Below are 137,350 nucleotides of genomic sequence, written 5' to 3' on the forward strand. Positions count from 1 at the left end.
CTCCCCGCTCTAGGCTCTAAGCTCACGGTGAGCAGGAAATCTGTTTATTGTATTTTACTCTCCCAAGCGCTTCGTAGAGTGCTCTGCACGTGGTAAGCGCTCAGTAAATGTGATTGGATGGATGAATGACCTCGTCATCCCGTCTCTACCCCAGCACTTGGGACGGTGCTCGGTAGTAGACGCTCAACAGGCACCCCCGATCGCTATCGTTATCGTTCCGGGATCCAGGTAGAGTGAGAGCCGAACCCGCCGCTGAAGACCCCCGAGCAAGCCCGGAGAGGCCGTGCTTGCCCCCGGTCAAGGTGAAGAGCGACCTCCTCCCCTCGTCCGGGCTCGCCGGACTCCCGGGCAGACCCGAGGGGAGTCCCGGGAGGGAGAGGTCAGCGTATGAGATCTCTGGGCCCGCACGGTGACGGACGGTGCTAGAAGAGGACCCGCCTATGGGGCTGCTGCAAAAGGTGGCCACCCTGGTGACCGGGCTGGTGGAATGCGTCGGCTTTGCGGGGGTCATCTTCGGGTGGGCCTCGCTGGTCTTCATCCTGAAGGACAACGGCTACTTCAGGGAGCGGTGTATTCTGCTCTCCGGCAAGACCGACAACGCCACGGGTAAGGTGGGGGCAGCGGCGGCCACCCGGGGGGAAGGATCGCAAAGCCGGCGGGGCGATTTCACATTTTCGGTGGGGACCGCCGTGCGCTCGGCCCGTATTTAGCCGACGGGCCGAGGGGGACCCGGGACGGCTGGGATCGCTGGCCTAAAACCGGGATTTTTCAATGGCGGGGAGGGGATCGCCAGGGGGATCGGAGAAGTCCGGAGAGGGTAGGGATGTCGCCACGGGAAAGCTGTAGAGCTGGCTCAGGGAATGGAGTCAACTGGTCTCCTCTAGCTCCTGGGCTTCTCCCGTGTCCTCCCTCAAGAGGGAGACACATGGCAGGCCGTCGTTTCCTTGGGGACCGAGGCAGGGACGGCGATTTCGTCTTTCAACTTCACCCCCTGGTTCGGTCGTATCCACTGAGCGCTTAGCGCCCGCGGAGCACCGTACTGACCCTCGGGAGAGTACGACAGAACGGCGAACGGAGCCCTACCCTGCCCACGCCGAGCTCACGGTCTTGTGCTCCTGAGCTCTTCGCCCAGGGCTCCGCGTGCGGGAGGCCGTCGACAAATGACGATGCTGATGGTGATGTGTCGGGGACGGTCCCGGAGAAAGCGTCCCGTCAGTCCCGTCACCGGATCCGGGATTCTTTGTCTTTTGGGGGTCGACGCCCTGAGCCGTCGGCAGGGGTTGCCCCCGAGAGGGTAGGGGCGCCCCTCTCGACTGGAAGAGCACTGCGGGCCGGGAGCAAGTCTACCAACTGTGTTGTCTTCCCCCAGGCGCTTAGTACAGCACACGGTAAGCGCTCAAAAAATGCCACTGATTGGTTGAGAGGGGCTGCTTCTCCAGGGGTGGGGTTTACCCCACTCCCTTGCTTCTACCCTCAGCGGTCTCCCTCTTCAGTCGATCGATCGTATTTATTAAGCGCTTACCGTGTGCTGAGTCTTGTACTAGACGCTTGGGAGAGTACGATGTGACAGAGTTGGTAGACACGCTCCCTTCCCTGCCTGCAGGAAAGCAGCATGGCACAGTGGATAGAGCACGGGCCTGGGAGTCAGGAGGTCATGGGTTCTAATCTCGGCTCCCCCACTCGCCTGCTGTGAGACCTTAGGCGAGTCACTTCACTTCTCTGTGCCTCAGTTACTTCTTCTGTAAAATGGCGAATAAGACCGGGAGCCCTCTGCGGGGCAGGGACTGTCCAACCCGATTCGCTTGCATCCACCCTAATGTTTAGTACAGAGCGAGTGCTTAACAGATACAGTTATTATTATTTCTACTATTATTATTGATAAGCTCCGGCCCCTTCCTGCCGTTGCCACCCGCCCCTCCACAAGCCGGCTGCCCTGAACAGCCGGCAATATGCTTGGGGAGTAATTAAAATAATAATGACTGTGATATTTCTTAAGCGAGCACTGCGCTAATCGCTCGGGTACATTAGATACAACAAGATTAATCAGATCGTACACCTTCCTTGTCCCCCATGAGGCTCACAGTCTAAGAGGGGAGGGAGAACGGGTATTAAATCTCCATTTTACAGATGATGAACCCGAAATACAGAGACGTGAAGAGCCTCTAGTCGTTTAGACCGTGAGCCCGTCACTGGGCAGGGATTGTTTCTCTCTGTTGCCGAATTGTACATTCCAGGCGCTTAGTCCGGTGCTCCGCACATAGTAAGCGCTCATATTATCGAATGAATGAATGACTTACCCGAGGTCACCCAGCAGACAAGCGCAGACGCAGCAGACTGCTCTGCCCACAGTAAGCGCTCAGTAAATACGACTGAATGAAGTGCCGAAGCTGGGATTAGAATCCGGGTCCCCCGACTCCCAGTTCAGCGTCCTTTCCCCTAGGCCCGGGGAGTTCGAACCCAGGTTCTCGGCCACATCGCCTTACGTTATCTCGGCTGGGCTATTCACCCCCTAACCAGACCCCTCCAGTTAACTGAGCGGAGGGGAACGTCCCTTCCGAGGGCCACCGCCCCGGGGAAAGGCGGGTGGGGATTTGGGGGATTTCGGTACGATGACTAGTTCGTATTTTTCTCCCAGGCAGTTACAACGCAACGACGGATCCCCTCTCCCTTGACTGCGCTGCCCAGGACGAGCAGTTCTCCCTCGTCTTCACCATCGGCTCCTTCATGAACAATTTCATGACGTTCCCGACGGGCTACATTTTTGATCACTACGGCACCACCGTGGCCCGCCTCGTTGCCATGTAAGTTTTCAGAGCCCAGCCTCTCTGCCCCACCCTGGGCACTGTGCATTCATGCGTTCGGTTGTATTTATCGAGCGCTTACCGTGTGCGGAACACTGTATCGCCTCTTGGAGAGTACAGTGCAACGACAAACACACACATTCCCTGCCCAAAGAGAGTAATTGCGGTTGCGAAGCCCTCGCTCTATGCCAAGCGCTCGTCCCGGGCAGGGAGTGTGTCTGTTATATTGTTATACTGTACTCTCTCAAGCGCTTAGAACAGCGATTTGCACACGGTAAGCGCTCAGTGAATACCTATCTGGAATTTAGTTGTTTATATTAATGTCTGTTTTCCCCTTTAGACCGTAAGCTTGTTGCGGGCAGGGAATATGTCTGTTTATTGTTATACCGTACACTCCAGTGCTTCGCACGCAGTAAGGACTCAAAAGATATGACTGAGCGAATGAATGAATACGACTGACCGATGACGAATACAGATCATAATCAGATCTGACGAAATCCCTGTCCCACGTAGGGGCTCACGGTTCCGAAGGGGACGGAGAACGGGGATCGAATCCCCATTTAATAGACGTGGAGACTGAGGCTCGGAGGTTGAGTGACTTGCCCGGGGTCACATAGCAGGCGAGTGGCAGAGCTGAGTTACCCGGACCCAGATCTCCCTCCTTTCTCTCGGCCCCCTGCTCACGCCACAGATCATACCGCGGCACTCGAGTCCTGATCCGTATTTTATTCATTTATATCAATGTCTGTCTCCTGCTCTAGATTGCGTTATCGTTATAGCTCTGTTATAGTGTTATAGTTTACTCTCCCAAGTGCTCAGTACGGTTATCTGCGTACAGAAAACTTTTAATGAGTCCAGTTGATTGATTGACGGGGGCTGAAATCGCCAGTGGGAAGGAAATGGCAGCCCCAGGTAGGGATTTTCCAGAGCTCCGGAGCGGAGGGCTGCGATGGGGGGCCGACCCCCGGGGCGTCAACTGCCTCCTCGCCCACTCGGCTCCCCGGGCCCCCCCAGACCATCTCTCTGAGAATCACCTGGACTCCATTGCTTCAGGGGCTCAAGCACGGAGGTCTGAGCCTTCCGGGGAGAGGGGGCGGGAAGGAGCCGGGGCCACGGAGGTCCGCGGGGACCTCGTTGCTGCTTCAGTGTCCAGTGTCCAGTACGACTCCGGGAGTGAGATCGGAGCGGTTCCTGACAGTGGCGGCTCTCCGCCACCGTGCTTTAGAAAATCCGATTTCAAATTTCGGCTCTCGTCGGTCGCGAGACCGGAGCTTCGACTCCGTTTCTAGAGACCCTGCCCCAAATCGGGGGAGGCGGTGACCGACCCCAACCACTTAGATTTCCCGGTCTAGTGCTTGCCCTTCCGGGGGAATTAGCGGCGGTATTGCCTAGTGGATAGAGCACAGGCCTGGGAGTCAGAAGGACCTGGGTTCTAATTCCAGCTCTGCCACGTGTCTGCTGTGGGACCTTGGGCAAGTCACTTAACTTCTCTGTGCCCCAGTTACTTCATCTATAAAGTGGGGATTAAGACCGTGAGCTCTATGTGGGCCAGGGACTGTGTCTAACCCGATTAACTTGGATCTGCCCCAAGGAGCAGCGTGGCTCAGTGGAAAGGGCACGGGCTTGGGAGTCAGAGGAAATGGGTTCCAAGCCCGGCTCCGCCGCTAGTCAGCTGTTTGACCTTGGGCAAGTCACAACTTCTCTGTGCCTCAGTTACCTCATCTGTCAAATGGGGATTAAAACTGAGCCCCACGTGGGACGACCTGATCACCTTGTTTCCCCCAGCGCTTAGAACAGTACTTTGCACATAGTAAGTGCTTAACAAATACCACAGTTTATTTTCTTTTAAGAAATCCCATTAAAAAAAAGTGGATCTAGCCAAGTGCTGGCTACGAGTCCTAGGCTGAGGGGGTGGGGGTGAGGGTCGGGGTGGAGTTGGAATGAATTAGGCTGGCAGGGGTCCTGCTGGGACTTGGGAATTCTGGGACCGTGTGCCTGTGAGAAGGGACACGTGTGTGTGTTTGTGTGTCTTTGTGTGTCTGTGTATGTAGAGATGCGTTTGTAGCTGGATCTCTTGAAGCCAGTGGCAAAAATCCCTTCTCCACCTCTTCGTCCCGGGGCCGGGTTGGCTCTTTCGAAAATCACGTTGCTTCATTTGCACACCTACTCTCCGTTCAACTTTTTCCCTCCAGGTTCTCGTCTGTCGTACCTTTGCTTAGTCCTGAGGGGATTTACTAGGCGCTCACCCTCTGCCAAGCATTGTGCCAAATCCTGGGCTAGATACTAGAGAAGAATGACTGTGGCATTTGTTAAGGGCTTACTATGAGCTAAGCGTTCTACTGGAAGCAGCGTGGCCTAGCGGACGGAGCCCGGATCTTGGGTTCTAATCCCGGCTCTGCCACGTTTTGTCTGCTGTTCGACCTTGGGCAAGTCACTACGCTTCTCGGTGTCTCGGTCACTTCACCTGTAACGTGGGGATGGCGGCTGTGAGCCCCACACGGGCCCGGGACTGTTTCCAACCCGATTTGCTTGTATCCACCCTGGTACTCGGTATCCACCCAGCGCTTAGAACAGTGCTCTGCACATAGTAAGCGCTTAACAAATACCAACATTATTACAGGGCTTTACCAAATACAATTATTATTACTGTGTGCCGAGGTAGATGCCCTACAGCCAGATCAGACACGGTCCCTGTCCCGCATGCGACTCCCAATCTCAGAAGGAGAGCAGATATTTTATCCCTCATTTACAGATGAGGAAACTGAGGCTCGGAGAGGGTAAGCGATAAACTGAAGACCGCACAGCGGGCCTGGAGGAGCTGGGATTAGAACCCGGCTCTCCTGACTCCCAGACCCTGGGCTCTCCCCTGGCCTGTCTTTCGTCATCCGGAGTTTGTGTTCCTTTTTCGGCTTTAAATGGGCAACCTTGCATTTATCCCTATCGAGATTCTACTTCTTTTCTAGGGCCTATTCCCCCGTACGTCCGAGCCATTTAAAAAGCCTCTTCCGGTCTTCCAGAGGGTTGGCGACCGATCCCAGTTCAGTCACGTCCAAGTGGATGAGCGTTCTTTCAACTCGTTTGAGCTAGCGATTGAAAGCAAAAGGATCCGTCCCCGTAGGACGGCAACCTTGGCAGCCGCTCCTGGGTGGACCCTGAATCTTTTGGGTGCCGCCCCGGAGCTGTCTGGGCTGGGTCCCCCTACTCCCTCCGTTGCACTTCCCTGGGGAACCCCTAAATTCTCCCCCAACTTGTTCCCGTCCCACCGTCCCTGCGGACCCGGGGACCGGTATACCCCCGGGGGTCTCGGAGGCAGAGGGAGGCTGGGTTTTGAAAATAAAAAAATGAGGCATTGTCACATAGTAAGCGCTTAACAAATACTGTTATTATTATTATTAATAGTAATAATAATGATCCTTTTAAAAATGTGAAAAAATGTGTGAAGTCGTAGCTATCCCGGATGGGACAGATCAGCCGAGAACCAGACTTTCTGGGGTAAAACGGGACGGTTCTGCCTTCCATACCTAGTCACCTGCATCCCGGGCCACCGAACCACTGCCCGTCTGTCCGTGAAGCCGTCACGCGGGCTGGAATCATTAACCTTTTTGAAGTCTGTATACATTATATCTACTGCCTCTTCTTCTTCCCCCATCCATTTATCTTCTTACTAGGGAAGGGGACTGAACTCGTCTGGCTCGATTTGCTTTTTCCCCCCTAGGCCGCGTCGGTTGCTGCCTGTGTATCTTCAGCTCCTCCCGGGAGTTACGAACCGATTTTCGATCAGTGGTTCTCTTCTCTCCACAGGTAGCCCGGCTAAGCCGACTAGGGGGTCGCTACTAGGGTTTCGTTTCTCCCTTTTTTAATAATAATAATAATAATAATTTGTTAAGCGCTTACTAGGTGCCAGGCTCTGTACTAAGCACTAGGGTGGGTACAAGCAAATCCGGTTGGACGCAGTCCCTGTCCCATGTGGGACTCGCAGTCTCAATCCCCATTTTACAGATGAGGTATCCGAGGCCCAGAGAAGTGAAGCGACTCACCCAAGGTCACGTAGCAGACAAGCGACAGATTAGAACCGATGACCTTCTGACTCCCAGGGCCGGGCCCGGCCTTAACCCTGCCCCGGTTCTGGAGGGGCTCTCCTGCCTTCCGAGAATTCTCCCGAATCTCAGGCGCCCCGCATCCGATCGCTTAGGTATCCGATGACACGTCGATTTAAACATAGTAGTTTAAAAAAAAAAAAATCACTCCCTATTTATTTGGCTTCACCGCCTTCCACTGCGAGTGAGACTCGTCCTTATCATCTGCCAACTTTTATCTTTTGTGTAAAGATAGAAGTGAATAAAAAAAAACCCATTACCAGCCTTCCCATTTTACATCCCTCTTTTCCCCGACTCCCTCCCTTCCGCATCGTCTATGCACTTGGATCTGTGCCCTTTGGGCAACTGGCATTCACCCCACCCTCCACCCCACAGCGAAATGTACGTATCTCTAAATTATCTATTAAAATGTCTTCCCCTCTAAACTCTAAGATTCTTGTGGGCAAGGAACGTGTCAACCGACTGGGTCGTATGGTCCTCACCTAAGTGCTTAGTACGGTGTTCTGCATGGAGTAAGCCCTCGATAAATACCACTGATTGACTGGTTAGTTGATTCGCTATCAACTCTCTCTTACTGCCAGAGGGCGGGTGGGGAGGACGGAGGGCGGGCAGGAAGATCGATGTTTTCCAATCCCTCCATTTTTGCTTAATCTTATATTTGAAGATTTTTTTATTTCCTTTTCTGTTTCATGCTATTTGCATTCCCTTCCCTGGTTTTGTTTTTCTAATCTCGTCCATACACGGTGGGGCTGTTTGTCTGTATTCTTTCGTAATGTGACCCAATTTCCACTTTTACTGGCTTTCTCGTTTGCCCTTTGAACCTCTGGAGACCTGGGCTTAGCCAACTTGGCATTTTGTTATCCCGACGGTCTTTCTTCTGTCCTGATAGAGTTTGTTTCTGTTCCCATAAAACTATGTCTCTGAACCAGATTTCCAGGCTCCTTTGAGTCTTGGCTTTTCTTCCCATTGGGCCCCATTTTTTTTTTTCCTAATGGTATTTGTTAAGCACTTTCTACGTGCCAGCCACTGTTCTAAGGGCTGGCGTAGATATGAGTTAATTGGGTTGGAACAGTCCGTGCCCCACATGGGGCTCACGGTCTTAATCCCCATTTTACAGAAGAGGTAACGGAGGCGCGGAAAAGTTAAGTGACTTGCCCAAGTTCTCACAGAAGAGAAGTGGAGGAGCCAGTATGAAAACCCAGTCCCTGTCTTACAGGCCCATGCTCTATCCACTGGGCCACGCTGCTTCTCCTTCCATCTAGTGTCCTAGAGATTCATTTTCTTTCTCTTGCTGATTTTTTCTCTTTCCTTCTTGCAGGAATGATGATCGTAACTGTGGTATTTGTTCAGCATTCACTATGTGTCACACACTACACTGGGAGAAATGCAAGATAGTTTGGACGCGGTCCACATCCTACATGGGGCTCACGGTCTAAGTAGGAGGGAGGGCGGGGATTTAATTCCTATTTTACAGATGAGGAAAGTGAGGCACAGAGAAGTTGAGTGACTCGCACAGGTCCCGCAGCAGGAAAGTGGTGGAGCCGACATTAGAACCCAGGTCCTCTGACTCCCGGGCCCGTGCTCTTTCCGTTAAGGTATCCAGCTTCCGGACGATCTTGTTTTCAACTCCCTCCAAGTTACCCTCATCTCGTAAGGCCCAAACGAAGAAAAGAACCACTTGCCCTAGTTGCTTTCTCGACTTTCAGGATGACCTGGGGTCTGTTGGATGACTTTTCCAGTGGTGTCCCGGTCTCCTCATTCCCGACCAAAGAAGTCCATCTTCTCTTCCAGGTTTAGAGGTCTGTAAGGGAGTCTTACAGGGATCGGCGACCTGATTTTTTTTTTTTACTTTAACCCAGACTGTCTCTACTAGGGTGGCCACCCATACCACTCAAGAATCCCAGACAACAACCAGGCGTGTCTGACGTAAAAATACTGATAACTGTGGGATTTGCTAAGTGCTCACTACGTGCTAAACCCTGGATTAAGTGCTGGGTGAGGTCTTTCAACCAACAGCGAAGGCATTATTGTTGTCTTATGTGCCTTCTGGTGGAAGTACCCCCCACCCCTCCCAGAGCTACCCGGACCTAGAACACCTCCCTGGGGGATCCCTAAACTCTCCCCCCAACTTTCTCCCATCCCACTGTCCCTGTGGACCTTGGGGACTGGTTTACAGTTGGATAATTAGGAGGCAGAGGGAGAGTGGGTGTTGAAAATAAAAATATGAGGACTTGGCACATAAAAATAATAATAATAATACTTATGGTATTTGTTAAACGTGTACTATGTGCCAAGCCCTGTTCTAAGCGCTGGGGTAGATACAGGGTAGATTGTCCCATGTGGGGCTCACGGTCTTAATCCCCATTTTACAGGTAATGTAACTGAGGCACAGAGCAGTGAAGTGACTTGCCCAAAGTCACACAGCTTACGAGTGGCGGACTCGGGATTAGAACCCATGGCGTCTGACTCCCAAGCCCGGGCTCTTTCTAGTGAGCCACGCTGTTTCTAGGCCCTTAACAAATGCCGTTATTAATGTTGTTATTATTACTATTATTACTACAACTAATACCGATAATAAAGCATGGGATACCGTGGCTATCTTGGATGAGACAGATCAGCTGAAAACTAAACTTCCCGTGGTAAAACGGGGCGTTTACCTTCTTCCATACTTAGTTACCTGTATCCCAGCCCACTGAGCAGCCCATCTTTTGGGAACATATCTACCAACTCTCTTGAGAAGCAGCGTGGCTCAGCGGAAAGAGCACGGGCTTTGGAGTCAGGGCTCATGAGTTCGAATCCCAGCTCTGCCACTTGTCGGCTGTGTGACTGTGGGCAAGTCACTTCACTTCTCCGTGCCTCAGTTCCCTCATCTGTAAAATGGGGATTAAGACTGTGAGCCCCACGTGGGACAACCTGATTCCCCTATGTCTACCCCAGCGCTTAGAACGGTGCTCGGCACATAGTAAGCGCTTAACAGATACCAACATTATTATTATTATTATTATATTGTACTCTCCCAAGTGCTTGGTACAGTGCTCCGCACAAAGTAAGTGCTCAGTAAATAAATATGATGGGTCGATTCTTTGCCTGCGTCTCCAGACCGATGCCCGCCTGACCCAACGCTTCGGGCCCGAGTTCCGGATCACCCTACCTTAACGGTTCCAGTCACATCATGACCGGGGTCCCGAGCGAAGGCGGTCTCTTTCTCCGGGGCATTTCCCCCTCCCTTTTTCTAAATGATATTTCTTAAACCCTTACTAGGTGATAGGCACCGTACTAAATGCCGGGGTAGGTACAAGCTAATCAGGTTATTCACAGTCCGCACACGGGACCAACGGCCCAAATCCCCATTTTACAGATGAGGTAGCTGAGACACAGAGAGGTGAAATGACTTGCTCAAGGTCACACGGCGGACAGGCGGCCGAGCCGGGATTAGAATCCCGGTCCTCTGACTCTCGGGTCCGGGCTCTTTCCGCTGAGCCATGCCGCTTCCCTGCCCTGGTCGGCCGTAGGGTCGTTTCCTTAGGTTTCCGTCCCTGTTCTCCTGCGCTGAAATATCCCCGGATGGTCAGGGGTTACCAAAACCCGAAGGACGCCCCAGATCGGTGAACGCTCCATCACCGTTTGACTTAGTCCAACCCCGCCGACCTGAGGTAAGGCCCCTGTGGCTCGGGGGGGTCTGATGTTCAGCCCGACTGCGAGGAAACACCATCCGCATCCACCGCCGGCCTCTAACGCGAAAGGAGATGGGAGACCTCTACCCGTAATGCCCTGAAGAGGTGAAGCAATAGGGACCTTCGGTTCTGGGACGGAAGGCACGGAACGAGCGGGATTTTGTCTTCTTTCTGCCAAAAGTCAATCGTGGTGCTTGACAACATCTCCTAGTACTCTGCTCCCTCTCCCCCCAGTTTATCTCTATGTTTAGATGTCTTTCCTTTGGCCTTAGGGGTCGAAGTCGGAATTTGTTTACCATTTCCCTTCCGGTCTCTGCTTAGATTATATCTGCTCCTTCATCCTCTGAATAGCCCCCCTGCTGTCTTTATTCCATTCCTTAGCCCCACTGCCCTCCTCCACTTCCCCCCGACCTGAGCATCCTTGCCCAGAGCACGGTCAGTTGATTCCTGAGCACTTAGTCTGCGCAGATCACTTTACTGAGCGCTTGGGAGAGTCCTAAAGAGTCGGACGTGATCCCCGCCTTCGATGAGCTTCCGGTCTCACGCGCGGCAGCTTTAGGAACCTCTGATGCTAGCGCTGTCCGCTCCTCACCCGTGACTCAAACTAAGTCATCTGCGTCTCAGCTTCCCTAAAACGGGGACGTTTCATTCCCTGCCTCCTTCTCCTCTCCCAGGAAGGTGGGGGGAATGAACGTCTGCCCGGCGGAGCCGGGGCGTCTCGATAACGGTCCCGTGACCCTGTCAACGGGTCGTTGCCGCGTCGTCCCTGAGACCCCAGAGGAGGGTGATGATAATAGCGGTAACTGTATCTGTCAAGCGCTTACTAGGTGCCAGTCTCTGCACCGAGCGCCGTGGTGGATCCAAGCAGATGAGGCCGGATACATCCCGTGTCCCACGTGGGGCTCGGGGTCCCCGTCCCCGTTTGACGGATGCGGTGACTGAGGCGCAGAGAAGTGAAGTGACCCGCCCGTGACTCCTAGGCCCGCGCTCTACCCACTAGGCCACGCTGATCGCGCCCCCCCCCCCTTCCCCTCCCCGGAGCTGAGGGTGCCGGGGTAGGGGGTGGACTCGGGATAGCTCGCTCCAGGACTGCGGAGGCCAAGCCGGGATTTCCCAGCTTCCGAGGTCCGAGAGAGTCGGGCTGGCCTGTTCCTCGACGGTCTGTCTTCCCACCCCAGTCAAGCAACCGGTCTCCGGGCTCTCTAGGGGTGCCCCGCGGGGGGCGGGGGGCACGTGACATCATCAATCAACCAAAGTGGTAATTCTCTCCCCATTTCTGAGCTCAGCAGCTCGGGGCTGCAGGGATGATCGGGACGCCAACGGGTCATGAAACCTCAGACTCAGCCCCGTTCGCTTAGCTGGATTTAGTACCGCAGGAGCAGAATAGGGCCAGAGTGGGGCCAGCTGTCTTCCTGCAGCTCTTCCCGTCAGTTTGCGGTGTGTCTCCTTTCCTCCGTCCTGCTTGCTTGGGCTTCCTGGGTACACGGGCCCCTCTCCTGAGATTCTCACCTGACCCTCACTGTCCCCTCCCTTCCCGTGTCTCCCTTTTGCAGGAGGATGTCGCTCCCTTGAAGGCTTCCTGTCCGCTTCCTCTCTGAGCCTACCCATCTCTTCCCCGGAGTGGGGGCCCGTGGGGACGGCCTCAGAGGAGGACTCTGAGGAGATGGGGTTGGGGCAGTGGTCAGTATCGCTGGTGCCCGGGCTCCATTAGCCCAGGGGCAAGAAAGTGCCGGCTCCAGTCCCAAGAGGCAGCCCGGCTCCCACTAGGGAGAGTAACCTGTGCCCGCGAAGCACTTTTTACAAAATGGTATCCGTCAAGCGTTTACTATGTAGCGGCCACCCTACTACGTGCTGGGGTAGATAGAAGTGATCAGGTCGGACACCTGTCTCACGTGGGGCTCGGTCTTAATCCCCGTTTTCCGGATGAGGTGATCGAGGCACAGAGAAAGGAAGCGACCTGCCCGGGGTCACGCGGCAGACGAGTGGCGGAGCCGGGATTGGAACCCAGATCCCTCTGTCTCCCGGGCCCGGGCTCTACTGTCCACCGGGCCCCACTGCTTCTCACTTCGATACTTGCCCCACCCTCACCCGCAACACTCCGTTACGGATCCTCGTGCTCTGCCGCTTCCCCAACTGCCACGGAGCAGCAGCGTCGTTCAGTGGCAGGAGCACGGGCTTGGGAGCCAAAGGATGTGGGTTCTGATCCCGACTCCGCCGCTTGTCCGTTGTGTGACTTTGGGCAAACCGCTTAACTTCTCTGTGCCCCAGTTACCTCATCTGTAGAATGGGGATGCAGACTGGCAGCCCCAGGCGGGACAACCTGATCACCTCGTATCTACCCCAGCGCTTAGAACAGTGCCTGACGCGGAGTGAGCGCCTAACAAATACCGGAATTAGTATCGTTATTATTTATTCTCCCATCCATCTCCCACGCCGCGGCCTCAAGAGCAGGTGATGTATCTGACGACTCCCTTGCGCTTCTCTGAGAGCTTAGAGAAGCAGCGTGGCTCAGTGGAAAGAGCCCGGGCTGGGGAGTCAGAGGTCATGGGTTCGAATCCCGGCTCCGCCACGTGTCAGCTGTGGGACCGTGGGCGAGTCACTTCACTTCTCGGTGCCTCCGTCACCTCATCTGTAAAATGGGGATTAACTGTGAGCCTCACGTGGGGCGACCTGACGACCCTGCATCTCCCCCAGCGCTTGGAACAGTGCTCGGCACAGAGTGAGCGCTCAACAGATACCAACGTTATTATTCATACGGTGTTCTGCAGACAGTAGGGGCTCAACGGATATGCTGTAAGACCCTTAAGAACGGCGATCGTGGCTGAACTGTACCGAACTCTCCCGAGCGCTTAGCATTGCGCTCTGCCCCCCGGTAAGTGCTCAACAAATACCGAGGATTGACCGACGGACAATCTGCGTTGCGTTTCAGATCGCTCTACACGGGAGGGACGTTGCTCATCGCCTTCTCCTCCGCGGGTGAGAGGTGCTTCGGATCCCGGGGGAGGGATGTGGGGGCGAGGCCCAGAGAGCGGGCGGGGGGTGACGATGGGTACTGGGGGGGATGGAGCCGTGGGGGAGGAGCCGAAGGTGGGGCCGCTAGCTGTCGGGGAGCTGAGAGGGCTTCGGGCGAGGCCGGAATCCGCTCACCGCGAGGACATTTCAGAGGTAGATCCAGAGGGTGGGGGCTGGAGCCGGGAGCGGGGCGCCGGGAACGGCCCGTCGCCCCGGCCTGCCGCCTTCTGCACCCTCGGACCTCCCGGGCTTTGCCTCCCTGTCTCCTCTGCTGGGCCCTGGCCCGCGAGGGGCCTCTCTCGAGGTCGGGGACACCATCCCGCAGCTGCAGAGCCCAAGCCTCGAGGCGCCCCAAATCCCCGTGGCCCAGCGTCTCTGGGGAAGATGAGCTGCGGCGGGGGAGGGTGGCTTTCGGGGCCAGTGCACGGAATGGGGAGCTCCAGGAGGGAGAGGGAAAGATGGGTGGCTGACAGCTGTGTTTGTGTGCGCGTGTACGCACGCACACACGGGCCTGTGGTGTCCGTGTGTTTGTGGGGGTGGGGGAAAGGGAGGCAAGGGGACACGGCGGGCTCCCTGAATCGCTGTTCTCTGCAGAATCGGCCGTTCTACTATTTGCTGCCCTCCCACTGCTCTCTGTCGGGGGCGTCCTGTTCTTGATCACCAACATGCAGGTGGGTCTGCCTGACCCCGGCCCCGACCCCCCCGCCCCCGCCAGGGCCGCGTCCTCTCACGGCCGGCGTTCCCGTTTCCAAGCCGAAGAGCCTACCGGTCCCCCTGGGGACCGGTCCTCCGGTCGGGCCTCGAGGGGGATCAAAACCTTATTGAAATCACGTCTCCTCCATGCGGTTTTGACTTCCTGACTTCCTCTCCCGCATTTTCTCCACTTCCTCTCCCTTCTGCGTCACCCGGGCGCTTGAGAGCATGAGTTTGGGAATCAGGGGGTGTGGGTTCTGATTCCAGCTCTGCCACTTGCCTGCCGTGTGACCTTGGGCGGGCCACTCAACTTCTCCGTGCCTCAGTCACCTCATCCGTAAAATGGGGATGAAGACTCTGAGCCCCATGTGGGGCAACCTGATTGCCTTGTAACTACTCCAGTGCTTAGAACGGTGCTTGGAACATAGTAAGCGCTCAACAAAATACCATAATTATTATTATTATTATTATTTCCCTTTAAGTACTTGGTATTCGCCCCATGGTCAGCCCCACAGCACTTACGTAGGGATCCATAATTTATTTGAATATCTGTCTCCCGCTCTAGACTGTAAGCTCCTTTTGGGCGGGATGTGTGTCTACCGACTCCGCTGCATTATACTCTTCCAAGCGCACGGTCCGGTGCTCCGCACGCAGTAGGCACTCAATAATTACCGCTGATTGATTGATCGATCGGTCTCGGGCTGGCGGAGGGCAGGGGGGTGTCCCCGTGGCCCTGCCCCCTTGGCAGTGGGGTGGGATGGGGTCAGCCCGGGGTGTGGTCCGCCTCTGCTCTCCAGGTGGGAAACCTGTTTGGCAAACACCGCTCCACCATCATCACTCTGTACAACGGGGCCTTCGACTCGTCCTCTGCCGTCTTTCTCCTCGTCAAGGTACGATCTCCGGGCCGGTTGGGGGACCGGCGGGCAACCGTTGCGGGACGGGGGATCGGGTGGGAGGGAGGGTGGCCCCGCTCTGAAGGCACCGGGGCGAGAGGAGGGAGGGAGGGAGGGAGGGAGGGGGAGACGACCCAGGCCGAGGCGCCCAAGTTGCCTGCCCCGAGACCTGCCCCACACGCCGTGGCTAGCCGACCGTCCGTCGGTGGGGCAGCCCGGGAGGAGAAGCCGCCTTCCCTGCCGCCCGGGCCCGAGCCCGGCTCGGCTCTGCTCAGCTTCAGCGTGAAAGAGATCCTCTCAGGGTGCGGGAGGCGGCCGACCTGGGACAGATCGGGCCTCCTTGCGGTAGCCGGGACGGCCCTGGAGGGTGGTCGTAGGCGCAGGTGGCTAGGCTGCTGTTTGCCGATGGCCACGGTGGCCCGCCTGCGAGAGGGCCGGCGGCGTCGGAACTGGGTGGGTTCGGGCGGACAGCCGGGTGAGCTTCTGGGATGGGGGTTGGAGTTCGGGCCTTGGAGTGGAGGGGATCCCCAGAGTCCCGGAGTTCTCCCCAGGCACCCCTGGCCACCCCGCTCAAGGCTAGAACCCTGCCCCGGGGGATCCCACCTGCTCCCCAGTAGCTGGGCCAGAGCCACCTCCCCTGCAGCACCGGCGTACGCGTTGTTCAACTCTGCTTCCTCCTACTTGTAATTCACTGTAGTATCCGTCTCCCCCATTAGACTACGAGCTCTCTGAGGGCAGGAGTCCATCGGTCATTTCGATCGTATTTATTGAGCACTTACTGCGTGCAGACCACTCTGCTAAGCGCTGGCAAAGTGCAGTCCGGCGACGAACGGAGACCATCCCTACCCGACAGCGGGCTCAGCGTCTGGGAGGCGCCGACTCTAACTGTACTAACTCTGCTTTCACTAACCCTGCTGTACTCTCCCAAGTGCTTAGCGTGGTATTTTGCGCGGAGTAGGTGTCAGTAATGATAATTAGTAATCGTTGAGGGCTTACTCCGTGCCAAAGACTATACTGAGCACGGGGGTAGCTACGGGATGATCAGATCAGACGCGGTCCCTGCCCCACGTGGGGCTGAAAGACTGAAGGGAGAGGGTGTCGAGTTCCCATTTTCCAGATGAGGAAACTGAGGCCCGGAGAAGTGAAGTGACTCGCCCAAGGTCCCAGAGCAGGCAGATGGCCCAGAAGTCCGCCTTTTCCTCGGCTCTCCCTCACCTCCCAATCTCCCCCGCTCGCTCCCTCTGCCGTACCCCCCCTTCCCGCCCCACGGCACCCGCGTATATACGTACCTATCTGTAATTCTATTTATTCGTATTAATGCCCGTTTACTTGTTCTGACCCGTATATATCTATGATTCTCTTTATCTCCATCGACGCCCGTTTACCCGTTTCGATGTCCGTCTCCCCCCTTCTAGACAGTAAGCCCGTTGTGGGCAGGGATTGTCTCTCTTCATTGCCGGACTGCGCTTTCCAAGTGCTTATTACGGTGTTCCGCGCACAGTAAGCGCTCAATAAACACGATCGAACGAATGAAGGAACGAACCCAGGTCCTCTGACTCTCAGACCCGTGCCCCTTCCACTAGGCCGTGCCAGTTCCCTATCGATACCGTGGATCGATCGATCGATCGATTCAGGGCCAGAGGTTGACCTCGGGTCTGAAGCCCGACCTGTCGGCCTCGCGTCCGAGGGCCGCTCCTTAAGGGCCTCGGAAATGTCGACCCTCAGATGGTGCCGGGCCGAGCCACGGAAATCTGGCCCGGAGGCACAGAGGAGCTGGTGTTACAGCTCCTCCCCACGTGATCATCATCATCGATGCTATCTATTGGGCACTTGTCGTGTGCTAAGCGCTTGGGAGGGCGTAACGCGACCGCGTCGTCAGAGGCGCTCCCTGCTTCTCTCCCCGCAGTTGCTGGACGAGGCGGGGCTGACCTTCCGCAACTCGTTCTTCATCCTGTCGGCCTGCAGCTTCGCCCATCTGGCCCGCACCTTCTTCCTGCTGCCCTGGGGCCACATCCCGTACCCCGTGCCTCCTGGCTACAGCTACGGGTGAGCCAGCCTCACCCCGCCCCGGGCGGCCCCGCTGGGGTCTCTCTCACGGGACTCCTCCCCTCCCAGCGGTCGGGGGAGAGCCCGCCCAGAGGGGACACGGAGGCCCATCGAAGGTTACATAACGTGGCGTTGCAGGAGCCGGGGCGGGGGGGGACGGGACCTCGGAGATCCTGGGATCTCCAGCCGGTTCCCGATCATCCCTGGGGACCCGGGCGGGGCTTCCGTCTCCTCAGGCTGGGCCGTCCGGTTCCCCGGTCTGACGGCGCGGAGGGGAGGTCGGAAGCCCGAGACGCTGACGGGAAGCCAGAGGAGATGAACGGCGCGGAGAAGGACAGAGGCACGCGGGCCTTGGAGAAGACGGACTCTGCCACCTTTGAGCTCCAGCAGCCGGGTTAGGGCCCGTCCACCCCGGGGGGGCCCTTCCCACGGTCCCCGCCCTCGGCACTGGGATTATGTGAGCCGTGCCCTGTGTCCCTCAACGGATACGGGTTGCCTTCCCCAGCCTCGCCGGTGGCCACCCTGTTAATCCGTCCCCGGCCCTTCTCCTCCGCTGCTCCAGAACCCCAGGCCCGCGCCTCTCTCCCCCGGCCCCTTCTTGTCTTACCCTATTTTTACCCGTCTGTTCTTTTCGATCGATCCATCGATCGATCGATCGGGGGTATTTACCGAGTGCCCACCGTGTGCCGAGCACCGTACTAAGCATTCGCGGGAGTACAGTATAATGGAGTTGGTAGACGCGGTGCCCGGATAGATTTCCCTTTCCTCCCTCCCTGCTTCCTTTCTTCCTCCCTTCCCTCCCACCTCCTCGCGCCTTTCCTCTCCATCGCCGCTCCGGTCAGCCGAAACCCGTGCCGCGTGGCCGTCTCCCATCCTCTCCGGCCTCCGGGCCCCCGCCGCCCCCCCCCCGCCCCCCGCGCCCGCCGCCCCCTTCGGGCTCTGGATCACGACCCCGGGTCTCCCTTTCTCCTCAGAGGGGCCGGGGGCCGCGGCACCCGCCGGGGTCTCCTTCCGGAGCTGCGTCCTGTCCCGGCTGTTCGGCTGTCACCTCATGTGGCTGTCCGTGATGCAGCTGCGACATTACCTCTTCATCGGGACCCTCAACTTCATGCTGACCCAGCTGGCCCAAGGGGACTCCAACCAAGGTACCCGGGGAGGCGACGCGGACGGACCGAGGGGCCGCCCGGACGGCACGGGACGTCGGGGAACGGGGCGGTGTCGGCCTCGTCTTCCGCGGTTTTGTTCGCCTTCCCTTCCCTGTCGGATGTCACCTCCCTCCCCCTTACTCTTAGACTGTGAAGCCTGAGGGGGTCAGGGACCACGTCTACAGTCGGTCGTTCGTATTTCTTGGGCGCTTACTGTGTGCAGAGCACTGTACTGAGCGCTCTGTTTCTCTCTGCATTTCTTTCCCAGCACTCAGTTCAGTGCTTTGCGCATAGTAAACGCTTTGTTACTACAACCAGCCTAGTGTACGTAGCGGACGGGTCCGGCAGTCAGAAGGACCTGGGTTTTAATTCATTCATTCGGGTGCTTTTATTGAGCGCTTACTGTATGCGGACCACTGTACTAAGCGGTTGGAAAGTGCAATTCGGCAACGGAGACGATCCCTACCCGACGGTGGGTTTCAGATGCGAGAACTGAGACGCCGAGAAGTGAAATGCCCATCCAAGGTCACACAAGCCGACGGGTCGCTCCTGGCTCCGCCGCCGGTCTGCTGAGTGACCTCGGTCAAGTCACTTCTCTGGGCCTCAGTTCTCTCATCTGTAAAATGGGGACTAAGACAGTGAGCCTCGCGTGGGACAGGGACCGTATCCAACCCCGACTTGCTTATATCCACCCCGCTGCTCTGTTCAGTGCCTGGCACATAGCACGCGCTTAATAAATCCTACTACTGGGATGACAAGAGCGGATCCCTGAGAACTAACCTCCGATCCCAATATTTACTGAGGTCGGTGGAGTCCTCGGAGAAGCGACGTGTTGTCTGCCCACAAGGAGCTCGCCCTCGAATTGGGAGAGCCAAACGGAAAAGTATTTACAACGGAAGTGGTCAGAATAAGAAGCAGAATAGAGAAACAGTGTGTTCTAGCGGAAAGAGCCTGGGCCCGGGAGTCAGGGGACCTGAGTTCCAATCCCAGCTCTTCCACTTGTCTGCTCTGTGACCGCGGAGAACTCACTTCACTTCTCTGTGCCTCAGTTACCTCAACCGTAAAATGGGGATTAAGACTAGGAGTGATCTGTGGAACAGAGACTCTGTCCAAACCGCCGTGCTTAGACAGTGCTTGGCACATAGTAAGTGCTTCCCAAACACCATCAAAAAAGTGATAAGCGACCGGGTACGCATGCATGTATGCACAATTGCTGAGGACGAGGATGAATAGCAAGGAAGATTTGCCAAATTCGGAATATCTAGCGTTCAATAGGCCAGGGCATCTGGGAAGGGGGGAATGCAGAGCTTGGCATGGGCCTTGGCATGTAATGTGTACTAAATGAGTAGCATTCATTCACTCAATGGTATTTATTGAGCGCTTACTACGTGCAGAGCACCGTCCTAAGCGCTTGGAATGGACAAATCGGTAACAGATAGAGACAGTCCCTGCCCTTTGAGGGGCACACGGTCTAATCGGGGGAGACGGAAAGACAAGAACAATAACAATAAATAGGATCAAGGGGATGAACATCTCATTAAAACAAAAGCATCATCATCGAGAGGTGAGAGGGGACGGAAGGGAGGGATGGGGGAGGAGTCGGCTACCCCGTCCCAGCCAGGCTCTAACGCCCCACTCTCGAACTCCCTGCAGTGAGCATCTACACCAATGCGTTTGCCTTCACCCAGCTGTGTGGGGTGCTCTGCGCTCCCTGGAACGGTTTGATCTTGGACCGATCCAAAAGGAAGTACCAGGAGGAGGCCAAGAAGAAAGGTGACACATCCGGTCCGTTCTGGATCTTCATCCCTTCAGTCCTGGGAGTTTCTTCCGCGGGTCTCCTCCCGTCAGCTTCCTCTACTCTGCCAGTTCCCCGGTTCAGAATCCCCCGCCTTCTCCCTCATCCTTTCCCCTCTGCTCCTCTCTTCCCCTCTCTCTTTCTCTGCTTCTGTTTCCTCTCCCGTGTCTCCTCCTTCTTCATCTTCTTCCCCAACTTCCATCCCTTCTCTCCTTCCCGACGGATCGCATCCGACCCCTTTCCCATCTCTCCCAGGAACTTCGGCCTCCACGGCGGTTCTGCGCTCCACCGTGCTGTCCCTGGCCCTGACGGTGCTCCAGTGTCTAGGATTCTCTATCTTCGCCTCGGTCCCTTACCTGCCCATCCAGTACATCACCTTCATCCTTCAGGTTCTGAGTCGCTCCTTCCTGTATGGAGGCAACGCTGCCTTCCTCACACTCGCGTGAGTGCCTGCGGGCTTGGGGAAGGGGAAGAGAAGGGGAGGAGAGATTACCGTCTGGTATTTGTTAAGCGCCTACTATGTGCCGAGCGCCGGTGTAGATACGGGACAATCAGATCAGACGCGGTTTCTGTCCCGCGTGGGGATCGTGCTCCAAGGGGCAGGAAGATCAGGCATCTTATCCCCGGTTTACAAGTGAGGAGACCGAGGCGAAGAGAAGCCGAGTTGCCCGGCAGACGGGTGGCAGAACCCGGGTCGGAACCCAGGCCTCCTGGCTACCAGGCCAGAGATCTAGAGGGGGAAAGGAGTTGAGACGGAGGTGGAGCCAAGGAGAGGCCGGGAGAAGACGGTGGAGAGGTAGAGGCTGGGGAGAAGGTTGGTTGTGTGAGGAAAGGGGGTGAGTGGTGGAAATTTAAAAGCGAGACGGAAGTGGGGAAGGAAGCAGGCGGAGGCGGGAGAAGAGAGATGAAAGTTGGAGGAAATGGAGTAGGAGATGAAGATGGCGAGATGGAAAGAAGTTCAAGGGAGACATAGATCAGAGGAATGGGGTCGCCATGGATAGAGGGAAATTGATGATTAAGATGGTAAAATCAGAGGGGTGGGGAAGGCAAGGACCTCCAGGCTGGGGGACCGTGAGTAAGGGAGGGAGGGAGGGAGGGAGGGACGAGGTAGGGCAAGGAAAGGAGCCAGGAGCTGCTGACTCTGGGTGGGTGATGGGAATCTCTCCGCAGCTTCCCCCTGGAGCATTTTGGGAAAATCTACGGGCTGGTGATGGGCCTTTCAGCCTTGGTGTCACTCCTGCAGTATCCCTGCTTCGCCCTCATCAAGGGCCCCCTCCAGCAGAACCCCTTCTATGTGAGTATCTCCCCCGTCCCTCCCTCCGCCCCCCACTCCCGTCCCCTCGCCGGCAAAGAGTCCGGCCTCCCCGGCTCTGCAGGTCAGGGGAGGGGACCCAGCAGGGCAGGGGACTCCTGTCCACACCCTCTTATCCCCGATCCAGCCTCCCCTCTGGGTCAATCCTGCACTTGGCCATGTACCTCTTAAGCACTTTAGAGAAGCAGCGTGGCCTACTGGCAAGAGCAAGGGCTTTGGAGTTAGAGGACGTGGGTTCTAATCCCGGCTCCGCCACTTGTCTGCTGGGTGACCTGGGGCAAGTCACTTAACTTCTCTGGGCCTCAGTTACCTCGTCTGTAAAATGGGGATTAAGACTGTGAGCCCCTCGTGGGACAACGTGATTCCTTTTTATCTACCCCAGTGCTTAGAACACTGCTCGGCAGATAGTAAGTGCTCAACAGATACCTTTATTATTATTATGATTCTTATCGTTTGATATTCACTCCAGTCCCACAGCACTCATGCCCACATCCTTTAACTGTACCGTTTCCCCTAGCCGTAATGTATTTTCACGCCGTCTCCCCCCTGTAGACTGAAAGCTCCCCGTGGGGAGGGATGGGATCTAAAGACTATTGTATCGTACTTTCCCGAGTGCTTAGCTTGGTGCTCTGCGCACGGTGAGTGCTCGATAGGCGGCACTGATTTATTGATCGATTGATTTCACCTCTGCAGATGAATATCACCCTGGTGCTGGTCACCCTCCTGGCCTTCGTCCACCCTGCCCTCGTAGTCCGGGAATGCCAACGTCGGGAGAAACAGCCGGCCTAACGCCGTCGGCCCAGGGGCCCTCTCTCGGCCTCGCCGGCCGCTCTGCCCGATTTTGGAGGGCATCGGTGGCGGGGAGGGGGAGATTCCAGGACCCGCGCCTCATTTCCCATTCCTCCCGGCTCGACCTACCCCGTCCGCCCGACCCGTTTCCCCTTCACGGTCAGCGCCGGGGCAGGACCTACACGCGGGATGGCGGGGGGGGCGGGCGGACACGCCGGTCAATAGCTCCACGGGAGCCTGGGAGGAAACGTTATCAGGTCAAATGCCATCGACCCCTGAGGGATTCCTCCCAGGGATGAAGTTTTCTTTGCACGGGGCCACCGATTTTATTTGTATTTGCATTTGTAATGGAGCGAAGAAAAACAAGACTTGTTTTTTGACTTGCCTTTCCGTGGGGGGCGGGAGAATTCTGGGAAGAGTGGTTAGCGGGGGCGGGCCGGGGAGACTGCCTCTGGACTTCTGGGGTCGGGTGTGACCAGCCGGTGCGGCTCCCATCAAATGCCCCGGTTGCGAAAGAAGCTGGGACTCGCGAGTGTGGAGCTGAGGAGGAGTGGGGAGGAACGAGGAGGCGGTCAAGAGGAGAACTCTAACCCGAGGAGTCCTGGTGGACGGCCTCCAAGACTCCAGCCCGGGTTCAAATTCAAGATGTTCTTTTCCGAAAACTTTCATGGGACCACATTCGTGGCCTCGGAGTGGCCTGGAGATGGAGGTGTTGTGGAGGAGAGATAGGGTGGGGCAGAAGGGGCAGGAAGAGCCGGAAAGGAAGCAGAGCACGGGCTTGGGAGGCAGAGGTCACGGGTTCGAATCCCGCCTCTGCCCCTTGTCAGCTGCGTGACCGTGGGCAAGTCACTTCACTTCTCGGTGCCTCAGTGACCTCGTCCGTAAAATGGGGATTAACTGTGAGCCTCACGTGGGACCACCTGATGACCCCGTATCTCCCCCAGCGCTTAGAACAGGGCTCTGCACGTAGTAAGTGCTTAACCGATACCAACGTTATTGTTATTACCTTGGCAGGGGAGGGGAGGAGCTCATGGGGAAACTGAGGAATATGGCTTCCCTCCAGCCTGTCCTCCTTTGGGACTCCAGCTGCTTTCTCTCGAAAACACCATTCCTGCCAACCCCCTCGGCGGTTCCAGAGGGGTCGGGTTAGAAGACACGGACTCGATCTTGGATTCGCTCCCTTCATTCACCCCTCCCTCGCCACCACATCGCTCGTGCGCACGTCGGAAATTTGTTTCTGATATTACCGTCTGTCTCCGCCCTTAGACCCTAAGCTCCCTGTGGACAGGGAAGGCGTCTACCAGCTCTGTTTAGTACAGTGCGCGCAGAGAGCGCTCTCTGAATAGATCGATCATGGGAGATTGTAGCTGGGCTTCATTCTGGGGACACGTGGCTACGGGGAAACACCCCACTCTGGGGGATGCCCGGGCAAAAGAGGTACCTAAGCACCGCCACTTCCTTCCAGAGGGAATGTAAGTGCTTAACACAGTGCTCCGCACACGGTAAGCCTCAGCAGATACCATCGATGACGACGTCCTCCTCCCTCTACGGCGGCTGCCCCGCGAGGCCGAATCCACAGGCTTCTCAGTCAGTGGTACGTATTGAGTGCTTACTGTGCGCAGAGCACTGCGCTAAGCACTCGGGAGAGCGCGACAGAGTCGGCAGACGTGTTCTCTGCCCACGACGAGCTTTCATTCAAGAGGGAAATTTGCTGGGGAGTTTCCTCCTGACAGGCCTTCGAGAGAGGGAGGGGACCGAACTCTCCAAGACCCAGTAGATCCCAACAAACGATGATAATAATGATAAGGATGGTATTTGTTAAGCGCTTACTACGTGACTGAACTCTCCAAGACCCAGTAGCTCCCAACAGATAATAATAACAGTGACAATATTTGTTAAGCGCTTACTGTGTGCTGGGCGCTGGGAAAGATGCACGTTTATCTGGTTGTACCACTTGGAGCTCCCAGTCTTGATCCCCATTGTACAGATAAGGTAACTGAGGCACGGAGAAGTGAAGTGACTCGCCCGAAGTCACACAGCTGACAAGTGGCGGCGCCGGGATTAGAACCCACGACCTCCGACTCCCGAGCCCGGGCTCTTTGCGCCAAGCCACGCCGCTTCTCAGATCCCACGCAATCTGACGGGAGGGGGAGGGGTGACCTCAAGCGGAGGCTCCGAGGGCAAGGAGGGCCTCACCCAGGCATGAAGGCCTAGAACGGAGACTTCCCAGCCGCCGTGTTCTCCGGGGCTCAGCCGTTGGAGTGAGGGAAATGGGGCAAGGAGTAGGGGGAGGTATGGGAGGTGAGGCTGGGGTGGGGGTCCCCAGGAGGTATTCATTCATTCATTCACTCAGTAGTATTTACTGAGCGCTTACTATGTGCAGAGCACCGTACTAAGCGCTTGGAATGGACAAATCGGTAACAGATACGGTCCCTACCCTTCGACGGGCCTACGGTCTAATCGGGGGAGACGGACAGACGAGGACGACGGCGATAAAAAGAGTCAAGGTAGGCACCAGGTAGAGGTAGGCACTAGGAGTTTTCTCTGGAGGGGAAGGAGGCGGGCTCTGAGCGATTAAGTCATTTCTCTGGAAGAGGCTGACAGTTGGCGAGAAGTGAGGAGGGCGGGAGGGAGCGGAGTGCTCCTTGGCAGAGTGGAAATTCTGGAGGAGGCTCACAAAGCTGGAACTCTCCCGGATTTCTGCTCTCATCTGCTCCCTTCTCCCAGGGCGCAGCCGTGAGATGATGGAGGTCACGGCGGCCGCCTGGACCTATAGCCGGAGGCAGGGGGAGGGAGAGACGGTCACTGGGCACCCGAGAATTTCAGGACCCTGTCCGCTGACCCTTCCTTCCCGGTTATTTTAAAAAATAAAATCGATCGTATTTATCGAGCGCTTACCGTGCGCTTGAGAGAGCACAGTGTGACGGCCAGCGGCAGCCACGTTCCCTGCCCCCAGGCAGCGTGGCTCAGTGGAAAGGACCCGGGCTCGGGCGTCAGAGGTCGTAGGTTTGAATCCCAGCTCCGCCGCTTGTCAGCTGTGTGGCTTTGGGCAAATCTTTTCACTTCTCCGTGCCTCATTTACCTCATCCGTAAAATGGGGACGAAGACTGTGAGCCCCACGTGGGACGACCTGATCACCTTGCGCCCCCCCCCCCCCCCCGGCGCTCAGAACAGTGCTTTGCACATAGTAAACGCTTAACAGATGGCATTATTATTATTATTATTATTATTATCGTTACAGTCTACAAATGTAAAAATTACAGGGTAAATTTAGTTTGGCGGAGTCTTTAGTATGGGTACTTCTGTCCATTCCCGATGACATAGATAGTTTTTGCGGTTTTTTTGTAGCTGCTAAAAAGATAATCATCTGTGTTCATGCAGGGGATGTAAGGTAACGTATTTTGCACTCTGTCGTGTAAGTAAGGACATCGTAAGGGCACACGCGTGATAAGGTTCTCTGTGGAAATGTGCAGAGCCTAGCATTTAAAAATGAAACTCCCCAATATAAAGGTGTGATGCCGTCTCAGTACCGGTCAGAGGACAAACCGGCCGAAAACCAGTCTGTCCAGTCTGAAACCAGATGAACCACCCTAAGGCCGTGGGTTCATTCAGTCAGTCGTATTTATTGAGTTCTTCATGTGTGCAGAGCCACTGTACTGAGCGCTCGAGGGGGAGTACAATACGACAACCAACGGTCACATTCCCCGCCCGCCACGGGCTTAAGGCCTAATGTCGGGGAGACAGACCTCGGTACAAATCAATAAAATTACGGATACGTACGTAAGTGCTGTGGGGCTGGGAGGGGGGAAGAGCAGAAGGGAGCAAATCAGGGTGATGCGGAAGGGAGTGGGCGATGAGGAAAAGGGGGGAGCCTCCGGCTATAGACTTCTCCTCCCTCCGTCCTTCCCCGGACTTCTCCCCTTTTCATTTTCCCCCCGCATCTCCTCCTCTCTTCTTTCGCCTGTGCTCTCACCCCTCCTGCTTCTTCCTGCCCGTGCTAGGTTTTCTCTGGAAGGAGAAAGGGAGATCCCTAAACTGGCCTCCTCAGATCAGTCGATTCCTCTCCGCCCCCAACCCTCCTCCCCGAGGCCGCCCCTCTCAACCCCTGAATTGCCTGAAAGGAGCACGATTATCGGCTAGACTGGAAGTTCCTCGAGGGCGGGGACCGTGCCTGCCGACTCCTCTGTATCGTTTTTCGCCAGGGCCTGGTACGGCGTTCGGCACACGGTAAGCGCTCAGTGGATACCACGGGGTGATCGTCCCCAGTAGACGCACTGAAAGCGGGGAGAATTTCATCTTCGCTCAGACCTGGAGTTGGAGGCGATCCTTCCGGGTAGTTCCGGAGGACAGAGAGAGAGCAAGGATGATTGGAATCCACAGACCACCCCCCGGGACACATTTCGACTCTGATCTTTCCTTCCGCCCAAGCCCTGGTCCGTGGCTCCCTCAGGGAAGGGCCAGGGCACCGGTTTAGGAGAGAGTCTGATTTGAGCCGGTGTAACTTCGACTCGGGAAGGGACGGAATCCGTGGGATAAAGCACCCATTGCTATTTGGGAAGAGTTACTCGGGGCGAAAACCGGGATGATCCGGAAAAAATGGAAGTGTCTTCTGTCTCCCTCTCCTTGCAAAGGGCAAATCTGAAAGATGAAATAAATGTCAATCTTGAGTCGGGCTATATAAACAGCCTGGAAGAAATACCATCCCCGCCTTAAAGGGCTTTGCCACGTGAAGGAGTCTGGGTGCTTAGACACAGGCACGCATTATACACTAAGGCATATGGTCAAATGCTTTTAAAGAGTTTCAAGATTTGCTATTTTTCTCCTCCGGTCTCGGCTCCTCGGTGGGAGGAAGTGTGGGGAAAGAGCATTTAGGGGAAGGGCAGAAAGCAGGGTAAAAACCGGAGGGTTTGGATTTTACTTTACCTTTCATTCCTAAGGGGATCAGAAGAGAGGAGTGCTCTTTTCCTCGGGAAATCCTGGCTGGATTCTGCCTCTGACTCCTCAGCCCCCTGCCCTAATTCTACAGGACTCTCTAGGCCAAGGAACCCTGCCCTGCCCACCAGCTTTTATTTTTAGGGAGAGGTGTCTCCGGTTCACATCGACCAATCCCAAGGCAGAGGGAGGACGCTTCCTCTTCCTGCCTTCGCTTATTATTATGGTTATGATTTTTATGGTTATACTGGTTATCACGTGTCAAGCACTAAGTGTTAATCACGTTGGACGTGAGTCCCACACGAGGCTCCCAACAGAGAGACAATTTGTCCTTTGGGTAGGGTCCTTGGGGACTCTCCCTTAGGAAAAATGAAATCCGGTTCCCTCTGGGCAAGTCTTCCGGCCCCGGTCGGGTGGGGAGGGGCTCAGCCGAAGCCCCAACTCGATTCGAGGGGAGCCGAAGGCCAGGAGACCTGGCGGCTCTTTGACTGGTCCGAATACCAACTGGAGAGGAAGGAAGAGACCCAATATCTGCTAAATTAACGGTCAGCCAGTCAATCGGCCTTGTTCAATTGAGCGCTTACCGTGTGCGGAGCACTGTACGAAACGCTTGGGAGAGTACAATAGAACAGTGTTGGTAGACATGTTCCCTGCCTACAGTGAGCTCAATCAATCAATCAATCAATCAATCAGTCAATCCATAGCGCTCGATCGGGCACAGAGCACCGTACTAAGCGCTCGGGAGAGTACAGTACTGCAATAAACAGACACATTCCCTGCCCACAATGAGCTTACAGCCTAGAGGGGGAGACAGACATTAATAGAAATAAATAAAGATTCGTACATAAATGCCATGGGGCTGGGAATGGGGATGAATAAGTGCTTGGGAGAATATACCTCAGTAAAGTTGATAGAAATGATCCCTATCCACAAAGCGCTTACAGTCTATGGAAGAGACAGATATTAAAATAAATTACAGTTAGGGGAGACGGCTGAGTACGAGGATACGTAAACCCCGTGTGGGACGGGGCCCGTGTCTGACCTAACTTGTATCTACCGCCAGCGGTCGGAACACTGATTGTCACATAGTGAGCACTTGACGAATACTGTAATGATAATACTAATATTGGCGTGTACACAGGGGGTGGTGGGGAGGAGAAATGAGGGTTTAGTCAGAAATGATTTTAGTAGGGTTTTGAAGGTGGGGAGAGTGGTGGTCTTTAGAATAGGAAGTAGAAGACAGTCCTAAGCTCTCCCCTCCGGCTTCGGGTCCTCATCCACTGGAGTGGAAACGAGAGGATCACTCGGACTTCTTTACCTCCCTCTTGCTTGCTCTTTAATAATAATAATAATAATATTAATGATATCATTCAGTGCTTACAAAACCCTACTTAAAGCTCACCTCCTCCAACAGGCCTTCCCAGACTGAGCTCCCCCTTTTCCCTCTGCTCCCTCTGCTCTCCCTCTACCCCGCCTTCCCTCTACTCAGCTAAACCCTCTTCTCCCCCCTTTCCCTCTCCTCCTCCCCCTCTCCCGTCCCACCCCCTCAGCACCGTACTCGTCCGCTCAACTGTATATGTTTTCATTGCCCTATTTATTTCGTTAATGAGATGTACATCGCCTCGATTCTATTTATTCGCTACTGTTTTAATGAGATGTTCATCCCCTCGATTCTATTTACTGCTATTGTTTTTCGTCTGTCTGTCTCCCCCGATTAGACCGTCAGCCCGTCAAAGGGCAGGGACTGTCTCTCTGTTGCCGAATTGTCCATTCCAAGCACTCAGTACAGTGCTCTGCACGTAGAAAGCGCTCAATAAATACTATTGAATGAACGAATAAGCACCAAGCACTGAACTACGCTCCGGGGTAGATACGATACCCTCAGATGAGACTTGCCTCCTGTCCCACATGGGACTCACAGTCCAGTGGGGAGGGAGGACAGGTATCATAGCCGCATTTGACAAATGAGGAAACCGAGCCACAGAAAAGTGAAGTGACTCCCCAAGGACACCCGGCAGGGAAATGGCAGAGCTGGGATTAGAACTGAGATCAGTTGGCTTCCAGGCCCAAGATCTTTCCACTGGACCATGCTACTGATCTCAATCTCTCTCCTGTTTTCTCCCTCTCTCATTAGGGACGTTGGGCAGCTCTAAGCACCCCTTAGCAGTAAGAGGTCACTGTGATCCCGCAGAGAAAGGCTAAGCGTTGGGTAGAAACTCCTTGGTTTTCCCCAACCCACTAGGGGCCACCCAAAACTCCAGCTATTTGGAAACGGGACACTGCTCTTCCCATTCAATGTGGTGGAGGGTGGGGAGGGGAGGGGGTTGCTTTAGGATCCAGTCCTTGGGGCAGAATTGATCAAGCAATAAGTCAATCGTATTTATCGAGTGCTTACCGTGCAGAACTCTCACACCCGAACCAGGCCCACAGAGCCTGGTGTGGATACCGGGCTGCTCAAGGAGCAAAGAGCCGGGTCCTCTCTGAGATTCTAGACAAGAGGAGCGGAAACAAGCTTCCTTGTCACAGGGGATCCAGGCCCCGTGAAAGCTGTTCTTTACTGCACAGCCATTTCTGCACTTACAGTTCTGCTCAGGCATTGATTGCCCCGTCTCTTCCCCAGTCTGAGGATCGTCTGTCCTAGAGGCCCTGGACGCACCAATGTGCCTCAGAAAACATGAGGGAAGAAACCAGTGTCTGAGGAAATCAACTTCCACTCCCAATCCCAATCTTCAGACTCAGTTTTCTTAGGCCCTTTGATACTCACCCCAGCCCTATTTCACTGGCCTAATGGCAAGAGAACGGGCTTGGGAGTCAGAAGTCATGGGTTCTAATCCCGGCTCCACCACCTGTCTGCTGTGTGACCTTGGGCAAGTCACTTAACCTCTCTGTGCCTCAGTCCCCTCATCTGTAAAATGGGGATGAAGACTGGGAGCCCCAAGTGGGACAACCCGTTTACCTTGTATCTACCCCAGCGCTTGGAACAGCGCTTGGCACAAAGTAAGCGCTTAAATACCGTAATTATTAAGTATCCTTATACTCTACTATTTCCCCTATCCGTAACCTATTTCAATGTCCGTCTCCCCCTGTAGACTGCAGGCTCCTTGTTGGCGGGGATCGTGTCTGCCAGCTCTGTTCGTAGCGTACTTTCCCAAGCCCTTAGAACGGTGCTCTGCACGCGGTAAGGACTCAATACGTATCATCGATGGACTGATGGAATGATTTCCCTGAGCCCAGCTGGAGCTGAACTGAGCAAAGGGAGGCGATGAAAGGACTAGCCTAGTGTTGCTGGAGCTGAAAGGTTTGAGTTAAGAAACGGAACAGGCTTTGTCTCCCGACCCGGTGAGGGATGGGGAGGCAGGGCAAGGGACGAGAGCCCCACAGCCCCACTCCCTCCTCCGGGGAGGCTTTTTTTCACCCCTTGGGAAAGGAGCCCGGGGAACGGCTCCCTGGAGATTGCAGGTCTCAGGAGTCTGAGGAGGAAAAGAAGAATGAGAGATTGGGTCAGCTCCGATCCACTGGGAAGATGAGAGTGGAGTGTTGAGCTGGATCGGACTCAGAGCCGGGATGGGGAGGAGGAGGAGGAGGAGGAAGAGGCGTCGGCCTCGGCGCTTGGGTAGCGGAGCCCTGGCCCTGCAGCGGCTTCCGCTTAGGCTCTTCTGCCAAAGCGGCCAAACTGAGGGCACTGGATCGTCCGGCCGGGCGCAGATGAAAGCCGGCAGCTCCCGGCGGGGTTTCGTCGGACACGCTCTCCTGAACAATCTGAGATGGAGGCAGCATTTCTAGCTATGCGGAGGTCTTCTCTCCCTCACCTTCCGCTGCCTCCCTCCTCCCGCCCACGTCTTCTTTCTCCTGCCCTAGGGCCCCGCTGGGATCCCGGCCCCGACCCTACCTCGTCCCTCGGCTTCCCCTCCGTCCTCGCCCTTGTCCTGGGCTGCGGGACGATCGGCGTTCCACTGGATCCGTTGAGGGTGGAGAGGAATGGTGGGAGGACGGGTAAGCCTGGTAAGAGAACGGGACACAGAATCCAGAAGACTTGTCCCCACCTGCTCCGGGGATGAGGGTACTGGAGAGAGGAAGGGGGGCAAAAAGTCTTCCGAGGATAGCAGGCCCCGGGGGAGCTCGTGGTAGAGACTCGGCTAAATCCCACAGTGGTTTGCAAGGGAGAGCGAGAGTTGGGAATGGCCCGGAGTTGCCACCGCCTGCTGGGTGACCCTGACTAAATCGTAGCTCCACTTAGGCCTCGTCAGGGGGCAGAAGGGGACCGCGGGTAACTCCTTCCCTGGGACTTCACGGGCCATCGTGCCAAATGCCTAAATGTATAGATAATTACAGAACTTATTAAGAGCTTACTGTGTGCTAAGCACTGGGGTAGATGCAAGTTGACCGGTCGGACACCATCCCTGTCTCACCTGGGGCTCACACTCTTAATCCTCATAGCGTGGCTCGGTGGAAAGAGCCCGGGCTTGGGCGGCAGAGGTCGTGGGCTCTAATCCCGGCTCCGCCACTTAGCTGTGTGACTTTGGCCGAGTCACTTCACTTCTCTGGGCCTCAGTTCCCTCAGCTGTAAGATGGGGATCAAGACTGTGAGCCCCACTTGGGACAACCCGATCACCTCGTATCTCCCCCCACCCCCCAGTGCTTCAACAGTGCTTTGCGCATAATAAGAGCTTAACAACTACCATCAGTATTTTACAGATGAGATAACTGAGACACAGAGCAGTTAAATGTGACTTGCCCAAGGTCACAGGGCAGACCTGTAGTGGAGCCGGGATTAGAACGCGGTTCCTTCTGACTTCCATGCCCGTGCTCTATCCACTAAGCCACTCTGCTTCTAGAGAGGACAGCCTGCCTCTCCCTCCCCGCCAGTGGGAAGAAGAACCGGAGCAGAAGGATCAGTGGCAGAGGGGACGGTTCGAGGGTTTGGGGCTGGGAGCCTGTCTAGAGTAACTCGGGGACGGGGGGGGCGGGGGCCTAAAACAGGTAGACAGCGTGCCGGAGGGACCCGAGGTCTCTGCAGTGGCCCGAAGAACTGCCCCCACGCGCCCTCCTCAAATACCGGCGGCGAGCTTATCTTCCTCGCCCTCCCCTCTCTGCTTTTAGGGTGGTGCTGGACAGGGGGAGATGGAAGAATGGGGTCAATGTCAGGGGACTGCTGTGTCATTTGGATCGGGCCCCGGCTTCCTGGCCATCCTCCTTCGGCGTCATCCTCCGCCCCAGAGAGTCTCTCCCGGGGCAGGGTGGTCCCCCATCCCGGCCCCCCGGCCCCCTCAATCCCCCACCGGGTTCCGAATTCCCCTGGCGTGTCGCAGGCGCTCCCAAATCCCACACGGAAACCGCGGCGGAGTCAGGGAACGCTGCCAGAAGCCTGAGTTTATTCCAGAGAAGGTCGTGGGGGAGGGACGGTCGAGGAGGGAGAAGGGCACCAAGGGGACAGGCTGACTCCTCAGGACCGGGGAGGAGCAACCGGGAGGGGCTGCAAATCCCAGGTGGGGCTGGATCAGTAGGAGCAGATGGAGGGGAGACACCGAGAACAGCGGGCCTGACGCCAGTGTCCGCCTGGAAAGGGAGAGGGAAAGTCAGGCCCCACGCGGGATTTTCTTCCCCTCCCTTCCCGTTGCACCGAGCAAGAGGGCGGCCGACATCCTTTCCTCCCTTCCGTCCGGCCGACCCCTCCTCCGTCAGAGAGCGGAGGTGCCCCGGATGCGTCTTTCGTCAGCCGGACCCGAAGTCCCTCCGCCCTCCCTACCTCCCCCAAGGCCCCCGTTACCATCCCCTACTCCATACTGACATCCAGGGTCTTTCTGCATTCCTAATAATAGCAATAAATAATTGTGGTATCTCTTGAGTGCTTACTTCCTGCCACTGGCCTGGAACTCCGTCCCCCCTCCCTATATAACAGACCACCACTCTCCCTTCCTTCAGAGGCTTATTAAAATCCCATCTCCCCAAGAGGCCTTCCCGGCCCAAACCCTCATTTCCCCTCCTTTTCTCCCTTCGGCGTCACTATCGCGCTAGGCTCTCTACCCTTTATTCGCCCCTCCCTCAGCCCCACAGCACTTACGTACGTACCCGTATTTTGTTCTCACGCCTGCCTCCCCCTCTGGTCTGTGAACTCCTTGGGGGCAGAGAGCGTATCTAGCAACTCTGTAATACTGTACTCTCCCGAGCATTTAGTAGAGTGCTCTGCACCCTGTAAGTGCTCAGCGAATACAGTTCACAGATTGATTAATTATGGTATTCGTTGAGCCCTTACCGCGTGCCAGGCACTATTCTGAACGCCGGGTTGGATACCGGCAAATCGGGTTGGCCACGGTCCTTGTCCCACGTGGGGCTCACAGTCTCAATCCCCATTTTACCGATGAGGTGACTGAGGCACAACGGAGCGAAGTGACTCGTCCGAGGTCACGCGGGGGACAGGGTGGCGGAGCCGGGATTAGAACCCGTGACCTGTGCCGTGTCCACTGCGCCCCGCTGCGTCCACTGTGCCGGGTGATCGAGGTGTTTTAAGCACTGGGGTAGATCCAAGATAATACCTATGTCCCACATGGGGCTCACAGGCTACGGGGGAAGGAGAGCAGGTATCGAATCCCCATTTTACAGATGAAGAAACCGAGGCCCAGAGAAACTAAGAGACTTGCCCAAGGTCCCACAGCAGGCAAGCGGCAGAGCGGCTTTTAAGGCCCAGGGCCCGTGACTCCCAGGGGCAACCCAGAACCAACAGGCGGCCCCGGGGGAGCTTCTGTGTCCACGCCCTCCCCCCCCCCCCCCCCCGGTCCCTCCCGACCGCCCGAGCCCTTCCTCACCTCTTGTGCACAGCGTCACACAGCGACCCCCGCACGTTTGAGGTTGGCCGAATGCCCAGTAAGAGTAATTCCAGGAGGTCCCGTCAAGCCAACGAAACCTCTGGCAGCTTCCCTACCCGGGAGAGAGGGGAAGGGGTAGGTAAGAGCGGGCGAAATCTCGCCTTCTTTGGGGACGGGATCTGATCACAACAATAACGATAACGATTACGGCGGTATTCGTTAAGCGCTTACTATGTGCCAGGTGCCGTACGAAGCGCCGGGGTGGATATGAACGAATAGGATTGGATACAGTGTCTGTCCCGCGTGGGGCTCGCAGGCTTAATCCCGTTTTACAGATGAGCTAACGGAGACCCAGAGAAACGAAGCGACTCCCCCCGAGGCCACGTAGCAGAAGAGGGGTGGTCCGGGATTAGAACCCATGACCCGCTGACTCCCGGGCCGGTGCTCTGTAGGTACGACTGACTGACCGAGAAAAACGTGAGTGGCCGACTGGGGCATTTAGGAGAGGCAGAGTTGCGGAAAGCCCCAGTGGATTCACCTGGGCACTTCCACGACAACTGAACACCGGAGTCCTCGCAACCCACCGAGGACGCTTAAATCTTATATACTCGGTTCCTTTCTCCTATCTGTAACACGCTTAACCGTCTGTCTAGCTGGCTAGACGTAAGCTCCTCGAGGGCAGGGATTCCATCTCCTAATTCTCCTGTCTTCTCCCAAGCGCTCAGTTCGGCGCTCTGCACACGGTGAGCGCTCGATAAATGGTAAGGATTGATTGACGGGCATTGTCCTGGCCAGATCTCTGGGCTCCTCTTTTCCAGAAGCAGCCTGGCGTAGTGGATAGAGACGGGCCCGGGAGTCAGACGGTCCCGGGTTTTATTTCCGGCTCCGCCGCCCGTCTGCTCCGTGACCTTGGACCGGTCACTTCTCCGTGCCGTGTTATCAGGGGAGCCAAATCCGCGCCAACACCCAAGTCCCCTTTCCCTCTGCTCCTCCCCCTCTCCCTTCCCATCCCCTCAGCACCGTACTCGTCCGCTCAACTGTATATATTTTCATTACCCTATTTATTTTGTTAATGAGATGTCCATCGCCTTGATTCTATTTATTTGCTATTGTTTTAATGGGCTGTTCGTCCCCTCGATCCTATTTATTGCTATCGTTCTTGTCTGTCCGTCTCCCCCGATTAGACCGGAAGCCCATCAGAGGGCGGGGACCGTCTCTATCTGTTACCGATTTGTCCATTCCAAGCGCTTAGTACAGTGCTCTGCACATAGTAAGCGCTCAATGAATACTACTGAATGAATGAATGTATGAATGAATGAAAAGTCTTATCTCCCCTTCACTTCCCGCTAAACTGTTAGCCCCCCGTGGGCAGGGATGGCACCTCTACCAACTCTTTCGTATTGAACTCCCCCAAGCCCTTTGTACAGAAGCAGTGTGGCCTAGTGGATAGAGCAGGGGCCTGGTAGTCAGAAGGACCTGGGCTCTAATCCCGGCTCTGCCACTGGTCTGCTGCGTGACGTTGGGCAAGTCACTTAACTTCTCCGTGCCTCAGTTGCCTCAACCGTAAAATGGGGATAAGAGCGTGACCCCCGTGCGGGACAGGGACCGTGCCCCGCCTGATTAACTTGCATCGACCCCTGCACTTAGAACGGTGTTCGGCACATAGTGAGGGCTTAACAAGTACCATTGGTATTATTATTATTAGTGGGTACTTAATAAACACCCACTTGATTGATTGATTTTCAAGGAATCCTGGGCGGCAGCGTCTCCGGAAGCTCCATCCGCTCCAACCCAGGGGGCAGTGGGCTGGGCGGAGGCGGGAGTGGAGCTGGCAGAGGTCCGCCCCGCGAGCTAGAGGGCGGACGGTCGGGCCGCGACGGGCCCGGTCGCCGGTCTCTTACCTGGCCGACCTTTTGGCCTCCGATCCAGACCTGGCCCTGGTTGAGGCATCCGAGCGAGCTCTGAATCTGAAGGTTGGACCTGTAGTTGTGGATGGACGCCAGAGACCCCTGGTAGCAGCGCTTGCAGACGTTCTGCCGGGACGAGGAGGAAGATGAAGGGGCGGGAGGGGAGCTCACCCCCCTGCGGCTGAAGTCCCGACGCCGTCAGGGACCGGGGACCGCCCTTTTCGACCGTAAGCTCGTTGCGGGCAGGGGATGTGTCTGTTACACCGTCGTACCGTACTCTGCCGACCGTTGGGTACAGTGCTCTGCACACAGTAAGCGCTCGCCGGATATGACTGACCGACTGATAGACCGACCAGATCGACGGCGGCTCTCGGGCAGTGGCCGGGACCCCGACTCGGTCGCCTCACCCACTCCGCTCCCCATCTCTCCTTCCTTTCCTCCCTCCCTCGCTGTACTCCTCTCCCCTTCCCTCCTTCTGTCCCTCCATCCCTCCCGGCTTCCTTCCCTCCCCTCCAACCGTCCGTCCCTCCGCCCTCCTCCGTCCTTCCTTCCCTCAGATGTGGCCTCCGAGATCCAACTACGGGGAAGGCGGCCCGTGGGAGAGCAGCTTCTCCCGGAGCGGTGGTCGGCCGGCCTCCGCTCCCACTCACCTGAGCCCGGTTAAAGGGTAGCGATCTCCTGACCAGCACGAAGCGGCAGGTCTTGCACCCCGGGCTCCCCGTCACGCGGATGACTTCCTCTTCCTTGGGGCACTGGATGTCGTCGGCGGCCGCGGGCTCGGGGGCCGTCTCCCCGTCCCCCTCTTCCCCGCAGGAGCCGTCGTCCCCGGAGGCGCCGGCATCCTCTCCGGCGGGAACTTCAAGGTCCGGGGCCCTGTGGCCTGGAGTGAAGGGGGAAGGCTGGCCAGAGGGGTCCCTCTCCTCGGCCCCTCTCCACCTCCCTCCCTCCCTCTGACGGAAAGGGGAAGGGGCCGAAGACCAGGTGAGACGGTGAGGACCGGGCAGACGTGACACTCGGGGCAGCTGAGCTGCCGTATCTGCTCTCGAGACCGAGAAGTCTCCCCGAAGCACAACCGCGGGGAGCACACGGGCGGGGCGGGAGGAAAGAGAAACAGCGTGACCCGGTGGAAAGAGTACGGGCCCGGGACTCGGAAGACCCGGATTCTAATCCCGACTCTACCGCTTGTTTGCCTTGTGACTCCGGCCAAGTCACTTCGCTCGTCTGTGCCTCAGTTTCCTCGACCGTAAAATGGAGATTAAAAACCTCTTACTTAGACAGTGAGCCCCAGGAGGGGCAGGGACTGTGTCTGACCTAACTAAATTGTATCTACCCCAGCGCTCAGAACAGTGTTTGACATACAGTAAAACATATATATATAGATACATATATTATTGGAGAAGCAGCACGGCTTAGTAGAAAGAGCCCGGGCTTGGGAATCAGAGGATAGGGCTTCTAATCCCGGCTCCACCGCTTGTCCGCTGTGTGACCTTGGACGAGCCACCTAACTTCTCTATGCCTCAGTTACCGCCTCTGTAAAAATGGGGATTAAGACTGCGGGTCCCATGGGGGACAATCTGATGACCTTGTATCTACCCCAGTGCTTAGTGAGCATTTAACAAATACCATCGGTATGATCATACAGCAAGCGCTTAACAAATGTCGCAGAAAAGAAAGCGGGGGAAAGAGAGAGAGAGATAGAAAGAAAGAGAGAGCGTTGGCTAGAGAGAACTCACTCGGTCTGAGAGCGGAGGCCGTCCCCAGCAGGAGAAGCAACAGAACCGGAAGGAGCTTCATCTCTGTTCGGTCCTGCGGGAGAAGGCAGGTCTGTCTCCTGAGAGGTCTCTCTCCTGTGGACGCCGGGCGGGGGACTTACCAACCTCAACCCTTATTTGACCGCTTCAACATTTATAGACCATTTCTCCCCACGGGAGCGGAAAGCCCAAATCCCCAGCCCCGGGTTTCTCCCCTGTGCGGCTCGTGGGGATGGCGGGGCTAGGGAAACCGAGGCCGATGGGGTCCGAGGGAAGGAGAGGGCGGGCGGCCGCCCCCGCGGCCCCACCACCCCAGAGAGGTTACTCACCTTCCAGGGAAGCCAAGGAGGTGGGATCGCCGGCGGAAGGCTCTGAAGGCCCGGCTCTAGCCCAGGCCCTTATAGGAGAGCCTTTGGGGAAGTGCCCAAGGGGAAGGAGGGATTGCCTCAGCCGTGGCGAGATAGCTGGGCTGATAACTAGCCGGACTCTCAACTGTCCATCCTCATCAACTGCCCCCTCCGCCCCCTTCTTCCTCCTCCCCTCAGCACCAGGCCAAGGAGGCTAGGGTGCTGCGCTGGCTCCCAGCCTCTGAACTGGAGCGCGGGGGAGGCGGTTCATCACCCGCCCCCGTTGCTGTCTCAAAAATGCCCACTGAACGGGCAGAAGCGACTGGGGTGGACAGAGCCGGGCAGGGATCCTGGACGGTGATCGCAGGGTGGAGAATGGGGGAAGACAAAACGAGGGGCTGTGCGCCTCACGGGGGACAGGGCCAGTGCCCAACCTAATTCACTCGTATCTACCCCAACTCTTAGAACAGGGTTTGACGCATAGTAAGCACTTAAAATATCATAAAAAAAGGACACGGGGTAGACTCTATTGGACAATGACCATTTCCCACTGCAGCTCTCTCTCCCCACCTCCCCTGGCCCCCTAGAAGAGCCCTGCCTAGATCCTAGAAGCAGCGGGGCCTAGTGGAGGGAGCACGGGCCTGGGAGTCAGAAGGACGTAGGTTCTAATCCCAGCTCTGCCACGTGTCTGTTGAGTGACCTTGGGGAAGTCACTTAACTTCTCTTTGCCTCAGTTCCCTCATCTGTAAAATGGGGATTAAGACTGTGAGCCCCATGTGGGATATGGACTGTATCCAGGCCGTGAGCCCGTCGTTGGGTAGGGATTGTCTCTATCTGTGGCCAAATTGTACTTTCCAAACGCTTAGTACAGTGCTCTGCACACAGTAAGCTCTCAGTAGGTATGATTGAATGAATGAACTGATTAACTTGTATCTAACTCAGTGCATAGTACAGTGCCTGGCACATAGTTAGCACTTAACAAATAGCACAGTTATTATTATAATTATTATAATTATTATTATTACTGTTATCCTGCAGTCCCCCAGCTGTCTGATCCAAGGAGAGCAGAATGAAGAGGGAACAATTGAGCTGGGTGTTGGAAAGTCCTGTCGGACTAAAAAACACTTTTGAAGAAGCAGAAGGCACTCGGGCCTGGGAGTCAGAAGACCTGGGTTCTAATCCCAGCCGCACGACTTGCCTGCTGCGTGACCTTGGGTGAGTCACTTAACTTCTCTGTTTATTCATCTGTAAAAGGAGATGGGATACTTTTTCTCATTTCCCCCTTAGAATGTGAGACTCATGTGGGGAAGGGACTGTGTCCAATCTGCATGTGTTGTCTCTACTCCAGTGGTTCATACGGTGCCTGATGCATATCAGATGCTTAAATATCGCCATTAATTAATTAGGGAGAAGCTCATGGCCCGTTCGCAGATGCAGCGAGGCAGTCGTCGGGGCAGATGCACTGAGGCAGCTGTGGGGAACGGGGGCCAGGGATGCAGCGGGGGAGAAAGCCCGTCTCAGCTATTACCCCCACAGAATAGCCCTCTTGAGCCCGCGACTCTATCAGCCATTTCCCTTTCCAACTGTTTCACTGTCAGTAGACGGGGGAGAAATCAGGGTGGTAGTAATATTAATACTATTAGTATTAGTAGTAGATTAGAAGTAGTAGTAAAACTATTTATTAAGTACACATTATGTGCAGAGTACTGTTCTAAGCTCCGGGAGAAAATACATCAGAGGGATTAGATATGGTCCCTGCCCCTCGAGGGGAGGCTCACATCGTAAGAGGGCAAGAGGAGAGAAGGGCCTGGAGACAGACAGATCAGCAAAGATGAAATGATAAAATACAAAACCAAGATGAATATGTGAAATAAAAAGAAAATCAGCGGGGTGCTGAGCTAGGAGAGGAGAATTTCAGGCTCCTTGGATCTCAGAGTTCAGGGCAACACTCAAAGTCAACTGTTCCACCAGACTTCCCGGAGCTTTGTGGAGGGCTTGTGCTGCAGGTGACTTTCTCTTCCTCTGCCAGGGTTGTGGAAGGCAGGGATGGATGAAGTCTCCTTGGTGGGGAGGAGAAGTTTCCTCGTTGAAGGACTTTGACTTCCACGGGAGGGTGGCTTTTTAGCTTGAAAGCACTAGCCTCTGACCTATCTCTCTTCCTCTTCCCTATCCTGAAAGGCAGGACAACCTTCCCCTCCAAGAAAGCTCCGGATCCTGTTAGAATATCAGAGAATAGGAAGAGAAGGGTGGGAGGCTTTATCCAAGGGGGCTGGAGGGGCTATTGATGGGAGTATATCTGTAATTTAGCTTATTTAGTGATATATTTATTTATATTAAAGTATGTCTTCTCCCAAGCCCCTCTGAGGATCGCACCTGGAGTTTCCAGTACTCTAACAGTCTTGGCAACGGGCTGGAGAGTCAAGCTGAGGCCTATCCATTCCGTTCCTAGCTCGGGCCGGGGCTAGCGCGTGGAAGGCCATCTGCTACAAGCCAAAACTCATCTGCGCTGGGCAACAGTGGCGTGGGAGAAAATAGAGGGTGGAGAGTCAAGTTTACGGCGCAGAAGAAGGCAATGGTAAACCACTTCTGTATTTTTACCAAGAACTCTGAATGCACCACCAGAAAGATTGCAGATGGCGTTCTGAGAGAAATGCGTCCGTGGAGTCGCTGTGGGTCGGAGACAACTCGACAGCACGAGATGAGACGAGAAAGTCTGTCTCCCCCGCTAGACTGTAAGCTCATCGTGGGCAGGGATTGCGTCTGCTTATTGTTGTATTGTCCTTTCCCAAGCGCTTAGGACAGTGCTCTGCATACAGTAAGCGCTCAATAAATATGATCGAATGAATGAATGAAGGGAAGTCTGGCCCAAGATCTCAGAGAGATGGCATGGCAGAGGGTGGTACGGCTGGGGGAGCCAGGCCGGAGAAATGGAGGGAACTGTGGGACACCTTAGGTAGTTCCCCTTCTTTCCCGGGTCTTTCTCCAGGGGAAAATGGCCAACCACCTCTTCATCCATTCATTCAATAGTATTTATTGAGCGCTTACTATGTGCAGAGCACTGTACTAAGTGCTTGGAATGTACAATTCGGCGACAGATAGGGACAATCCCTGCCTAATAACGGGTTCACTTCTTGGGGCAAGTCTTCTGGTCTCCCTAGATCTGGTGCCTTTTCCTCTTCTGAGCTCAGCCCGCTCTTGGCCTCAGGGAATCAGAGTTTAGGGATGTGGTGGTGGTGGGGGGGGGGGGGGTGAAAACACAGGACAAAAGAAATCCCATCGCTGCATCAGACCGACGGTCCGGCCAACACGGTATTCGGTCTCCAAGAGAAAGCATGGGATGCTTTGGAGGGATCAGATGATGGTTGCCCTCCTGAAGTTTAGGGATAAGCAGCTTCCTATTACGTTCCTAACTTTCCTCTAGCAATCCACTGCAGACCACTCAACCGTAAAATTCTCCCAACCTTCTTGAAGCTTCTATTTTCCACTCGCACATTTTCCCGGGCTAATAAATTCCACCCCCTTGTTATCACTAAGATGCCACCCACTGGGTGAGGGATATCCAGGAGGACAACTGTCACCCAGTTCTGTTTGAGATAGAATTCCAGGCTGGATGGATCATTGGTCTGACCCAGTAATGCAATTTCTCCTTTTCTTAAATGTTTCACCCAGCTTCTGAGGTCTTTTTGAAACTGGTGCTTGTTAAGCACTTACTTTGAGCCAGACGTTGTGTTAGACTCCGAGGTAGATTCAGGATAATCGGGTCGGATACTATCCCTGTCCCACGTGGGGCTCACAGTCTAAGTAGGAGGCAGGAGAAGCATTGAATCCCCATTTTGCAGATGAGGGAACTGAGGCAGAGAGAAACGAAGTGACTCGCCCAAGGTCACACGGCAGGTAAGGACTAGGAGCCAGGTCCTCCGACTTCCAGGCCCACGCTCTTTGCACTAGGCCATGCCGCTTTCCAACTCCAACAGGTGACGCCTGGCCCACCCTGGCCTTCATCTTTCCAGGCAGAAGAGCTCTAATTCTTGCACCTTTCCTCAAAGGAAGCTTCTCTAGCACCTGCTCATCTTGCTTGTCTTTCCCTGACCCTCCTTCAGCTCCACTGTCTTCAGGCAGTGGTTCAGGTGGGTCCAGGTGAGCCCCAGTTGTGTGGAGTAGCAAGACTCCACGGGAGTTCCGACGTCCCTCGCCCTTTGCCTAGCCTAGCACTCGCCTGGCCTTTTTATCTGTTAACGCACACCGAAACCAACCGCTGACAATGCCTGGGGAGATTTATTGAGCGCTTACTACGTGCGGAGTACTGTACTTCGCGCTTCCCACTTGGCGCTAGCCTGCTGTGTGACCATGGGTGAGGCTCTCGACTTCTCTGTGCCTCAGTTTCCTCATCTATAAAATGGGTACTCAATCCCTGTTCTCCCTCCTTCTTGCTCAGTGAGTCCTATGTGGGACAGGGACCGTGTCTGACCTGATTGATCTCGAACCCACCCCGGTGCTTAGTGCTGGGCACGGAGAAGGCACTTAATGACTATCACCGTTATTCTGATAATTACAGCTTGGAAGCCACCACCAAGCAGTTGCAATTTGGATTATTTTTTTCTTCTCCCTCAGAGCATTCCCTTACCACAGGTGAAGCTCACCTGCCCTGTTCATCCCTTGCAGCTCTTCCTCATATCAGTCCCACCTATCTGGCGTCTCAACACGCCAAAGAGCTTAATTTGCTGGGCCGAAGAGTTTAGTTCGTCGGGCAGCAGCACCGCATAGTAGATAGAGCACGGGCCTGGGAGTCAGAAGGTCATGAGTTCTAATCCCAGCTCCACCACTTGTCTGCCGTGGGGCAAGTCACTTCACTTCTCTGTTCGTCTCAGTTACCTCATCTGTAAAATGGGGATTAAGACTGTGAGGCCCAGGCGGGACAGGGATTTACTTGCACCCACCCCATGGCTTAGTACGGTGCCCGGCACGTAGTAAGCGCTTAACAAAACCCACGATTATTATTAACCGCAATTATTATCGGCTCATCCAGTCTTCCCTCCGGCCACTCCCAGTAGGGGTACTCAGGGCGCTACGGGGACGATGTCGGGGAGAGGCGCCCCGCTCCAACGGCCAAGGGGGGGGAGATCCAACAGAACGGGGAAGTGACGGCCTGGGCAGTTGGGTCAAAACCCGGGGCCGATTTCACAGACTAACGGTCTAGGCTGCTATCTCCCCTGCTCCCCGGTCCCCCGGCGAGGATGGGGGGCCCTTTCACCCTGGGTGGCTTATCGCCCATCGCCGTGCCATGTTGATCAATTCTAGCGGCTAACGTCCGTCCCCAGGGTCTAGGCCCTGAGAGTGGCCCCCGCAGGGAGAGAGACCCCTGCTTGCTCTTTTATGGGAGCGGAGTGGGTTGCTGGGGTTCCGTGCGAGATCGTATTGTTGCACTGTATTCTCCCAAGCACGAGGTACAGTGGTCCATACACGGTAAGTACAGATAACTGACCGACTGATCGAAGGGGAGGAATTCCCTCGTCCCCGTCTTCAGGCCTGCTCTGAATCCCCTCCCAAGGCAGGACTCCAGAGCCCTGCCCATCTCCCCCAGCCTTCTGGCCAAGCTCCACCCCAGCTCCGCAGCCCTAGCCTGGCCCGGGAATCATTCCTACCCAGAAATGGTCTTTTCTGCAGGGCCTGGAGGTTAAGTCGCTTCCTCAACTGTAAAATGGGAATTCAATACTTGTTATCCCTCCTACTTAGACTGTGAGCCCCTTGTGGGACGGGGACCGTGTCTGACCCGATTAGTACAACAGTGCTTCTACTGTAGTAAGTGCTTAACAAATACAGTGGTGTTGATGATGAGGATGATAATAATAATAATAACGGGATTCTACATCCATCCATCCCCACTCACGGTTACAACCCCTGACTCTCCTAGCCCCCTCTCTACTCTATCCCCTCCTCCTGTAGCTACCTGGCTTGGAGCGGGGTGTTGTTGAGACATCCCAGGGTAGGGGAGGTTCTGAATCAGTGAAAGAGGGTGGGCCGAGCCCTGGGGGAGGGGGCTTCACAGAGGGTTGGGGGGCTGGAGTGGAGGGGCCGGCTCCAAAGACTGAGGACGTCCCCCGATGGGGAAGTGTTCTGAGGATGTCCCCGGCTGCAGAAGTGTTCAGCGGTTCACCGCTGGGGATTTCGTAGAGCAACAGTTGAGGACGCTATGTCCCCCCGCAACGGCTCCACTCCTCACCCAGGTCAGCTGAACACCTCTCAACAGGGACCACCGACCTGGCCCAGTAGCCCATGTCCTACTGCAGGGGGATGATAATGATAATAATGATAACAGTGGTACTTATTAAGCACTTATTATGTGCCCAACACAGTACTAAGTGAGCTGGGGAAGGTAGAAGATGAACGGGTTGAACGCTGTCCTTCTCTCGCCTGGAGATCCCAGTCTAAGTAGGAGGGAGAACAATGTCGAATCTCCATTTTACAAAAGAAAATCCCGAGTCTCAGGGAAGGGAAATGACTGGACTAAGGTACCATCACAAATACGGAGCTGAGATTAGAACCCAGGTCTTCTGACTCCCAGGCCTGTACTCGTTCCACTGGGATCGGGTTGAGGCTGGCCTAGGTCAATAATAATAATAATAATGATAATGATGATGGTATTTGTTAAGTGTTTGCGAAGTGCCAAGTCCTGTTCTAAGCGCTGGGGTACATACAAAGTAATCAGGTTGTCCCACGTGGGGCTCACAGTCTTAATCCCCATTTTACAGATGAGGTCACTGAGGCACAGAGAAGTGAAGTGGCTCGCCTAAGGTCACACGGCAGACAAGTGGCGGAGCCGGGGTAAGAACCCACCTCCTCTGACTTCCAAGTTGGTGCTCTTGCCGCTAAACTACGCTGCTTCTCGATGTCAGTGGGGAGGGGCCGGGCTCTCCTTGCTCAGTCCCGGCTCACCTCCTTTCCTCTTCCCTTCCCTCTTCTCTCCCTCCACCAGGCAGTACCGGGAGGGAGAAATCCTTCAGGCCAGAGCTCTGTAGCACAGATTTTGCTCAGGTTTCTCTCCTTTCCTGGGAGGTCCTGGGTCAGGGAGGGGCTGGGAACAAACCTGTCCCTGCCCCACTTAGAGCCCTTAGGCAACCATCAGGCAACACTATTTACTGAGCTCTTCCTGGCTGCAGAGTGTTATGCTGCACGCTTGGAATGGCACGGTAGAGTTAGCCCTTTCCATGGCTCTACCGCATCACTTTCCTACTCAGCCCTCAAACAACACCTCTAAGCATTCCTCTAAACATCTCAAAGATCTCTCTAGAGGGATCGTAGGGAACGTATCTGCTAATTCTGCTATATGGTATTCTCCCAAGTGCTTAGTACAGTTTTCTGCACATAGTAAGTGCTCAATAAATACAATTGATTGATCTCTAAGATGGAATTGGGGAAAATTCAGCTTTCTCATACTCCGGTGCAAAGTCCAGGAAGGAATGCCGCGCCTAAATTCTGGGACGGGAGAGTCCTCAGAGGGCAGGGGTGACAGTCCGCAGGAGGGTCGGGGAGGTGGTGTCGAGAGAAGGGACGGCAGATGCCGATGGTGCAATACCCGGGGGGGAGAAATCGAGGGCTTCCTTATCGGTTCTTTCTCCATCCTTCTGGGCCAATTCCTTCTTCCCTATCAGTTGCTTTCTCCGAATCCCTACTATAAAGGGGTGTGAATCCTGAATCATGCAGGGACACGGGGACCCCTGGCTCACAGAAAAGTGAGACTCCCATGGTTGAATGAAGACAAGTCTTCTGCCTCATGCCCCAGATGAGACCTTTTGGTTCTCTCTGGAGACGGGACTGGGGTTGTAGGGTGCTCTCCGTGTCCGGGGGGGGGGGGGGGCGGGGCCGTGCTGGGTACAGGGTCTGGGGTTTGGGAGAGCTGCTTGTGACCTTTTAACCCTTGGGAAGAAAACCCTCTGTCACCCAAACGGGAATTTGTTGGGATTTAGGGTGTTTTCATTAGAATGTCTTCTCCCGCAGCACTGAGGAGTGATGAAACTCCTGCAGGTCCTGGCTCTTCTCCTGCTGGGGATGGTCTCCTCTCATAAGATGAGTGAGTCGAGCCTTCTACATTCATCTGGCACCTCTTCCCCTGACCCTCCTCTCTCCTTCTCGATCCCCCCACTCCCCTCCTCACCCCTGCCCCCTCCTCCTCTCCATCCGATTCCCACCCCCCACCCTCCAGCCGACCCCTTCGGAAGGGGCTGCCCCCCGTCTGGGTCCCGGGCCCCGCCCTCTACCTCGGTGCGGGCCACTGTGGGCCGGTGGTGGCCGGGGGAGCCCGGGGACCGGATCTGAGAGGGAGGGGACGGAGGGGGGGAACCGGCCTCCCACTTCTCCTTCCTCTCCAGACCGCGGGCCGCCGGACCCGAAGGCATCGGGAGCAGAAGAGGTCGGGGTCACGCGGGACGAGCCCGGTGCGGAGGAGGAAGACGGAGAGACGTCCCCCGGTCCCGGAGGTCCCGGGGCCGGAGATGAGTGCCCCAGGGACGAGGACGTGATCCCCATTACCGTCGGCAGGGAGGTCAACACCTCCAGCTTTCTGTTGATAATCAAGCCACATAATTTTGACGAAGCTCAGGTGAGCGGGAGCCAGGGTGAGGGGGTTAATGGCCGAGGACCATTTCTGCCATTTCTGTCGTATTATACTCTTCCGAGCACTTAGGGCAGTGCCCTGCGCATTGTGAGCGTTCAGTAGATGCCATCGATCGATTGATTGATTGAGCACCGAGCGCTGGGGAGGATATTCACGATCATCAGATCAGTCATAGTCTCTCGTCCCACCGGGCGCTTCCAATCTAAGCGGTGAGGGAACCTCCCAGCTTTGGATTTAAAGGTGCTGAAGGGGTCCCCCCCCTTCCGGCCTTGCTCCTCTGCCAGCGTCACCCCCACCCCCTCTGCCTCCCTAGAGAGTCTGTCAGAAGTGCGTCAAGGGTCAGCTGGTCTCAGTCCACAACTTCACGTTCAACGAGAGGTTAGAGTTTTCGGCCAGGGGGCTCAACCACAACCTGATCTGGATCGGAGGCAAGGCGAGAGGCTTGGTGAGTGCGAAGCCACAGACACGGATGCCTCCCCTCGGGCCCGAGACCGCTTCTGCCAAACCCCGGCCCCTGCTCGGCCCCGGGGATCGGGAACAGCCCCGGGCGGCCGGAAGGAGACAGAAGAACGGCACGTAAACTGGAGTCGCCTCTCCCGGCCCCTCCCTTCGATGATGCCCCACGGCCTAATAATTAATAATAATCATTATTGGAGAAGCAGCGTGGCTCGGTGGAAAAAGCCCGGACTTGGGAGTCAGAGGTCATGGGCTCTAATCTCGGCTCCTCCTCTTGTCAGCTGTGTGATCTTGGGCAAGTTACCTAACTTCTCTGTGCCTCAGTTACCTCATCTGTAAAATGGGGATGAAGACTGTGAGCCCCAAGTGGGACTATCTGATTACCTTCTATCTCCCCCCAGTGCTTAGAACAGTGCTCGGCACATAGAAAGCACTTAACAAATACCATTGTTTTTTATCTGTTAAGTGGTCTTTGTGAAGTCCTTATTGCTGAGCGGGACTACAGGCTAATTGGGTAGGACACAGTCCCCGTCCCACATCGGGCGCACCATCTTAATCCCCATTTTGCAGCTGAGGTAACTGAGGCCCAGAGAAGTGTCTTGCCCGAGGTCTTACCCCCATGGGGCTGACTCGGGGACGGGGAAGGCACCGGAGGCTCGCTCCGGGGTTTGAAGGGCTTCACTTCCCGACCGGCCTCCCCGGCCTGGACCGGCCCAGGGACCCCGTTGCTCCTTCCCCCTCTGACCTCCTGACTCCACTATCCGCTCCATGACCCTCAGGGTCTTCTCGGGAAATTCCGCTGGGTGGACGGAACCCCCTGGGATTTCTCCTTCTGGGCGGCAGGACAACCCACCATCTTCGGGGGCCGCTGTTTGGCTCTGAACTCGCAAGGTAAGGGAGACAGCTGCCAGAGCTTGCCCCTTTGTCGGACACGGGGTCTAGTCCCCCGGCCCTTGTTTGAATCTGTTGGTGTGGGAGGAGGGGGGCAGGGTTCGGGCCGACTCCCCAGCCCCCCAACCAGCGACGTAGCGTCCCCCGGCCCCAGCCCTGTCCGGCCTTCCTGGCGGCGGGTGCGCTCCCCTGCGGGGCCGGGTGTGTATTGAGCGTGGGGTACGGCGGTGAGGGCTCCGGGGGGGCCGGGAGCTGGGGGCCCAGAATGCCAACAACCTCATGACGTTTCCCTGGGAGGTGCCTTCTGGGCTCCGGAGGCAAGCAAGGGGAAGCGATGGGGCTGGAGGTTGAGGGGGGAAAGAGGATGAGGGCATCACTCGAGGGAGTCAAGGTCCTGCCTGATCCTCCGAATCCCTGCCTCCCTGCCCAGGGGGCCACTGGCGCCGGGTCTTCTGCTGCCGGAAATCGCCCTTCTTCTGCTCACTCTGAGCCGGCCCCGATCTCGTCGTCCATAATCGGAGCTGTCGTCGGCCGGAGCTGCCTCTTCCCACCTCCGCTCCTGCCCCAGCTGGTGGTATCTCCCTAGGGGCCGGGCCTCCCCGGCCCTTCCCCCGACCGTGGCCTGCCCCTTCCCCCACCCCCGGTCTGGCAGTAAACCCAGATTCCCTGGTCCCTTCCACGTTCTCTGTGCTCCTTTCTTGGGGATGGTGAGAGACCGTTGAAATCCCAGCTTCCGAGAGGGGGTTAGTTAGCCTCAAGGCCGGGGGTGCTGCGGATAGCCATCTCTTGGGGGTCTAATCCCACTCATTCTTTCCTAAGTTGCGGGGCGGTCTGAGGAGAGTACAGATGGGGGGTGGGGGGCTGCTCGTCTGTAGGAGGGCGTCTGAGACCAGGGCAATTCAGGACAGACCCAGTCCCGGGAGGGAGAGAGGGGGAAGATTGATTTCCAGACACAGTGACCACCAACAAGTTTCATTTCAAGATGGCCAGTGAGGGAGAGGCCCGGGGGCGGGGGTGGGCAGGGAGACCACCTTAGAGTTTCCTTCCAGCCTAGGTCTTGAGGAGAGGGGCAGCTCTTGACATACCCACTGGGGTGAATCGCGGCGGGGGCAGGGATGTAAGCCCCGAAAGAGGTAGAGAGGTTGGGTGCGGGGGACGACTTTCCCGCACCTCGGCCTTGGGAGGAGGCCAGGGCCGCTACGGGGCATTGGCCTGGGAGTCTGCCCGGCCAGGGTCCGGGGGCGGCCTCCGTTGGGCCACCTCCGAGGCAGGATGTCGGGGTCGGAAGCGACGCCGTTCCTCAGGCTGAGGATGCAGAGCCCGGGGGCCCGGCGGGGGGGCAGCGTGGGAGGAGGGAGGGAGGACAGAAAAGAGCGAAGGAAGGGAGCCCTACAAGGTAAGGGAGAAGGCGCCGGAGTCCGTGGATTGCTTCTCCTCACTGCGGCCCTCCAAGGTCTGGCCGCTGTGGTACACGGGGTTGGCGGAGGTGGTTGACTCCAGTGTTGTCTCTGTTACCTGCAGAGGGGGAGGGAAGCCAGGCATTTACACACACAGAAAGTGCTTAACAAATGCCACAGTTATTATTATGACGACGATGACGATGACGATGATTAGCACTCCTTCGGGGCCCTGGGTCACAGTCCTGGAAGGATCAGTGGCCAGAGGCCTGATCGTCCACCCCCAGGCCGGGCCTTCCCCTTCTCCCCCAGAAAGCAGCGTGGTGTCGTGAATAGAGCACGGGCCGGGGAGTCGGAGGGTTCTAACCCCGGCTCTGCCACTTGTCTGCTGTGTGACCCTGGGCAAGTCACTTCACTTGTCTGGGCCTCAGTTATCCCATGTGAAAAATGGGGATCGAGACTGTGAGCCCCTCGTGGAAGAGGGACTGTGTCCAACCAGATCTTCTTGTTTCCACCCCAGAGCTTAGTTCGGTGTCTGGCACGGAGAAAGCGCTTCACAAATGACAGAATTATTATGATGATTATCATTAAACCATCTGTGGGCCTGGGACCCTCTGGGGCCGGAAGTAAGAAAGCAGAGACCCCACTGTGCCCCCGAAGCCCCCTGAAGCCCCCATCCCTCACCTTTCCTCGCCCTCTGTCCCTCCTACTCCTATCCAAGCGTCTCCTAGGAGGAGGTGGGGGGTTCAACGGCTGGCACCCCTCCCCAGCTCCCCACCTCCCCGCTCACTTACACTTACCTCTTCAAATTTCTTGGCCTTGTACTGCTCTGCACCCTTGAGGAAGTTGAGGAGGATGATGTCACAGAGGACGGTCCCCTGCATGGAAGAGAGAATAGCCAGAGAGAGGGGGCCAGAGGAAGGCCGAAGGGCGTGGAGGAGAGATGAGGAGGGGCAGAAGAGGAGAGGCCAGGACTGGGGGAGACTTGGGGGGAAGGGGAAGGCCCGGCCTGTGGGTGGAGGATCAGGCCTCTGGCCACTGATCCTCCCAGGACTATGACCTGGGGCCCTGAAGGAGTGTTAATCCTCATCAGCATCATCAACGTCTTAACTGTGGCATTTGTAAAGCACTTACTATGTGTCGGGCACTAGGAGAAGCAGTGTGGCTTAGTGGAAGGAGCACGGACGGGCTCAGGAGTCAGAGGATTTGGGTACTAATCCCGGCTCCGCCACTTGTCTGCTGCGTGACCTCGGGCAAGCCACCTAACCTCTCTGTGCCTCATTCACCTCATCTGTCAAATGGGGATTAAAACTATGAGCCCCACGTGGGACAACCTGATTACCTTGTCAGGTAATCTACCCCAGTGCTTAAAACAGTGCGTGGCACATGGTAAGCGCTTAGCAAAGACCGTAATTATTATTCTTATTATTACTAAGCACTGAGGTAGCTACAGGTTAATCAGGTGTCACACAGGGTGTGCAGTCTAAGTAGGAGGGAGACCCACTGAATCCCCATTTTTGCAGATAAGAGAACTGAGGCCCAGAGAAGTTTAGTGCTCCTGGGGAGCCCTAAAATTTCTTAGGGGCCTTTGACACCAGAGACAGGGGGAGTGTAGGGGAAGGGGTACTGACCCTGCTTTTCAGCCAGGGCCTCTCTTCCCCTCCAAGCCCACCTGACACTCATCCATACCCAGGGGTTCCACCTGCGACCGTGCCCTTTCCGAGAGGATAAGGGACCTCCCACCCGGGCCCTTCCAAACCCTTCCTGGGACCCCAGGATCACAGTCCATCCCCTTCCAGATCTGTTCTTCTGGGAGCACCGGGCCCGAGCTTACACTCACCACCCCTACAGAAGTGAAGGCCGCCACCGTGCTGATGATGGTGGGGATGATGTTAAATTTCCCTGCCTGCAGGAACAAAGGATAACGGGAATAGTGAGGAAGGATCCTTAGGGACATCATTGGTCTTCTGCCCGCACTCCTCCGCCAACTCCCTCCCCAACCTAGGATCCTGGACACTCTGTGGGCAGGGAACTGGGGCCCTCCTGGGTTTCTGGGTCAGAAGGAGCAGTTTCTGATGTTTGTATCTCTTGGGTCGGGGCCGGGGGGGCCGGGGCTGGGCCAGAGATAGTGAGAGGGCAGCGGTGCCTCTGGGGAAAGCAGCCACCCAACCCGAATGGCCTGAGGAATCGGACTCTCTCCAACCTCCACCAGCCTCCATCAACGCCGCATCTCAGCCCTTGATGTCGTCCCCGGAGGTGGACGGCTTTCATGGGATGGCTAGTTCTGGGGAGCAGGTGACAGGCCGTCCCCCATGGGGTGCCCCAAGATCCTGTCAGACTCTGTCTGGGTGGATGAACCCGGGGGAAACTGGGACTCTCCCGGGATGGGGGCGAGGGGGAAGATGGAGCTGAGGTGGGGATGAATTTGGGCCTTCAGAATTGCCCCACGTGGAGTTTGGGGATAGCAAGAAGCTCTTGGGACCGTAAGTTCTCCCCGTGCTGTGAGGGTCTCCCGCCTCCGCTGTTCTTAAGCTCATCTTTATGAGCCTCAAGGTAGGAGAGGGCGAAGGGAACACTAACCTGTCCTTGGGGCCCCTCCACCCCATCTTCCTGGCCCTGGAGTCCCTTCTACCCACCCAGCTCTGAGGCCCCTCCCATCCCGCCAGTTGCCCCAGGGCAGGGGGCATATAGAACGCCTTTCCTCCCCGGACGTTTCCTGAGGAGGTGCTTTCTGGGCTCCCCGTGAGGCAAGCAAGGGGAAGTTATGGAGTGGAAGGGAGGGGGAAGAGGTCATCAGTGGAGGGAGCTAAGGTCCTGCCTGACCCTCTGACCCTTGTCCTCCCTTCCCGGAGGGCCATTGCACCGGGTCTTTTGCTGCCGGAAATCACCCTTCTTCTGCTTCTACTGAGCGGGCCCCGGTCACCTCATCTGAAACCATAGTTCCGCCTTTGGGTCCCTCCGACCGTCCCCGATCTGGGGACGGTCGCATCCTCCCAGTCCCGGGGGTCCGCTCACCTTTCCCGGGGGCCCTTCTACCCTCCCAGCCCTGGGCTCCCTCCCTCCTATCATCCTCCCGGCCCAGGTCTTCCCTGTGGACCCACATTTCCGTACACCAGCACGTCAAAGCGGATGCCAAAGGCCTTCAGGAGGGTCCGGTACTCGGTGCCGTTCTCCATCTTGTAGTATTTGGCGAATCTGTAAGGCATCAAACTGATTGAGCTGCCTGAGCCCGGCTCCCTGACCAGCCAGAAAGCGGGTGGGGCCACTCTGCCCAGCAAGGCTGGCAGGGTCTCCATCCCAGGGGAGGCCGCAGGGAGCGGCGGCCCTCTTTTGTGCTGCCACGTGTGAACGCTCCCCGTACGCCACGCGCGTACACGGATGCACACGTTAATCGATCCCCTCAGCGGGAACACAAGCAGCCTGCAAGGATATGACCATGAGGGACTGTGGAGGCCAGGGGGCTAGAAAGGCAGCATAACCTAGGGGATAGGGCAGGGGCCGGGGAGTCAGAAAGAACTGGATTCTAAACCCGGTTCTGCCATTTGTATGCTGCGTGACCTTGGGTAAGTCGCTTACCTTTTCCGTGTCTCATTTGTAAAATGGGGATTAAGACTGTGAACCCTATGAGGGACAGGGACCTGATTAGCTTGTATCTACTCCAAAACTTAGTACAGTGCCTGACTCATGTGAAGTGTTTAACAAATACCATTTAAAAAAAAAAAACACCTTACTCTGCCAATTGCCTGTTGGGTGACCTTCGGCTGGTCACTTAACTTCTCTGTGCCTCAGTTTCCTCATCTGTAACATGGATAAGATACCTTTTCTTTCTCTCCTTAGATTCAGAGCCCTAGGAGGGACAGGGTGTGTCTGATCTGGTTATATTCTGTGCTGCCTAGAGGAAGCATTTTTTTTTTTTAATTATTGTATTTGTTAAGCACTTACTATGGGCCGGGCCCTGAACTAAGCACTGGAGTAGATACAAACTAATCTGTTTGGACACAGCCCATGTCCCACTTGGGACTAACAGTCTTAATAGCCATTTTACAGATGAACCACAGAGAAGTGAAGCGACCCGCTAGAGGTTACCCAGCAGACAAGTAGCGGAGCCCGGAGCAGACCGCAAATCCTTCTGACTCCCAGGCCTGAGCTCTGTCCATTAGGCCACACTGCTTCTCATCGACGCTTACCAAATACCACAGGTATTATTATTATTGTTATTAGTTCTAGCTAGTGCTTGTCTGAGGGGTTTGAGAGGCTGGGAATTCGCAGGACGATCGAAGCCCATACAGCTGTAACCAACCTCCGTGTCATCCCAGGGGTGAGATGGGGCAACGGAGCACGGGGAGAGAAGGTGGCCTCTGCCCCCCTCCCCCCCGCTCCCCAGGCCCCCGCCGGAGCCTCGTAAACCTTCCCAAAGACAACAACTCCAGGCAGCACTGAGTTAATCCGTCAGGAGCTCGCAATCTCTCAAAGCCACAAGGGCTAAATTTAGCTCGGGAAGTAATGCGAAGGGAAGAACTCGAAAAATCAAAGCAGACTTGGTGTTTGTCCAGCACCTGTCTTCCAAGCAGCAGTAAGGCCCTGAGCGATCATTAGCTCATTCATTCTCCCGGTCGTTCGGTCGGTCGGTCCCCGTGGGCTGAGCCTTGCGGAATCCTGTAGCTTTTCTCTGAGACTGGGGGGACCGTGCCTGGGGTCCCCGAGTGGGGGCTTCCCCCGGCCCGTGGCCAAGGGTGCCCGAGTGGGGGCTTCCCCTGGCCCGTGGCCAACTAGGGAGGAACCAACCACCCCGACTCAAGGCCGAGGAGGAAGCGGAGGGCCCGGGGCCCCAGAGAGAGCGTGGAGACGCCGGTATCTCCGGCAGAGCCGACACCGTCCGGAGGGAAGAGGACCGTGGTGGATTATGATCCATCCGTTCGTTCATTCGATCGTACTTATTGAGCGCTTACTGGGTGCGGAGCACTGAACTAAGCACTTGGGAAAGTACGACGCAACAATAAACGGTGACATTCCCTGCCCACAACGAGCTTACGGTCTAGAGGTGGGGAGACAGACAACGATACAAATAAATAAAATGACAGATATGTACATAAGTGCTGCGGGGCAGGGAGAGGGGGGAAGAGCGAAGGGAGCAAGTCAGGGCGATGCAGAAGGGAGGGGGAGATGAGGAAAAGTGGGACTTAGTCTGGGAAGGCCTCTTGGAGGAGATGAGCCTTCGATAAGGCTTTGAATGGGGGGAGAGTCATTGTCTGTCAGATTTGAGGAGGGAGGGCCTTCCAGGATAGAGGCAGGACGTGGGCAAGGGTTGGATAACTTCCCCCCACTTCAAAGCCTTATCGAAGGCCCATCTCCTCCAAGAGGCCTTCTCAGACTAAGCCCCACTTTTCCTCATCTCCCCCTCCCTTCTGCGTCACTCTGACTTGCTCTCTTTATTCATCCCCCCGCCCAGCGCCGCAGGACTTAAGTACATATCTGTAATTTATTTACTTATATTAATGTCTGTCTCCCTTTCTAGGCTGTAAGTTCACTTTGGGCAGGGAATGCGTCTGCTTATTGTTATATGGTACTCTCGCAAGCGCTCGGTACAGTGCTCTGCACCCATAGTGAGCACTCAATAAATACGACTGAATGAATGAATGGATGGATTGTGGGTCCGGTTGGGATGATACTTCATTCTTCCAAACAACAATAATGATAACAGTAGTATTTATTAAATGCTCCTTATGTATCAGACACTGTACTAAGTGCTGGGGTAGATATAAATTTGCCAGGCTGGACAAAGTCCCTGTCTCACATGGAGTTTGCAGTCTTAATCCCCATTTTACAGATGAGGTAACTGAGGCACAGAGAAGTAAAGTGGGAAGCAGCGTGGCTCCGTGGAACGAGCCCGAGCTTGGGAGTCGGAGGCCATGGGTTCGAATCCCAGCTCTGCCACTTGTCAGCTGTGTGACCGTGGGCAAGTCACTTCGCTTCTCTGTGCCTCAGTGACCTCATCTGTAAAATGGGGATGAAGACTGTGAGCCTCACGTGGGACAATCCGATTACCCTGTATTTACCCCAGCGCTTAGAATAGTGCTCCGCACATAGCAAGCGCTTGACAAATACCGACGTTGTTATTATTATTATTATTAAAGTGACTTGCCCAAGGTCACGCAGCTGGCAAGTGGAGGGGCCGGGATTAGAACTCAGGTCCTTCTCACTCCCAGGCCCGGACTCCATCCACTAGGCCATTCTGGTTCCGAAGGGGCGTATGCTTCAACTCTCATCGTAACCCAAGCTCAGCGCAAAGCCGCAGCTCGTCAGATTCATTTATTTATTTCAATGTCTGTCCCCTCTCTGGGCTGTAAATTCCTCGCTGTCGGGGAGCCTGTCTAGCAACTCTGCTGTACCGAATTCATTCATTCATCCAATCGTATTTACTGAGCGCTTACTGCGTGCAGAGCACCGTACTAAGTGCTTGGAAAGTACAATTCAGCAATAAAGAGAGACAATCCCTGACCACACCGGGTTTACAGTCTAGAAGGGGGGAGACAGACATCAAAACAAGTCAACAGGCATCAATATAAATAAATAGAATTATAGATATATATACATCAAAGCTGTATTCTCCCAAGGGCTTAGTACAGCGTTTAGTAAGTACTCAACAAATACCATTGATTGATTGATGAACTACCCCGATGGTTAACTAGCTCTCTGTCAGATCTCCATTTTGTTTGGCTGACGTTGATCTGGCCACTGGGGGAAGTTGGCCGGGGATCCTATTATTAATGTTGGTATTTGTTAAGCGCCTACTATGTGCCGAGCACCGTTCTAAGCGCCATTCTTCCAAAATTCCGGTGGAAGAAGGGGAGTCTCTTCCTCCCTTCACCGGGGTCAGTAGTAGACGGCTACCTGGGCACCTGGGCAGGGCGGTGAGCAGAAATTGGCTCAGAGGAGAGAGGGGGAGGAGAAAGTTCTCAGCAACGCAGAAGGTTAGAGTCTCAGACTCTGACACATTCTCTGCGCCTCCCTGCCACCCACTTACTAGGTGGCGGGGCCAGTATGGCCTCTCTCCTTCCCTCACCCTCTCCTTTTCCATCAGTTGATCAATCAATCATATTTATTGACGCTTACTCTATGCAGAGCATTCTACCGAGTGCTTGGGAGAGGATGACTGAATTAGTAATCCATCATTTCCCCTCTCAGGGTCACATCTGCAGAGTTTCCAGTCCTCTACCAGTCTCGACTACAGGAGGGAGAGTCAAGCAGAGGCCTGTCCTTTCCATTCCTAGCTTGGGCGGTGGCTAGCGGGTGGCAGGCCGTCGGCTACAAGTCAAAACTCACCTCTGCTGGGCAGCAGCGGCACGGGAGAGAGTAGACGGCGGAGACTCGAGTTTACTGCGCGGAAGGAGGCAATGGTAAACCAATTCCATATTTTTACCAAGAGAAGTCTATGGCTACACTACCAGAACGATTGCAGATGGAAGTGGGGTGTTCTGGGAGAGGTGCGTCCATAGCGTCGCTGTGGGTCGGAGACGACTCGACAACATAAGACAAATCAATCGTTGGTATTTACTGGGCGCTTTCTATGTTCGGAACATTGCACTAAGCCCTTGGGAGAGCATGCCGAAACAGAGTTGGTAGTTACAATCACAGCCTACAAAAAGCTTACTGGCCCTCAAGGAGTTTACAGTGTAGCGAGGGTGACAGACACTAAAATAAATCATAGGCATGGTGGGGAGCAACAGAGTTTAAATTTATTTATGGGGGTGGAGTGGTGAAATTGAGTATTTAGATGATGGAGAAGTGTTGAGGTAGCCGGCCTGGAACAACCTCCTTCCTCAAATCTGACAGTCATTCATTCATTCAATAATATTTACTGAGCGCTCACTACGAGCAGAGCACGGTACTAAGCGCTTGGAACGTACAATTCGGCAACAGAGACAATCCCTGCCCAACGACGGGCGACAGTCGGTTTACTCTCCCCTCCTTCAAAGCTTTACTGAAGGCACATCTCCTCCAAGATACCTTTTTTGACTAAACCCTCCTTTCCTCTTCTCCCACTCTCTTCTACATCACCCTGACTTGCTACTTTAAACCAGTGCTTGGCACAGAGTAAGCGTTTAACAGATGCCATCATCATTCATCCTCCATCCCAGTCCCCCAGCACTTATGCACATATCTGTAATTGATTTATTTATATTAATGTCTGTCTCCCCTTCTAGACTATAAACTCACTGTGGGAAGGAAATGTGTCCGTTTATTGTTCTATTGAATTCTCCCAAATGCTTAGTGCAGCGCTCCGCACGCGGTGATCGCTCAATAAATATGATTGAATGAATGAATGGGAAGTAGGGCGGGGAGAGGAGATTAATCCGGGAAGGCAGCCTGGATTTCAGAAGGGCCTTGGAGATGAGGAGAGCAGTGGACTGCCAGATGTGAAGGGGGAGGGAATTCCAAGCAGGAGGGAGGGTGTGAAAAAGAGATCGGCGATGAGACAAGAATGAGGTTCAGTGAACAGTTTGGCTTGAGAGGGATGAAGCGTGTGAGCTGGGGTGTAGTGGGAGAGGAGGGAGGATAAGTAGCAGAGAGAGAGAGCTGATCGAGTGGCTTAAAGCCCACAGCGGCTGCGGCAACAATAAATTCAAATGGATTTCTGGATCCTCCTTTCCTCACTGATATAAAGGGCTGGGCACCTCAGCTCTGCCCCTATTCACCGGGCCCGTAGCAGACTAGTGGCAAGGAGAATGTCCGAGGAAGGATGGGGTGTAGACTTGCTCATTTTAAATTAAAATTCTCCTTTGTCTACTGCCTGCTTTCTTTGAGGCTCAGCCTAATCTCTTTGAGGCTCTGGGCTGATTTGCCTAACGGACGGAGAGGTCTCCATGGGCTGAAACTTAATGAAGGCAGGGGCTTGCTAGAACCCATCCCTCCTTGGTTTCCCCCACATTCGCACCTGAAAGAAGCTGTGGCTTTCAAAGGCAGGGAATCATCATAATAATAGTATTTGTTAATTGCTTACCATGTGCCAGACACTGTATTAAGAGTTAAGGGAAGTGGCTCACCTAAGGTCACGCCCAGTCGAGGAAGGGTGGCATTAGTTTTCCTAGCCCCAGCATTCCCGCCCTCCCCCCCCCCCCCCCCCCCGCCTTTCATCTCCCTCTCCATTCTGCCTTACATTTCTGCCGGGAAGAGCAAAAAGGAGGAAACCAGTAGCTTTTCTGGAAAGAGCGCAGCGTCTCTGAGCATCGGAAAACAGGCTGGCCTAGGATGTGGGAGCCGTGGGAGGCGGGGAGGGGGTCCTGGGGAGTGGCCAGGGAAGGAGGGACCGCTCCAATGGCTCCGTTCCCCTCGACGCCTAGGCGGGTTGGTGGGCCCATTAAGCCGGTGTCTGTGAAAACGCTCCAGCTGTGTTGGGAAAGCTCGGCGACGGCTGCTGTGAGCCGGGCCAAGCTGTGACTGGAGGAGAACACTAGTCGGCACCGACTCCTGCCAAGGCGGGGCTGGGAGGGGGTTCCTCTGGGCCGCCGCGCTCGCCACCCGCTCGGCCAGCCTGGGAGACGGCCAACGGACGTCCCTGGGGATGTCCCGGCCCGGCTCGACCGGTCCCACGGACCGATTGTTTCCGTTAACCCCGTCCCGCCTCACTCCGAGACCTTGGAGGGGCACCATGCTGACCGGGGTGGCCCCCGTCCGTCCACCCTCTCCCTCTCTCCCCTTACGCCCCCACCGAAGGAACAAAGCCCACCCCTCGCAGGAGTGGAGAAACCCGGTAGAGTCTTTAGAACATTGGGAATGTTGAGGTTTTAAAGCTCTTTGTCATTCCCCAATCCCATTTCTCCTCATCCTCTCCACTACAATTCATCTTGCACGCTTTCATTCATTCATTCAACCGTATTTATTGAGCGCTTACCGTGTGCGGAGCTCTGTACTAAGCCCTTGGAAAGTACGATTCAGCAACAAGCTCCTCCAACACCACCCTCCTCACTGAACGTCGATCTCGTCTCCCTCTCCCCCTTGCTCGCGCCCTCCCTCCTGTCTGAACCTCCTTCCTCTTCACATCTTGCCGACCATGACTTCCCCCATCTCCAAAAGTCCCTACTGAAATCACATCTCCTTCCCTGACGAACCTCTCATCTCCCTCCCGATTTCCCCTTCTACCGTGCAGTGGACCCTCACCCACAAAGCACCTAGCTATTCGCCCCATCTCCAACCCCGCTGGACTTCTATTCGGATTTTCAAACTCTGATGCTTCCCCCTACCTGTTACTTACTTTAAAGTCCGTCTCCCCTGCTGGATTCTAAACTCCTGGAGGGCAAGGGCCCCGTCTACTAATTCTATTGTACTCTCCCAGGTGCTTAGTACAGCACAAATAAGCATTTGATAAATACCACTGATCGACTGGTTTGATTCGGCTTAAGAGTCTCCCCTGCAACCAGTAACAAACAGGTATTTTTTTACTGTTCTGGGTCTTGATTTGTTTATTGTAGTCCGGCTTTTTTTCCCCTCTCTCACTCTCTTTGAGTATCTATTTCCTCCCCCTTCAGATAGGTGCCGAGCCCCTTGTGGGAAAGGAGATATGTCTGAAACGGATCGGTGTTTATTTTGAACACTTACTGTGTGCAGAGCACTGTATTAAACACTTGGGAGAGCCCAGTACAGCTGTAGACACGGTCACTATCCTCAAGGAGTTTATGTCACCGGGTTCTTTCCACTGTTCCGTGTACTATTTTGCACACTGTATACACTTAATAAACGTTAATATTTATTACTGACCTCGATATTCGGATTTTAAAGATATAAGAGGCTAGAATGGGAAACGTATTAATTCACGGTGTCAGAACTTTAGTTCTGTTCTGCATTTCCTCAACCGTATTAATCAAACAAGAAAATGCCACCCGTTAGAGAAATATTTTTGCTCTTCGTAACTCACGAAGGAGTCCGTGAAATATGTATTGAAACTAATCACCAAGGTCAAAGCATTCAGGAAAAAAAGAATGTAGCTCATTTTGACAAGAAAAAAACGGCCTGAATTTTACTGAAGATGAGCCATCTACATTTATCAGGAGAGTTTCTGTGGCTGGCAGAAAAATTCTAGGGGAAAACTTCATCTGAGGGGAAAGTGAACTGAAGATCAACTGTTCGGGGAGTCGTTTCTGACTGCTTTAACGGCTCCTGAGGGATTTGGGTGTACACGCAGAAATTTAAGATTTGACGATCGTTAGATGAGAACAGACCAAATTGAAGTCACTAAAGACAAATGACAAGCAATTAGTTCCGCATTCAGTACATTTCCCTTTACTTGTGTCTACAATCACTCACTTCCCATAGATTTTGAGACTGTACGTAGTCGTCCTTCGTATTCAAAGAGGCGGCTGAGGGTGAAACTTACCCATGAGTATGTGCAAGGCTGGAAAGGCCAATATGGGACGTACAGTCCAGGCCGCATAACGCAAACTAAAAGGCTGCACCGTGTTGTGTTGCTATGTTTCACGTCTGCAGTGCCTGGCGTTGTTTTCTTTTTTGCCTCCCTGTCTCTCCTTCCTTGCAAAGAGTTTTCTCGTATAGAGGCCCCCCATTTTCTTGACTGCATATAACACACTGCTGTAGCCTCAGCAATGGATTCCCAGTTTTCAGCTGGGCTGCAGCATCATCTGAGCTTCGTTTAACCCTCTCTTTAAAATGCTTCCTCTGCCCTCCTTGCTTTCAGTACCGATTTTGAGAATAAGGGAAGGATCGGCTACTTTTAGGAGCAAACGATAGTCACCCCACCCCCACAGCCCTTTAATACCTAACTGAAAATTACATTTTATAAGTTATTTATTCATTCATATTAATGTCTGTCTCCCCCTCTAGGTTCTAAGCTCGTTACGGGCAGGGAACGCGCCTGCTAATTCTGTTATACTCTCCCAAGCGCTTAGTACAGTGCTCTGCACAGAGTGAACTCTTAATAAATGCGATTGATTGCTTGCTTGACCGATCGAGGTGTCCTTTCAGTTTACATGAAGGGCATCCTAGGAAGCTCAGTACCATGGGTTCGAATCCCGGCTCCGCCCCTTGTCAGCCGCGTGACTGTGGGCAAGTCACTTAACTTCTCTTTGCCTCAGTTCCCTCATCTGTAAAATGGGGGTTAACTGTGAGCCTCACGTGGGACGACCTGATTACCCTGTATCTACCCCAGCGCTTAGAACAGTGCTCTGCACATAGTAAGTGCTTAACAAATACCAACATTATTATAGCTGGGGGCAGATGGAATGAACAGGTTTATTTAGGAAGGACCAGTATCAAGGAGGAGGTAAATAGAAGGGATTCGTTGTACTGGATTTGGTTCTGACTACAATGACGAGTGGGAGATCTTTATTTCTTCCCATCCATCCCTTTCCTGGGGTGCAGGGAACACTTAAGAATGAACAAACAACCAAGAGGCAAACATGAGCGTGAGTCACCAACTTCAGTCTTCGAACGAGGAAAGTTGCATACGTTTGATTGTTGAACTGTGAGTATGGCACCTGCTCTACCCAGAGTCCCAGGCCTGGAATGGGACTTCTAGTGGATTTAGGAGGCACTGACTGTGGGTCAAAATTCCCTCCCTCCTGTTCTCCTTGACTTGTGGGCAATTCCCTTCTGCTCCTGCTTCTCTTCCTGCTTCTTCTCCTCCTCGTCCTCCTCCTCCTCTTCCTCCCCCATTCTCCTCTTCCTCCTCCTTCTCCTCCTATTCCCTCTCTTCCTCTTCCTTCTCCTCCTCCTCCGCTCCCGCCTTGCTCCCCTTCTCATCAAGGACTGTTTTTAGCCCCGTAGCTGCCTAGTGCAGGGAAGGAAGGTGGGTGAGGAGGGTGATGTTGGATGGTTGAAAGATCTGCCCAGCACTGGGGGAGAAAAGGACAACTTGGTTGCTCCTTTTTTGCAATAGTTAAAGTGTCCATTCATTCATTCGTTTATTCAATCGTATTTATTGAGCGCTTACCGTGGGGAGCGCGGGAGTACAATTGTACTGGGGAGTACAATTCAGCAATAAAGAGAGACAATCCCTGCCCATACCGGGTTTACAGTCTAGAAGTCGGGAGACAGATCCCTAACCCAAAGCTTAACCCTCATCCCAACCTAAACCCTGACTCTCACTTAATAATAATAATAATAATAATAATTGTGGTATTTGTTAAGCCCATAACTTTGTGCCAGGCGCTGTACTAACCGCTGGAGTGGATACAAGCAAATCGGCTTGGACACAGTCCCTGTCCCATGTGGGGTTCGTGGTCCCAATCCCCATTTTACAGATGAGGTAACTGAGGCCCAGAAAAGTTAGGTGACTTGCCCAAAGTCACATAGCAGACAAGAGGCGGAGCTGGGATTAGAACCCATGATCTTTTGATTCCCAGGCCCGGGCTCTAACCCCTACGCCATGCTGCCTGTCAACTGTAACCTTAACCCTAACTCGACTTCAACTGTAACCCTAAACTTAATCCTAACCCAAACCCTGACACTCATCCCAAACTAAACCCAACAAACCCTCACTCTAACCTAAGACCTTAACCCTATCCACAATCCCAACCCTAACCCTAACCCACTTTTAACCCCAACGCTAACCCTAATCCCACCTTTAACCCCAATCCTAACCCCAACTCCAAAGCTAACCCTATCCCTAACCCTAACCTCAATCCTGACCCCAACTCCGACCCTAGCCCTAACCCCACCCCTTAGCCAGAATGCCCCCATTGTACAATTTCTCCTCCAGGCCAGTAAGTTAGTGCAAATTAGATGCTGCAGATGGGGCTGTGCTGGGCGGTCAGCTCCTAGATTACGATCTTTGATCCATTTGCAAATCAAAAGGCAAACCAGAGGGAAACTCCGAAACCATTTCTTCCAAAGGCAAGTGTCTTTGTTTTCCAACATAATTTCAGTTTCATATGTCCCTACAAGAACAAATCTGCCACACGCCATTGTCCAGTTCATTCAACAGAAAGGATAAAGTCAAATCTGATAGAAACGTCAAATCTGGATCAATGTGGTGACTGGGGGTAAAAACAAAATCAAACGAAACAAAAAAAAACCCCAGGGAATAACCCTGCATCTACTCAACCAGAAAAGTGGGCCCCAACCGTTTTCACGGAAATTCCCGATTCGACAGCTCGAACACATTTGTGATTTGGATGGTGAGATGCCCAAGTTGGAAAGAGAGTGATCCAAGCCGGCGAAGAATTTTTTTTTGTTAGCTGGCCTTCGAACCTGCCAAACTGACGTTTTGAAAAGAAAACAGTGGGAGCCAAATTTCATAGCTCTGTGAAAGCTGCTATGGATATGTTTCCAACTCAAAATGAATTCACAGAAACCCCTAGAGCACCGAGAACTAACAGCACATCTAGCTTTAGTCCCACAAATCCGGATTAGAAATCCAAGATTCCATGTTCTTTTTGTGGAAGAGCCGTCTTCATTACCCACAGACGGGATCCAAGGCATTTCTAACACTCTCGAGTGCCAAAATATGAAACAGGATATGACTCTTCCCCCGGTAGTACTTAAGTACATACATATCTCTGAAGTCTATTGCTTTCTTCCACCTGCCATTTATTTTATTAATGTCGATCTCTCCCGCTAGACTGTTACCTCCTGTAAGCAAGGACCGTGTCCCCTAATTCTATTGTACTCTCCCAAGTGCTTAGTAAAGTGGTCTACTTACAGTAAGCATCCCGAAATACGATTTATTGAGAGACGAGAAGCCGTGCGGTCTAATGGAAAGAGCCTGGGCCTGGGAGTCAGAGGACCTGGATTCTAATCCCAGCTCTGCCCTTACCTGCTGTGCGACCTTGGGCAAGACATTTAACTTCTCTGTGCCTCACTTCCCTCATCAGCAAAATGGTAATTCCATAGCTGTTCTCCCTCCTGCTTAGGCTGTGAGTCCCCCGGTGGGTCCTGCTTATCTAGTATCTATCCCGGGGCTTAGTACAGTGCTTGGCACATAGTAAGTGCCTAACAAATACCACGGTTATCGTTACTGGATGGACTGAGCTATGAACCGCCAATTGTATGCTTGTTTTTTTCATTTTCAGTTTAGGATTCTGTGGGAAAATTTTGACTTTAAACCTGGACAGCAGAGTTAAGTGAATAATTGGAAGTACAACAATGTGGTCACGTGTTACAAGAAGGGTTCCTCCTCTGTGAAACTGAACAAAGGATGGAGGGAACCACCCTGGCTGGGCTCTGCGGGTCCTTTTAAAAATCAGTTTGAGAAGGTTTAGGATTTCACAATTGAGAAAAATGGGAGTAAACTCCTTGTGGGCAGAGAGCATTTCAACTAATTCTGTTGTACTTTTCTGAGTTCGGTGCTCTACATACGTTAAGCGCTCAATAAATACCATTTTTAAATTGGTATCTGATAAGAACTTACTACGTGCAAGGAATTGCACTAAGCGCCAGGGTAGATACAAGTTAATCAGGTTGGGCATAGTCTCTGTCCCACGTAGGACTCCCAGTCTTAATCCCCATGTTACAGATGAGGTAACTGAGGCCTAGAGAAGTGAAGTGACTCGCCCAGCTCACACAACAGACAAGTGGCGGAGCCGGTGTTAGAACAAAGTTCCTCTGACTCCCAGACCCCCTGGGCCTCGCTGCTTCTCCTCATCGATTGACCGGTTTTTCTAGTAGACCGAGGTGCTGGCTAGAAGGTCTCTGAGGGTCTGCGTGGCCCAAGACGAGTGCCTTAACCTCTCTGAGCCTGTTTTCCTACTGCAAACACTCCACTGTACTGAGCGGAATAACGATTCCCTGACCTCTCTTCAGATACGAACAAGATGAAATCACTAAGGCCAAAGACAGACTTTAAACATTTCAGGAATTGTCACTGTTCAATACAGATAACAGCAACAATGGCAGCGATAATGATGTTCTTCCCTGAGCCCCTAGAGTGCCTTAAGCACCTTCTATTAAATGGCTAAAAATCCTTCTACACATCGTCCCTCTTGCGCCCTGGCCTGACCCCGGGGAGGCCGCTGTGGCTGAGAGAGGAGGCTTCCATTCTGAGCCTGACAAAACTGGGGTCCAGGGAAGTATTATCAACTAATTATAATATTAGTTTTTGTTAAGTGCTTACTATGTGCCAGACACTGTTCTAAGTACTGGGGTAGATACAAGATAATCAGTTTGGACATAGTTCCTGTCTCACATTAGGTTCACGGTCTTAATCCCCGTTTTACAGACGAAGGAAGTGAGGCACAGAGAAGTTAGACGACTTGCCCAAGGTCACACGGCAGACACGTGGAGGAGCCGGGACTAGAACCCAGGTCCTTCTGAATCCCAGGCCCGTGCTCTATCCACTAGGCCACACTGCTTCTTTCACAGTGAGTTTCCAGACAGAGTCCAAAAAAGGCCTCAGGAATCTCTACTCCCAGTGTGTAATCTCATCTCATCAATCAGTCGTATCGATTGAGTGCTTATTCTGTGCAGAGCACTGTACTAGGAGGGGAAGAAGGGGAAAGTGGGGTTTAGTTGGGGATGGCCTCTTGGAGGAGATGGGCTTTTAATGAGGCTTTGAAGGTGAAGAGAGTGGTGGTCTGTCAGGTAAGAGAGAGGGACCTGTAGGCCAGAGGCAGAACATGAACGAGGGGTCGGTGGCAAGATAGACGAGATCTCATCTCATCTCTCTCTTTGTGTCTGTCACTGTATCATCTCTCGCTCGCTGTCTTTCTCACCTACCCACCTAAACCACTGACACACAAGCAATCCAGGAATTACCTGAAGTTGTATCCAGGAGAAACGCTGCTCTTCTCGGAAACGCTGTCCAGGCGGGTGAAGGAATATTTGGGGATGCACTGATCCCAGGATCTATCCAAGTCACAGACCCAGCCAATCTTAATGCCCACAACTCCTCCCTACAGAAAGAAGTCAGACAAAAGTATATCCATCATCAGCTTTCCAGCCTCTGGAGGGTGATTGTGGCAGGGGGCCATCAATCACTCAATCAATGACCGCTTTATTGAGTGCTTACTGCGTGCACAGCAATCAACTAAGCACTTGGGAGAGTACAATATAACAGAGTCGGTAGATACATTCCCTGCCCACAGTGAGAGCTAGATCATCTTTTTTTTTTCTCTTTCCGGGGAAACTGAGTTATGGAGAAGTCAGTCTGTCAATTGTATTTATTGAGCACTACTGTGTGCAGAGGACTATACTAAGGGCTTGTTGCTGTTGTTGTCTTATGCTGTCGAGTCGTATCCGGCCCACAGTGACACCACAGACACATCTCTCCCAGAGCGCCCCATTTCCATCTGTAATCGTCTGGTAGCTTATCCATAGAGTTTTCTTGGTAAAAATATGGAAATGGTCTACTACTGCCTCCTTCCACGCAGTAAAAGAGTCTCTGCCCTCGACTCTCTCCCGTGCCGCTGCTGCCCAGCAGAGGTGAGTTTTGACTTGTAGCAGATGGCCTGCCACTCGCTAGCCACTGCCCAAGCTAGGATTGGAAAGGATAGGCCTCTCCTTGACTCTCCAGAGGACTGGAAACTCTCCAGGTGCAACCCTTAGAGGATAGTTCAATATACAGGCACACTCCCTGCCCACAGTGAGCTTACTGGCTAGAGGAGGGAAAGGGGCATCCACCTACGGGCCCAATATGGCTGGGTCCTGGCTAGGGCTAGGACCCAGGAGTCTCTGTTTTCCAATCCTAGGCTTAGGCCACTCAGTCACTCTGCTGAAGAGAGTGTCCGTGTGGCATCCTAATGTCTCGGTTCCCCCTCTCCAGTCATCAACCGGGGCCGTTTCAATGATCCGTGACCCCCTAGGAGGGAGAAGGGGTCAGATTCGTCCTTCCCAGTGGTCTGAGTTGGAAACTGACGCCCAAGGAGAGGGGATCGTGTTAATTCAGAATGCCCTCTCCCGGTGACCCTCCGAGGGGTTCCGTCTTTCGGGAAGGGGTGCCTCACCACCCTCCTTTGCCCGGGGGGTAAGAATTAGGGTTAGGATTAGCGTTAGGATGAGAGGTAATTAAGGTTAGGGTTAGGGCTAGGGCTGCAGGTGATCTGACCCCCAGGCCCTTAGGTGGAGCCATGAGGAGCCTCATGGCAGCAGGGACTCACCGTGTTGGCAATCTTAACAAAATCCTGTCCTGCAAACTTGACCACGTCCCCCAGGCGCAGGATGGGGCAGAAGGGGGCTGTATCCGGGTGGAAGCGGCATCTCTTCATGTCCTCGGCCTTGAGGTTGGGCAGCAGGTTGCCCCTGTGCAAGAGGAGAAGGAGGAGGAAATTGGGGAGGAGGCAGAGGGCCGGGGGGGTTGGGGGAGAAGCAGTTTCTCTTCTCTTCCTCTTCCCATCACACCCTCCAATGGAGTGGTGGTGGTGGGGGGCGGGAGGGGCTCGGGGTCAAGGGGAAAGAGAAAACTAAGGTCCTGGACTCCTCCCACTTGGATCCAGGCCCAGAGGAAGAGAGTGTCATTTTGCCGACCTGGGGTCCTGGGGCTCCAGCCTTGAATGCAAACGATCCCCTTCAGAGTCCCATCTTCCCCACCCAAGAACAGGGAACGAAGCAGGCCTCGAAATCGACACCTGAGCCTCCATTTTACCCTCGGCTCTCTCTTCTGCCGCAAGGTCCTCGAGGAATAATAATCACTTTGGTGTCTGCTAAGCACTTACTGTGTGCTAGGCATTGGACACGATCCCTGCCCCACATGAGGCTCGAAGTCTAAAGGGGTGGGAGAACGGAAAACAGAGAAGCCCTATGGCCTAGAGGAAAGAGCACGGGCCTGGGAGTCAGAGGACCTGGGTACTAATCCCAGCTCTGCCCCTTACTTGCTATGTGACCCTGGGCAACTCACTTAACTTCTCTGTGCCTCAGTTCCCTCGTCTACAAAAGGAGACTCAATATCTGTTCTCCCTCTTACTTAGACTGTGAGCCCCATGTAGGTCCTGCTTATTTTGTATCTACCACAGTGCTTAGTACAGTACTTGACACGTAGCCCTTATCAAATATCGCAATTATTATTATTATTGTTACTATTATTAGAGGTGTTTAATCCCTATTTTACAGGTGAGGAAACCGAAGTCCAGAGATGTTAAATGATTTGCCCAAAAGAGGCAAGTGACTCTGATTCCCGGGGCCGCGTTCTTTCCTCCAGGCCGTGCCGCTTCTTGGACAGCTGCTCCAGGAGGCCTTCAGAGGGATCTCAGACTGTGCCTGAAACCCCAGCCACACCTCAGCCCGACCATGGCCCCACAGTGGGCTGACCAGCTGGGCTAGCAACACTGACCACATCCCAGCTTTGACCCGCGGGGAGCAAAGAGTGAGCAGGGAGTCAGCAGGGAGTGAGCAGAGAGGGCCTGGTCATCTGCACCTGAGCATGGTGGTTCTCCAGAATCTTCTGCTCTGAGAATTGGGCCCTGAGAGGGGCCAGCCGTGCAGAGGCAGTTAGGCCTGCAGAGTGGAGGGGTGGAGAGGGACTTTTAAGTGCTTAATAAATGCCACTGATGATGACGATGATGATCTTATTCAACGAAGAAAAGAACAGAGAAACCAAGAGCCAAGGAGGGGCGTGGCCATATGATCATCAATCAATCGATAGATTGATCAGTAATGTTTATTGGGTGCTTACTCCGCACAGCGCAGCATACTAAGCGCCTGAGGGTGTACGGTACATTAGAGTCGATCCCTGCCCTCAAGGTCCTTTCAATCTAATGGAGGAAACGGACACTACAATAAGTTACAGATAGGGGAAGCAAACAAGAGGGTGACGGACGGGTGTTGGATGGGGATGGGGGTGGGTGCCGTGGATGCGTGGTGGTGGGAGGGATGGGCTTGGAGACGGGCAGCCGGACACTCACTTCTCGAAGTTGAAGAGAGGAAAGCGGATGCTGTTCTTGATGAAGATGGTGAAGTTCTCAGCTTCCATGAGGATGGGCCTGCAGGACAATGACCAGATCCTCAGCTCCCCAAAGAAGCAGGTGGGTTATAGCCTCACCCCAGTGGGCTACTATTCCTTGGGGGAGGGAGATGCCCACAGAGGTCCCCGGGGTGCTCCTGTGGTCAGTCACCCTGCTCTAGGAACCTCCCCTGAGATGGACGTCCCTGGGACCGAGGAGCAGAGTTTGTGGTGGAATGAGCCTGCCCCGAGAGCAGGGACCCCGGGGTTCGGGACAGGGCGGCCTCCTCGGCCCCTGGCCCGGCTGGTCAGCCCGTCCCCTGCTTGACCTTCCCATAAGTCCCCTTGCCGCCCTGGGTGGTCACAGGGGCAGCAGAGGGGCTCAGCTCGCCTGCCTCTTGGGTGGAGGGCAGCTCTTACGTTTGCACAGTGTCCACCTCCCCAGGGCACCAGCCCTGGATCTCACAAGTGTCCAGGGTCGTGTTGTAGCTCACGCAGCGCCCGGTGAGGATCCCTGTGGAAGGCAGAGTGCGGTCATCCCCAGCCCCCCCCCCCCCCACTCCCGGGCCCAGTCCATCCTTACGCAAGGTGCCTTGGGCCCTTCCCGCTCACCCGACTGGCCCTAGGAATAGGACTGGCGGGTGGGTGGGGGCAGAAGGAAAAGGGACAGGCTGTGGTGAGAAGGATCTTATCAAGGGCTGAATCAGGCCTCTGGACAGGTGAGGGGAGAAGGAGAAGCCACTTTTCCCCCCGCCCTGTCCCCAGAAGAAGGAGAACTGACGCCCACCCAACCACTTCCTTCTAGCTAAAGGTTGGCTGGACCTGCCCTGCTTCCCTACCTTACCCCCTCTTGCTTCCCTCCCAGGAATGAAAGCAGAAAATAATAATGCTGGTATTTAAGTGCTTACTAGGTACCAAGCACTGTTAAAGTAGGAATACTACTCGTAGGAGCACTTATTGTGCATTTACTTGACATGTGCATTGAACTGGACACTTGGGGAGTACGCAGCGTGGCTCAGTGGAAAAGAGCCTGAGCTTCGGAGTCAGAGGTCATGAGCTCGACTCCCGGCTCTGCCACTTGTCAGCTGTTTGACTGTGACACTTTACTTCTCTGTGCCTCAGTTTCCTCATCTGTAAAATGGGGATTAACTGTGAGCCTCACGTGGGACAACCTGATTACCCTGTATCTCCCCCAGTGCTTAGAACAGTGCTCTGCACATAGTAAGCGCTTAACAAATACCAACATTATTACGATAAAGAAGGGACATATTCCCTGCCCACAAGGAGCTTCTACTCTAATTAGGGAGAAAAGCATAAAAATGCTTTTACAGCTAAAGTGGTCTAAATGAAAAATTGAGTGCGTAACTAGATACACCCATCTCTCTCTCTCTCTCCCTCTCTAGGTGTTTATGTGTGTGTATACATGTATATATATATCCCCCGTTTAGACTGTGAGCCCGTTATTGGGCAGGGATTGTCTCTATCTCTTGCCAAATTGTCCATTCCAAGTGCTTAATGCAGTGCTCTGCACATAGTAAGCACTCAATAAATACTATTGAATGAATGCATACAGTTGTGTGTGTGTGTATATATATATATACACACACACACACACCCATATATATGTGTGATTATTATTAGAGGGATAATTTAGGATGGCAAAGGGCCAGTTAGGTAATTTAGAGAGGCAGCATGGGTTAGTGGAAAGAGGCCGGGCTTGGGAGTTATGGGTTCTAATCCTGGCTCTGCCACTTGTCTGCTGTGTGACCTTGGGCAAATCACTTAACTTCTCTGGGCCTCAGTTACCTCATCTGTAAAAATGAGGATTAAAAAATGTAAGCCCCATGTGGGACAATCTGATTAACCTGTATCTACCCCAGTGTTTAGAACAGTGCTCTGCACATAGTAAGCGCTTAACAGATTATTATTGTACATATGGACTATGGAGAGTATAAGTAGCTTCTGTTCAAGCAGAGTGGCTTCTGTTTGACCAGAGACATGAAAAGAATTCGGTCTTTTCAGCCTGGACAAATGAAGGATGGGACGGGTAAGATTGAAATTTACGCAGTCACGAAGACAGTGGAAAGGACAAAATTTTCATTCATTCAATAGTATTCCTTGAGCGCTTACTATGTGCAGAGCACTGTACTAAGCTCTTGGAAGGTACAATTCGGCAACAGATAGAGGCGATCCCTGCCCAATGACGGGCCCATGTAAACTTGTGATCCACCAAGTCCCACAGCGGGAACCACAATGAAGCTTGAAGGTGGGAGGTTGAGGATAAACGAAAGGAAAACCTTTTTCCCTCAACAGTGGGTGACTGGAATTTCCCCCACCTCCGGGAGACTATGCAGGTAGACAATATCAGTGGGTTCCAAAAGGGCTTAGATAAATTCGGGGATGAGGGATCCCTGTGTGTGTGTGTGTGTGTGAGCCCCCCGTGGGACAGGGACTGTGTCCGACCCGATTACCTTGTTATCTTCCCCAGTGCTTAGAACAGTGCCTGGGACATAGTAAGCACTTATCAAATATCATTATTATTATTATTGGAGGGACGATTTAAGACGGCGAAGGACCAGTTAGGGAATCGAAATGGGGTCCTTAAACATTAGGAGGTGACTCTGACTCAGCTCCCCGCCTCCGATTCTGTTGGAATCGGAGTTCTCGGCCGGGCGGGCCGCCGGTCCGTCCCACAGATGGGGTTGTGCGTGTTCTGATGCCCTCACGGCTTTCTGGCCCCGTCCCCGGGTCCGGACGGCCGACTCACCCCCGCCGGTGGTGCTCTCGCGTCTACAGCGGTCATCCGTGACACAGTGGTACTTGGCTTCGCTCTGCAAGGACGAGGGGAGAGAGTAGTGGAGGCGCCCGGATGGGGGCAATCTCCGGAGAGGGGGCCGTGGGTGGGACCCCCCACGTCTGGCTCTCGGAGTCGGGGACGGGACCAGGCTCGGGGAAGGCCGAGGTCATCCAGGTTTAGTCTCCCGTCTCCATCCTCCCCTGGCAGCCTCCCACCCCCCACATCTTCTCCTCTCTCCCCCCCTTAACTCTCCCCTTCATCCTCCTCCTCACCTCTGGGCAGAATCCCTGCACCTGGTTTTCGGTGGCAATCAGTTTGGTGATAACGACGAAGACGGAGGTCCCCTTAGGGAGGAGACGGAGGGAAAATCGCAACCTCGGTGCGGGTTCCCCGCCACCGTCCCCTCTGGGTTCCCCGGATCGAATGGGGAGAGAACTCTGGGCCGAGCCCCGAGATCTAAGGCCACCGTCGGCTCTCTCCTTCCCGCTCCCTTCCCCGCCCTCCTCCTCCTCCTCTTCCTCCTTCACACCTCCTCCTTCCCTCCCCACCTCCTCCCCGGTCCTACCCCTCTGAGGCTCCTCTCCTAGGGTCGGGGGCCCTACCTGGGGCGGGGTCACGTAATCGGACACATCCACGACCCTGTCTGCATAGCGTCCGAAGCCCTTGACCTTGGTGACCACGGAGGATTCGATGGCCGCGTCTCGCACCTGGTATGCCTTCTCGTGCAAGAACACCCACCTGGAGAGCCGGGAGGAAGGCAAGGATGGGCGGGAGACGAGCGAGAGGACCGGTTCGGGGTGGGGAGGGGTCTTTGGGATAATCCGGGGCGCTCGGCCCGTAGCCTAGAGGGGGGAGGGGGCCCTGGCTCCTCTCTGGGTGCTGGACGAAGGGGAGAGAGGATCTGGGGTCAGCGGGGCAAGCCGAGATGCGGGACAACCGATGGCCTGGACCGAAGGCCATCATTCCTTGGTCGGTGCCGCCTCCTTGTGGCCGTGCTCCTCCGGGGGCCCTCCTGCCTTTCCTCTGGCCCGGTGGTCGTGGGGACGCCTCCCCCCACCCCACTCTGTCAAAGAACTGGGTCCCCCGACCCAGGGCCCGGCCTTCACGGCAGCCCCCAGACACTCCCTCCCTCCCCCAGCTCCCCCGGCCCGACCCCTCTTCATTCCATTAGGCAGATCCGAGCGGATCAGAAGCCTCTGCCGACCACAGGGCACAGACCGACCGACCGTTTCCTGCCTCGCCCCAGATTCCCATTACGCTCAGCTCAGCCTCCTTCCTGGCTCCTTAGCCCATCCTTTGCCCCCCGGGACGACTCTTCCTCCCTACCCCTATTTCCCAGGCTCCGGCCCCCTCCGGCCTCCGTCTTCTCCCTTGACGGCCCGACCCCCCCCCCCCCCCCGCCACAACCCTCCTAGCCCTTTGTTGCCCCGGGCCTCCCGCTCTCCCTGCCTTCCCTCCTCTAACTCCCTCCTAGGCCTTGACAGCTTCTGGAAAACCCTCCCTAGTCTGCCTCGGGTCCCGGAGGACTGGCACGGCGACCTCTCTAACCGTGGGTGTCCTCGGGGGGCCGGGCCGGGCCGGACGCCCCTTCCTCTCCCCACATTCCCCACGTCCATCTCTGCGCCGTCGGCCTCCTCCGCGGCGGCCCTCCGCCGTCTTCTCTAGATCCCCAGACTGTAAGCTCGTCACGGGCGGGGAAGGTGCTATCGGCTCCGTTGTACTGCACGCTCCCGAGTGCTTAGTACGCTGCATGGCACGCGGTGAATACCGTCGACTGCCTCCGTGCATCCTCTCGTTCCGCCATTTCCCTTACCCGCAATATATTTTAATGTCCATCTGCCCCCGTATGGTCCTTGTGTGCTCTACCCATAGTGAGTGACGGTGACGATGGTGTTTGTTAAGCGCTTACCACGCGCCCAGCGCTGTTCTAAGCGCTGGGGGGTTACAAGGTAATCGAGTCGTCCCGCGTGGGGCTCACGGTCTTAATCCCCGTTTTACAGATGAGGTAGATGAGGCCCAGAGAAGTGAAGTGACTCGTCCCGAGTCACACAGTTGACAAGCGGAGGAGCCGGGATTAGAACCCACGACCTCCGACTCCCAAACCCCGGGCTCTTTCCACCGAGCCACTGATTGATTGGTTGACTGTATCTGTTTCCATCCTGAGGAGGTGGGGGGCAAAGGAGGGGTTTGCTTGAGGTGTGGAGCCAGGTGGCCGGAGCCACCTCTCTGGGCCCGGAGATCCGGCCTCCTGTTTCCCCGTTGGTCGTCCACGAGCAGCAGGACGTAGGGAATAGAGCACAGGCCCGGGAGTCAGAAGGTCAGGACTCCTAATCCCCGCTCCGCCACTTGCCTGCTGTGTGGCCTTTGGCAAATCACTTCACTTCTCCGGGCCTCAGCTGCCTCACCTGTAAAATGGGGATTAGATCGCGAGCCCCTTGCGGGACAGGGACTGTGTCCAACGCGATTTGCCCGATCCGCCCCAGCGCCCGGCCCATACTAAATGCTTCACCGATGCCACGATTATTAATTATCATTATTAATCCCGGTCGCGGCTCGGCAGAGAGTCCGAGGCAGCGGCAAGCCCAGCCGCAGCCACGGAGAGTTCCCCGTGCCGGTGAGCTCCGGGCGCTGACTAAGAGCTGTTCGGGCTGCTCAGCTCCCACACGATTCATTACTCATCCCATCCCCATTCCTCTCCTCCCTCCTCCCATCCTCCTCGCAGAGGGTTGTTCTCCGAGACACGGTAACGGGGAGCACCTGGGCTTCGGGGACGGCAACCGGACCCCGGGGTCATTTGGACGCCTCCCCCCCAACGGCGTCCAGACGGCCGCAGGCCCTGCCGAGCCTCCTTTGAACAGACCTGTAGGGGAGGTCCAGGCCAGAGGAACGCTGACCGACTCTTAGAGAAGCCTCACGGCTCAGTGGGAAGAGCACGGGCTTGGGAGTCAAGAGAACGCGAGTTCTAATCCTGGCTCGGCCGACTGCTTGCTGGATGACCTAGGGCAGGTCACTTCACTTCTCTGTGCCTCAGTTTCCTCAACAGTAAATTGGGGATTCGATACGCATTCTCTCCTCTACTTAGGCCGAGAGCGTCATGCCAGACAGGGACTGTGACCGGCCTAATTAACTTATACCTACCCCAGTGCTGAGAATGGTGTTTGGCACATAGTAAGCACGTAACAAATACTATTTAAAAAAGCCTCCTTCCAGCTCCCCATTGGGCAGTAGCTCCAACTCTCCTGGCCTCGGGCAGGAAGGAGTTGAGGCCCGGGACTGAGAAAAACCCGGGTTCTAATCCCGAGTCCACCAGCTGTCTGCTGTCTGACCTTGAGCGAATCGTTTAATTTCTTGTACCTCCGTTATCTCATCTGTAAAATGGGGATGAAGTCTCTGAGCCCCACGTGGGATCGGGATTGTGTCCAACCCGATTAGCTTGCATCCACCCCGGCGCTCGGAACAGTGCCTGACACACGGTAAGCGCTTAACAGATGCCATCATCGTCATCATCACCACAGACCAGCCAGCGGGGCAGGGGGCGGCAGGGGGGCAGACCCTGGGGAACGGGGCCGGATCTCCAGGGTCCAGCAGCGGAGCCGAAGCGATGAACCCCCGCCGAGGCCCACTGGCTGGGTCTTAGATAACAAGAGGGACACGGCCCGTTCACAGACCCCTCTCCCCCAAGCCCCCCAGCCAGGCAGACCCGAAGTAAGGGGCAGAATTTCGTTTCCGGGCAGAGGGTCGGAGCCGGCCCCTGCCGGGCCCTGAGAGAGGAAGGTGGGGCAGGATGGAGCTCTAAGTCATTGGCATTTTCCCTGCTGCTCTGACTTATCATTTATTCTCGCATTCGTGGTTCATTATTTATAGAGTGCAAGGCGGGCGGGCGGGCGGGAGCTCTCTGGCAGGTGGGATGTGCGGGAAAGAGCCCAGAGCCAGCATCTTCCTGCTCTCCCTGGCCCCCCTCCTCCGCCTCCCAACCCCGCCGGGTGTTGCGGAGGCCGTTGCGGGGATGGGTCGGGTCTGGGAGTGGGCAGGAGAGGTGGGAAACGGGGAGGGTCTGACGGTGGCGGGGAGAAGCCGACCTAAAGCAGCTCAGAGGGCGGAGGGGAGGCAGGCCACCGGCACGGGGGAGATGAGAAAGGGCGGGAGGGGAGGCAGGGCCAAGTCCCGAGAAGTGCGGAGAATCAATCGATCAGTCAAACCATCGATGGCGTTTACTGAGTGCTCACTGTGTACAGAGCACTGGACTAACCGTTTGGACGAGTACGATCAAATTATTACTTATTTATTCGTCGCTTACTGTGGGCAGGGCACTGTCATTTATGCATTCATTCATTTATTCGATCGTATTTATTGAGCGCTTACCGTGTGCAAAGCACTGTACTAAGTGCTTGGGAGAGTAGGCTTGAGGGTACAATGGAAAAGAGCTTATAATGTGAAGGAACTCATGAGGTCTCAGACCCAGAAGTTCCTTGGGGTTCCAGGATCTTGGTTTGGGGTGCAGGAGGGTGGGGGAACGACCCCCGGGGGGCTTGGAGGTCTGGGACTGGAATTTTGGAAACCCTCTACTAAAGAGGGAGCATGTCTGAGGATTGATTCTGGGTCTCTCCCTGGCTACTGACGGGCCCCAGAGGAGTTGGAGGCGAGGGGCTCCCCACTGGTCCTTAGTCCAGTGTTCTGCACACAGTGAGCGCTCAATAAATGCGACTGGATGAATGAATGAGTGGTCCTCCCTGCAGGGAACAAGCCCAGGACAGACCTCGACTCAGTCAAGGACTCCCCCCGCCTCCCCGGCCCCCTCTGCTTCTCGGGGCAGAGGCAGCCGGTTTTTCCAGGCAGGGGGGGCCGGGGCAGGGGAGAGTTACCGGAGGACAACAGAGTCCCGGCTGCAGCCGGGGCCGGGGGTGGAGGGAGAGCGGGGGACAGAGCGGGGGATGGCGGCTGCTCCTCCACTGGCCCGGGGTTCCACCGTGGCCTGATAATAACAATATTAATAATTGTGGTATTTGTTATGTGCCAAGCACTGTACTATATGCTGGGGTGGAGACAAAAAGACTGGGATGGACACAGTCCCTGTCCCACCTCGGGATCACAGTCTTAATCCCCATTTTACAGATGAGGTAGCTGAGACCCACAGCAGATAAGCCGCGGAGCCGGAATTGTGATCTGCTCCTAGGGTCCGTGGTCGTTGCGGAGAGGGACCGAGCCACTGAACGTTTATTTTTTAGTACTTGTTAAGCATTTACTAATGTTGGTATTTGTTAAGCGCTTACTATGTGCAGAGCGCTGTTCTAAGCGCTGGGGTAGACACACAGGGGAAACTACTATGTGCCAGACACTGTAGTAAGCGCTGGGTTGGACACATGCTTACATGGATACATGCTTAACGGGTTGGACACGGTCCGTGTCTCACGTGGGGCTCACCGTCTTAATCCCCAATTTCCAGATGAGGGACCTGAGGCCCAGAGAAGTGAAACCACTTGCCCGAGGTCACACGGGACACGAGTGGCGGGGCCGGAATAAGAACCCAGGTCCTTCTGACTCCCAGGCCTGTGCTCTATCCACCGGGTCACGCTGCTTCTCCAAAACAGTGTTTGGACTCCGGGCTGGGGAGGGCCAGAGCTCAGACAGATGGCTTCTTCGGCGGCTTTCTGACCCCCAAACCCATCCGTCTGTCTTCCTGACGGGTCCCCCAGGAGCCAGCCCGTTCAGTTACAGCAATCCAGCCTCGGCTTGCGGCCCAACACAACTTCAAACGCACACAAAGACACACGCCTCCCTCTGCACAGCTTCACCTGCCCCGGTTCAAGCGCACACGTCAAGATGATCTTTCACACCGGCGCTCGCACCGCTGACCTTCGGTCTCCCACGACTTGACACTCATAATAATAACTGAGGTATTTAGTGCTTATTATGTGCCGTACTAAACGCTGGGGTAAATAGGAGATGATCAGGTCTGACGGGAGAAGCAGCCTCTTTAGCGGAAAGAGGCCGGGCTTGGAGTCAGAGGTCGTGGGTTTTAATCCCCCTCCGCCGCTTGTCTGCTGTGTGACCTTGGGCAAGCCACTTCACTTTGCTGTGCATCAGTTACTTCATCTGTAAAATGAGGATTTCGACTCTAAGCCCCATGTGGGACAAGGTGGTTTCCTTGTATCTCCCCCAGCGCTTAGAACAGTGCTTGGCACATAGTAAGCGCTTAACAAATGCCATCATCATCACTAGGGGCTGGGGGACTTAGGAAAAGGAAGAACAGGCGTCGAATGCCCTTTTTACAGGCGAGGAAACACAGGCACAGAGATGTCCAAGGTCACCTAGTAGGCGAATGGCAGAGTCGGGAGGATGTCGACGTCCCTCATGTATTTGAACAAACCATTCTCACGATTCTCAGAATCTCACGATTCTGACTTTCAGTTCTACACCGACTTGGGGGTCCCGTACTTTGCTTTCTGGAAGGGACTTGGGATCAAGTGAGACAGTCAGGCAGCAGCATCCCCAAGCCCCCAGTGTTCGGGGAGCCTGCCCCCCGCCTCCCCGACCCCCCAAGTCACTCCCACCAGCCCGGGAGGAGACTGACTGTCCTCCCGACTGACTGACTTACTGACTGTCAGGAAGCAGAGAAGACCCCCTGAGGGTCCTGTTCCGAGAAATTCGGAATCAGGACTTTCCTGATGGCTCTTTGATCTAGAGGGAGGGGCAATCGCCAGGGAGACCGGGGGTCATTGCCACCTCTTTCTGCCTCTCTGATATTCTCCCAGTCCCAGGATTTGCCCCCGGGATCAATCGATCAATCCATTATATTGACAGAGCGCTTACTCCTGTCACTGGTGACATGTGGACGGTCCAAGGGAGAACACACCCGTCGGCATGTTTTCGCTCCCTCCTCCTGGCTCTCCCCGTGATCTGACAGCTTCTCCCGCTCCCCCTTTCCCCATCTTCCCCACCTGGTTTCCGGCCGCCTCCGATAGGAGCCACCTCCCATTTCTGCTCTCTACCCGGTTGTCCTCTCCAACCACCCGCACTCCCTCCTCCTACCTGCCCCGGCTCTGTGAGACCTTCCTCCCTCTCCGCTCCTGCCTTTCTCCTCAAAGCAGAGGGTCCCTCCTGCCTGCCTCAGTCTCTCTCCAGATCCCAAGGACCTAGGCCGTCGGGTTCACCCTGACTGGCTGCCCCCCCACCCCCCCACACAATATGGGGAGGAATCATGCGGGGAGAGAAGGGGGAGAACGTCCTGTCCCAGGAAAACGCCAGGTCCCTTTCCAGCTCCCGAACAAGGACCACAGTCAGGGTGGGGTCTCAAGAGGGAGGAGGAACTGGAGGGTGAGGTGGCTGATCCTAATTCTGGGAAAAACCACCCCACTCCTGCCTCCCATCGCTTGAAAGGGCTTGCTTTTCCTGGGAGATGGATGGGAATGGCGGGGAGGAGGTCTCAGTGCTGTGGGAGGAGAATAAGCGCTCAATGAATACTACTGAGTGAGTGAGTGAGAATGAAAGAGAGAGAGAGACAGAGCCCTGTGGACTTTCGCTCCCTCTCCCTCCACCCCCCACAGTCTATCGGGGCCATCTCTACTCTCCTCCCTGGGGTCTGGGGGGGTCGGGGCCGGGGACTCACCCCACGAAGTAGGAAATGATGAGAAGCTGAACGGCCCGGTTGATGATGCCAACGGTCCAGCTCTTCACCACCACCGACTTGGTGGTCTCGTAGGTGAAGAAGTCGGCCACGAAGTGCATGCTGAGAGCACCGTGGGGAGGGGGGAGACTGGCCGCACCCTCAGAAGAGACAGAGAGAGAGAAAGAGAGAGATCGGGCCGGGCAGACCGACAGGCAGACGCACCCTGGAGCAGAGAGAGATAGATGGAGGTTGCAGGGGTGGCTTGGCTCACCCAAGGTAACTTGGCTCACCCAAGTTAAAGGGAAACCTCTTTCGCTAAGCCAGGAAATGCAAGTGCTCAACTGGATCTCTCTCCTTCTGCCTCTGCCTCTCTGGGCAGCTAAAAGCCCTGGGAGGGGGGGACCCCTTCGGTATCATCTGAGTGATGTAACGTTTGGGGTGGGGCCTGGGTTTTTAATGACTTCAGATTCAGCCCAACAGTCCTTTGGGATTCCCTCTCCTATTTCACATTCTATCTTCCCCGCCCCCCCCCCCCCCCGCCTCTGCCCCTCCATCCCAGGGCGGTGGGAGCCTTCCCGCATCTTAGTTCCAGGCTCCCCGTCCCCTCTGCCTCGGCCCCTCGGGCCCCTGGCCCCCGCCTCCCGGCAGGCCCACCAACCCCTGCCTGGACCGGCCTGCCCGGCGGAGGCTCTTTCCTTCCTGGCCTGCCGCCTCCCCGCTCCGCCGGCTCCTTCCCGGCACGGATGATTTTCTGAGGCGGGGGCGTGGGGCGGGGGATGGTGGTCATAGGGAGAAGTTATTGATCAGCCCTGTCTTCATCCCTCAGGACTGAAGTCCCACCCATTCTCCTATGGCTCCCTCAGTCCCTCCCAAGCCACCCTCCGTGAGATTTTTGATAGTATTTATTAAGCCCTTTTCATTCATTCATTCAATCGTATTTATCGAGCGCTTACTGTGTGCAAAGCACCCTACTGTTTTGATAGTATTTATAAAGCCCTTTTCATTCATTCATTCAATCGTATTTATCGAGCGCTTACTGTGTGCAAAGCACCCTACTGTTTTGATAGTATTTATTAAGCACTTTTCATTCATTCATTCAATCGTATTTATCGAGCGCTTACTGTGTGCAAAGCACCGTACTGTGTTTTGATAGTATTTATTAAGCACTTTTCATTCACTCACTCATTCATTCATTCATCCATTCATCCATTCACTTACTCATTCATTCATTCATTCATTCATTCATTCATTCATTCATTCAATCACATTTATCGAGCACCTACTGTGTGAAAAGCACCGTACTAAGTGTTTTGATAGTATTTATTAAGCACTTTTCATTCATTCATTCATTCATTCATTCATTCATTCATTCAATCGTATTTATCGAGCACTTACTGTGTGCAAAGCACCCTACTAAGTGTTTTGATAGTATTTATTAAGCACTTTTCATTCATTCATTCATTCCATCGTATTTATCGAGCGCTTACTGTGTGCAAAGCACCCTACTAAGTGTTTTGATAGTATTTATTAAACACTTTTCATTCATTCACTCAATCATATTTATCGAGCGCTTACTGTGTGCAAAGCACCGTACTGAGTGTTTTGATAGTATTAATTAAGCACTTTTCATTCATTCACTCAATCATATTTACCGAGCACTTACTGTGTGCAAAGCAGTGCACTAAGTGTTTTGATAGTATTTATTAAGCACTTTTCATTCATTCATGCATGCATGCATGCATGCATTCATTTATTCATTCATTCATTCATTCATTCATTCAATCTTATTTATCGAGCACTTACTGTGTGAAAAGCACCGTATTAAGTGTTTTGATAGGATTTATTAAGCACTTTTCACTCATTCATTCATTCAATCGTCTTTGTCGAGCGCTTACTGTGTGCAAAGCACTGTACCAAGTGCCTGGGAGAGTACGACAGGACAATAAACTGATACTTCCCTGACCACGTTAAACTCCTTATGTGCCACAGCGCTTTCTATGTGACAGGCACTGTACTAAACGTTGGGGTAGGTACAAGTTAATCAGGTCGGACACAGTCCCAGTCCCACGTGGGGCTCCCAGTCTTAATCCCCATTCTACAGATGAGGGAACTGAGGCCCAGAGAAGTGAAGTGACTGGCCCGAGATCACACAGCAGACAAGTGGCTGAGACCGGATTAGAACTCAGGCCCTCTTGACTTCCAGGCCCGTGCTCTTTCCACTAGGTCATGCTGCTTCTCCGAGTTCCCATTCAACTCCCACCCTGCCGGGTCTCCGCGATGCAGGGGTGGAAGCTCGGACCTACCGGAGGTTCTGGGTTCGGGGAGAAACTGGGACTGAGATCCCCTTCCCCGTGTGGGAGTTTGAAAAGCAGAACGGCATAGCGGATAGAGCCCGGGCCTCGGAGTCAGAAGGACATGGATTCTAATTCCGGCTCTCCCACTTGTCTGCTGTGCGACCTTGAGCGAATCGTTTCACTTCTCTGGGCCTCAGTTTCCTCATCTGTAAACCTTGAGCCTCACGTGGGGCGGGGACTGTGTCCAACCCACTTTGGTCATACCCGCCCCGGTGTTTAGCACAGTGTCTGGCACGTAATAAGTGCTTAACGACTACCACGGGTATAGAGAAGCAGCGTGGCTCAGTGGAAAGAGCCCGGGCTTGGGAATCAGAGGTCATGGGTTCGAATCTCGGCTCTGCCACTTGGCAGCTGTGTGACTGTGGGCAAGTCACTTAACTTCTCTGGGCCTCAGTTACCTCACCTGGAACATGGGGATGAAGACCGTGAGCCTCATGTGGGACAACCTGATTACCCTGTGTCTACCCCAGGGCTTAGAACAGTGCTCTGCACGTAGTAAGCGCTTAACAAATACCAATATTATTATCTTTGGGAAACTCTTTTTGGCTGCCCCGCTAGATGCATCCTCAGTCTCAGTCTGCCCTGCTTGCCCCTTCCCAAGGAGGACTCTATGAGCCCGGCTGAAAATTCTCGCTGCAGCTCAAGGTGCTGGGCTGTTTAAGCTAATCAGTCGATCAATAATATTTATTGAGTGCTGTATTGTGTGCAGAGCACTTTAGAAGTGCTTGGGAAAGAACAATGCCACAGAATCGGTTAGATGAGATCTCTGCCCAGAAAGAGCCTGCAGGCTAAAGTGAAGGATTTGTCAAAGCAACTGTAGCCCAGGAAACCAGGGTGTTCCAGATTCTTCCTCTTCAAAAGGCACAAGCTTGATTAGGAGCAATGTGGCTTATTGGAAAGACACAGGCCTGGACGTCTAATCCAGGTTCCGCCTTTCATCTGCTGTGTGATCTTGGGCAAGTCGTTTCATTCATTCATTCAGTCGTATTTATCGAGCGCTTACTGCGGGCAGAACACTGTATAAAGCGCTTGGAAAGTACAATTCGGCAACAGAGACAATCCCCACCCAACAACAGGCTCCCAGGCACTTTTGTGGGCCTCGGTTTCCTCATCTCTAAAATGGGGATCTAATACCTGTTCTCTCCCCTATTTAGACTGGGAGCCCCGGGTGGGTCGGGGACCGTGTCTGACCTGATTAACTTCTATTAGTGAGGGAAGGCCTCTTGGAGGAGACGTGCCTTCCATAAAGTTTTGCAAGGGGGGGCAGAGTAATTGTCTGTCGGATACCGGGACGTGGGAGAGGACGGCGGCGCGATGGAAGAGATGGAGGTTAGCACTAGGAGAGTGAAGTGTGTCGGGCTGGGTTGCAGTAGGAGAGTAGCAAGATGAGGCGTGAGAAGCCCCTTTCATTAAGCATAACCCCATAGCGCCTAAGCACTAGCTTTAACTTGCATATCATACATGATTTATTTATTTACATTGTGATGATGATGATGATGGTACTCGTTTCCCCCCTCCCCCCCAGTGCTTAGAACAGTGCTTGGCACATAGTACGTACTTAACAAATACCATAATTATTATTATCATTAATTGCTGGGGTGGATGCAAGCAAATCAGGTTGTCTGTCTTCCTCCCTAGACTGGAAGCTCATTAGGAAGCTCATAGAAGCAGAGTGGCTCAGTGACAAGAGCCCGGGTTTGGGAGTCAGAGGTTGTGGGTTCTAATCCTGCTCCGCCACTTATCAGCTGTGTGACTGTGGGCAAGTCACTTAACTTAATAATAGTAATTATGGCATTTGTTAAGCACTTACTCTGTGCAGAGCACTGTTCTAAGCGCTGGGGTAGATACAGGGTAATCAGATTGTCCCTCGCGGGGCTCATGTTTTTTAATCCCCATTTTTACAGATGAGGTAACCGAGGCCCCGAGAAGTGAAGTGACTTGCCCAAGGTCACACAGCAGACAAGTGGAGGAGTCGGGATTAGAACCCACGACCTCTGACTCCCAAGCCCTGGCTCTTTCCACTAAGGCACGCTGCTTCTCCGTGCCTCAGTGACCTCATCTGGAAAATGGGGGTGAAGACCGCGAGCCCCACGTGGGACAACCTTGTGATGACTCCGAGCATTTATTTTGAATAAGGGTCTTGGTATCCCACACACTACCCAGTGCTTAGACCGGTGATTGGCACCTAGTAAGCGCTTAACAAATACCTCAGTTATTCTTATGGGCAGGGAATGGGTCCGCTCAATATGTTCATTCATTCGATAGTATTGATTGAGCCCTTGCCATGTGCAGAGCACTGGACTAAGCGCTTGGAATGGACAATTTGGGAACAGATAGAGCCCGGTGATGGGCTTGGACCCAAGTGTTTAGTACAGGGCTCGGCACCCAGGAAGCGCCCAATAAATGTTATTGATTAAGTGGTAAATATTCTAGACAAGGGTGGCGGGGCCCGAATCTGGAAGGTGGCCAACGGCCCAGGGCAGAGTTAGTCTTCCAAACGCTCTATGGTAACTAGGGGGATAGAGGGGTGGGAAAGGAGACTGGGGCTGGTCTAGACACTCGCTCCACTTCCGTTGAGAGCCAGATTTCCCGTGATCCTCCGCTCCCGGGGGCCGCTGCCCTCCTCCGACCTCCCGGAACTCTATGGTGGCCGCCAGAAGGGCCGAGGGATGGGGCTTCTCTAGCCGGCCCCCGCTCTCGGTGGCGGACGCGGCTTCCGGTGGCGGGCGGCGCGCACGCGGGAAAGGGGACTCCCCCCCCCCCCTCCGCCTGGGCCTGGTCCCTCCCGCGAGGCCGGAGCCGGAGGAGGTGGGTGCCCCCTCCCCCCCCCGGGAAGGCTCCTAGTTGGACCGGTCCTGGTTGGTATTCTAGGGATTCGGGCGAGTCCAACGGCCCCCGCGGGGGGGGGCAGGGATGGAGGCGGGCAGGGGATGTTGGGCGAAGGCGGACGGCGCCGGGGGGGAGGGTGGGGAAGGGGGAGGCCTGAGGGAAGGCAGAGATGGCGGGGTGGGGGCGGGGGACCCTTAGGCCCCAAGCCTGGGGGCCCTGCAGCCATGCCAGTTGCTGCCCAGGTTCTCCTCCACAGCTCCCTCCACTCTGGCTCTCCCCCTCACACAACACACATTTAGGGGACGGGGCGGGGGAAAGGACAGGACCCCCCCCCCCCTTCAGAGACCCCACATTTAGGGAAGGAGGGGAAGGGGCAGGACTCACCCTCAGAGACCCCACATTTAAGGAAAAGGTGGGGAAAAGGGACAGGGTCCCCCCTCAAAATCCCGTTTTAAGGAAGGGGGGGAAGGACAGGACTCTCCCTCAGAGACCCTACATTTAGGGAAGGAGGGGAAGGGGCAGGACTCACCCTCAGAGACCCCCCCCCATTTAAGGAAAAGGCGGGGGAAAGGGACAGGACTCCCCCTCAAAACCCCATATTAAGGAAGGGGGGAAGGACAGGACTCCCCCTCACTCTAGATTTAGGGAAGGGGGGGAAGGGACAGGACTCACCCTCAGAGGCCCCCCCCCCCCATTTAAGGAAAAGGCGGGGGAAAGGGACAGGACTCCCCCTCAAAACCCCATATTAAGGAAGGGGGGAAGGAACAGGACTCCCTCTCAAAGACTCCAGATTTAGGGAAAGGGGGGAAGGGACAGGGCCCCCCCTCAAAGACCCCAGATTTAGGGAAGGGGGGGGAAGGGGCAGGACTCCCCCTCAAAGACCCCCGATTTAAGGAAGGGGGGGAAAGGGGCAGGACTCCCCCTCAAAGACTCCATATTAAAGAAAGGGGGAAGGGACAGGACTCTCCCTCAAAGACCTCAGATTTTGCAGGGAGGGAAGGGGACGGCTCAGCTTGCACAGGACCCCGTTGGGGAGGGATCGTCTCTGTTGCCAAATTGTACTTTCCAAGCGTTTAGTTCAGTGCTCTGCACACATTAAGCGCTCAATAAATACGACGGAATGAATGCATAATGAAAGACCCCAGATTTGGTGGGGAGGGAAGGGGGTGGCTCAGCTGGCACAGGGCCCCGTTGGGCAGGGATTGTCTCTATCTGTTGCTGAGTTGTACTTTCCAAGCGCTTGGTACAGTGCTCTGCACACAGTAGGAGCTCAATAAATACGATTGAATGAAAGACCCCGGATTTGGGGGCTAAGAGGAAGGGGATGGCACTCCCCCTGAAAGACCCCAGATTTGGAGGGGAGGGAAGGGGACGACTCAGCTTGCACAGGACCCTCTCACCTGCCCGTCTTTTCTCCCCAGGTGCCCCCGGAAGGCTGTGCCTGTGGTTGCGCTAGGGGACTGGGGCCCCCCTCTTCCCCGGGGCTCCCCACTTTTCTCTCCCGACCCAGTGCCCCCGGGCTAGGATCAGTCCAACATGGCAGAGACACTGGAATTCAATGACATCTACCAGGAGGTGAAGGGCTCCATGGTAAGAAGGGGCCGGGAGGTCGGGGAGGGACACACCAATAACAACAGCAATAAAAAATGTGGCCTTTGCTAGGTGCTTAGTATATGCCAAATATTGTACTAAGTCCTGGGGGGGAAGGGGCTACAATGTAAGCTGGTTGGACGCGGTCCTCCATGAAGTCCACAGTCAAAGCGGGAGGGAGAATGGGTATCTTATCTCCATTTTACAGATGAGGAAGCCGAGGCACAGAGAAGTGAAGAGACTCCCTCAAGGTCACCCAGCAGTGGGGGTTTAATTTGACTCCCAGGGAACAGTGGGCAGAAGGCGGTTCTCTCGCCCTCTCCCCGTCCCCCCTTGAAGGACAGAAGATCTGGGGGTCCCTTCAGGGAAGGGTTTTCTGAGTTGTCAGAAGGTGTGTCTACCCACCCACAGAACGACGGCCGGCTGCGACTGAGCCGCCAGGGCATCATCTTCAAGAACAGCAAGACGGGGAAAGTGGACAACATCCAGGCCGGCGAGCTGTCTGAGGGCATCTGGCGTCGGGTGGCGCTGGGCCACGGCCTCAAGCTGCTCACCAAGAACGGCCACGTCTACAAGTACGATGGCTTCCGGGAATCGGTGAGGCCTGCCCCGTTCCACGCCCTTTAGCCCGGCTCTGCTCTTGTACTTCTTTCTCATCCAGCTCCGTCCTCCTCGAGCCTTTTCTCGCTGCACCAACTCCCGTTCTCTCTTTGCCACGTCGGGGGAGCGCGGTCCCGCGGGCACGCTCGGCTGTACTTTCTCCTCCCCCGTCCCCCCGAAGGGGCGCGGTGCTCCGAGGAGAGTGTCATATGTCCGTTCCTCCCCCCGCACAATCTCCCTTCTGTTGGAGTGGTTGCACGTTTTTCCCTTTTGGGTGTTTGCGGGGCCTTTTGCATCAGGAGAGGTCTCAGGCATTTATTGCTTTTGGGTCTTCGGTTTTCGTTGCCAGAGGGGTGAGTGTGAGAGACTTCTTGAGGATGGACAGGAGTGATCTTTCCGGTCTGGCCCAGGAGGGTCTTAGTCCTGATGTACATATACGTGTGTGTCTGTATCTCCCACCGTTGCAGGAGTTTGAAAAGCTGTCAGATTTCTTCAAAGCCCACTATCGCCTGGAGCTGGCAGAGAAAGACCTCTGTGTAAAGGGCTGGAACTGGGGGACGGTGAAGTTTGGCGGTGAGTGTTGGAGGGGAGTTGGGGCTGTGGGCACACCTGTGGCAGGTGGGAACCGGAGGATGAGGCGGAGCCTTTCGGGGCCCGGGCGGATCTTCCTCTCCCCTCCCCGGCTGGCTGACTGACCCGTCCCTTCCTTCCCCGGCAGGGCAGCTCCTGTCCTTTGACATCGGGGAGCAGCCCGTCTTTGAGATCCCCCTGAGCAACGTGTCTCAGTGCACCACGGGGAAGAACGAGGTGACCCTGGAGTTCCACCAGAACGACGACGCCGAGGTCTCCCTCATGGAGGTGCGCTTCTACGTGCCGCCCACCCAGGAGGATGGCGTCGACCCTGTCGAGGTGAGGGCTGGGACGGGTGCGAGGGGAGGGGAAGGGGGAAACGAAGTCGGGGGACCGGGGCGGGGGAGACGCTCGGGGTGCTGGCGCGGCCCAGTCCCTCCAGACTGTGAGCCCGTCGTGGGCGGGGATGGCCTCTCTCTATTGAATAGATCTATGATTCTATTTATCCATATTGATGCCCCCGGTCCCCGCCTCCCCCCTTCTAGACTGTGAACCCGTTGTGGACGGGGATCGTCTCTATTTGTTGCCGAATTGTACTTTCCAAGCGTTTAGAACAGTGCTCTGCACACGGTAAGCGCTCAGTAAAAACGATTGAAAGAATGAATTGTGCCTTCCAAGCTCCTGGCACAGCGCTCTGCACGCGGTGAGCGCTCGGTAAATACGATTGATTGAGTTCCCTGAGCGGCGCGCTTCAGGCTCCAGTCACCGGACCGATAGTGTTTCTTGAGCGCTCGCTACGTGCAGAGCGTTGTCTTAAGCGCTTGGGAGAGTTGATAGACACAGCCCCTACCCACGGGGAGCCAAGTCCACCTGCGCCCTTCCCGAACTTCTCCCGTAGCCCGCGCCGTCGCTCGGCGTTGGCCCGGGGGGACGGCGGCCCTCGGTGCCACCCTCCACGGCGTCGTCCCCCCGCCGTAGTTCAAGGGCACCCGTGACGAAACCCGTCCCGGAGACGAAGGCGTGTAGCGAGGCTGCCCGCGGCGGGTGCGGGTCGGGGCGGGGAACCCTCCGGGGGCGGCCGCGGGCTCCAGCTCCGTCTCCCCCGACCCCCGCCCGGCCCCCAGGCGTTTGCCCAGAACGTGCTGTCCAAGGCGGACGTGATCCAGGCCACGGGCGACGCCATCTGCATCTTCCGCGAGCTGCAGTGCCTGACTCCCCGGGGCCGCTACGACATCCGCATCTACCCCACCTTTCTGCACCTTCACGGCAAGACCTTCGACTACAAGATCCCCTACACCACGGTCCTGCGCCTCTTCCTGCTGCCCCACAAGGACCAGCGCCAGATGTTCTTCGTGGTGAGCAGGGTGGAGGGGAGGGTCGGCGCCGCTCCCCTGGCCGCAGCCGGGCGGGCGGGCCCGAGTCCTCCGGGCCCCTGGGCGTCTGCCGTCCCCCCCAGCTCCCCGTCCCCCTCTTCCCTCCCAGATCAGCCTGGACCCGCCCATAAAGCAGGGCCAGACCCGCTATCACTTCCTGATCCTGCTCTTCTCCAAGGACGAGGACATCTCCCTGACCCTGAACATGAACGAGTGAGCGGCTTCCCCCCCCCCCCCCAAAACCACCGCTGGAGCTGGGTGGGCGCGGGGTCCGGGCGGGGTGCGAGCTCCCCTTTGAGGTCGGGTCTCCGCCCGCAGGGACGAGGTGGAGAAGCGCTTTGAGGGCCGGCTCACCAAGAACATGTCCGGCTCCTTGTACGAGATGGTCAGTCGGGTCATGAAGGCCCTGGTGAACCGCAAGATCACGGTGCCCGGCAACTTCCAGGGGTGAGGAGCCGCTGCCGCCCCCCGAGAGCGGGCCCCGGGACGGGGGGCGTGGACGGGGCCGCCCGCCTCGGGCCCGGCTTCGTTCCTCCGTGGGCCGAGGGACGGGGGGGGCGGAGAGGCTGGGCCCCGGGAGCGGGGGCCGCGGCGGCTCCTCCGTGGGCTGACCGGGTGGCGCCCGCGCCCTCCGGCAGGCACTCGGGGGCCCAGTGCATCACCTGCTCCTACAAGGCCAGCTCCGGCCTGCTCTACCCTCTGGAACGGGGCTTCATCTACGTGCACAAACCGCCCGTGCACATCCGCTTCGACGAGATCTCCTTCGTCAACTTCGCCCGCGGCACCACCACCACCCGCTCCTTCGACTTCGAGATCGAGACCAAGCAGGGCACGCAGTACACCTTCAGCAGCATCGAGAGGTAGGCGCCGCCGCGTCCCGAGCGGCCGAGGGGCTCGGTCCCACCCGCCCTCCCCCTCCCGGAGCTCGGGGAGCTCCCTCCGGCGCTTCCCCCTCTTCCCCTTCCCTGCCCCGGAGCCGCCGCTCCGGGCTCCTCCGCCCCCAGGTGCCCTCGACCCCGCCGGTGGACTTGACCTTCGGGCCGGGGGCGCATTTAGCGGGCGGGCGCCGGGGTCGGGCCCTCGGGGCACCGCAGACCCCCGTCCGTGGTAGGAAGGCCGCCCCCCCCCCCCGTGTGCGTGTCTCGGTAACGAGGCGTATCTCCCCGGGCAGGGAGGAGTACGGGAAGCTCTTTGACTTTGTCAACGCCAAGAAGCTGAACATCAAGAACCGAGGCCTGAAGGAGGTACCCGCCGGGAGGGTGGGGCCGGGGGGGCCGCTTCTCCTCTGCCCCGGCCTCTCCCTGGTGGGGCGGGGTGGTTGTTTCTCTCCGCCTTCTTCCTCACTCTCTCTTCTCTCCTTGTCCTTGTAGAAGAAAGAGGTGCGTGCGGCCCCGCCCCCCTCCCCCCCGGGCGCAGGTCTCCTTTTGAGTGGCTGTGGTGTCCCCTCTAACCAGGCGTGGGCCCCTGCCGGGGCCGGGGCGGGGGGGGCCGGGGGGGCGTCCCGCTGGGCTCTAACCTGGGGACCCCCCGGGGCTCGCATGCCAATCCGGTGTGGCGATGCCGGCGCCGGCCCGCTGGGCGCGGTTCCGGTTCCTCTCCCGAGCGTGCCCGGCGTGGTCCGGGGCGCGCGCCCCGGGCGCGGGGGGTTCGGGAGAGGCGCCGGGCGGGTCCCCACCCTCCCGCCCGCACCCCCGCAGGGCATCAACCCCAGCTACGACGAGTACGCCGACTCGGACGAGGACCAGCACGACGCCTACCTGGAGAGGATGAAGGAGGAGGGGAAGATCCGCGAGGAGAACGCCAACGACAGCAGCGACGACTCCGGGGACGAGACGGGTGAGCCCCCGCCGCCCCGGGGGTCCGGGCGGGGCGGCCCCCGGTTCGGGTGGGCCCGGGGTCCCACCCCACACCTTCCGGGGCAGTAAACTGACGCATCCCTCCCTGTCTTCCAGATGAGTCGTTCAACCCGGGGGACGAGGAGGACGACGTGGCAGAGGAGTGAGTGTGGGCCGGGGCCCGCGGACCTTCTCGGGAGGGGGGAGACCATCGCCGACCCCTTTCAGCCGGCCGTGCCGCCGAGAGCCGAGCCGGTGACCGCCGGCTCGTCGCGGGCGGGGAAGGCGTTCGGGGTTCTGTTGTACTCGCCCAAGCGCCCGGTACGGTGCTTTGCACACAGTAAGCGCTCGGTAAATACGACGAATTAATAATTGCGACTCTCGGGGGGCCGGGACTAGGAGCAGCCTCCCGGAGCCAGAGCGGAGTCTCGGCTGCCCCCCCCCCCCCCCCCACCCGCCTCCCGCCCGGGAAAGGAGCCGTTAGGGCAGGGTCTCCTCCTTGACTTCTTATTAATTAGCCGTGGTACCCGTTAAGCGCTCGCCGGGTAACGGGCACCGTCCCGCGTCCCGGGATAGGTAAGTTAATTTGGTCGGACACGGTCCCGGGTCCCACGGTCTAAGAGGGAGGGGAGAAGAGGTACCGAGTCCCCGTTTAACGGATGAGGCGATTGAGGTGCAGAGGAGCGAAGCGACGCGCCTGAGGTCACGCGGCGGATAAGTGGCGGGGCCGAGATTAGCACCCGGGTCCTCTGGCTCCCAGACCCGTGCTCCTTCCGCTCGGCCCGGCCGCTTCCCTCCTCCAGGCTTCCGTGCTCCGCGGCGGGGACCGACCCGGGCCGAGCGCTTGCGGAGACGAGGCTGACGGGGCCCCCTCGGCTGCCGGGAGGCGGCTTGCTTAGCGGGGAAGCCAGCCTGGCTTGGCGGAGAGAGCACGGACCCGGGAATCGGTCGATCGCGGGTTCCCATCCCAGCTCCGCCACTCGTCTGCTGCGCGGCCTCGGCCAAGTCACTCCGCTTCTCTGCGCCTCAGTTACTTCGTCTGCAAAATGGGGATTGAGACTGTGAGCCCCACGCGGACGGGGACCGTGTCCGACGTCATTTGCTTGTATCCACCCCCGGCGCTTAGTACGGCGCCTGGCACGTAGTAAGCGCTTAGCAAATGCTGTTGTTGTTATTTTTACTAAGGGGAAGGGAGAGGGCGATGGGAGGTGAGGCTTCAGGATGGCCTGTATTGTCTGCCCAAATATCCTAGGGCTTTCTTCCTCTCAGACCCCTCAGAGGGCCTTGTAGTGCTCCCTCCCGCCCCCCTTCCCTCCTTTCTTTTCTTTCCTTCCTCCCTCCCATCTCTCCGTCTCCCGTCACTGAACCCCCCCCCCCCCCCCCGTTCCCTCCCAGATTCGACAGCAACGCCTCCGCCAGTTCCTCGAGCAACGAGGGTGACAGCGACCGGGAGGAGAAGAAGAAGAAACCGGCCAAGAAGGCCAAAGTCGTCAAGGAGCGCAAACCCCGCAAGAAGCCCGTGGAGGTAAGGGGACCCGGGAAGCTGGATTCGCCGCGTCTCGACCTTCGGGCGCGGCCCGTCTCTCCCCCGGAGGGACCGGCGACTTTGGGGCCACTCTCCGGGGTCGCTTCCCGGGAAGCGGTCGGCTTTCGTGCCTCCGCCCTGTCGGGGGAGTGGGGTTTTCCACCGGAGGGAGGGGAGTGCCCGCCATCGGGGAGGAGGGCCGGCTTCTGGGCCGACCCTGAAGCTCGGGGCTTCGTCTCCTCCCCCAGGGTAAGAAGGGGAAAGACCCCAATGCTCCCAAGAGGCCCATGTCTGCCTACATGCTGTGGCTGAATGCCAGCCGGGAGAAGATCAAGGCCGACCACCCGGGCATCAGCATCACCGACCTGTCCAAGAAGGCGGGAGAGATCTGGAAGGGAATGACCAAGGAGAAGAAAGAGGTAACGGGGCGGGAGAGTCGGACCGGTTTGCGGGGAGCGGCGAGCCTGCCGCGGGAGAGGGGCCGGCCCGGGGGTGGCGGGAGGAGGAGGAGGAAGCCCAGCGGGGGTCAGCGGCCGACGGGATCCCGACGGCGGTGGCCGGACGGGGGGCTTTCCCTTTTCACGCGGCGGCTGTGGGGACAGGAGTGGGACCGCAAGGCCGAGGAGGCCAAGAGGGAGTACGAGAAGGCCATGAAGGAGTACAGCGAAGGAGGCCGCGGCGACGCCCCGTCCAAGAAGTGAGCGTCGGAGGGGTCGGGGGTCGGGGGTGGGGCCCGGCGCGGGCTGGGGGGAGGCCGGGGGGCGACGGGGGCGACGGGGGCTCGGAACGACCCGTAAGCGTCGGGCGGGCCGGGAAAGGGTTCCCCTTTCCGCTCGCGTGCGAGGCCCGGCCTGGGAGCCGAAGGTGTCCCGGCCCCCTTGGCCTGCTGGTGACCGGGGGGGGCCTCAGAGTCGGGCGCTCGTCCTCTCCCCCGCCTTCCTCCGGGTGCAGGGACAAGTCCAAAAAGAAGAAGAAGGGAAAGGTGAAGGTAGAGAAGAAATCAACCCCCTCCAAAGGTTCGTCTGCCTCCAAGGCTTCGTCCAAGCTGCTGAGCGAGAGCTTCAAGAGCAGAGAGTTCGTGTCAAGCGACGAGAGCTCGTCAGGGGAGAACAAGGGCAAGAAGAAGAGGAGGAGGAGCGAGGTGCGGCGGGGCTGGGCCGGGCCGCCCGAGGGGGGCGGGCGGGGGCCGCGGGTTGCCGAAGGAGACGGGGGAGCGCGATGGGGCCGTAGAGGAGGACGATGGGCCGCCCTTCCGGAACGGGGTCGGAAGCGCCGTCCCCCCAGCCGCCCTTTCCCGTGCCTTAGGACTCCGAAGAGGAAGAAGCGGCCAGCACGCCCCCCAGCTCAGAGGAGTCGGCTTCCGGATCTGACGAGGAGTAGAAACGGAGGCGTCTCCGTCCCCCGCCGCCTCCCTCCCGGCCCCGTCCCGTCCGCCCCGGCTCCCCTCGGCTCCCCTCGGCCGGAGCGTCCTCCGGACTCCCAGCCGCCCGGTCGGCCGCCCTCGTGGCGCGGACCGGTCCGGGCGGTTGCCTCCCGGGCGGCTTCCCGCCGGATCCGGGGAGAAGGGAGCCGGGGCGGCGCGGCGCGGAACCCGAACCCTCTCTCCCTCCGTCACGGTCGTGTAGGTGCCCCCTCCCTGCCCGCCGGGAGCACGGGGCGGGAGGTGGTGGCGGGCGGGGGGGGGGGCGCACGGGGTCAGGCCCGCGGCCTCGAGCCGGGGCCCGTTTCTATTTTTATTTTGTATTTCCGACCCGTGGATGTCAAACGGATTTAATAAAGAAAGGCGCCTTTGGAAGCCGCGGCCTCGTGAACCCCGAGGAGGAGGGCGGCTGGGGCCGGGGCCCCGGAGGGGGTCCCGCCGCCCGGCCCCCGGCCCCCCCGCCCCGCGGCAGCCGCGGCCGGCCCCTCCCTCCGGGGGCCGGGCCGCGTCCGGGAAAGCCCCTCTCCGTTCCGGTCAGGGAGGAGGCCTCGCCCCCGGCTGCCGGGACGGGCCGCCCGAGAGGCGGGAGACGAAGGCCGATCGAATTAGAAGGGATCGCCCACCGGGAGCCGGGCTCCATTAGGCCGGCCGCGGGGACGCTCGGGCCCGGGGCCTCGGTCGCCCGAGCGCCGCCCCGCTCCCCAGGCCCCCGTGTGATTGAATCACGGCGGAGCCGTCTCTCCCCGTAACCCGGGGAGGGGAAACCCGAGCCGGCTCCCTGAGACCAGATGAGCCGAGGAGAAAAGATCTGGGAGGCCGGCGTGCGTTCTTTCGGGAACTTGGGCCGGGTGAGCCCGGGTTTGGGGGAGGTGAAATGGGAGTGAGGGAACCGGGCCTCGGAGAGGGAAACGGGGGCGGGGGGGGGGGGGGGGGGGGGGCAGCTCTGGATCCTCCGGCGGGGGTGATCGCAACGGCGTAACGGCCAGAAAACGGACCTGGGAGTCAGGAGGTCACGGGTTCTAATCCCGGCTCTGCCGCCCGTCCGCTGGGGGTGACCTCGGGCGAGTCGCTTCACTTCTCCGTGCCTCAGTCACCTCATCTGGAAAACGGGGATCGACCCCGGGGACAGGGACCGCGACCAACCCGATCCGCTTGTATGCATCCCCGCGCTTAGTACAGCGCCTGTTACATAGCGAGTGCTTCACAGATAGCATCATTAGTTTTTTCGCCTGAGGTTGGGGGCGGTGGGGAAATGGGGCCTGAACCACCCTAGAGAGGGCGGACTGTCACGAGAGAGAGTCACCAATCGTCTTCCTTGTGTTTTATTCCTTCATTTCATTCATTCCTTATACTTACTGAGCACTTACCGTGTGCAGAGCACTGTACTAAGCGCTTGGGAGAGCACAGTGCCACAGTAAACACACATTCACTGCCCACAGCGAGCTTAGTCTGAAGGGGAGATGTTAATATAAAAAAGGATTGTTGACATATGTGCCTAAGTGTCGTGCTGGGAGGAGGGGAGAACAGAGGGAGCGAGGCAGGGCGACGCAGAAGGGGGTGGGAGAAGAAAAGGGAGAGTTCGGGAAAGGGCTCCCGGAGGAGCTGGGCCTTCATTCAATCGTATTTATTGAGCGCTTACTGTGTGCAGAGCACACCGTAGTAATCGCTTGGAATGGACAATTCGGCAACAGATAGAGACGATCCCTGCCCAACGACGGGCTCCCAGTCTCAAAGGGGGAGACAGACCCCAAAACAGAACAAGTAGGCATCAATACCATCAAAATAAATAGAATCATAGAGACACGGCATTAATAGAAAAATAATATAGAAAAATACACACGACAAAGTGATGACTGTCTTCTCGTTTTGTTGTCCGTGTCCCCCCTTCTAGACCGTGAGCCCGTTGTTGGGCAGGGATTGTCTTATCTGTTGCTGAATTGTACATTCCAAGCGTTTAGTAGAGTGTTTTGCACCCTCCCTCTGCTCTACCCCACCGCGCTGGTCTATATTTGGACATACTTATTCTCTCTATTAATGATGTGTGTCTAATTCATCTATTTCGATGGTATTGATGCCCGACTACTTGTTTTGTTGTCCGTCTCCCCCCTTCTAGACCGTGAGCCCGTTGTTGGGTAGGGATCATCTCTATCTGTTGCCGGATTGTACTTTCCAAGCGCTTAGTACAGTGCTCTGCACCCTCTCTCTGCTCTACCCCGTAGCACTGGTGTATACTGTACCTATTATTCCCTCTATTTTATTAATGATGCGTATCCATAATTCGTCTATTTTTATGGTATTGATGCCTACTTGTTTTGCTGTCTCCCCCCTTCTAGACTTTCCAAGCGCTTAGTATTCATTCAATTCATTGTCATATTTATCGAGCGCCTCACTATATGCAGAGCACCGTACTGAGCACTTGGAACGGACAGTTGGGCAACGGATAGAGCCCATCCCTGCCCAGTGACGGGCTCACGGTCCAAACGGGGGAGACGGACGGCAAAACAAGACATCATCATCAAGATAAATTCGTTCATTCAACAGTATAAGCAGCGGGGCTCAGTGGAAAGAGCCCGGGCTTGGGAGTCCGAGGTCATGGGTTCGAATCCCCGCTCCGCCACTTGTCAGCTGTGGGACCGTGGCCAAGTCACGTAACTTGGCTGTGTCTCAGTGACCTCGTCTGTAAAAATGGAGATTAACTGTGAGTCTCACGTGGGACAACCCGATTACCCTGTATCCACCCCAGCGCTTAGAACAGTGCTCTGCCCATAGTAAGCGCTTAGCAAATACCAACATTATTACTAGGTGCAGAGCACTAAGCGCTTGGAATGGACAATTTGGCAACAGAGAGAGACCATCCCTGCCCCATGATGGGCTCCCGGTCTTATAGAATGAAGGGGATGTACACCTCATTAAGAAAATAAAAAAGGTAATAAATAATATGTACAAGTGGGCACAGTGCTTGAGGGGAAGGGAGAGAAGCACGCTTAGTACAGCGCTCTGCTCCTAATAGAGAAGCAGCGTGGCTCAGTGGAAAGAGCCCGGGCTTGGGAGTCAGAGGTCATGGGTTCGAATCCCGGCTCCGCCACTTGTCAGCGGTGGGACTGTGGGCGAGTCACTTCGCTTCTCTGGGCCTCAGTTCCCTCATCTGTCAAATGGGGATGAAGACTGGGCGCCGCACGTGGGACAACCTGATTCCCGTGTCTACTCCAGCGCTCTGCACATAGTAAGCGCTTCACAAATGCCAACGTTATTATTATTAAATACCAACAATATTCTTTACCCCGGCGCTTAGCCCAGCGCTCAGCACATAGTAAGCGCTTCACAAATGCCAACGTTATTATTATTAAATTCCAACATTATTCTTACCCCGGCGCTTAGCCCAGCGCTCAGCACATAGTAAGCGCTTCACAAATGCCAACGTTATTATTATTAAATACCAACAATATTCTTTACCCCGGCGCTCAGCCCAGCGCTCAGCACATAGTAAGCGCTTCACAAATGCCAACGCTATTATTATTAAATACCAACAATATTCTTTACCCCGGCGCTCAGCCCATAGTAAGCGCTTCGCAAATACGAAGATCATTATTAAATTCCAACATTATTCTTACCCCGGCGCTTAGCCCAGCGCTCAGCACACACTAAGCGCTTCCCAAATAGCCAGATGGCTCTGACGACGAGGGAAGAAGAGGGCGGAAGTCGGCTCGGTCCCCTCTAGGCGTGGGGCGCGGGCCCGCCTCTATGGCGCGGCGGCCGCTCTAGCCGGCGGGCGCGGGGCCCGTCTCGTCGGTCAGTCCTCCACGGCTCATGAATAATGGAGCGGCCACCGGCTCTCCGCGCGGGGGATTGGCGGGGACGCCGCGCCCCCTCATTGGCATGGGCCAATGAGCGGGCGGGGGGCGGGGCCGGCAGGGGGCGCGTCCCTGCGGCGGCGGCGGCGGCGGCGGCGGCGAGCGCGGGCACGGGAGCCGAGCGGAGCCGGATCCTCCGGGAGCGAGCGGCGGGAGCGAGCCGCGTGAGCGAGCGGGGTCGGGGGTCGGGGGGCTCCTGGCGGGCGGGGGCGTCGGGGGGGGGGGGGAGGGTGAAGGGGAGAAGCTCGGCTCCCCGCTGCCCCCGTCTCCCCTCCCCGCTGCCCCCGTCTCCCCTCCGGCCGCTCCGCCTCCGGTGCGCACGGCCCGCTCCGCCTGGCCCGGTCCTTCCTCCTCCTCCTCCTCCTCCTCCCTCCTCCTCCTCCTCCTCGGGCCCCGACCCCCGCAGCCCCCGATGGGGCGAGGGGAAGGGGGCCCGACCCCTCCCCGCCTTGGACCGTGACCCCTTCAGACGGCAGGGACCGTCTCTGTGTGCTGCCGACCTGTCCCTTCCCAGCGCTTAGCACGGTGCCCGGCAAGCGCTCGATAAGTAGCACCGAACGAAGGGGGGGGGGGGGGGGCCCTGATTGAACGAATAAGGTGGCCTCCCCTCATTCACTCGCTAGTATCCGTGGAGCGCCTACTACGTGCCCGGCCCCGAGCGCTGGACGGTTCCGCGACGGAGACCATCCCCGCCCTCCTGAGAATCGGCCCGATGGGGGTATCCGTGAAGCGCTCGCTCTGTGCGGAGCGCCGGGGGAGACGCGGGGTCGTCAGGTGGGCCCCCGTGAGGCTCGCGGTGAATCCCCATTTTACAGATGAGGTCGCCGAGGCCCGGGGAGACGAAGTGACTCGCCCACGGTCACGCAGCCCACGGCCGGCGGAGCCGGGAGTCGAACCCGTGACCCCCGCCTCCGAAGCCCGGCCAGGCCCGGGTCCCTCCGAGGCCCTTCGCTCGGGCGTCGGGCTCCGGTCCCCGCCCCGGGACTTCTTCCCGCCCTCTTTCCTCGCCCTCGCACCCTCTCCTCCTGTCCCCTCCCCACCTTCTCACCCGCCGCCCGCCGCCCCGTCGGTCCGAGGAGGAGGGAGGGAGAACGGGTATCGGATCCCCGTTTCGCGGAGGAGAGGAAGGACGGCGACGGGATCCGTTAAGCGCCGGCGCTCGGCGAAGCGCCGTCCCCGGCGCGACTCGCCCGGGTTCACCCGGCGGGCCGGCGGCGGGGCCGGGATTGGAACCCGGGTCCCCCGACTCCCGGGCCCTCGCTCTTTTCAGTTGGCCGTGCGTTGCGGGTCGCTCCCCTTCTCGTTCTTGACTCCTTGCCCCGCTCCCGCTGGGGCCGGTCTGGTGCGGATATCCGGGAGGGGTGGACCGTAAGCTCGTGACGGGCAGGGGCTGCGAGCGCGGGGTCCGTCGCGTCGGACTCTCTCGGTGGCTCGGCGCGGCGCTCTCGCTCTCTAGGCGTCGGGCGCCGGCCTGGGATAAAGCGACTCGCCCGGAGTCGCGCAACAGGCCGGCGGCCGGGTCGGGATTAGAACTCGGGTCCCCCGACTCGCGGGCCCGCGCTCTCTTCACTGGGCTCTGCTGTTTCAGGCCCTTCCCCTTCTCGTTTTTGACTTCTTGCCTTTTGGACTCCAGCTCACGTGGCAAGCGCTCAGTCAGTACCGTCGACGGATTGGATCGTCTCCCCGGGGCCCTACGCCGTCCTCTCGAGCGCCTAGTACGGCGTGCTGCCCGCGGCGTTCGATAAATACAGCCGGTTGACTGACCGGGCCGGGGGCCGGTGGGCTCTGGAGAGGGATCCGGGGGCCGTCGGGGTCGGGGGGAGAGGGAGGTGGGGTGGATCGGCGAGGTGGGGCGCGTTGGGTTAGAGAGTGACGGGTGTCTCCAGAGGCGGGGGGGTCTTAAGGACGGCTAGAGATCTGGGGAGCGACGAGGCGGGAAGCTTGGGCGGTTCTGCGGGAGTGAGGCGGGTAGCCGAGCTGGGGCGGTTGAGAGGGACCTTGTGGGTGGCCGGTAATGATAGGATCAACGCTGTCTGTTGAGCGTTTACCACGTGCCGAACACCGTACTGAGAACCGGGGCTGCCGCGGGGTGATCGGGTCAGGCCCAGTCCCCGTCCCGCGGGCGGGACTCACGGTCTTAAGAGAGGCGGGAGAATAAGTACGGAACCCCCCCTTCTACCGACCAGGAGACCGAAGCCCGGAGAAGTCGAATGACTTCCCCCGGGTCGGACGGCGGGGGAGCGGCGGGGCCGGGATCAGAACCCACGGCCCCCGGACTCTCCGGCTCTCGCTGTCCGCGCCGGGCCCCGACACCGGTCGCCGACACCGGTCGACACGGCGGACGGTACCCGTTGACGGTGGGGGGCGGAGAGGGATAGGACGCTCGGGACCTTTGGCCGGAAAGGAGAGTGGGAAGAGTCGAGGGGGACCGTGGGCCGGGAAGGGAGAGGCGGGGAGGGGACGAGCCCCCGAGGTCGCCCCTCCTCGGGCCCACCCCGCTCCTCGCCGACCCTCCGCCCCGGGTTCCGATCCCACCCGGGATCTCCGCCTGCCTGTCCCCTCTCGGGGAGGCGAGGCCCCGACGTCCCGTCGCCCCCTCTCCTTCCCCGTCGGCCGACCTGGGCCGGGGGGCTCCGGCCGCCCCTAGAATCGCCCGTCGGCCGGCCCCGGCCCGTTCCCTCGGCCTCGGATCCGGGCCTTCCCCTCCTTCCTCTTGGCGAGGATCCGGAAATCCAGTGGGAGGCCATCTCCATGGCAACGGGACCGGGCCCTGGCTTTACCTCATCAAATTCCAGCGCTACGCCAAAGCGATTGAGAAATAAAAAAAAAAACCGTATTCCAGATGTTTACTTTTTATTCCCCGTTTTTCCGTGTCTGGATGGGGCAGCCGGGACGGGGGCTCCGGGGAGGGGCGGCCGGCTCCGGCCACTCCCGGCCCGAGGAGGGAGGCGGGGCGGGAGGGGAAAGGGGCTGGGCGCGGCGGGCGGGCGGGGCGGGACGGAGGGTGGAGCGGCGGGCTGGCGTGGAGCGGGTTTTTCCCGTCCCCACGGGGTGATTCACGACAGCTCCCCCGGACGCCGAGTCCCTCCCTGTCCCGCTCCGCGCTGGGCGCCCTCGACTGGGGAGTCGGGACCCAAGGGGGCGGCCGTGGGAAAGGTAAGGAGAAGCCCGCCTTGGCTTCCCGGGACGGCGACAGGTGGGAAGGCCCCGGCCCGTGGCGGTCGAGTTGGTGCCGGTCCCGTGGGGAGGCGCCACTGCCCGGTCCTCCGGCCCCCTCAGAAAACCCCCCGATTCCTCCCCCCGCCCCCCCCCGCCCCAGGCTCTCCTCTGCCCGGCCGCCGGCGGGGCTTCGGCCCGTCTCTCCCCGGCCCGTCGGTCGGGCTTCCGCCCGGGATGCCTCCCCCTTGACCTCTCCCTCACGTGCCCCCCCTCCCCGCCCCCTCTGTTCTAGGATCCGCCGCATGTGATGAATTTGTCAACGCTCAGGGAAGGCTCGGCCATGGCTTCCCTGTCCCCGAGTTCTTCGCCCTCCCGGGAGAGCGAGGACGGGCCGCCGCCGCTGCCAGGTGGCGTCGAGCCAGGTAGGCATGGGAGGAGGTGGCCGGGCGGGCGGGGCCGGTCGCCTGAGGAGAGGCGGACGAGGGGGAGACCTCCTTCCCCAGGGTGGGGCCGGGAGACATCCCGAGGTCGGTGGGTTTCGGCCCCTCCCCTCCCGCGAGGGGAAGCCCGGGAATGGGGCGAGCTGAGGCTCTTGGGGCCCGGGGGCCGTCTCTCTCCCCCCCCCCCCCCCCCCCTCGGGCGGCCCTCTCCGCTCACTTCCCCTCCTTCTTCTCCACAGGCGACCCCCGTGCCAAGCCCCCGGTCAAGCCCAAACCCGGCCCTCGGGCGTGGGCCGCCAAGCCGGCCCTGCCTGCCAAGCCCAGCCTGCTGGTGCCCCTCGGGCCCCGGCCTCCCCGCGGCCCCCTGGCCGAGCTGCCCTCGGCCAGGAAGATGAACATGCTGGCGGGCCCCCAGCCGTACGGAGCCGGAAGACGCCCGTCGCCCTTCGCCCCGCGCCCGGCCGCCGGGCCCCCGGCCGGGGGGGACCCCGCCGGGGCCCCCGGGACGCGGGCCGGAGGGCCGGGGAGGGAGGACGGGGCCCCGGCGGCCCCCGCCGCGAGGGGCCCGGCCCCGGGGGGCGTCCGGAAGGCCCCGGCCCCGTTCCGCCCGGCGTCGGAGCGCCTGGCCGCCGCCGCCGCCGTGGAAGACATCCTTGCCAAGATGGAGCGGGAGTCCCAGAGGGAGGGGCCCGCCAGCCCCGAGCGGCTCCGGGGCTCCCGCCTGACGTTCGACCACGACGGCGGCTCCCGCTACGGCCCCAGGGGCCACGGCGCCGCGCGGGGCCCGGCCGACGGGGAGCGGAGCGGCCCCCGGGCCCCGGGGGGAGGCTCCGGCCCGGGCTCCCGGGCCCCGGAGCGAGACGGCGGGCCCGACCGGAGGGCCCGGGAGAGGTGAGGGGCCCCGCGGCGGTCCGCGCTCGCTCCGGGAGCGCGGCGGGGTGCCCGGCGGGGTCCGGGCCCGGCGGGCCGAGGCGAGACGCGCCGGGCGGGGCCGCCCCGTGACGGCCGCAGAGCGCCGTGGGCTGCCGCCCGCCTGGCACCTTCTACCGAGGGGGCGTCGGAGGGGCCGGCGGAGGGAGCCTCTTGGAGCTCTCCCCCGGCCGGATCGCCACGCGCCGTGGACGGGCACCCCGACCCCGGGTCGGGGTGGACCCGGTGCCCCCGAGGGGTCGGGAGGGTGGGGATCGTGACTCGGTTCCCCCCTCCCCTCCGGCCCGAGGCCCAGAGGTCCAGCCTGGAGCAGAGCCGGGCCCCGTCCCTCTCGGGTTTTGGCTCCCGCCTGGGGCCGGGCCGCGGCCGCCGGCCGAAGGGGAGGCGGAGCCACCTGGGCAGCCGGCCCAGAACTTCCCTCACCTGCTTGGGGGAGGAGGGGGAGGCGGAGGTTAACTCTTCCCTGCCCCGAGACCCGGGCGTTCCCGGGACCGGGTTTCCTTCTCTAGCGGCGGGGCTCAGCGGAAGGAGCCCGGGCCTGGGAGTCGGAGGTCGTGGGTTCCAATCCCGGCTCCGCCGCCTGTCGGCCGGGCGGCTCCGAGCGAGTCCCTTCGCTCCCCTGGGCCTCGGTTACCTCGTCTGGAGAGTGGGGATTGAGACCGTGAGCCCCACGTGGGACGACCCGAGTGCCTCGTGTCCACCCCAGCGCTTAGAACGGCGCTCGGCGCATAGTAAGCGCCGAGCGGGTGGCGCCGTTATCATCCTCCGTGTCCCGTGCCTGGAAAAGAGGAGGGCCCTGACCGGCCTCCGGTGAACGGACCCGTGGCCCCCTTTCCACCCTCCCGTACTTCCCACCCTCCCGTTATCACTGAGTAGCGGATAGAGCGCGGGCCCGGGAGTCCGAGAGTCACGGGTTCTAATCCCGGCTCCGTCGCTGGTCCGCCGGGTGGCCTTGGGCAAGTCGCTTCACTTCCTCTGGGCCTCCGTTACCTCATCCGTAGGACGAGGATTAAGACCGTGAGCCCCGCGTGGGGCAGAGACCGTCCGACCCGATTCGCTCGTCTCCGCCCCGGCGCTCGTTACGGTGCCTGGCGCGCAGTGGGCGCTTAACAAATACCCCAATTATTATTATACCTGGGCGTCAGCGGAAGGGGGTAGGGTCGATCCCTCGCGGGGTCGGGGGGACTGGTAGACGAGGGGGAGTGTGGAAGCTGGGGTGCGTGTATGTGTGTCGGAGGAACTGTGGGCGTTGGTGCCTCGGGCCCGCCCGGGGTTGCTCGGTTCCTCTCGGCAGATTCGACCGGTGGTATTTATGGAGTGCTTACCGTGTGCAGAGCACCGTGAGTAAGCGGTTAGGAGGGCACGGTACGACGGGCCCAGCCCCTGCCCACCAGGAGCTCTCGGTGGGTAGCGTTTAACTCTGCAGCGTTCACGGGGCCGAGGACCCTCCCCCCCCCCCCCCCCCCCCCCCCCCGGCTAACCCTCTCAGCCCGCCCGGACCGGAGAGGTGGGGACGTGTGGCCTGATCCAGCGCCCCGTGACTTCCCTTCTTCTCTTTCCTTCAGTGAACCCGGGCTCCGGCCGGATCCCAGTGAGGACCCGGCCCCGCCGAGAAGGCCGGAGGCGTCCCTTGACGTGAGTCCTCCCTGCATCTTTTCCTCCGGGCCCTCTTTTCCGGGTCCCACTGCCCGTCTCTTCTCCTCCGCGCAGACTTCCCCCTCTTGTCGCCGTCCTCCCCGCCTTGCATCGGGTGGGGTGGGCGGAGGTGGCGGGCCCGGAACCGTCCCGACCTCGAGGATTTTCTCTCGCCCGTCCTCTCTGAAAACAGACGGCGGCCCCTCCCTGCGCCCCGCTCTCCTGCAGGCTCTCTGGCCGACGGCCGTCGGCTTGGGAGGGCAGGTGGAGCCCCCGACTCCCCGCTGGTCTCGGGCGACGGGTCCCGGCCGGGGTCGGGTGGGCCGGGGGGGGGGGGGGGGCCGCTCCCCGTTCCCCGGGGAGTCAGCCTCGCTCTCCGTAGGGCGGAGGGAGGCCAGAGTGGTCTGGGGAGAAGGCGCCAGCCGCTCCTTTCTGGAAAGGACTTCCCCTCAGTCTCTTCCGTGCGCCCGGCTGGGGAGAGAATGTGGGCATCCAGATCCCGTCTGCCCCCGCAAGCCCCTGGCTTGGGCTGCGCTGGAGTTTCTGCTGATTATTTAAGACCGAGACGCCACGCCTGACAGATGGGCTTCCGCCTCCGTCCCTGCAGATGCCTCCCGTCGGAGGGAGGCCGGGGAGCGGCCGAGAGTCTGGCCGTGGGGGTGTCCCGTCCTCCCGATTTGGGGGAGGCCGCGGGAGAGGGAGGAGACTCCATCTTGCTCATCCCGGGACGGGGAGCCTCCGTTTGTCGTAAGATCGGCGGTGGTCTTCTTTCCTTTCCCTCCCCTCACCGTTCTCTCTCTCTCTCTCTCTCTCTCTCTCACAGGCTTCTAAGCCCCGGATCCCCTCCCCCCCCGGCCCCGCTGACAAAGGATCTCCCCGCCTTTCGGAAACCCCGGGCTCCGCCGGTCCCCCCACCGGGGTCTCTCTCCGTCTCTCTGGCCTCTCTGACGGCCCCAAGCCCTTCTCCTCACACCCCGGCGATGAGCTCGTGGGATCCGAGGGTCCGGGTTCCCCGGGGGGCTCCGCCGGCCTCCCTCGGGCCCCGGCACCCCACGGTCCGATCGTCTCCTCGGGCGACTCCCCTCGTCCGGCCGAGGCGCCGGCCGGCGCCCCGCCGAGCCCCCTCCCCGAGGCCTCGCCTCGCCTCGCCGAGGCCCCTCCGGCCGGTAGTCCGGCGTGTCCTTCCCGGGGATCCCCCGGCCTCTCCGGGCCTCCCCGATCCCTCGGCCCGGCTCGCCCCCCCGAGGGGTCCCCGAGCGCCTGCGGTCCGGCCCTTCCCTCCGAGAGGCCCCCCGGCTCTCCCGAGGCCCCAGACCCTCCGGGCCCAGAGCGCCCCAGCGTCGCCTCCCCCCGGGCTCCGCTCCCGGGGACCCCCTTCGGGGAGCACGTGCGGACGTTCCCGGCGGAAGAGGTCGGGGAGGAGGCGAGCCGGCGGCCTCCGAACCTGGAGCAGCGCCGCTTTTCCGAGGGCGGGCTGCGGCCCCCGGAGCGGGCCCGGGCTGAGCTGGGGGGGTCTCTGGCCGCCCTGCCCCGGCCCCGGGAGGGAGGCGGCCCTGCCCTGGACCGCCCCTTCGGGGGCGGGACGGAGTCCAACTGGAGCCTGTCCCAGTCGTTCGAGTGGACCTTCCCCGCGCGGCCCTCCGGCCCGGGCGTCTGGCGCCTGGACTCGCCGCCGCCGTCGCCCATCACGGAGGCGGACGACTCCGGCCTCTCCGAAGGGGAGGGAGGGGACTCGGAACGGGAGCACGGGCCCGGGATCCCGCGGCCGGGCCCGGCCGGCGCCGCCCCCCGGCCCCGCGCGGGGCGCGACGACGGCCGAGTCGCCGGAGGGGACGAGGGGTCTCCCGGCTCCGAGCCCCCGCGGCCTCCCGTTCGTCCCCTGGAGCCTCGAGGTCGGGGGTCACCGGGGCCGGCCCCGCCGCAGGCCGAGGAGGCGCGCGGGCCCGGGGAGGCCCTACCCGCCGCCGCCCGGCCGCTGACGGAGCCCGTGAGGGGACTGGAGCCCGCGGCCCTCCCGGCCCAGCCCTGCGTCTCGTTCGCCGACGCCGACCTCCCCGAGCGAGCCGCGGCCACGCGGGAGGACGGCGCCGCCCTGGCCCGGGCCACCGGCGCCCCTCGGGCCGAGGAAGGGGGCCCCCGGGGGGCGTCCCCGGAACCCCCGGAAGGAGACGCCCGCTGGCTGGACGAGCTCCTGGCCTCCCCGCCGCCCGGCGCCTCCGGCCCCGCGGAGGAGGCGGAACCGGAGCGGCGGGAGACCCCGGCGTCGGACGCCAGGCCCGAGGTGAGGACGGGCCGGGGCCGGGGCCGCCGACGGCCGGACGCGGGCTACGCGGGTGGTGGTCCGGGATCTCGGACGGGTCCGGGCTAGGGAGCCGCGGAACCTCACCGGGCCGGTGTGGGGAGGGGGGAGATCCGGGTCGAAATTCGGGCCTTCTTCCCCGAGCGGCGCGAGAGCGGCCGGTCCGGTGGGACGGGGAAAGAGGGAGGCGAGGGTAAAGGGGCGGGGGCGGTGGGGGGGGGGGGGGGCCGGGGGGCCGGGCGGAGAGCCTGGGCCCTGGGCCGGAAGGGGTTGAGGCCCGCCCCGTCGGCGGCGGCGGCGGCCCGCGGTAGGTGTGTCCCGGGGAGTGTGTGTGCATGTGTATGTGTGAGTCCGTGTGTGACTCAACTTGTTTCCGGGCGGGGCCGGGGCCAGCGGCGGGGTCGGCCGGGCGGGCGGCGGGTAGGGCCGCGGTCCGAGCCCGGCCCGCGTCCGTGTCCGACGGGTCAGGCGGAGGGCGAGCGCTCGCGCCGGGGCCGGGGGACCGGGGCCGGGGCCGGGGAGGCCGCGGGCGGCGGCACGTCCGTCCCGGGGCGGCTGCCGGCCGACGCGGCCCTGCGGGACGAGGCCGGGCGGGCCCGCCGCCCGGAGGAGACCCGCCGGCGGCCGCGGGGCCCCGGCCCGTCCGGGGCGGTGAGTACCGGCCCGGCAGTCGGGCGGGCCGCCGGGCCGCCCGCCGGACCCCTCCCCGACTTCCTGGGGGGTGGGGGCGGGGGGGCCGGGGCCGGGAGGGGGGACCCCCGCGCCCGGCGTCGCGACCGGGAGCCCGGGCGGAGCCCCGCGCCCGCGGCCCCGAGAGCCCGCCCCCGCTCGACCCGCCGAGGCCCCCGGGGGCCCGAGGGCGAGCCGGGGCCCATCCCCGATGCCGTAGCCCGTATTTCCCAACCCCCGTCCCGCGTTCTCATCCCCAGCCCCTAAGTGAGTGGCTCTCCTTCTCTCTCTCCTCTCCTTCTCTCTCTCTCTCTCTCTCTCTCTCTCTCTCCCCCCCCCCCACCCCCCCCATCTCTCCAGGGACTCCTCGGCTGGGCCCAGAAGGACCTGCGGAGCGAATTTGGGATCGGAGGGGACAGCCCATCCGGGGAATTCAGCCCCTCACCCTGGGCCAGAGAGTCCTCCGGGGGATACGGCCTCGGAGGCTCGGGTTCCGAGCGCGACCCGGGCTCCGGGGAGAGGGACTGGGCCCGAGAGTACGGCGGCGGGGGCGGCCGGCGAGGGCGGGAGGGGTGGGCCGGCACGTTCGGCCTCGGCCGGCCCGGAGCCGGCGGCGAGTTCGACCTCGGCCCCGGCGGAGACCGAGGAGGGAGATTCGGCTCAGGGGTCCCGGATCGGGCCCGCGCCCGGGACGGGGAGTCGGGGGAGAGCCTGCAAGCGGGCGCCTACGGCTCCGACGCGGCCGCCCGGCGGGACGGGGAGTTTGGGAAGACGGAGCCGAGAGGGGAGCACGGCTACGGCGACGCCGACCGCCGGGACGGAGAGTTCGGCGAGTGGGACCGGACGAGGGAGTTGAGCGGGGGCAGCGATGTCGACCCGTGGGGCGGGGGCTTTGGCGAGAGAGACTCGAGCGGTGGGTTTGGCCGGGGGACTTCGGAACCGCGGGGGGGGCGGTTTGGGAAGGCAGAGCAGAGCAGCGAATCCAGCGTCGGGGATTCCGGGAAGGAGGAGGAGGAGGACCCGAAGGGGTCGCGTCGTCCCGGCAGCCCCGGCCTGCGGGGGAGGCAGCTGGACGTGAGCGACTGGGGCGGCGAATTTGGCACCGCCGACACCGCCCGCCAGAACAGAGAGTTCGAGACGAGGGACCAGGCCGGAGCGTTCCACGCCGGGGACGCCGATCGGCGGGATAGAGGGTTCGAGAAGAGGGACCGGGCCGGGGTATACGGCGCCGGCGACGCCGACCTCCAGGCTAGAGAGTTCGGGAAGAGGGACCGGGCCGGGGTATACGGCGCCGGCGACGCCGACCTCCAGGACAGAGAGTTCGAGAAGAGGGACCCGGCCGGGACGTTCGGCGCCGGCGACGCCGACCGCCAGGACAGAGAGTTCGAGAAGAGGGACCCGGCCGGGACGTTCGGCGCCGGCGACGCCGACCGCCAGGACAGAGAGTTCGAGAAGAGGGACCCGGCCGGGACGTTCGGCGCCGGCGACGCCGACCGCCAGGACAGAGAGTTCGAGAAGAGGGACCGGGCCGGGACGTACGGCGCCGGCGACGCCGACCGCCAGGACAGAGAGTTCGGGAAGAGGGACCCGGCCGGGACGTTCGGCGCCGGCGACGCCGACCGCCAGGACAGAGAGTTCGAGAAGAGGGACCGGGCCGGGACGTTCGGCGCCGGCGACGCCGACCGCCAGGACAGAGAGTTCGAGAAGAGGGACCGGGCCGGGACGTACGGCGCCGGCGACGCCGACCGCCAGGACAGAGAGTTCGGGAAGAGGGACCGGGCCGGGACGTACGGCGCCGGCGACGCCGACCGCCAGGATCGAGAGTTCGGGAAGAAGGACTGGATGAGCGAATACAGCAGCAGCGATGCCGACCGGCAGAACGGGCCCTTCGGAAGGAGAGATGAACCTGGGGCTTATGGCGGCAGGGAGGGTGACCACCAGGACAGGGAGTTTGGGAAGACGGACTGGACCACCGAGTTCAGGAGCTCCGAGACCCGGCGGCCAGAAAGGGAGTTCAGCTTGGACGGGCGGGACTGGAGCAGTGACTTCTGCATCGAAGGCAGCGATCGGGGAGACCAGTTCGGCGTCATCGGGACGGACCGGGGCAGCTGCTCGGGAATGGCCACCCGGAGTCCAACCGGCAAGGTCGGAAACGCAGACTTCGTATCGTCCGGGCAAGTGTCGGTGGGAAAGACGGACTGGACCAGCGATCTGGGCCTCAGGAACCTGGACGTGCCCGTAGGCGAGGCCAGAGAGCAGGGAGTGGGACAGGTGGACTGGTCGCACGACCTTGGCCTCGGAAGCCTGGACGTGGCCGGCGGCCCGGGGTCCGGAGGGGCCGGGGCAGCCGGCGAACCCGGGAGGGGACGGAGAGATTGGACCCGAGATCTCGGCCCGAGTCACGTGGACGGGTCCGGCGGTCCCGGCCAGGCCGGGGACCGCGGAGCGGGTCAGATGGACTGGACCCCCGATCTCGGACTGAGGAACGTAAGCGTGTCCGGCGGAGACTCCGGAGGCTCTCTGGAGTCAAGAGGGCTTGGCGTAGGCCAGGCCGACTGGACCCCTGACCTCGGACTGAGAAACATGGACTTGACCGGCGGCTTGGGGTCAGGTGGCCCCGCAGAGGCCAGAGAGCACGGGGTAGGATGTACGGACTGGACCCGCGATCTTGGCTTGAGGAGAACGGATCTGCCTAGCGGCGCGGAGCCGGGAGACCCGCCCAGCGAGACCCGTCAGCGTGGAGTCGGACAGACGGACCGGTCGCCGGACCCGGGGCTCCGGAACGCGGACCTGCCGGGCGACCTGGGCCCCGGCGGCCCGAGCGAAGTCAGAAGATGCGGGGTGGGACAGGCGGACCGGTCCCGCGACCGCGGCCCCACAGACGCCGCTTCGCCTCGCCGTCTGGGAACGGGCAGGCCCGGTGAGGCCAGAGGACTTGGAGTGGGAGAGACGGCCTGGTCGCGCGCCCCTGAGAGTCGATCCGGAGACTCCTCCGCTCAGCCCTCCGGCAGCGGGGCCTCGGGCACGGAGCCGGAGCCGGACGTCCCCGATCCCGGCGACCTGGGGACCAGGTGAGGGAACGTTTTCGGGGGGAGGTCCGCCCTCGGGCCCGAGAGCGTCGCCTGTTCTCCCCAGAGCGGCGTCTTCGGCTGGGATTAGAGGGGGAGAACGGATCGGGAGTTGGGGGTGGGTCAGAGAGGGGATGGGGCGGGATTGGCGATAGGAGGAAAAGGGATTTGTTGGGTCGGCGGGGGAGGAGGAGGGGAAAGATCCGGTGGGTGGGGAGGGAGGGCTTCCGGGGCAAAGGTGCCGGCGGGTCGATGGAGCTGTCCTGAGCGCCGGAGACCTGACGGTGGCGTCGGGAGGCCGGAGGGCGGCGGGAGGAACGGCACAGGCCGAGAGGAGAGGAGCGGGGCGGGGCTGGCACCCGGGGCCGAAGAGGGTGAATCGTGGGGGTGTCCGAGAGTTGGTTGGGGAGTAGGGAGCTCCGGTCGGCCGGGGTGTTGAGGTTACCGGGGATGGGCTTGGGGCCGGGTGGAAGATTTCGAGGGGAGGAATGGAGAAGATGAGAGGCCGGGGTTAGCTCAAGGTGTGAGAGAGACTGAGGCCCGAGTTATCGTTATAATAATGATAGTGATGATAATGCCGTAGATCTATACGGTGCCCTGCCACCCGGGTGTTCCGTAGGCTCTCTGTCTATTAATCGTTCCTCTTCACAACATTCCTGCGAAGCGGGTAAGGGCAGGTATCATCAACCCCATTTTACAGCGGGGCAACTAAAGCACGGCGAAATGACTCGTCGGGGTCACACGGTCAGAAGCCGGTCAGACCCATTAACTACCGGGCCGGGAGCTGCCTTAATCGTCTCTGCCCGTAAGGAGCTCAGAGGTGACCCGGTCGAGGCGAGGAGCCGGGGGGGCCACCCCGAGTGGGCACGGGGAGGTCCCCCGGGGTTCGTTGGTGTGTAGGTGGGCCCGTCGTCCCGTCCGGTGACCGCTGCGGTCGGGGGACCGGGTGGAGCCGCCCCCAGGGTCCCGGTGCCCTCGGCCTCCTGAGGTGGAGTTGTGTAGGCGCCCCTCCTCTCCCTGACCCTCCCCCGTCCCAGATGGCTTCGAGGCCTAGGCCTCTTGGGCCCCCGCGGTGCAGCCCTTCCACCCTCCTTGGGCTTTCCTCGGACCCCGGGCTTATTCAGGAATCTCTGCCTCCCGCCCCTCGGGAGCCTCCGTCCCGCTTCTCTCGGGCCTTGAGCGACGACCTAGCCGCTCCGCTTCGTCTCCGCGGTCAGCGAACAGCCTGGGAATCGGCAACGTCCGACCCCTTCGGACCACCCGTTCGGGAGGCCTGTAGTCGCGCGCGCCCGTGTCCCGCCGCCGTCCCTGGCTTGGTTTGGGCCCCGGGCTCTGGGGAAAGTGATCCGTCCGTCGCCCGGTCATTTAGCTCTTACGGGAGGAGCCCGTTCTCCCCGCCCCCCCCCGGCCCCCATCTCCCCGCCGTCGCCCGCCCCAGGGAAAGATGGCCCCGTTCCCCTGTTGGGGGGCGGGCGGGCGGGCGGGCTGGCTTCGGGGCTCCGAACCCATCCCAAGGAATGGTCTGTGTTGGGAATCGCTCCGGAGTTGTTTCTGATTCTTCTTCTCCTTTTCCCCGCTGCAGCCGCCTCCTCTCCGGGGTTGAATTTCCATCTGTCAGTGGTTTGCAGCGGGACAGGCGAACACACGTGGGCTCTCTCTCCTTTCCCGACTGCTTGTTGACTCATCCGCCACCTTCCTCCTCTTCCTCCCTCCTCCCACTCTCTCCCCTCTCTCTCCCCCCCAACTCCGCCCCTCCCCTGTCCCCTGGGTCCCCGAGCTACCCGATTTCTGGGCCTCGCCCCACCGTCTTTCCTCTTAGGACTCAGGCGACGTCTGGAGGAAGGGAGAGAAGGAGCGGACCCACCTAAGAGCTTGCGTCCATGCCGGGCTCTGAGCTCCACATGCCCCCAGTCAATCCCGAGGGTTCAAAATCTGGTCTTCTCAGGGACCTGGGTCCTTGAAGGGCATCTCTCCTTCAAGATTTACGGAGGGAGAAGAGCAAGGGGATTAGAGAAGGGCCAATTGCCCGGAAGGGGATGGAGGCGGGTTTGGGGGACGGCGTGGGCAGAACTGCTCGGTCTAACCCTCTACTCTCCCCCCTTCTCCCTCCTCGCCCCGCTGCAGCCCAGGCGGACACCTCTCCCGCTCGTCGCCCGCCGGCTCCAAGAGCCTGCTGGAGGAGATGCTGGCCAACAGCTCCTCCAAAGCGGCGGCCCGCAGGGAGAGGGCGGCCTCGGGCCTCAGCGGGCCGCCCGAGGAGGAGGAGGGGGAGGAGGAAGAGGAGGAGGAAGACGGGGCGGCGGCTGCGGCCGAGGCGGAGGGCGTGAAGGAGGCGTCCCCCGAGCTGGGAGAGGACCCCCTCCTCCCCCGGCGAGCCCAGCCCGACGGAGAGGCCGGTCGGGGAGAGGAGCCGGACGGAAGCCAGGCCCCCTCGGGGGACGGACGGGAGACGGCCCCCGCGGCCCCGCCGGCCCCGGCTCCGCGGCGGCTTCTCCGCAGCTTCACCGCCGGTTCTTCCGGCCAGGATTTCTCCTTCATAGAGGTCAGGCGGGGGCGGGGCTGGTGCTGGGGTGGGGCGGGGGCCGAGGCCCGGTCTCTCTGCGGGAAGTCAGATTCGTCCGTTATTAATATTAGCTGTCGACGAACCTTCCGGGAGGCCTGCGGCAGGGTGGGTCCCGGGGGAGCGCTTGGCCGAAGCTGATCCCCCGCCCGGGGAGGGCCTCGGGTTCATTCGTTCGTTCGGTCGTATTTATCGAGCGCCTACCGGGTGCGGAGCGCCGTCCAGAGCGCTTGGAGAGTACCACTGCCCGGAGGGTTAGGGACGGGAGACCCCTGGGGCGGGGTGGAGTGGAGTCCTCCAGGGCTCCAGCAGCCCGGAGAGGCCTTTGGGAGTCCACGGCGGGAGGGGCGGGTCCGGAGGGGAATGGGATGATTCGGGGAGTGAAAGGGAAGCCCCCCGAGGCACCCTCCGTCGGGAGCCTAGACCAGCGGTCAGGCAGAGGGGGAGATTTCATCAGCCAGGTGGACGTCCGGGCGAGACCCCAGGCGACCTCATCACAGTCCGTGTCTCTCCCCAGGACACGGAGGTCCTGGACAGTGCCATGTATCGGAGCCGTGCCAACCTGGGGCGCAAGCGTGGGCACCGGGCTCCGGCCCTCCGGCCGGGGGCCACCCTGGGGTTGGCCGAATCCACCGACTCCTGGCTCTTTCAGGACTCCACAGGTAGGGGATCGAGGTCCCGGGCGGCCGGGCGGGGGGGCGACGGCTTAGCTTGGGTCACCTGGCCGGGCCCATTGCGGGTGGCAGGTTGAGCGAGTGGATGTCGGGTGGGGGAGGCGGGCGCCCGAGGGGCTGGGAGGTGGCGGGCCTGTCGTGCCCCGGGTCCACTTGCCCCCTGTGCCCGCAGAGCCCCGGCCAACCCGGAGGGCGTCGTCAGACGAGGAAGCGGTGGAGGAGCCGCAGAGCCGCCGGACCCGGATGACCCTGGGGCCCAAGGGCCTGAAAGTCAACCTCTTCCCTGGCCTGAGTCCGTCGGCCCTAAAGGTGCCTCGGCCCCCCCCCACCCCCCGGCCCCGGCCCCCGCCCCGGGATCCGATCGGACCTGCGGGTGCCCTGGCCGAGGGGAGGGGCCTCCTGGGTCCAGATGGGCGGTTCCTTCTACCTGCTTTCGCACGTCCGCACCGCCCGTCTTCCCGGCTGTGACCTGGCCTTTGACCCCACAGGCCAAGCTGCGACCCCGGAACCGCTCGGCCGAGGAAGGGGAGCAGGTGGAGGCCAAACCCACGCAGAAGGAATCCCTGGTTCAACGTTCCAAATCCTGCAAAGTTCCCGGCCTGGGCAAGCCCCTGGTCCTGCCCCCGAAGCCGGAGAAGTCCTCAGGGTAGGTGGAGCGGACGAGCCCGCGGGCCGCGGGGGGAGCCGAGCGTGGGGGCCGAGCGGACGCCCCTTGACCCCCCCCCGCCCGGCGATCTGGGAGTTGCCCACTGCCCTCTACCCGTCTTTAGGTCAGAAGGGTCGTCTTCTCCTACTTGGCTGCAGGCGCTGAAGCTGAAGAAGAAGAGGGTATGAGGAGGAGCTGTTGAGGTGAGGGTCCCCGGGCCCCGGATGGGAATGGGGGGGGATGAGACGTCTGGTATCTGGCTGGCCCTTTCCCACCAAGGGAGCTGAGGAATGGCAGGGATACTGGGATTTCCCTCCCCCTCCTCCTGCAGGCATCACTCCTGGATTCCTCTTGGCCTGTGCTGGTTGAGCCCCAGGGGTCCCATTGATCGGTTGCCTCCAGGGATCGGGGAGGCTCCCGCTTTCTCCCTTCCCAGCGCGCGGATGGAAGCCGGCTTCACCGTGCCACTCCTGGATCGAAACCCCACTCTGGACCTCGGTCCCCCGAGTTAAACCATGGGGGCAGGGCGGGGCCGGCCCCCCTTTAGGGAAGGAGGGTCCAGGAGGTCTCCACCCTCAGGGTCAGCCCCTTGCCCGTTGTAGAGGGAGCCGCTGATGCCCCAAGCTCACTGGGCCGCCTTCCGCTGGCTGGGCCCGGGGAGCCCGGTCCATCCTTGGGGGTGTGGGAAGGACCGAGGGGGGCCGAGAGCCCTAGGAGAATTTGGATTTTTTTTTTTTCCCCCAGCCGTTAGATCCTTAGGGTTCCTCATTCCCTCCCACCGTCTCCAGTCTTGGGGTGGGTCGAGATGTGGAAGAGGAGGCTGCCGGTCTCTCTGGGGGGTTGACGGGAGTCTCCTTTCAGTCAGGAGCGGAGGGAGGGAGGGAGCCTCCCACCTCTAACCTCTCCTCTTCCCTCCCCCGCTCATCCATTCTCCTCCCTCCCCGACAGGTTGCTCCTGCTTGGAGTCTCGGGCAGCCCCCACCGTGGGGGTCGGGGGAGGGACGAGGAGAGGATTGGAGCCCGGCCTGCACCCCCTTCCCCACGTTGTCGCTGAGCCCCCGCAGAGCATGGAGGAGGAGGAGGAGGAGGGGGGAGGAGCAGGAGGAGGAGGAGAAAGACGGGAGGGGGAGGGGGAGGCCCAGGCACATTTATGCACTTTGTATCGTCCTCGCACCCTCTCTTTGGTTTCGGTCATTAGCGGTTGACGGTTTTCGGCCCCCTCCACCTCCCCGCCGGCTGATTTTCTTTTGATACCACTTTATAGCATTTTTATAAAGTCTCTGGTTTTGTAATGAGCAGCAGAGCCCCCCTCCTCCTCCTCCTCCTCCTCCTCCTCCTCCTCCTCCTCCTCGTCTTTTCCCTCTCCCCCTTCCCCCCCCCCCCAGCACCCTCACCTCCCCCCACCCCCGGCACCCCATGGAGACCAATGACGTTTTGCCACTTGAAACAATAAAATTTTGGGGGATTGGTGGTCCCGGCTGTGGTGTGTGGTTTGGCCCCAGGGGATGGAGCTGGTGGAGGTGGGCAGGTGGGGGAGTGCTGTGGGGCTCCGGAGTCTCTTTCTGACCTGGGGTGGGGGAGAAGGAGCACCTGGGAGTCACCCTAAGGGCAGAGGGTAGCTGCGGGTTTCTCTCCCTCCCTCCTTCCCTATCTCCCTCCCTCCGCTCCGTGCCTCGCCGCCTGGCATCTGGAACGACCCTTCCACTGTTGCACTGCTTCGACGGTGAGTCTCCCCTTGCCACTCTGCTCCCCCCGCCCCCCATCCCGCCCGCTCCCCAGTGGCCAAGAAGCCAAGTCCTTAGGATCCCAGTTCCCGGTCGCTTGCAGTCAACTTAGACAGGCCAGGAAGATCGGGAGAGGGAGGGAACGGGTGGGACGCAGGCCCCGAGGAGCAGGCTTGCCAAGGAGGTTCGTCTCCGGCCTGCCACGGTGGGTGTGACCTTGGGCGAGCTCTTCTCCTACTCTCTGTTCACCAGAAGGCTGTGGGTGAAAATGCCCCACCGCTCCCGTCCCCCCATCCTCTGCTCCCTCTCCCGAGGGAGCTCCGAGGAATAAGCTTTGAACTTGGACAAGATGTTCAGGACAATGGATAGGAAGACCGTGGCACTAAAAATGATCGTTAGCGTCTGAGCGGCCCAGAGCGCAGGCGACCGAGACCCGCCGCTCAAGCGGGGGCTCCGGCGGGATAGACGCGGGCTCCGTCTGACCCCTTCCTCCGGGCCCGTCTGACATCGAGGCAGGCGACCCCGCAGCTTGCCACCCTGACGGCCGGGCTAGGCACGACTGTGGCGGGGGTGACACCCTGGGGTTTGGGCCGGGAGCCATAGCCACCCCGGGGCCGGGGGGGGGGGGCACTCTCTCCATCCCACCTCCCTGAGGGGTTTTTTCCATCTACCTCTCTGGGGGGCTTCCTCCATCCCACCTCACGGAGCGGATTCCTCAGCTCCACTCAGGGGATTCTGCGGTCCCAGTCCCTCCCAGCAGTTTTCTTTCTCGGGGACCTGGCTGGCCCAAAGCGCTCCTGCCACCCCCCCCCCCGCCTGCTTTCTCGGGGGAGCCCAACCTGAAGCCCCTCGAGCTCCCGAGGACTGCAGCTGACGGAGTGGACTACCTTCTGGCTGCCGGTGGCCCCGGGCCTCCCGGCCCAGCCGAGGTCAGCCGGGAGCTGGCCAGCTCCCCGCCGGGTTGAATCGCCTCGCAGGGGACTTTCATTTTCTCTGCCCACTGCGACTCCCTGCCCTCTCGTTGGACCCTCGGGCGCCTCAGCCTCCCCGCCCGGCCCCACCCCATGGGGTCAAGGGCAATGGAGGAGCAGAGCTGTAGGGGAGCCGGCGGGGCGGGGTCGCGTAATCCATCCGACCGGGCGAGGACAGGAGCGCGAGGATGCCGCTTGGAGCTGATTTCACTCCATCCCCTCTCTCTTCCTCCCCCTTCCCCTCCCGGGCCCCGCTTTGGCAGGTGCCCAGGCCGAACACTTAAGACTCATTAGTGAAGCAAATGGAGCCCAGTTGGCTCGGCCCTGGGCTGTTTATGCCGGCGGGCGGGGGAGAGCTGGACTTCTGAACTGGAAAAGGGGCAGAGAGCCGCCGATCCCTCCGACGGGAAGTGGGTGGGGCCTGAGCGCCCCTCTCCCCCTGCTTCCTCGGGCTCCCTTCTTGGGGCTTTGCCAGAGATGATAAGTCCCGTTCTCTTCCTCGGGGAGGCCGTATTAGTAGTGAAGCGCGAGGGGCTCTCCCAAAGGGAGAAGCGGCTGGCACCCGGAATTGGATGGCCCCATGAGGGATAAAGTGCACGAGAGGTAAAGAGAGAGCGAGCTTGTTCACACTCCCTTCGGGGTGACCTCCTGTCTCCAGTAATAGGTGACAAGAGTCCGCGTTTAACACCGGGGAAGCCGGAGACGCTGGGGCGGACCTGAGCCGGGGCGGGTATCGGGAAGAGCAGAGAACCGAGCCCAGCTCTCGTGCCCCACGGCCGTGGCTTCGGTCATCCCCAGAACGGATCCCCCCCGGCCTGGAATGTTGCTGGCGGGACCCCCCCGGCCGGATGGGACCTGAACCCCATTCTGCTGAGAATTGCTTGGCAAGTAAAAGTGAACGGCAGAAAGGCCCGTGGATGGAACTGTGGGCCCTCGAGCCCAGTGTCCTCGCTTGCCCCTTGCCCGCCTCCCGCCACCACGGTTGGGGATCGGAAAGGGAGTCGGGGTCGGGGGGAGGTCTCTCCGAGGTTCGGTCCCTTCCCCGCGGAAAAGACAGAATGTTTTAACCAAGACCAAGTGGGGAAGGAAGACCGTGTTCAGCATGATAAAATGGATTTTAATAGTCACCCAAGGAACGGACTTAAATTAAGGATTTATAGAGCACTTTATGCCCCTCAAGTGGTGGGCTTGTAAAAAAAAAAACACAAACCTCCCCACCCATTCCCTGGGAGCTGGACTGCAGATCTGGAAAACAGGCTTCTGGATAGAAGCTGCCAGGCCGGAGGTCTGTCGGGTAGCCCTGGGTTCGAGTTCCCCCGAGCCTCCTGCCTCGGTCCTGGCCTGGCAGCCCGGCGGCCCCCGACTCCTTTGACCTGCCGCCGTTGCCCCCGCGGCTGGCCTAGGATGCCATCCCTGATTGGCAACGCTGAGGGTGGCCAAGGCCACCGTCTCTCCAGAGGTGGCCTGCCAGGCCCCTTGGGGCAGTCGGGCGTGGACGCCAGAGCACGGGGAAGCCTGAGGGTCGTGGGCTGAGCCCTCAAGTGAACAGTCAGCCCTAGATCCCAGGCCTTCTGCCTGCGCTGGCCCCGGGCGCCGACCCGGCAGAGGCTCAGGCTGGGCTTTTCCAGAACGCTGTGCTTCGGCTACATTTCGGAGCAGCCATCTGCCCCGCCGGAGCCCCACCTGCTCCCTCGAGCGGAGGGCAAGGAGCTCTAAACCCATCGATCGATGGGCACCGGGCTCTGCACCGACCCGATCCCGTTCCCGGCGGATTTCCGAGCCCGTTGACCCTCGGAAAGCGGCACGGATATCCGTCTCCTCTCGGCCTCCCATCCCGGAGACTCTTTATTGACAGAAAAGGAGGGAAGGAGGGGCTGTGCTGCCCTTCCCCCTCATCTCCAGGCCCTTCTCCCCTTCCCCGTTCCCCTCCCCCCTCCCTCCCCCTGCAGCTGAGGCCCAGTCTGGTTCATTGAAAAGTGTCTTTATTTCTACAGTGCGTGCAGAAGGCCGAGCTAGGCCCCATGGGGTGGGGAAGGGAAGAGAGCTTAATCGAGAAAGCCACATTTCCTGAACTTCAGAAGTCCACAGTCCGAGCCGGACGCACAAAGGCCAGAGGCGGGTTTTGGCAAACGCGGAACGTAAACAACCTCCAACATTTTAAGGTTAACGAGAAATCGGGGTTTAGTTTCAGAGGGCATTTAGCATTCTTTTTAGGCTGCCCTCTCTGCCTCCTTCAGGGCTTGGGGGCAGGAAGGAATAGAAGAGGCGGCTAGGAAGACGGGGGTCAGTCGGGGCTGAGGAAGGCAGAGGGCAGATTCCTTGTGGGGAAGTGACTGGAGACTCTTGTTGCTGGACCTGACTTTAGGCCTGGCCTGAGTTTCCCCCGGAGCATGTGGGAAGCGGCGTGGTTTGGTGGGAAGAGAATGGGACCGAGAGTCTGGACTCTTGGCGTTGACTTCCGGCTCTGCCATTGGCCCGCTGCGTAGTCTTAGACCAAGTCACTTCATCTCAGCTGTTTCAGGAAATTCTGACGCTCTCTGCTGTCCTCCTCTGGGTGACCTTGAGCCGGTTTACTAGTAATGTTGGTATTTGTTAAGCGCTTACTATGTGCCAAGGACTGTTCTGAGCACTGGGGTAGATACAAGGTCATCAGGTTGTCCCACATAGGGCTCACAGTCTTCATCCCCATTTGACAGAAGAGGTAACTGAGGCACAGAGAAGTTAATCGACTTGCCCAAGGACACACAGCTGACAAGTGGCGGAGCCGGGATTAGAACCCATGACCCCTGACTCCCAAACCCATGCTCTTTCCCCTAAGCCATGCAGTTTAGTAGATAGTGTGGGGAAAACCACCACGTCCTGTGAGCTTCCGGAGAGTCACCCTTTCTGGAGTAAGAGGAGGTGTAATCCCTGCTTTGGAGAGGGAAAAGGAGGGTCTTTGGTCTCCGTACTGACTCCTCGTGTTCCTCTCTTCCCTCCCATCATGGAGCCTGGGCGTTGAGCCCCCGGTCCCCAATTCAGACCCTTCTGACTCTCCCACTCACCTAGGTGGTCTTGAATCTGCAGCTGCTGGATAGATCTAATAAGGGGAGTGATATTTGTTGTGCACTTCTGTGTGCCGACCACATATTCATTCATTCTATCGTATCTGTTGAGTGCCTACTGTCTGCAAACCACTGGGCTAAGCGCTTGGGAGAATACAATAGAACACTAAAGAGAAACGGCCCCTGCTCGCCATGAGCTTACGGTCTAGAGGTCGAGCTAAGAGGTGGGGTACACGGAATCAGGTAGGACTCTGTCCCAAATGGGGCGCACAGTCTAAGATGAAGGGAGTCAGGTATTTCGTAGAAGCCACTTGCCCAAGGTCACACCGCAGGCGTGTGCAATCTCATCATGGGCGGGGAATGTGTCTGTTGTTATATTGTGTTCTCCCAAGTGCTTAGTAGAGTGCTCTGCACACAGTAAGTGCCCAGTGTATACGATCGTCCGACTGAGCGTCGGTGCCGGGACCGGAAGTCTGTTCCCGGTTAAGTAGGCCATTCCGCATCTCAGAAATGAGGAAATTTCACTGCCTACCAGCTGGCCGGGGGGCAGAGGAGCCCTCGGCGGCGGTGAGGGAGAAGCGGCGACTCAGGATTCAAGGTGGGGCGAGACGGCCCTACCTGATCCTTGCTCCACTTTGGCCTTATCAACGAGGCAACCGGGTCATCCACTCCTGGCCACTTTGCCTCAGGATGGGAGGGCCTACCGGGGTTATGCGCCCATTGGTTTCCCACCGGATCTGGAGGTGACCCCTCTGGAACCGGCGGCTAGGGTTCTTCCTGGCGAGACAACGGCGGGCCTTGGCCCGGAAACCGTGGCTCACGGTGACCTCCCCCCCGGTTTGCCAAGCAGACGCTCTGCCCCGACGAGGGGCGGGCGGTGGTGCGCGCTGGTTTCCGTGGACACCGGTGCCTTGGTTACCATCCGGTAAATAATCCAGGATTCTCCCACCTCTCAGAACAGTGCGTGTGTTTTGCCTGAGCTCAGCCTGGCTCCAGGGTTCAGCCTGGGGTTCTCACTCCACTTTGGGCCAACGGAAGTGGCTAGCCCGGAGAGAAACAGGCTCTCACGGTGCACCGTGTCAACAGAAATGTGCCACACGGGGGTTCCGGGGGAAGTGCGGAGTGGTTGATGGTTGAAGACCACTTCCTGGCCGCCCAGCTGTTCTCCCCTTCACCCAGAGAAGTAGGAGGATTGTCTAATAGTAGTGAAGGTATTCACTGGGTACAATACACTCTACTGGATGCTTGGGAAAGGGCAGAAGCAGCGTGGCCTCGAGGAAAGAGCCAGAGCCTGGGAGTCAGAGGACCTGGGTTCTAATCCCTGCTCTGCCCTTTACCTGCTGTGAGATTCGACTTCTCTATGCCTCAGTTTCCTCATCTGTGACATGGGGATTCAATGCCTGTCCTCCCTCAGACCGTGAGCCCCGTTCGGGACAGGGACCCGACGAATCCACCCTCATTAACCCGTATTACCCAGCGCTTAGAACAGTGGTTGACACATAGTAAGCCCATTACAAATAGCATCAAAGAGGGGCCTTTCAGGTCAGTGGTTCAATACATCCGTACTGGAAGCTCCTCGTGGGCAGGGAATCTATCTACCAACTCTGTTCTATTGCACTCTTCCAAGTGCTCTGCACACAGTTGGCGCTCGATAAATACAACTGATCGATCTGGACAGCTTCACCAAACTGTTGGATTCAAATGAAAGTGACCGCCTCGCTCAGAGGCACCAGAGAGTGGGTCTTTGGGAGAGGACTGAATTGGTTGGATCCTCTGGACGTTTCATTTGCTCTTCCCCCGTAAAGGTAGTGGGAAGAAATCTGTTGCACAACACAGGTGAATGAACAAACGGCCAACCACCAGGCTGGGCTTTTTTTTAATGGTATTTGTTAAACGCTTATTATGTGCCAGGCCCAGTACTAGATAATAATGTTGGTATTTGTAGTAGATAATAATGTTGGTATTTGTTAAGCGCTTACGATGTGCAGAGCACTGTTCTAAGCGCTGGAGTAGATACAGGGTAATCAGGTTGTTCCCCGTGAGGCTCACAGTCTTAATCCCCATTTTACAGTTGAGGTAACCGAGGCACAGAGAAATGAAGTGACTCGCCCAAGGCCACCCAGCAGACAAGTGACAGAGATAGGATTAGAACCCAGGTCCTTCTGACTCCCAGACTGGTGCTCTAGTTACACTGTTTCAGCTTTACGGTCCATCATTCTGAACTTTACCACACTAATCCCCTCTACGGTGTGGGAGCCGTGGGAGTCGATTGTATTTAGTGAGCATTTCGTGCCGAGCGCTGTACTACGCGCCGGGGGGAGTACGATATAACGGACACACTTCCCGCTATAACAGCCAGTTTAGAGACCAGAGATGGGGAAACCATTTTTGGATCGGAAAGATGTTGGGAGTGGGAGGAGTTTAAGGAGGGAGATGGAGGGAAGGGGTTACCTGATGGGCAGGTGAGTACATTTTACTTACAATGAAGTAGAAGCCAGCCGCCCTCTTGTGGAATCTTTCTCACATAATATTACCTCATTAATGATCCGGCGAGCCATTCTGCGTAATCGTCTGTTTCCTTTGCTCCAGTGCAGGAAGCTGGTTCAGATGGCTCCCCTAATAATACTACTAATAATAGTAATAGTTATAATTGGGGTATTTGTTCAGTGCTTACTACGCATCAAGCACTGGGGTAGGTGCCAAGATAACCATGTCCCACATGGGACTCGAATTGTAAAATTAAATAAATAAATGTTGGCATTTAAGTGCTTACTATGTGCAGGGCACTGTTCTAAGTGCTGGGGTAGAGACAAGGTAATCAGGTTGTCCCACGTGAGGCTCATAGTCTTAATCCCCATTTTATAGATGAGGTCACTGAGGCACAGAGAAGTGAAGTGACTTGCCCACAGTCACACAGCTGACAAGTGGCAGAGCCGGGATTCGAACCCGTGACCTCTGACTCCCAAGCCCGGGCTCTTTCCGCTGAACCACACTGTGTACCTTCCAAGCACTTAATATAGTGCTCCGCACACAGTAGGCGCTCAGTAAATACGATTGAATGAATGACTCACAGTCTAAGTAGGAGGAAGAACAGTTATTGAATCACCATTTTGCAGTTGAGGGAACTGAGGCCCGGAGAAGCTAAGTGACTTGCCCAGAGTCACGCAGCAGACAAGTGGTAGATCGGGGATTAGAACCCCGGCCCCCGGACACCCAGGCCCGTGCTCTTTCCGACAGGCCCATTTCCCCGACTCGTAATTCAAGGCTTAAGCAGGGTGGCTCAGTGGAAAGAGACTGGGCTTAGGAGTCAGAGGTCAGGAGTTCGACTCCCGGCTCTGCCACTTGTCAGCTGGGTGACTGTGGGCGAGTCACTTAACTTCTCTGTGCCTCAGTTACCTCATCTGTAAAATGGGGATTAACTGTGAGCCTCACGTGGGACAACCCGATTCCCCTGTATCTCCCCCAGCGCTTAGAACAGTGCTCTGCGCATAGTAAGCGCTTAACAAATACCAACGTTATTATTAGTATTATCTTCTGGGGTGGCCCGTTAGAAATGGGATTTCTGGCGAAACGGCATGTGGGAAAGATGGGTTCTGCCTGTGCTCTCTCCCTTAGCCGTCGGTAATGGAGAGGCTTGGGGGGCGAGGGGCAGGTTGATCTTCGGAGAGAAGTCAAAATATTCCCCGCTCAGCAGCTTCCGGGACGTGGACTCAGAGAAACTGTCAGTTCCGCGGCCTTGCTACAGAAAGCGCCCACCCTCTTGATTGAAAAAAAAAGAACACATTCATTCGATAGTATTTATTGAGCACTTACGGTGTGTAGAGTACTAAGTGCTTGGGAGAGTACAATACAACACTAGGCAGACACATTCCCTGCCCCCTTGAATGTACTTTTGTATTTTATCCGCATATTGCTCGTTTAATGGCAAGGTCAAGTTCCCGCTTAGTTTCTAAGTCCAGCCTGCCCTAACTGCAACTGAAGGCAATCTTCTGGAAGTGGGAATCAGGAGCTCTCCGAATCCACAGGAGGAAACCGGAAACACGAGGAAGTGCCGGGATGGTAGAATGAAGTCTCTCCTCCAGGAGGAGGGCCGAGGGCAGCGGAAGTTTTATACAAGTGCCTAATTAAGACTGAAAGGTTAATTGGAATTTAGGTTAATTAGAAGTGTGCGGGCACCTGCAGCAGAGATGCTTGGAGCCTGATTGAGCTCCTGCCACATCCATCCTGGTGGAGGAAATAAATTCCCACCACTTCCTGCTTTCGGAGCGGCTCATCCCCTCTGCCTGCATCTAGCCGGGTGAGTAACACAGTAAAAATAATAATAATGGTACTTGCTAAATGCTTACTATGTGCCGGGCACCGTACTGAGCACTGGGGGGTGGTTACAAGCAAATCGGGTTGGCCATAGTCCCTTGTTCCACGTGGGGCCCACAGGCTCAATCCCTGTTTTACAGATGAGGTAACTGAGGCCCAGAGAATTTAAGTGACTTGCCCAAGATCAGGCAGCAGTCAAGTGACAGAGCGGGGATTAGAACCCGTGACCTTCTGACTCCTAGGCCCGTGCTCTTGCCACTATGCCCTGCTGACCTGTCTCAAGCCCAGGGGAGACTTTAGAAGATCATCCTAACTCAGTTCTAATCCCCATTCCTCCACCTCCCTGCTGTGGGTCCTTGAGCAAGACACTCATCATCTCTGGGCCTCAGTTTCCTCATCTGTAAAATGGGGATTTGGTAACTATTCTCCCTCCTACTTAAACTGCGAGTCCCATGGGATACAGGGACCGTGTCTCATGTGATTATCTCACCTTTATCCCAGCACTTAGTACAGTGCTTGACATATAGTAAGCACCTTGTGAACACGATCGTTATTATTAGTACCTCAACCCACCCCACCTTTGAGGCAGAACAAAGTCAGCCTGTTGACACTGCCCCCGCTTCAGTCTGGGTTTGAGCCACACTTTCAATAATAATAATAATTGTGGTATTTAAGTGCTTAGTCTATGCCAGGCACTGTACTAAATGCTGGAGTATCAAGATAATTAGGTTCATTCATTCAGTAGTATTTATTGAGCGCTTACTATATGCAGAGCACTGTACTAAGCACTTGGAATGTAGTTTGGTCACAGTCCCTGTCTCCCTCAGGGCTCACAGTCTTAATCCCCATTTTACAGATGAGGTAACGGAGGCACAGAGAAGTGAGGTGACTTTGCCCAAGGTCAAACAGCAGACGAGTGACAGAGCAGAGATTAGAACCCAGGCCCTCCTAACTCCCATGCCCGTGTTCTCTCCGGTAGGCCAAGCTGGCCTAAACGTAGCCCCTCTTGCTCTAGTTCGATTGAGTTCAAGCCCATTTAATAAGAATAATTGGGGTATTTAAGTGTCTACTATGGGCCCATGAGACACGAGAGACCAGGTCAATTCCTGTTCCACCCGGGCTCACGATCTAAGGGGGTGGGAGGGTGAAGAGCAGATATTAAATCCCCACTTTTCAGATGAGGAAAGAGAGGCCCAGCGAAGTTAAGAGAGTTGCCCAAGGTCACACAGAAGGCCAGCAGCGGAGCCAGGGAGGGAACCCGGGTCCTCTGACTCCTAGGTTCTTCCTACCAGGCTGCTCTCTCATCTCCATGTCCAAACTGGGCCGCCCCCAGTACTGAGTTCAGGGCTCTGCAAACCGGGGGGGGAGGGGGGGGGGTCAGGGACACCCCCGGAGTTGAGGGCCTGCGGTGTCGGACGCCGAGAGCTACCCCCAGGCCGCTCGCTCGTCCTGAAGTTTGTCAGCCAGCTCTCTGCAGGCTGGGACACCCTGGTCCAAGCAACTACTGAACTGCGGGGCCTCGCGAGCAGAAGAGGGGAACCACTGCTTTTTGTCCTTGGGCATCACGAATGAGCCCAAGGGGGCTAAGAGAGTCTGGCCCTCCACCCCGCGGCTGGACGTTCACCGGGAGCCCCTCCCTCCCCGGAACACCACCCTTCCTCCCCGCACAGGAAATTATTAATATTCTGGCCAACCGCCTTGTTTTTTTTTTTTTTTAAAATACAGGCAAGCAAATGAGCTGCAGCAAAGTGAAAAGTTAAATCTGGGCGGCGGCGTTGCTGGGATACGGGCTTCTGTTTCCAGTCCTGGTTTTTTTCCCAAGAATTTGACCAGCCCAGGCACCGATGGGAGAGGGGCAGAACGGTCTCGGGATTGCTAATTTATTCCCTTTCGGGACCGTCCCTGGAAGCAGCACGGATTTTCCCCATAATGACATTTAGAGAAAACAAAGAAAATAAGGTGGAGCTACAGAAATAACATTTCTAGGAAAGAAGAATAATTATAATAACGATGGTATTTGATAAGTGCTTGCTATTCATTCATTCGGTCTTTTTTATTGAGCACTTACTGTGTGCAGAGCACTGCACTAAGCGCTTGGGAAGTACAATTCAGCAACATGTAGAGACCCTCCCTGCTCACAACGGGCTCATGGTCTAGAAGCGGGGGAGAAGTGACTTACCCAAGGTCACACAGCCGACTATATGCTCAGCACTGTTCTGAGCACTGGGATAGATACGAGGTAAGCAAGTTGTCCCTTGTGGGACTCACAGCCTTAATCCCCGTTTAACAGATGAGGTAACTGAGGCACAGAGAAGTTAAGTGACGTGCTCAAAGTCACACAGCTAATCAATCCATCCGTGCTATTTATCGAACACCTTCTGTGTGCAGACCACTGTATCAAGCTGGGGGCTGCTCACCTCGTGCCTGGGATCTGAATTTTGGCTCGGAGGCCAGCTTTGTGTAGTGACCACAGGTGACTCCTGTTCTCTTACTGGAAGTTGAGTGGGCCTCTAGGCCATTGGAGTGCGTATAGTTCTTTACCTGACACCACCTCTGTTTTTATCAGGCAGGCGATTCGCTCAGTGTTGGTTGTTAGCCAGAATATCCTTAATCTTCGTGAGTAACGGTGGAAAGATTGACAACCCAGAGACAACCTCACTTAAGCCATCTAGGTGTGGGGTCTGTTAGGGAGGTGTAGCCTAGTGGAAAGATCGTGGGCCCGGGAGCCAGAAGACCTGGGTTCTAATCCCGGCTCTGCCACTGGCTTGCTGGGTGACCTTAGGCCAGTCATTTCACTTCTTCGTGCCTATTTCCTCAACTGTAAAAGTGGGGCTTCCAAACCTGTCCTCCCTCCGTACGAGCCCCTCGGGACTCTGTCTGCTCTGCTGGTGGCGTATCTGTCCCGGTGCTTAGAATACTTAGAATACCACTTGGCACACCACTGTAAATGCTTAACAGGAAGAGGAGGGGCCGGGGTAGGCCTGACAAGAGGTTTACTCCTAGGGAAAAGGTCTGTGGCATGCCATATTACCCCGGGGAGCCATCCTGAGGCCTCAAAGTCCCTGGAGGTGCTGGTCAGGGGAAGTCCATGTAGGCTGACCGGGGGACGGTCAAAGTCTGGCATGACTGGGAACTGGTGGAGATCTGGAGTCCAGTGGCGATGCTGGGTGGGAACGAATCTGAACTTCCGGGAGGTCATGGTTGGTTTGGGGATGACCGGGGCGGCGGGAAGCCCAGTGGTTAGAGGGAGCGGTGGCTGCTGGGGGAGTGGGGTTCTCCGGTGGAGGCCAGGGGAGGGACAGGCAGAGCCCCTGATGGGAAGGAGCCAGAGATGAGCACGTCCACGGCTAGAGACCCGAAGCCATCGTGGTGGCGGGAGGAACGGCCCCCCGGCCCCTCTAGCCAGGATGACTCATTTTCCCATTCCTTTTTGCCTCTTCTGCCGGGGGGAAATGAGATCCTTTCCTAGGGGCAGGGCGTCCTCCATTTTAGCAGCTTCTGCCTCACAGTCCCTTAAGACCTGGGGCCCTCCGGGATTGTCCAGGTAGCGTTTCCTTGAGTAAAACGCCTTGAGAGAACAGTGTTGGCAGTGAGGATATTCTGAGCCGTGAACAAATGCTATTATTATTATCATCATCTCCTCAAAGGAGGCTTGGCCAAGACCACAGAGACTCTGATTCCCTGACACAGGTTCCTTGTGGTGTTGAATACCATTAGGCTAACGGTAATGGTATTTATTAAGGACTTACTATGTGCCAGGCACTGTACCGAGTCCTGGGACAGGTGCAAGATAATTAGGTTGGACACAATCCATGTCCCAGATGGGGATCACAGTTTTAATTCCCACTTTACAGAGAAGTGACTTGCCCAAAGTCACCCAGTAGACAAGTGGCAGAGCTGGGATTAGAACTCAGGTCCTTCTGATTCCCAGGCCCATGCTCTATCCACTAGGCCACGCTATGCTATTGATTAAGCGCCCCATCTTTCCGAGAAACTCACGACGCTTCATCGGCATCATCTCCTTCAGCTTCATCCCCACTTCAGGGAGACGGAGGGGAAGCCGGGACCGTTGGCCCCATTTTCCCGATGATAGAGTTGGGGCCCACACTTGGGAACGAGTTTGCCCGGCCGGCAGGCAGTAAGGAGAAGGTTGGATTGCCCCAGCAGCTCCCTTGGCCCACCTTGGGGGTTTGAGTAGTGGTGCTGACGACCTGTGGAAAATGGCACCAGTGGAATGGGAGTATCCAGTATCCCTCTCTCTCTTTCCCGGTCTCTCTCTCTCTCTCTCTCTTCCAAACTGCCCGTTCCACTGGAGTTGGATCTCTTCCCCTGGCAGGCAGGTTGGCAGGCAGGCCAGGCCCTGACTTTCCACCCTTGGGCAGGATTCCCTCAAGAGGCGGAGGGTTAAAGAAGGCCAGGGAGAAAAGGGCAAGAAGCTGCCCGGTGAGCCGTTCGCAGGGGGCGCTCCCTGGGCAGGATGTGCTGCAGTCAATCACTTTTCAAAGAAATACTTTCTTGGGAGGGGCCGTTAGCTTCCTGTCTCCTCTCAGCCGCCGGCCCTGCTCCTTCTCCTCCTTCTCCTCCTACTCCCCGCTTCTTTTCTCCCTTTGTTGTAACGGGTTGGAGGGCTCTGGGTGACGTGTCGGTGGGCATGCAGGCTCGGTCCAGGGAAACATCCCTTCAGCTTCCCTCCCCCTTCTCAGACCAGTTCGAGAGGAGTGGGGGCCGTCCCCGAGGCCGGAGAGAGAGGGCTCGGCCTCCGGTCAGGGCCCAGATGGGGAGAGAGAGGCTCCCCCTCCCCCCAACTCCAACATCTCTTCCTTCTGCTTTCCCCCACCCTCAATCTGTAGAAGCCGAGGTCTAAGCAGAAACAAGCAAAACATAGACACCGATTCCTTTCCCCGGCAGAGCTCAGCCAAAAGTCCACTTCCCCTCTTCCCCTTTCTCTCCTCCACCCACTTCCTCCACCCTCCATCCTTCTGCTTGGGACAGCCTTTTACTACCCACTCATCAAACCATCAAACCACCTCTCTCCCTCTTTGCAGTTCCTTCATGACAGTCCCTCCTTCCAAGAAACCTTCCCTGAATCATCTCCAGACCCTCGAAGAAATGGGAGGAGGGGGGTCGATCGTGAAGTTTGGTGTTCCGCCCTGCCTCCTGGGAAACAGAAAGAGGGGTGGGGTTCATCAGCTGCGGCAGTTTTGGTGGCATCAAGCAGCAGGGAGGAAGAGGAAAGCCTCTTCCTTCTCCTCCCCCTTTTCCCTCCTCCTCCCCCTTTTCCCTCCTCCTCCCCCTTTTCCCTCCTCCTCCCCCTTTTCCCTCCTCCTCCCCCTTTTCCCTCCTCCTCCCCCTTTTCCCTCCTCCTCCCCCTTTTCCCTCCCCCTCCCCCTTTTCCCACCTCCCCCCCCTTTCCTCCCCCCTTTTCCCCCCTCCTCCCCCTTTTCCCCCTCCTCCTTCCCCCCCCCCTCCTCCCTCTCCTCCTTCTCTCTCTCCTCCACTCTCCTCTTCCTCACAGAGGACACTGCAGATGCCACTGATGCTCTGGCTGTTCTGGCCTGTGATGGCAGTGACTGGGGCAACCCCGCGGCCCAGCCCAAACCGTGGTCCGGTGCCTGAGGCCACAGCCTCAGCAGCCCCCCTCCCCCAGACCCCACCCCCACCTCTCCGGCCCCTCTCGGGCTAGGGCATCGTAGCCACGGCCACTTGTGGGGGTGATGACAGTGGCCAAAGATGGCAGAGAGGGTGAGTACCTTTACCCTCTCCCTTCTCTCCTCATTTCTCTTCTTTCTCCCCCTTTTTTCCTCCCTTCTCCCCTTCTTGCCACGCCAACCTTCTTCCATTCCTCTTCTTCCTCCCTCTCCCCTTCTGTTTTCTCACCATTTCCTTGACTCCCTCTGCTCTTTCTTGGCTTCACCCATTTTTGGTTCCACCCCCTTCCTGCCTGATGCCCTTCTAGTAGATTCCCAACGTGAGCGGGACCACAGCCCCTTACTCTGCCTCGGAGCCCGCCCAGAGTTCAGACGTCATCCCGTCTGCCCAGCTGGTAGAGGGCTCAGTCTTCTGCCAACCCATCGCAGCAGTCCTCTCTTTTGAGCTTGAGCCCATCTGGACACTATCCAAATGTCCTCCGCTAAATTGCAACAAAAAGTCCTATTTACCAAATCCCCTTCAGTTATCTTGAAAACAAGGCTGCTGACCTTAGTACGAGTTCGCTGGGGGCAAGGAATGTGTCTGTTGTGTTGTACTCTCCCAAGGGCTTAGAAGAGCGCTCTGCACCCGGCAAGCGCTCGATAAATACGATTGGTTGATGATTGCCGTTCGTTCATTGTCATCCGTGCTTACTGTGTGCAGAGCACTGTACTAAACGCTTGGAAAGTACAATTCAGCAACAAAAAGGAGACGTCTCCTTTTTGAATGGCTCTAAGTGCTCGCGGTTTGCTAGGCACTCCCGTGCTGGGGTAGAAACGAGATTATCAGGTTGGACCCCAGTCCCTGTCCCACATGAGGCTCACAGTCTGAGTTGGAGGGAAAGGATTTAATCCCCATTTTACAGATGAGGATACTGAGGCAAAGGAAATAATAATAATGGCATTTGTTAAGCGCTTACTGTGTGCCCAGCACTGTTCTCAGTGTTGGGGTAGATACAATTTATTCCGGTTGGACGCGGTTCCTGTCCCACATGGAGCTCACACTCTTAATCTCCATTTTACAAATAGAGACAATCCCTACCCAACAACTGGCTCAAGATCCAGGAAACTTTCTAATTTTCCAACTGGCCGTCAGGTTCACCTTCTGCAGGCGCGAGCGTTACTGTGGGTCCTTGGGCAAATCCCTGAACTTTCTGGGTCTCAGTCCCTTCATCAGAGAAATGGGAACGAAAACCCGCCCCTCACAGAAACATCCTGATGGAAAATGTTACGTTATTTGGTAGGTGCTGTCTTCTCATTTGGAAGCTCCCCTGCTAGACTGTAAGCTCTTTGCGGGCAGGGAGTGTACCAACTCTGTTACGTTGTCCTCTCCCAAGCGCCGAGGACAGTGTCGTGCACACAGTAAGCGTTCAATGAACGGGATCGATGGATCGGCTCGGGAGTCGGAGGTCGTGGGTTCTAATGCCGGCTCTGTCACTTATCAGTTATTGCGACTCTGGGCAAGTCACTTAACTTCTCTGGGCCTCAGTTACCGTGTCTGTACGATGGGGATTAAGATTGATGTTACTGATGCCTGTTTACTTGTTTTGATGTCTGCCTCCCCCCTTCTAGACTGTGAGATGGTTGCGGGCAGGGATTGTCTTTGTTGCTGAATTGTACTTTCCAAGTTCTTAGTACAGTGCCTTACTGAAAGCTCACCTCTTTCAGGAGTTCTTCCCTGAATGAGCCCCGTTTTTTCTCTGCTCCTCCTCTCCTCCCCATCGCCCCTCCTCCCCCTGCTCTCCCCCCCTCTGCTCCACATCCTATTTATTTTATTCATGATGTGTATCTATATATAATTCTATTTATATTGATGTCATTGATGCCTGTCTACTTGTTTTGTTTTGTCTGTCTCCCCCCTTCTAGACTGTGGGCTCATTGCTGGGTAGGGATTGTCTCTATTTGATGCCCAATTGTACTTTCCAAGCGCTTAGTACAGTGCACTGCACACAGTAAGCGCTTAATAAATACGACCGAATGAATGAATGCTCTGGACTCAGAACGAATTTGGGCAACCTGATTACCTTGCATCTGCCCCAGTGCTTAGAAGACTGCTCGGCACATATTAAGCACTTAAATACCATCGTTATTAGCGTAGCGGATAGAGAATGGGCGTGGGTGTCAGAAGGTCAGGGGTTCTAATCCCGGCTCCACCACTTGTCTGCTGTGTGGCCTTGGGCAAGTCACTTGCCTTCTCTGGGCCTCGGCTGTAAAATGGGGATTGAGACTGGGAGCCCCACGGGGGACAGGGGACTGTGTCCAAGCAGCGTGGCTCGGCGGCAAGACCCTGGGCTTGGGAGTCAGAGGTCACGGATTCAAATCCCGGCTCAGCCACTTGTCAGCCGGATGATTTTGGGCAGCTCACTTCACTTCTCTGGGCCTCAGTTCCCTCATCTGTCAAATGGGGATGAAGACCGTGAGCCCCACGTGGGACAACCTGATCGCCTTGTATCCTCTCCGGTGCTTAGAACAGCGCTTTGCACATAGTAAGCGCTTAACAAATGTCACAATTATTATTATTATTATTATTATTATTAGCGCGTAAGGAGCCCTGTGGGACGGGTGAAGGAGCGTTAGGGCCACCAGGTGTCACTGTGGGTTCGGGAATGGGGGAGCCGCCCCTCCTTGCTCCACCTGCTTGGACTCTTCTCCCCAAATTGGGATTTGCGGGGGGGGGGGGGGCCTTCTTAGTCTCCTCGTTTCCCCTGCCTCCCCACCCCCTGCCCCCAATGCACTGGAGGCCTCCCCTCGCTTCCCTCTTCTCCCTGCAGCCTATTCCAGATCCGCATCTCCTTGTCAAATGGCCCTAAGTGTTCGCTATTTGCTAGACACTCAAGTGCGGGGGTAGAAACCAGATTACCGGGTTGGACACAGTCCCTGACCTACATGAGGCTCCCGGCCCGAGTCGGAGGGAAGAGGAGAAGCAGCGTGGCTCAGTGGAAAGAGCCCGGGCTCGGGAGGCAGAGATCATGGGTTCAAATCCCGGTTGTGTGACTTTGAGCAAGTCACTTCACTTCTCTGCGCCTCAGTTCCCTCATCTGGAAAATGGGCATTAAGACTGGGAGCCCGACGTGGGACAACCTGATCACCTTGTATCCTCCCCCATACTTAGAACAGTGTTTTGCACATAGTAAGCGCTTAACACGGGCCGACATTATTATTATTAATCCCCATTTTACAGATGAAAATACTGAGGCACAGGAAATAATAATGGTATTTGTTAAGCGCTTACTGTGTGCCCAGCACCGTTCTAAGTGTTGGGGTAGATACAATTTAATCAGGTTGGACACAGTTCCTGTCCCACACGGGGCTCCCGCTCGTAATCCCCACTTTCATAGAAGAGGGAACGGAGGCCCAGAGAAGTTAAGTGACTTGTCCAAGGTCACCCAGCAGACACGTGGCGGAGCTGGGATTAGAACCCGGGTCTTTCGGACTCCCAGGCCTTCGCTGTATCCACTTAGCCACACCGCTCAAGTGATTTGTCTAAGGTCACACAGGTGACAAGTGGCCGAGTTGGGATAATAATAATAATAATAATGATTGTGGTATTTGTTTAGCGCTTACTATGTGCCCGGCGCTGTACTAAGTACTGGGGTAGATAGAAGGTAATCGGGTTGGAAATATTTCTTGTCCCACATGGGGCTCGCAGTCTTAATCCCCATTTTGTAGATGAACTAGTAATAATTCTGGTATTTGCTCAGCACTTGCTGTCTGTGCCAGGCAACGTACTCGGTAACTGAGGCCCAGAGAAGGGAAGTGACTTGCCCAAGGTCACGCAGCTGACTAGCGGCGGAGCCGGGATTAGAACCGGTGACCTCTGCCTCCCAAGCCTGTGCTCTTTCCACTGAGCCATGCTGCTTCTCTAATAATAATACTAATAATAATGTTGGTATTTGTTAAGCGCTTACTATGTGCTGAGCACTGTTCTAAGCGCTGGGGGAGATAATAATAACGTTGGTATCTGTTAAGCGCATACTATGTGCAGAACACTGTTCTAAGCGCTGGGGTAGATACAGGGTAATCAGGTTACCCCAGGTGAGGCTCACAGTTAATCCCCATTTTACAGACGAGGTAACTGAGGCACAGAGAAGTGAAGTGACTTGGCCACAGTCACCCAGCCGCCAAGTGGTAGATTAGGAATTCGAACCCATGACCTCTGACTCCCAAGTCTGGGCTCTTTCCACTGAGCCACGCTGCTTCTCTATGCGCGTGTCTGTCATGTCTCCCTTTCTGTTAATGCCTGTCTCCCCCTCTGGACTGTAAGGTCGTTGGGGATAGGGGATGTGTCTGTATATTCGTTCATTCAATAGTATTTATTGAGCGCTTACTATGTGCAGAGCACTGTACTAAGCGCTTGGAGTGAACAAGTCGGCAACAGATAGAGACGGTCCCTGCCCTTTGACGGGTTTACGGTCTGATCGGGGGAGACGGACGGACGAGAACCATGGCGATAAATAGAGTCGAGGGGAAGAACATCTCGTAAAAACGATGGCAGCTAAATAGAATCGAGACTGTTCCAGTGTACTCTCCTAAGCGCTTAGTACAGTGCTCTGCACACAGTAAGCGCTCAGTAAATAGGATTGAACGACTGGCTGAGGAGCCGGGGCGAAAAGATCCCCCTGGCCGCCACTTGAGGGCAGCATTGTCCAATCTTCCCGTCAGCCGCACGTGGGAGGGAGGGAAGGAGGGAGGGGGGGGGCCCAGCTGCTCTTTCATTCATTCGGTCGCATTTATTGAGCGCTTACTATGTGCACAGCACTGTCCTAAGCGCTTGGAATACCCTCCAGGGGTTGCTGTGGCCAATGGGCAATTGCCTCTGTGGCCAAACTCTCCATTTCAACCGTTTAGGACAGTGCTCTGCGCAAAATGTTGGTATTTGTTAAGCGCTTACTATAATAATAATAATGTTGGTTTTCGTTAAGCGCTTACTGTGTGCACAGCACTGTTCTAAGCGCTAGGGTAGACACAGGGGAATCAGGTTGTCCCACGTGGGGCTCCCGGTCTTCATCCCCATTTTACAGATGAGGGAACTGAGGCCCAGAGGAAGTGAAGTGACTCGCCCACAGGCACACAGCTGCCAAGTGGCGGAGCCGGGATTCGAACCCATGACCTCTGACTCCAAAGCCCGGGCTCTTTCCACTGAGCCGCTACGTGCCGAGCGCCGTTCTAAGCACTGGGGGAGGTCCAGGGTCATCAAGTTGTCCCACGTGAGGCTCGCAGTCTTCATCCCCATTTTACAGATGAGGTCACTGAGGCCCAGAGAATAAAAATGAAATTGCAGTATTTAAGCGCTTCTGTGTGCAAAGCACTGTTCTAAGTGCTGGGGGTGATCAGGTTGCCCCATGTGGGGCTCACAGTCTTAATCCCCATTTGACAGATGAGGTCACTGAGGCACAGAGAAGTGAAGTGGCTTGCCCACAGTCACACAGCTGACAAGTGGCAGAATGGGGATTTGAACCCTTGACCTCTTACTCCCAGGCCCGGGCTCTTTCCACTGAGCCACGCGTAGTAAGCGCTTAATAAATATTGAATGAATGAATGAATAACGGGAGCCAAGCCTACCCATCGGGTGCTGCTTCAACCCCTCTTTAACCCACCCTTCCTTCTTTCCTGGGCTACTGGGCAAGGACCCCCTGACCTTGGGCAAGTCACTTCACCTCTCGGGGCCTCAGTTACCTCACCTGGAAAACGGGGATTAATACTGTGAGTCCCATGTGGGGCAACCGGATTGCCTAGTATCTACCGCAGGGTTTAGAGCCGTGCTTGGCAAATAGTAAGCACTTAAAAAAATGCCATAATTATTATTATTAAGGACAGAATGGGAGCTGGGGGCCAGCCCCAGGCTGGGAGATGCCTCCCAAGACCCACGAGGCAATAATAATAATAATATGGTATTTGTTAAGCGCTTACTATGTGCTAAGCACACAGTCTTAATCCCCATTTTACAGATAGAGTAACTGAGGCGCAGAGAAGTTAAGTGATTTGCCCGAGGTCACTCAGCGGACAAGTGGTCCCAGGAAGCTGGCTGGGAAGGATCGTCATGGCACCAGGAGCCTCACGGGGATGGTCTCCCCTCTAACCCGATTAGACCGTAAGCCCGTCAAAGGGCAGGGACTGTCTCTATCTGTTACCCATTTGTCCATTCCAAGCGCTTAGTACAGCGCTCTGCACATAGTAAGCGCTCAATAAATACTATTGAACGAATAACCAGCCTCAGGCTTCCCACGTGGAAGGCCGCAGGCTGCTGCCGGCAGCAGAGTCTGTGATAGGCCCAGTGATGCCTGCTGCCTCTGAGTTGTCGGAGAGATTCTGTCCCGCCATTCCACCCTGTAATAATAATAATGTTGGTATTTGTTGAGCGCTTACTATATGCAAAGCACTGTTCTAAGCGTCGGGGGATACAAGGTGATCAGGTTGTCCCACGTGGGGCTCACAGTTTTAGTCGCTATTTTACAGATGAGGGAACTGAGGCAAAGAGAAGTGAAGTGACTTGTCCAAAGTCACACAGCTGGCAAGCGGCGGAGCTGGGATTAGAACTAAGCGCCGGGGGATACAAGGTGATCAGGTTGTCCCACGTGGGGCTCACGGTTTTAGTCGCCATTTTGCAGATGAGGGAACTGAGGCACCAGAGAAGTGAAGTGACTTGTCCAAAGTCACACAGCTGGCAAGCGGCGGAGCTGGGACTAGAACTCGTAACCTGTGACTTCCAAGCCTGGGCTCTTTCCACTGAGCCACGCTCCCTACCAGCCATCTTGCTGGGCCTCCGCGGACCGGGTGGGAGAGTGGGGATGGCTCAGTGTAAACCATCCCTACTACTTCAAAGACCGCTCAGGGTCAGGCCTGTGCTAATGCCCACCACCGGGGAGGGATATCACCCGCCCCCCCATGCCAGGATGTGGGGGGTCCCGCACCGATCCTCCGGAGCTGCAGCGGCAGATACAACTTTCACGCTTCTAGTAAGCTTGGGAGGTTGAGGCTGCGGGGCTCTGGAAACCGCCGGCCCAAGCGGTGAGGACCCCGGGAACCGCTCCTCCAGCCAGCGTTCTGCGGCTCTTGGGCTGTTTATCGTCGTCCTTGTGTTCTCGTGGGGTCTGGTCATCCTTATCGTTTCAGTCGCTCCTTATATGTCTGTCCTCTGCCCCTGCCAGCTTCTTCCTAGTGGTAGTAATGGCATTTATTAAGCCCTGTCTGCAGAGCACTACATTAAACGCCAGGAAAAAATAAACAGATAAGAGATAGAAATGGCCCCTGCCCCTCCAGGAGCTCCTGATCTAATCATGCGTGAATTTCATCCTTTCCCCAGTGTTTAGTACAATGCCCTGCACACAATGTTATTGAATGATTGAATGAATGAATTAAAAAAACCCCAACCCAGTGCCTCAGTAGACAAAGCAGGAGAAAACAGAATGCAAAAGGCCTTCATGAGTTTTGGGATATTGGAAGCTGCTAGTTTCTTCTTCTAGAGTACTCTCTCGAGCCTCACTCTAGGCTTCAAGGCTCTCCATCACCTCGCCCCTTCCTACCTCTCCTCCCTTCTCTCTTTCTACCGCCCACCCCGCACGCTCCGCTCCTCCGCCGCCCACCTCCTCGCCGTCCCTCGGTCTCGCCCATCCCGCCGTCGACCCCCGGGTCACGTCCTCCCGCGGTCCCGGAACGCCCTCCCTCCTCACCTCCGCCAAACTGATTCTCTTTCCCTCTTCAAAACCTTACTTAAAAATCACCTCCTCCGAGAGGCGTTCCCAGACTGAGCTCCTCTTCCCCCTCTACTCCCTCTGCCATCCCCCCTTTACCTCTCCGCAGCTAAAGCCTCACTTTCCCCTTTTCCCTCTGCTCCTCCACCTCTCCCTTCCCATCCCCACAGCACCGTACTCGTCCGCTCAACTGTATATATTTTCGTTACCCTATTTATTTTGTTAATGAATTGTACATCGCCTCGATTCTATTTAGTTGCCATCGGTTTTTACGAGATGTTCTTCCCCTTGACGCTGTTTAGTGCCATTGTTCTC

At 57.6% G+C, this 137,350-nt stretch overlaps 6 protein-coding genes across 9 annotated transcripts; 4 read left to right on the forward strand and 2 right to left on the reverse strand.

Moving 5' to 3' along the window:
• The first annotated feature begins 440 nt into the window (after positions 1-440).
• Positions 441-22,625, forward strand: SLC43A3 (solute carrier family 43 member 3). Its single transcript, XM_029059052.2, has 12 exons — positions 441-606; positions 2,636-2,801; positions 13,502-13,548; positions 14,179-14,255; positions 15,075-15,167; positions 17,077-17,216; positions 17,453-17,610; positions 18,191-18,361; positions 20,015-20,134; positions 20,412-20,598; positions 21,327-21,450; positions 22,162-22,625. Exons 1-12 carry the CDS (start codon positions 441-443, stop codon positions 22,255-22,257), a joined length of 1,545 nt encoding a protein of 514 aa, XP_028914885.1. The 3' UTR covers positions 22,258-22,625.
• A 9,914-nt stretch (positions 22,626-32,539) lies between these two features.
• LOC100086669 (bone marrow proteoglycan-like) lies at positions 32,540-38,068 on the reverse strand. 2 transcript variants are annotated; one of them, XM_029060990.2, is made up of 6 exons: positions 37,980-38,068; positions 37,633-37,705; positions 36,550-36,779; positions 35,894-36,025; positions 33,993-34,104; positions 32,540-32,745 (listed from the first exon to the last, which is right to left on the reverse strand). In XM_029060990.2, the coding sequence occupies exons 2-6, from the start codon at positions 37,691-37,693 to the stop codon at positions 32,687-32,689; spliced, it is 594 nt and encodes a 197-aa protein (XP_028916823.1). In that variant the 5' UTR covers positions 37,694-37,705; positions 37,980-38,068; the 3' UTR covers positions 32,540-32,686. The 2 variants fall into 2 exon arrangements, with proteins under 2 accessions (XP_028916823.1, XP_028916822.1); XM_029060989.1 differs by having other exon boundaries at positions 37,633-37,746; positions 37,980-38,011.
• A 7,597-nt stretch (positions 38,069-45,665) lies between these two features.
• Positions 45,666-48,632, forward strand: LOC100681566 (bone marrow proteoglycan-like). The gene is made up of 6 exons (XM_003429938.3): positions 45,666-45,727; positions 45,993-46,065; positions 46,364-46,593; positions 46,922-47,053; positions 47,844-47,955; positions 48,386-48,632. The coding sequence occupies exons 2-6, from the start codon at positions 46,005-46,007 to the stop codon at positions 48,442-48,444; spliced, it is 594 nt and encodes a 197-aa protein (XP_003429986.1). The 5' UTR covers positions 45,666-45,727; positions 45,993-46,004; the 3' UTR covers positions 48,445-48,632.
• Positions 48,633-48,913: 281 nt separating this feature from the next.
• On the reverse strand, positions 48,914-79,696 carry P2RX3 (purinergic receptor P2X 3). The gene is made up of 12 exons (XM_029060794.2): positions 79,578-79,696; positions 72,574-72,709; positions 72,244-72,315; positions 71,942-72,005; positions 69,595-69,688; positions 69,137-69,214; positions 67,397-67,538; positions 66,057-66,193; positions 52,454-52,547; positions 51,193-51,258; positions 50,153-50,230; positions 48,914-49,470 (listed from the first exon to the last, which is right to left on the reverse strand). Exons 1-12 carry the CDS (start codon positions 79,694-79,696, stop codon positions 49,345-49,347), a joined length of 1,206 nt encoding a protein of 401 aa, XP_028916627.1. The 3' UTR covers positions 48,914-49,344.
• A 4,953-nt stretch (positions 79,697-84,649) lies between these two features.
• On the forward strand, positions 84,650-94,048 carry SSRP1 (structure specific recognition protein 1). Of its 3 annotated transcripts, none has more exons than XM_029061054.2 (18): positions 84,650-84,739; positions 86,182-86,350; positions 86,762-86,947; positions 87,418-87,523; positions 87,669-87,859; positions 88,645-88,875; positions 89,003-89,106; positions 89,212-89,340; positions 89,532-89,753; positions 90,065-90,137; positions 90,264-90,272; positions 90,591-90,729; positions 90,846-90,891; positions 92,124-92,253; positions 92,502-92,672; positions 92,856-92,950; positions 93,205-93,394; positions 93,559-94,048. In XM_029061054.2, exons 2-18 carry the CDS (start codon positions 86,297-86,299, stop codon positions 93,631-93,633), a joined length of 2,151 nt encoding a protein of 716 aa, XP_028916887.1. In that variant the 5' UTR covers positions 84,650-84,739; positions 86,182-86,296; the 3' UTR covers positions 93,634-94,048. The 3 variants fall into 3 exon arrangements, with proteins under 3 accessions (XP_028916887.1, XP_028916889.1, XP_028916888.1); XM_029061055.2 differs by lacking the exon at positions 84,650-84,739 and adding an exon at positions 84,773-84,789; XM_029061056.2 differs by lacking the exon at positions 90,264-90,272 and having other exon boundaries at positions 84,651-84,739.
• A 6,509-nt stretch (positions 94,049-100,557) lies between these two features.
• On the forward strand, positions 100,558-114,964 carry TNKS1BP1 (tankyrase 1 binding protein 1). The gene is made up of 12 exons (XM_039911408.1): positions 100,558-100,680; positions 100,976-101,105; positions 101,363-102,014; positions 103,619-103,688; positions 104,512-105,969; positions 107,017-109,727; positions 111,849-112,266; positions 112,802-112,946; positions 113,131-113,267; positions 113,447-113,604; positions 113,729-113,807; positions 114,553-114,964. The coding sequence occupies exons 2-11, from the start codon at positions 100,991-100,993 to the stop codon at positions 113,790-113,792; spliced, it is 5,928 nt and encodes a 1,975-aa protein (XP_039767342.1). The 5' UTR covers positions 100,558-100,680; positions 100,976-100,990; the 3' UTR covers positions 113,793-113,807; positions 114,553-114,964.
• The last annotated feature ends 22,386 nt before the right edge of the window (positions 114,965-137,350 follow it).

The sequence above is a fragment of the Ornithorhynchus anatinus genome, chromosome 3, assembly GCF_004115215.2.
Source record: "Ornithorhynchus anatinus isolate Pmale09 chromosome 3, mOrnAna1.pri.v4, whole genome shotgun sequence".
Classification (NCBI taxonomy): domain Eukaryota; kingdom Metazoa; phylum Chordata; class Mammalia; order Monotremata; family Ornithorhynchidae; genus Ornithorhynchus; species Ornithorhynchus anatinus.

Coding starts and splice junctions, on each gene's coding strand:
- SLC43A3 (XM_029059052.2), top strand. CDS start 441: ATGGGGCTGCTGCAAAAGGTGGCCACCCTGGTGACCGGGCTGGTGGAA. Junction 14,256..15,074: donor TCTTGATCACCAACATGCAG/GTGGGTCTGCCT, acceptor TCTGCTCTCCAG/GTGGGAAACCTGTTTGGCAA. Junction 17,217..17,452: donor CCTCCTGGCTACAGCTACGG/GTGAGCCAGCCT, acceptor CCGTCTCCTCAG/GCTGGGCCGTCCGGTTCCCC.
- LOC100086669 (XM_029060990.2), bottom strand. CDS start 37,693: ATGAAGCTCCTTCCGGTTCTGTTGCTTCTCCTGCTGGGGACGGCCTCC. Junction 36,780..37,632: donor GGCCTCCGCTCTCAGACCGA/GTGAGTTCTCTC, acceptor CCTTCACTCCAG/GCCACAGGGCCCCGGACCTT. Junction 32,746..33,992: donor TGTGACGCTGTGCACAAGAG/GTGAGGAAGGGC, acceptor CTCCCTTTCCAG/GCGGACACTGGCGTCAGGCC.
- LOC100681566 (XM_003429938.3), top strand. CDS start 46,005: ATGAAACTCCTGCAGGTCCTGGCTCTTCTCCTGCTGGGGATGGTCTCC. Junction 47,054..47,843: donor GAGGCAAGGCGAGAGGCTTG/GTGAGTGCGAAG, acceptor CATGACCCTCAG/GGTCTTCTCGGGAAATTCCG. Junction 47,956..48,385: donor TTTGGCTCTGAACTCGCAAG/GTAAGGGAGACA, acceptor CTCCCTGCCCAG/GGGGCCACTGGCGCCGGGTC.
- P2RX3 (XM_029060794.2), bottom strand. CDS start 79,696: ATGCACTTCGTGGCCGACTTCTTCACCTACGAGACCACCAAGTCGGTG. Junction 69,689..71,941: donor CGAGAGCACCACCGGCGGGG/GTGAGTCGGCCG, acceptor TGCCTTCCACAG/GGATCCTCACCGGGCGCTGC. Junction 51,259..52,453: donor ACGTGCTGGTGTACGGAAAT/GTGGGTCCACAG, acceptor TTGTTCCTGCAG/GCAGGGAAATTTAACATCAT.
- SSRP1 (XM_029061054.2), top strand. CDS start 86,297: ATGGCAGAGACACTGGAATTCAATGACATCTACCAGGAGGTGAAGGGC. Junction 86,351..86,761: donor AGGAGGTGAAGGGCTCCATG/GTAAGAAGGGGC, acceptor ACCCACCCACAG/AACGACGGCCGGCTGCGACT. Junction 87,524..87,668: donor GGGGACGGTGAAGTTTGGCG/GTGAGTGTTGGA, acceptor CTTCCCCGGCAG/GGCAGCTCCTGTCCTTTGAC.
- TNKS1BP1 (XM_039911408.1), top strand. CDS start 100,991: ATGAATTTGTCAACGCTCAGGGAAGGCTCGGCCATGGCTTCCCTGTCC. Junction 109,728..111,848: donor CCCGGCGACCTGGGGACCAG/GTGAGGGAACGT, acceptor GCCCCGCTGCAG/CCCAGGCGGACACCTCTCCC. Junction 112,947..113,130: donor GCTCTTTCAGGACTCCACAG/GTAGGGGATCGA, acceptor CTGTGCCCGCAG/AGCCCCGGCCAACCCGGAGG.